This window comes from Podarcis muralis, chromosome 12 (genome assembly GCF_964188315.1).
Source record: "Podarcis muralis chromosome 12, rPodMur119.hap1.1, whole genome shotgun sequence".
In the NCBI taxonomy this organism is placed as follows: domain Eukaryota; kingdom Metazoa; phylum Chordata; class Lepidosauria; order Squamata; family Lacertidae; genus Podarcis; species Podarcis muralis.
The window spans coordinates 37,515,061-37,659,239 of record NC_135666.1 but is presented as its reverse complement, the minus strand read 5'-3'; the positions used below and the strand labels follow the sequence as shown (position 1 = coordinate 37,659,239).

The window sequence follows — 144,179 nt, the reverse complement described above, 5'->3', positions numbered from 1 at the left end:
TGTAAATTTGCCCACTGACAGGGCGATCAAAGTCTTTTTTGCCTACTCACAGAGCAAAAGAGTTGGCGTGTAAGTTCAGAAGAGTCGGTGGCCATCTCCTCGTTGGAAGAAGGTCTGACGTTAAGCAACAGATTCATGTTCTCAAGCATCACAAACGCTTGTATAAGGAAAGGTCATGTGCACTGCAGGGGGGGAAAACAATAAAATTTCCATTAACTGGAGCCTAGTTAACCGGCTTATTGGCATCTATTAGAAACAAATTGCAAACAAAGCTGATCCTATTATAAACTTCTCCTCTGTTCCCTCTGTGAAATAAAAGTCACTGGCCGACCCCACAAAAGCTGAGGAGAATACAATTTGTCAGACAACTTGCTTTATTTGTAAGGGAAGTATTGGGTTTCAGCAAGGAAAGGGCTCAAAAGCGTGAGTGGCAGAAAACGTTCTGAGTAGTACCTGGACCCACACACAGAGAAGGCTTGGAAGCTGTCGACTGTTCCCTGGCCTGCATTCTTCAATGTGCTGCCTTTCTTCCCCCCTTAGGCAAACAGCAATAAAGATTCTGAATGGAAGGATGTGTACACAAAGAACTGAGCTAAGTGGTGGAAGACAACTACTCCTAAAGTGGGGCTTTTTCTCATCATAAACTCGGCTCCAATATCTTTATAGCTCATCTCCTCCTTAATGTTATTAACAGTAGAGCCTTTAAAAAAAGAAAAGAAAAGAAATCAAATAAAGGGCTAGGTCTTTCATTATCCTGCATTCCCTGAATTTACCTGAAATGACTAATGCATTGTATTTACTGCCATTTCTTCTTTGAATCTCTAGAACAGTAATGGCAAACCCTCCCAGATGGCTGTTGGGTGTCCAACCCCCATGAGCTCCAGACAGAATTGTCAGGGATGATGAAAGTTGTAGCCGAATGGGAGCCATGGGTTCCTCATCCTCCCTCTAGATCAGGCTTCCTCAACCTTGGCCCTCTAGATGTTTTTGGCCTACAACTCCCATGATCCCTAGCTAGCAGGACCAGTGGTCAGGGATGGTGGGAATTGTACAGTGGTACCTCGGGTTAAGTACTTAATTCGTTCTGGAGGTCCGTTCTTAACCTGAAACTGTTTTTAACCTGAAGCACCACTTTAGCTAATTGGGCCTCCTGCTGCCACTGCGCCGCCGGAGCATGATTACTCATCCTGAAGCAAAGTTCTTAACCCGAGGTACTATTTCTGGGTTAGCGGAGTCTGTAACCTGAACCGTATGTAACCTGAAGCATATGTCACCCGAGGTACCACTGTAGTCTCAAAACATCTGGAGGGCCGAGGTTGAGGAAGCCTGCTCTAGATAGTCAACTGGCATAAAATGCAGAGTTTGCTGTCACCTGAAGACAGAGTCCCTAATACTCCCAGGTTGTCTTTATTTCCGTGGGCCCTTTATAAGAAACAGTACAACACTCAGCATCTAGTTTCTTCTTGGAGATCTCCTGAAGTAGTTGAATTGGTATCCCAGATCCACCTTTCCAGCCTTGGGCCCCTAGATGTTGTTGGACTACAATTCTCATCATCCCTGACTATTGACCAAGATGGCTGGCGCTGATGGGTGTGTAGTCCAACAGAATCTGGGGACCTCAGGTTGGAAAAGGCTGCCTCAGATGATTAGTATGTTAAAGACACTCATAGTTCTACCAGGAGATGCTTGTAATCGTCTTTAAAAATCCAAAGTAGAACTGCAAACTAAATCCAAACAGAGCTGCAGATGCAAATTTTTATGTGGTTGGCAAAAGAGTAGGGTTTCCCAAACTTGGGTTTCCAGCTATTTTTGGACTACAACTCCCATCATCCCTAGCTAGCAGAATCAGTGATCAGGGATGGTGGGAATTGTAGTCTCAAAAACAGCCAAAGACCCAAGTTTGGGAAATACAGCTTTAGAGCAAGGATAGGATAAGTTTTTCATCCAGAAGGCCACATTCCCTTCTGAGCAGCTTTCTGGGAGTCACATGACAAGGGGACGGGGCTAGAGGTAAAAGTGGGCAGAGCGACTATTGTACATTTTACCATTCTACAGATGTCTGGTTTCTTCACACTCACACTTTCCTCTCTACCCTTCATCAGGCAAGCAAGAAGCATTATCAGAGTTCAAGGACATAGCCCAGTTCCAACCAGGCATGAATACTCAAGGAAGATGTAAAGTGGGACTGGTGAGAGGGTGTGGCTGGAGAGGCAGTGTGGCTGGAGAGCGGGAGTCCTGACGGCTGGATAGAGAAAAGTGGTGGGCTTCATGTGGCCCTCAGGCCTGAGGTTCTCTACCCCTGCTTTAGAGGTTCGTTCGCTGAGATGGAAGTCATACATGCCTCCACGGTACTTATCACAGCTCTACTGGGAGAAGTTCAGCTTACAAAGGCAGAAATTGATTCTTGGAATTTGCAGAAACAGCCATACTTCCAAGGGTTGAAATCACTCTTTGCTTTTCTCATACACGTGATACAAATAAGATCTTCATTGGCTAGATTGAGTGTACTTGATTTTCCAATGCCTCTCCTCTTCATTCTGCCCAAGGCTATGATGGTATTCACAGAATGATGAAGTACAGACTAAGAGGCATCATTCTTCAGCATCCCTTGTGAAACACCCCGGTTTAAAATGTCTCAATTTCCAAGTAAGTGTGATCAGGATTTCTTAAAAGCCCCCCAAAGCTAGATTTAGTGTGCAGAGAGCAGGAGAATCGCTGCAGAATAGCTCTGTTCAGACTCACCTCTCACATATAAATGACTTGGAGACAGTCTCGTTCTTGTTATCACAAGATATGAAAATATATGATATGTGCTGAACAATTATAAGCAGCTAAGCTGAGCAGAAATCTTGTGAGTAAAGACTCGTGGGTTTTCTTTCTGAAGCCATTTCATTTGATGCATTGCCTTCTCGTATTACATTTGCAAATATGTTTAGATACAAAATCTCTAAGGAAGCACCAGCACTATTAAATGCATTGCCTAGAAAATAGCAGATCTTGGTAGACCAGAAAGCAGAAACTATAAGATAAAGGGCACAAGATTCAGCAAGGAAAGCAGGTCATAACACAAATCAAAGCCTATGGTGTTTCAGTGATGTAACGCTGACATTTCACAATACACCTGTAGGATGCTTCTTCTTCAGTATTATGAATAGTCCAAGGACCCAAGCAAGCATAGTAAATTCAAAGTTTATTTCTCATAGAGAAGGACAGCTCAGTTTTGAAAATGTACTCAGATGGTGTATTTTGTAAGGCCAGTATGCCTGTGGATTTCTGGGACTGCAAGTATCCACATGAAACAACATTAAAGCCTAGACACATAAACTACTCTGTAGATTTAATTTGTTTTACGGAAACAGTCACAGCAGGGGGAAACAGGAGCTAACCTTAAAAAAAAAAACTGACTCTGAGATCTTTTGAAAACCTGAAGCAGTTCCTTCTAGCTGTTTTTAACCACTTTCTCATAGCTTAGCTGAACAACCTGCTGTCCTTTAATTTTGTGCTGCAGTCATAAGAACATAAGACGAGGAGGCTTGTAAAGGCCAATGGTCCATCTACTCCAGCATTTGGTTTTCACAGTGGTCAGATGCCTATTGGAAGCCCTCAAGAAGAGCCTCAGCCAAGACCAGCCCAAGACATTTTAGCACCTGATGCAAATGACTATATGATGCCCCACCAGGAATAAGGGATGGGTGAAAATCTCTATCAGGAACAAGGAGAGAATAAAGATCCACATTAGGATCTGCTGCTCCTGTGGCTCCTGCCATCTGAGATGGTCACCTTACCTTGCGCCATGGTTCGGCTGGCCCTGAACTCAGCACAACAGCATTCTCCTCACTTGTAATTCACCTGGGGCTCCTAGAAGCTGCCAGTATGCGACAATGGTCGCACCCTAGGGGACAGATTCAACTGGCTGGCTAAACCAGGTGAGGGTAGCTGATGGATCTCAAACCCTCAGTGAGTTAGGAACTTCCTCTGCATGCAAAGACAGCCTCCAGCAGATTGAGTGGACGAGACCAATAGCTGGTCCAACAGTCAAGAAGGCAGTTTCTGCATATAACGTAGAGGGAAGTGAGGGGCAGATGGGGCTTGTCAACCTGGGAAGGTAGGAGAAGGAAAACTCTGGTCCAAAACTTCTGCTGCCTTGTGAGATACCTTCAGGAGTAAACCCTACACAAATCCAGAGTGCAGTCCCTAAGGCAGTTAGGTGGCACCTTGTATACCTCCTTCCAGCAACTCCAGAGCCAGCGTGGTGTAGTGGCTAAGAGCGGTAGATTTGTAATCTAGTGAACCAGGTTCGCTTCCCCGCTCCTTCACATGCAGCTGCTGGGTGACCTTGGGCCAGTCACACTTCTTTGAAGTCTCTCAGCCCCACTCACCTCACAGAGTGTTTGTTGTGGAGGAGGAAGAGAAAGGAGATTGTTAGCCGCTTTGAGACTCCTTTGGGTAGTGATAAAACGGGATATCAAATCCAAACTCTTCTTACTCTTCTTCCTGCAGCCAAGCTGGTGCCAAACGTATTGCTCTGTTTTCCTTTGGACCACATTAATGAGGCTGAGAGGAAGGTCTTTGCATCTGGGTAGCCCAGGATCCCGTACACACTGCCCAAGTTTGTGCACCATGGAAATGGGGGCAGATGGAGGTTGTCAACCTGGGGAGGTAGCCCATCTAGGAGAAGGAAAACTGTGGTCCTAAATCTCCACTGTCTTGTCTGAGAAAGGCTTCAGGAGTATACCCCAAAGGAAAAAGCCTGTACTAACTGCCTTGTGGGACATCTTCAGAAGGAGAAAAAGCTAAGGAGTAAACAGTGACGTAGCGTGGGTTGTCAGCACCCGGGGCAAGGCAAGTAATTTGCGCCCCCTAACCCGTGGATTTGCCCTAACCCCAGATGTTGCGCCCGGTGCGGCCGGCCCCCCCTGCACCCCCCACACTACGCCACTGGGAGTAAACCCTACACAAATCGAGTAACAGCCAAGCTGATGCCAGACATATTGCCCTGCTTTCCTTTGGACCACATCTTGTCGTCTGGGCAGCCCAGGAGCTCCATACACACTGCCCAGCCTTGCGACCATGAGAGATCACTTTAGTGCTTCTAACACAGCAATGCCAACATGGAAGACCATGTCGCGAATTCCTCGCGGTGCTTTAGCAGAATGCTCAGAGTCCCAGGTTCTTTAGTGCAGTATTATTTATTGTGAGCTGAATATATATACAAATATCTACAGAAGCAGTTCATATAATCAGACAGAGTACCTGGCTGCACCTTGAGGCAAAAAGAAGACTCTTTCTCTCTGACCACACTCCTCTACACCACCACAACTATTGGACAGGCTTCCCTTTTAAACCAATGACAACCAATCAACTGTCAGCACATTACTGTTGAGTCATTCAGCACCTCCACAGAAAGTATTGCATCAGCCTGTTGCATCAACTAGCAAACTGAAGCCTGCAGACTTACTTACACAGCACCCTGTGAATCCCAGCAGACCGCACTTACAAACTACCAGTCTCTGCAGCCACAGCAGATGCTGTGATTCTCCAGCATTTTAACTTCACCCCCAGAGGTGCACTCCATTGTCTCTCCAGACGGATACCAACAACACTGACTGGCAGTGACTCTTCACAGTTTCTGACAAAGGTGTCTCCCAACCCTACCTGGAGATGCCAGGGGTTGTACCTGGGACCTTCTGCATGCAAAGCAGATGTTCTACCATAGAGCTATGGTCGTGTCTTGCAACCAGTCAAAGTTCAACCAAGACCTGTGAAAAGATTATCAGTTATGAGGAAATGCTAGGAAAGCGTCCAGCCTCATATTTCTCTTATTAGTTTTCTTGAATTTTGCATAATTACTGGAATACCCAGGTAAGTGGGTATACAACCACAACTTTAACCTGCTTGCTCCATCCCCTCCACTTCCCAATCTTCTTTAGTTGCTTTGAGCAGCAAGAGGGAGGTGTTAATGTCTCTCTTTGTATCTCTAGCTTGAGCATTCTATCTGACTGCAGAATTCAAGCTTCTGCGGCAAAGGGTTTGGGGTTTTTTTTTCTTAGTGTTGCGTTTGGATTTTTGGCTCAGGGCGCACATGGAGCTGTCAATATATTCTGTTCTAATTACTACCTTGCTGATGCGGCAACTCTTAGAATTGGGCCATGAGTACAGCATAAGTGTGTGATAATAAGGTGGAAAGACATAGAGAAAATCGTTTCCTCTTGTGAAGGGCTGCTTTAGATAGAGAGCAAACTGTCTTTCAGAATACCTGCCCGTTTGAAACAAAACAAAACAAAAAATAAGCTTGAAAGCTAATTCATCACGAGCAGATTAAATATATAGATCTTTATAATGAGGAAGGCAGTGAAAAGTTTGTCATTGGACTTTTTTTTTCATTAATCTGCTTTTTTAATTAACTGTAACCCTCTGGAGAGGATTCCCTTGGAGACAAATGAAAGATGGTGGGGTGCTTAGGCAGCAGTGATAGAATAGCTTGCCACTTTGCTGGTTTTAGTGAGGCAGTGCATTGGCAAGCTGCAATTATGGGCTGATGAGTCAGCAGGACTAAATTACAGGTGGAGGGTGATAAAATCTTGCTGAGTTTGGTTATTAAAATTATATGGTTTCATAAATAGTATAACATTGGTCTCGGCAGGTACGTGTTACATTTAATGTCATCCACGTTATGGCACACAGAGATTTGCAGTGGCTCAAGGTTGACAGGGGTCACCTGCATAATGAGTGGTGTAAAAGCACACAGGTTACTTGGTTTAATGATAATTTTTTCAAAAGCCACTGCAGCAGCATTGTTGAGGTTATTGTGACTAGAATAGGGTGACTGCAAAGTTTCAGCAGACTGGGAGAAACAAGGAAGGTGAGGAATCATAGAATTGTAGACTTGGAAGGGACTCAAGCTAAAGATTTTGGTGCAAAAGCTAAAACTGCAGCGACTCCTGGAACATATTAGTGACTTCAAAGAACAAAAACAAAAAGTGTAATGTACAGTGGTACCTCAGGTTAAGAACTTAATTCGTTCTGGAGGTCCGTTCTTAACCTGAAACTGTTCTTAACCTGAGGTAGCACTTTAGCTAATGGGGCCTCTCGCCGCCGCCGCACGATTTCTGTTCTCACCTTGAAGCAAAGTTCTTAACCCAAGGTACTATTTCTGGGTTAGCGGAGTCTGTAACCTGAAGCATCTGTAACCCAAGGTACCACTGTAATTCGTGCAGTTCAAAACTATGCAGGTCAAAAGCCCATTGAGGGAAGGGACCATGGCTGAAAGGCCGGCCCGGCCCTACCATGAGACAGAGTGAGGCAGCTGCCTCAAGTGGCAAATTCTGAGGAGTGGAAGGTGGCTAGAAAGGTGTGTCGTGTGATCTGCCTTGCAGTTCCTATGCTTGCCTACTGCCCTAAGCATAACTGGTGCAGCGACAAAGCAACCTGAGATGACCCACCTTGGATCCCAATCTGGCCTTGGTGACAGTGGCTTCCGATTGGGCTTCAGGTAAGCCGATGATACAGCTGGAAGCCGAAGCTGAGGAGGGTGGCAGCAACACCTCACAGACTCTTTAGCCAAGACTCTCAACAAAAAGTGGGCATTCCCACAGAGGTGTAGTGTGTTGCTACTCCATCGAGACACAGGTATGGATCTGGGAGCAGGGAGTCATAGGCATGTCTTGCCTCAGGCCCCAACACATTTTGGGCCAGCCATTCTCAAAGCTGATGACCCTGTCTTGTGTGCCAAAGGCCCCAGGTTCCATCTGCAACATCTCCAGTCAAAATGATCAGAAAATGGGTGATGGGAAAGACCTCTACCACCTATCAGAGTGGACAGAACTTGCCTAGATGGTCAGATGGTGTAAGGCAGCTTCCTAGTAGCCAGCTGGCCTAGTCAGAATCAAGTCTTCGAAAGTTCATGGAATGCCGTGAACAAAAACTGTCCCCATCTACTAGCGGTCTCCTTTAGACATGAGTCTTCCTCTCCCTGCCATGCCACTTGCGTGGCAAGGTCACGACCCCCCCACAAGGTTGAATAAGGACACTTGACACTCCTCCTGTGATGAGGCTGCATTTTAATGTTTCAATATTTTAATGTTGTATTTTAATCTTGTTTTTAAGTTGTATTCATTCAATTTGTTTTTATAATTGCTTGTCAGCCGCCCTGAGCCCGGCCTTGGCTGGGGAGGGTGGGGTATAAATAAAAATTATTATTATTATTATTGTTGACAACAACAGTATTTTAGGTTAATGGGCTAAAAAAGGCCACAACTTTATTGGTTACAGACTGTGGGCGGTATTAGCTTAGACATTGGTCCTAACTGACTATATCTGACTCCTGCCTGTCTGCAGGTAGTCCAGGAAGAGTTAACCACCAGTAGGGGGAGTCCTGCTGATGCACATCAACTAGGAGCTCCCCCAGGGCCACCGACAGGGGTCATGCCTTAGGCCTTAGCTTCCCCAGGCTTCGGATAGGGCCACACCCCAGAATCCTTTAACAGAATACCCTTCAATGTGAGGGGGAGGTGATGGCGCTACCTTCCCTCCTCTCTTCTCCAGCAATTTTCCAATGCCTGCCCCCCAAACTTTACAAAGTTGTGATGATTTGCTACGAGGTAGGTGAAAACCAAGTGGCCAGTACCAATTTGCCAAGTGGAGAAAGTCCTACCAGGCCCCTCAACAGCGACCAACTGAAGTCCATAGCAACGTCAAGAGATGAAGAAACCTAAAAGCCGGGGGTGGGGGTGGGGGTGGGCGGACGACCAGAACAGCTGGAAGCCCAAAAAGTGTGAGATTCCCGCTGCATCCTGCTTAAATCAAGCAGGCCACACACACCCACACCCGGAGCAATTGGATTGATTGCCTGGGCAGTGCCACAGCCGGAAATCCCCCCAATTGCGCAGGGCTGACCACACCCCTGCGTATGTGGAGGGGTCGTGAGTGCCCCCAACTCCACCTCCTCCTAAGGCGGAAGTGGCTCTATCAGCACATTAGCTGAGTCTCAGAACTAAACGACGACAACAACAAAGTAAGGCAGTGTTTATAAGGATTATCTAACCAACTACACAAAAAATGAAGCTCAGTTCATCTGATAGTGGGAGACCTGGAATAATAAAACCATACCGATGAAAGGTTTCCCCCCCCTATTGATTGCTATCATTGTTGGCTCAACCATTCTAACAGAAAGTAAATAAGCATTAGCCCTCTTGAGAAAACACTTTCAGAATGATGCAGTTTTTATTAGGCAAACATGATTTTAAAAAGCATTATTAAAAAGCATGGCTGGTATCTCTTTCAAGAGGCCTGTCCAAACTGGCAAAAGACTGCTCTGCAGAGCTGCAGTCCACATGATTCACGCACCCCACCCCCAGACAACGTTCCTGTATATTAGTCACAGCTTAAACTTAGCAGGACTTTCACAAGCACAAAGAGCCCTAAACTGCGATTTGATATCACATGGACATTTCCCATTTATTACCTCAGCGTGCAAAGTATCGATCTGAAAATAAAATTAGTAGTTGCTCTGGCATAACAATGAAGAACTGCAGCGAAAATGGAAAAAAAAACTTTGCGCACTCAGTTGCATAATACAAATCATTAAATTCCCTTATTACAGGAGTACTTAATTAGCTACGATTTCCATTTCTCCTCCTATGCCACAGGGAGCCCATCACTATTCTGAGCACATATCACTTAGGTGCACAAAAATTTGCATTGCACAGTTGGATTTTCTTTGGAGACAATGTCTGAGATATTAGCAGAATATAGATGGGGCATTGTGCGTACATGCTTGAAATGAGGCTCTGTCAACAATTCGTGGAGAATAAGGCTATCAATGGCAACTAGTCGTGATGGCTGCATTACCTCCAGTACAGAAGCAGCATGTTTCTGACTACCAGTTTCTGGGGATCATGACTGGGAGAGTGATATTGCACTCATGTTCTGCTTGTGGGCTTACCATAGGGATCTGATTGGCCGCTGTGACGTGCCAGATTGAGGGCAGTGTGGCTGGTTCCCCCCGCACAGTGTGCTGAGCCAAAGAGGCGCAAAATGAGAAGATCCATAATTCAGAAGATCAATTTGGGCGGTCCAAATTTTGGCCTCTCACAGAGTGCCATATTATGAAAGATTACCAGGATTGCAGCCCCTGGCTGTGAGAACAGAATGCTGGACAATAAAGCCCTTTGGTTAAGACTTGTCTCTCCAGAAAAGTCCGTACCATCCATACACAGAAATGATCGCTCCTTCCCACTGAGCCCCACTAGGCCTCAAATGACAGAGCACTTCTTGGACATGTTGTATCCCAAGGTGCAAAGTGCCCTCATGTGTGTTAAGCGAAGTGCCTAAAGGGTAGTGTATAGTGACTATCAATCTTGTGTCAGTCATTTCTGTGGCACGCAACAGCTTTAAGCCTCTATCAGAAGCTGTCTTTGCCCAGTCAGTCCATCAGTCCTACTAGTGCCATAATGGAAGTTTTGACTGACACCAGCTCTCTAAGGGCTCAGGTAGAGAGGCTTTTCATGGATACATTTCCCAGCCTGTTAACTGAGATTATTTAACAATAACTACTGCTGCTACTGTTACTGCTACTGCTGCTGCTACTGCTACTGCTACTGCTACTGCTACTGCTACTACTAATACTAATACTTATATAAACAAGCAGCCTGAAAATGATTCAGTTATTGTTGTGCAAGCAGGACTAAAAAGACAGAGAGCCAGTGATGACATATTGCTTCCTGCCTGTTGGAGGGGCTTGCGAGGTACAGTTATGCATATGTGGTGGTTCTGCCCTTCAGCTGCAGGGTTCTGCAATCAAGGTTTTGAACAAATGGCATTGGTAATGGGTCAAGCCATTTCGCCTTAGCTTCAGTCTGGATAGTGGCTTGTTCCAATTGCACTAGCATTGGAACCCTCTCAAGATAACATGATAGGGTTACACCCCATGTACTTGCTGCTTACAGCTTTAGAGTGTCTCTGAGGGCCAATGTGAGCCCCCACTCTTCTCCAGGCCTCACAGAAGGGCAAAATTCCCACCAAATTAAATGGGTGGGAAACTGACACGTGCAACTGTGGACCTAGGCTCTTGTTCATTTGCTCTAGTAGTGGGGAGCATGTGAACCTCCTCATATCCACAGCTGGGCAACAATTCCCACCATCCCTGGTCATTGACTATTCCGGCTGGGGCTGATGGGAGTTTTAGTTCAGCAACAAGTTCCCCACCCCTGTCCTACACCAACCTTTTAACCACTACACCGCACTGGTTCTCTACATTTTTGTTTATTTATTGTTTACTTGTATTTTCCAAAGTTGCAACAATAACACTGAACTCGACAAGACAGCATCATCATGGAAGAGGCATTTTGCCCTTGGAATAATAATAATAATAATAATTTATTATTTATACCTTGCCCATCTGGCTGAGTTTCCCCAGCCACTCTGGGCGGCTCCCAATCGAGTGTTAAAAACAATGCAGCATTAAATTGGAAGCATTGTAATAAGCTGCTACAGGAGAAGGCTGTGAACAACGACATGGGAGGGGGGTTTCCAGCACGAAGGTGAAACTGTGATGCTCCCTTGTAATTTTGCTATTGGATGCTGCATGTTATTAAAATGCAAGACCTTGGGGCTCCTTTTTCTCCCTGCTGCATTTTTACCTACCCTTCTGCTTCCTGGAGCACATGTCTACCAACTATTGCTTAAACCCTGCCTCATATGCATTGTTGTTGTTTAGTCATTCAGTTGTGTCCACCTCTTCGTGACCCCATGGACCAGAGCACGCCAGGCACTCCTGTCTTCCACTGCCTCCCGCAGTTTGGTCAAACTCATGCTGGTAGCTTCAAGAACACTGTCCAACTATCTCGTCCTCTGTCGTCCTCTTCTCCTTGTGCCCTCAATCTTTCCCAACATCAGGGTCTTTTCCAGGGAGTCTTCTCTTCTCATGAGGTGGCCAAAGTATTGGAGTCTCAGCTTCAGGATCTGTCCTTCCAGTGAGCACTCAGGGCTAATTTCCTTCAGAATGGAGAGGTTTGAGCTTCTTGCAGTCCATGGGACTCTCAAGAGTCTCCTCCAGCACCATAATTCAAAAGCATCAATTCTACGGCGATCAGCCTTCTTTATGGTCCAGCTCTCACTTCCATACATCACTACTGGGAAAACCATAGCTTTAACTATACGGACCTTGGTCGGCAAGGTGATGGCAATATTTAAGTTGTGCAAATAAAGACATGGCTTGACCTGACCCTGACTCATGATCTATTCTGCTCTGGATTATCTTTACTTTTGTGGATCCACTGCATAATCTTAGCTTTGCCTGTCCTGGTAAATTAGGCCTGAAGCACTCAAGTAACTCCTGTCAATGCTCATATCAGGGAACAGGCCACCTAGAAATCTGAATCAGATTAGGCTACCTGCATCCTGCAAATGTTGCGTGCTGGAGACTTATCTGGCCAAGTTGTAAAAGAAAACCTCGAGTCCAATGTTATCTTGCAAGTTGTTGGCATGAAATATGACTGAAAACTGGCCGTCTTCCATGATACCGCATAAAAATCCAGCTGTGGGGAATTCATATGTGAACTATGCCCTTGGAGGAAATTGTGTGGATATAAGGGCTTTGCTTTGGCCAGTATCCACTCTAGCTGCAGGCAATAATGGGAAGCTACATACAATAATTATCACTTGAAATGCCCAAATAAAGCTATAAAAGTACATTTCCATAGTTCCCAGACAAAAATAAACATTGTTATAGCGAATTCCTTTGCCAGGATACTGATTAGATTTCATGTCCTGCAAAAGGATAGTATGAATTTAGTCTTTTAATAAAGAGGTTCACTTGTGATTTAGTTTCAAAGAAACATGTTGCAAACTAGAAATATGTGCAACACAGCTGTTTCATTTGCATGGTACAACTTATAGCTTAATCTCTTTGAAAGGAAGACATGTCCGTGGCTGGAATTGTTTTCATTCTGTGGAGGATCCTCTTCACTTGACTAATAGTTATCAGCTACATTAATTCCTTGTTTAGATTTCTAAAGCTGGTATGTATTTTATCCCATATGCCTTTTTAAAAAAATGCATTCTCAGTGAGAGCAGAAGATCTAATGATGCCTGATAAGCTTGGACTAACTAAATATGTGACTTTTACAAGTCATTGAAATACAAGTGTTTAATTTAAAGGGGATTTGTACCAGAAATAAACTCACCACATGGCTAAGAAGAACCCAAACCATTGGCTGCTATCCAGATTTTCCTCCCTTACATTTTATCATGTACAACTGACCTTTGCAGCTCCTTACTGTCTACCCTGCTGTTTGCCCATTCACATTCAAAATAAGAAGACCCCATAGCCTCATCTCTAGCTTTGCTTTGAAATGGAGAGAACTCATTTCAAAACTAATGTTTATGGGTCATCCTTCGCCTGGTAAAGACAGTGGGTGGTGCCGCTATAGCATCATTCCTCTCAGTGGGCGATTGCTTTCAAACCTGCATGTTAATGACTTGGGGGATCTTTGTATAAGGTTCACAACACTTGCCGCAGCCTGAAGATCACTAGCTGACTTCTGGCTCTGTTCACCTGCCTTCATAGAAAACATGAACATTTTTGCCTTTGCCTTTTGGGAATCTGCTTAATTTATAGACAAGGTCAAAAGCTCCTCACCTCTTCCAATATCATTAAATCACCTGTGGGTCCAAATCAGTGAATCTGTGACAGGAAAAAGAAAACGTGAACATACTCTGGCTATCTGGTACCCACTGAACTTTGATATCCATCGAACTCTCCCCCTGCTTAGTGAAGGTTGTCAATCAAAACTGTACATACCTTAAGGCCTGCATATTGTAATGTAATTTACTTGTAAATTATTATCCTGTACCGTCATTAGCACTGCCCCATGCTGAAATCCCATGAAATCAGAGTAAAAGTTTGCCATATAAGCTTCCATTATGAAAGCAAGTGTTAGCAGACTGCTGTTTAAAGCAAACTCTAGAAAGGCTAGACAACTGCCTTCTTAATCCTAGCATTTATTCTGCCATATGCAGCATCTGTCCAGCAGTTATAGCATCAGTTATAGTCCTTCATGACAGGGACAGGGAACTTGTGGTCTCCCAGTTGTTGGCCTCTAACGCCCATCAGTCCCACCCAGACTGATCAGTCATCAGGGATGATGGGAGATGGAGTGCAACAACATCTGGAAGATCGCAGATTCCCCACCCCTGCTTCATAAAGTTCGAGAGATCCCTTACAGAGGCAATCAGATCAGTAGCAAAGAAACAATACGAGTTTTGAGAATACATTCTTTCCTTATGTTTTGATGTAATCACTCATCTTCCAGCACATTTACAGTTCAAAATCCATGTGGTCAATGCATCTGCTTTTATTGCAAGTTTCAGAATTCTAGGTGTTATTTAAAAGTGAAGATACCAATCCTGCTTCACACAATTTTTAGTCATTTCAAAGGCTAATGTTTGAAAAATAAAAATAAATGTGCATATATGAAACCACAATAGGATGTATCACCTTGGGTGGTCAGGTAATCACTTTGACATATTCAGGACTTTTTAATGTGCTGGCCTTAATGATTAGACAAAAAGTGGCTTGGCCAGGGGCATAAAATCCTCCAATACTTGTTGTTCAGTCATGTCAATAGTTGACACTTAGTGAAAATGAGATGAACAGACCCCCAGTTTCTGAAAACTGTAGTGGTTGTAGTTCAGATACTCCCACTTTAATTGATATTCCTTTACATTACAGCCAGCTGTAGACAGAATAATTGAATGACAGGGTACTTTGAGAAACAGAATCTACCCTGCCCCTAACACATCATATATGCCACTGATGAGAAGGTGTGGCATTGCAATCAATAACTGTAAGAATGACCATCTAGCTACTCAGATACTTCAGCATATAGTAATGTGGCCATATATTTCCACTTTAATGTGACGATGATGTCACTTGCCATCTGAAGCTGCTTAAAAATTTGGAGACCAAGGGATTAAATGACTTTGAGTTATTTCATTCTTCTAATGCCATGACTATTCTTCTCTAGGGTTTGATATCTAATGTGTTTTTATGACCATAATGTTCACCCTTAGGCTTAGGAGCCTATATGTTATTGTAAGGTTCTGAATAGGCTTTGCCAAGGAGATAGAATTGTTTCAGAAGTCTGGATGACCACATAAGGATGTTGGCTGTCGTAAGAGATGCTGACGAATCGAGAGCTGCTTCCATGCTCAGTTTTTCAGACATGGCATTTATGATTTCTTCAGAGAGGTGTTCCTGTTCTATAGCTCCTAAGAAGGCTTGCAGTTCCCGTGTGTCAGATTCTCCCTGTAATGTTTCTGAGAAATTGTTGGATCTTACCTCCTGACACCTGAAGGTATACGGTGGTATACAAATTCAATAAAGAATAAAAATAAAAATAATCTCTGGGATGACCCAGTTGATAGAAAGCTCATCCATTCTGTCCTTATACACATTGTATACACCCTCTCCTTGCTCAAGAGACTGGCAACGTCCTCTGCTTCATTTTCCAATATGCTTCTAGTTGCTCATTAACTCCTAGGTATAATCAGTATGGATGTGGGTGGCACTGTGGGTTAAACCATATAGCCTAGGACTTGCTGATCAGAACGTCAGCGGTTCGAATCCCCGTGACAGGGTGAGCTCCCATTGCTTGGTCCCTGCTCCTGCCAACCTAGCAGTTCGAAAGCACATCAAAGTGCAAGTAGATAAATAGGTACCACTCCGGTGAGAAGATAAACGGCGTTTCCGTGCGCTGCTCTGGTTCGCCAGAAGCGGCTTAGTCATGCTGGTCACATGACCGGCTCCCTTAGCCAATAAAGCAAGATGAGCGCCGCAACCCCAGAGTCGGTCACGACTGGACCTAATGGTCAGGGGTCCCTTTACCTTTACCTTATAATCAGTAGGATGTTATGAAAGGGGAGATGAAGGAAACCTGTGTGTTGGCACTATGAGGTTGAGGGGCTGGCACTATGAGGTTGCTGCAGATGACCTGAGCTTTTTAGGAGGACCCACCCCTACCTTGCCACCCATCCAAAAATGACAGGTACAGCCCTGTGCTCCTTTCAACGCTGGAACCTGGGCATTTGGGAGTGGTGCTTGCCATTTTTTAATTCTCTGCAGCACAGGATTGTCATTCTAAGATTATGCTATGCCAGAGTCCCAGGGACATAACTGCCTGCTGCTAGCAAGGTAAAATAAAGAGATGGTGGCACTGCGGGGGGGGGGGAGCATATGGGGATGGCACCACCACCAAAACCCAGAATTTCCTTAAGTGTCCTGCTAAACGTGATACTGGTCCTTATCCCACCAGTATAGATTGCTAACATTCCCCGCTAACAAGAAGGATCCACAAAAATTGCTGTAGAGTAGAGCTCTGTTGTTCAGGGTTTCAGCCTGCCACACAAACCTTATTACTACTACTACCACACTACTACTATTTCATTTCAACAGTAACTCAGGGGTCAGCAAACTTTTTCAGCAGGGGGCCGGTCCACTGTCCCTCAGACCTTGCGGGGCACCGGACTATATTTTGGAGGGGGGGAAATGAACGAATTCCTATGCCCCACAAATAACCCAGAGATGCATTTTAAATAAAAGCACATATTCTACTCATGTAAAAACACCGTGTTGTTGTTGTTTAGTCGTTTAGTCGTGTCCAACACTTCATGACCCCATGGACCAGAGCACACCAGGCAATCCTCTCTTCCACTACCTCCTGCATTTCGGTCAAACTCATGCTGGTAGCTTCGAGAACACTGTCCAAGCATCTCGTCCTCTCTCGTCCCCTTCTCCTTGTGCCCTCAATCTTTCCCAACATCAGGGTCTTTTCCAGGGAGTCTTCTCTTCTCATGAGGTGGCCAAAGTATTGGAGCCTCAGCTTCAGGATCTGTCCTTCCAGTGAGCACTCAGGGCTGATTTCCTTAAGAATGGATAGATTTGATCTTCTTGCAGTCCATGGGACTCTCAAGAGTCTCCTCCAGCATCATAATTCAAAAGCACCAATTCTCCGGCAATCACCCTTCTTTATGGTCCAGCTCTCACTTCCATACACCATGCAGGCCCCACAAATAACCCAGAGATGCATTTTAAATAAAAGGACACATTCTACTCATGTAAAAACACTCTGATTCCCAGACCATCTGCAGGCCGGATTTAGAAGACGATTGGTCCAGATCCGGCCCCCGAGCCTTAGTTTGCCTACCCATGGTTTTCAGGATCAGGCTGCTATTCAAGCTACAGTCATACCTCATGTTACGTTTGCTTCAGGTTGAGCATTTTCAGGTTGCGTCCCGCAGCGACCCAGAATACTGGAAAGGGTTACTTCCGGGTTTCGCCGCCTGTGCAGATGTGCAAAATGACATCATGCGCATGCGCAGAAGCAGTGAATCGGGACCCGCACATACGCAGAATGGGAACGGATCCCATTCACAACCAGAGGTACCACTGACTGCCCTATGTCACATTGAAAAATGCCCCCAAGATGCAGATAGTATTTTTGGCAAGCATGAGACAGTGAGAAGAATGGAAAATGTGGCAATGGCAAGAATTGTCGGGGACACAAACCCTGTCTTCACACTTTGCCACTAATTGCTGAATCTTCTTAAAGATTGCTTAAAGAAGCAATGATGTCATTGATCATTTGCAAAAGCCATGGGAAGTAGTACAGACAGGTACTTGGATCAATACAAAAAGATTCTTAATGAGAATGAAGGCTAGTGCTTGTTCATTCAAGATTTAACAGAAATGCTCTCTTCAGTGACACCTAAGCCAGGGGTGGGGGTGGGGGAGGCGTCTGTTTCTTATAAACTCCCAGATAGTGGCAGACTGCTGATCTTTAACACTATAGCAAGCTGGTTTTAAAAGCAGGGTTTGGATGTTCCCTTTGCAACCTCCAACACATCGACAGGATCGCCACACACCCATGTTTAAAAATAGCAACAATATCCAAGACTGATGTACTTCAAAAGAGTTCATGCAGATTTTTCTCTTTTTATTTTTTAAAAAAATCACATTTTGGCAAGCTGCTTTAACCAGCCAGCCCTTGCTATAAGAATATGCTAATATGTAATTAAACTGCACACCCATCATGCCATATGGTACATTTGAAACATAAAAAACACAGTGCTCCATTATTTGAGTAGGGTTCTTGCAGGGGGAGGGGGATTAAAAGACAGAGGCAACCCTAGGGAAAAGGGATAGGTTTTCTGTCCACCCACACTTTACATATCTGCTTTTCGCATTAGACATTGTTATCTTTTTTATAAGACCTGACAGCTTTAGGTTAATGGGCCTTAATTTTCTGGCCGTTGTCGACTACCATACATAACAAATAACAGTCCCTTTGATTCCCATTTTCTTTTAATTTAACCATAATTAAAGGACTAGATAATTAAGATATTGATGTTCTCTTCAAAATCTGCAGATATTTGCTTTGACCGGATAAGTATGTCTGTTGCATGCAGATTTAGGTTATGCATCGGTCCAGTTCCCACTGGAGCCGAGGGAGGGGGGAGAGCCTTGCCATTGATTTCAACAGCCCGGCGCCTTTCTACATTCTCACTCTCCATGAGTTTCCAACACAATATTAATATGCAAGTCAGGATATAGAAGAGAGATGCTGGACTCAAAAAGAGAACTTGGCAGTTAGGCCTTTAATTACCCAGTGGCACGTGGACGATATTGGACCAAGAATGCAGAAGCAGATGAAAATAAAAAGACAAGTTTCTCGCTGTAATTATTCTTGATGGACTGATTGTGTGGCCATAATTGGAATTAAACTGGCATTTCATTTTGGCAAGTAGAAACCAGAATAAGTTGTGCTGTGGCTTTAAAAACCATTACCCCTGTTACAGGGTAGCCATTTTTTGCATGTGATACAGCCCCCAAAGCAGGATGATTGATGGGCTCCATCCACCACCAGGCAGATAACCATTTCCATTTTAAATAAACCCCACATAATCAATTACTCATTTTTCGTGTGTGTGTGTGTGTGTGTGTGTGTGTGTGAGAGAGAGAGAGAGAGAGAGAGAGAGATGTGCTTGTTCTTTCTTCCTCTATTCAAATAACCTTCCTGCCATAGGAATTGTAATCCCATAGAATTCAAAATGTGATGCAAAAGAACAAATAAAAGAAGCAATAAAATACAACTAAAAATCAATATGAACCTTTAATGTTCATATTGTCTTCAACCACAAATCCACAGACATGCTCCAGCCCACCTGAATGATGTTCACAGACCCCTGGTGGGGTTGCTGAGGGAATGGTTCAGTCATTATAATCATATAATTTAAAGTATCCTTTAGTAACTGGGTAACCGTATCTTCTCAAAGCAGCTGTTAAAAGCACATTTTTATTTAAAGAGGGAAGAGTTGCTAAAATGGCAAACTCTTAGGAATACTGAAGAATTAACTTTTTCAGGTGGTTCTCATCTCCCCTCCTCCCTATATCTTCTAGGATCTTGAGGTTAAAGTCTTTAATTTTCCTCCTTCTTCTTAAGAGACTCTTCTCTGATAAGATGCAAATGGAAGTAATTCTGAGAGAAATACTGATATGGCTAGTCTAGAGTTTGAGCAAGGAATATTCAGCTTGAATGGAAGATATTGGGACAGTGGCACTGGGATCTTTAAAAATGAGATAAAAGATTGTCCATATGGAAATGTTGACTAGACTGCGAATTGCCCTCTTGAAGCTGCTTTGCCCTAATGCAAGTGGCTACCTGGGATTTTGTTACACATATTTGCATACAATGAGTCATTCTGCCCACAGAAGGAAACAGAGGTGTGCAACAGCAGCCTGTGTTGCCAGCAGGCAGAATTAGGAATGAAAGCCTCAGGAGTGGCCAGGCCTTCAGGGACAGTCCAACATATTTTGTTGCCTGAGGCTAAACTCCACTCAGAGCATCCCAGACACCGCTCCCTCCCTGTCAAGGTACATAAACCAAAGCCAAGGTGTGTCAAATTACATTGACACCTAAGAGGTGGGATATCCCACAGGGACCTCTTCCCTCTGTGGCAACAACAACAACAACAACAACAACAACAACAACAACAACAACAACAACAACAACAACAACAACATGATACTCCAAATCAGCTGCCTGGAGGTGATTTCCTCATTCTACCTAATGATAGGGTCGGCTTTGGAGGTCTGATAGAAGTAGTATATTATAAGATTGTATAATTTTACAATAAGAACATTGCAGTGTATAATTTTACAATAAGATCATTGCAGTGATCAGTGCAGATCTCTGTGAGTTGCCTTTCAGCTGGATCTCCTGCTTTCTGTGAATGGGCAAATGATTTGCAGTGCTCCAATATCCTCTTTCAGAGTGACCCAAGTTGTGTTTTCCTTGAAGTTCCGTTGTGTGTAACATAACTTGCACACCAGTGTCTTGGAACTGAAGCACCTTGTGTTTCAGCTGTTCCTAAATGCTTTGCTTTCATGCTAATTGGGCACAATGCCGGATTTACATATAAGCTAAACAAGCTATAGCTTAGGGCCCCACTCTCTTGGGGGCCCCCCAAAAAATTAAAGGGGGAAAAACTGGATATACATTTCCAAAATATAAGATAAAAAACAAATAAAATAAAACCTACATACAGCAACAGTGTTTTGTGTTGTGTAGGCTACTATGATGTAAGTCATGGGCCCCGCCTGCTAGCCTGCTCCCTAAAATATCCCTGGTTTGTTCATTTCTATATATAGGGTGCATATATTCTGCATGGACTGGTTGCATGGCAACATGTGCAAATGGCTTTAGATACCTATTAGGTTCATAAATTACCATATGGCATATATTCAACACAAAAAAGCAGTGACAATTTGTTGTTGACAAAGGACAGCTGGACATATAAAGGGCCCCATTACCTTCAGTAGCTTAGGGCCTCATCAGACCTAAATCCGGCCCTGATTAGGTGGCACTAGGACACTGGAAAGAGGGATTCTGCTGCAGAAATAGTAACAGGTATTGGACCCCTTGCAACTCCAGATCATTACACTACTAGTCCCAAGGGCTACATAGAGAGGTCTGTATTTGTCCCCAGACCCAGACCTGAGATTCCCCACACCTGCCAACATTTAGTCCCTGACTTCAGGCTGGAGAATGCACCCTCCAGACTTTGCTATGGCCACCAGGTTATCCTCAGCCATCATGTTATCAAGTGCAGGTACTTTGTCACGTTCCCAACAGTATATGGGCAATATAGATTATCATCATCATTATTATTATTTTGCACATTCAACAGGAAATTCTAGGTTTGAAATTATTTGCTTTTCATCTTCCTGGCGAGTGTATGGTTATATTTGTAGCAATTAAAAAAATGTAGGCCCCTTTGGGAAGTGCTACAGTAATTATTTCATTGATGATTCAAAGAACATTTTCCTCTGCACTAGCAGTTGATAAATTGCTCGTATTCATTTGACATTCGCAGCTCCCCAACCCCCGTTTAATTACATAATAATTGAAATATCTGCCTGATCTCTTTGTAGCCCTGTGCCCATTCCTTTCACAACACTGCGAAATCAATGAGCCTCCAGGAAGAAGCAAGCCAATTGAAGTACTTGCATTCTATATTCTTTCTGAATTAGCAGTCAGAAAAGGAGGGTGGAGCATGCAGGTGTTTATAGCAGTGGTCAGTTATAAATCAATGCAAATAGCATCAGCCAACTCTCTTAACAGTGTCATCCTACCTTTTCTACTTTGAATAAGACTCAGTAAGGGCTTGTCCACACTTCACCTTGTCGTGTGCCTAGAAAGCATTATTCTGAGTGGCTTTCTCTATTGTCCCACTAGTTTCCCAGGGAAAACCTGCTCTTTATCTCTAAATCAGAGCAAACGTCATTCTGGAGAAAACCCAAATTTCTGTTTGCTCCGATAGAGTGCTAAAGAGCAGTACAGTGGTACCTCGGGTTACATACGCTTCAGGTTACAGACGCTTCAGGTTACAGACTCCGCTAACCCAGAAATATTACCTCGGGTTAAGAACTTTGCTTCAGGATGAGAACAGAAATCGTGCTCCGGCGGCGCAGCAGCAGTGGGAGGCCCCATTAGCTAAAATGTTACCTCAGGTTAAGAACAGTTTCAGGTTAAGAACAGACCTCTGGAACGAATTAAGTACTTAACCTGAGGTACCACTGTATTCCTTAGAGATAAACAACAGGAAGTGTGACTAAGCCCTTAATTTAATAGAGTTTACTCCTTGGTCAGTGTATATAGCAGGTGCAACTAACTTTGCCTCCAAAAGATTTCGGGTGCCCCCAAGGCCTTACCAATTTTGAATGTAGCAATAGCTGTAGCAGGAGAAAGAAAAGTAAAGCAGACACAGATGTTGTGGCAGAGAGATGAAAAGCACAGTGCTCAGATGGGGATGTATATCATTCTCTCCCTAGACTGGGTTGGGAATAGAGCAACAATTCTTGCAATAAGCTACCTGAACCAGTGGGGAGTGACAGACAGAACGACAACCTGGTCTTCCTCCTCACTGATTCCTTCTCTTCTAATAAGTACTTGTTGGTAAAGTTTATCACTTCCTTTCAGTCTATACTTCCTGATTATGATCCAAGTTCAGCCAGTATCAGTATGTGTCAGCATATGCTAGCAGTGTTAACTTATTGGCTCCATCTTGGGAACAGCCCTGAGATCTTAGGATGCCCTGGTTTTGACATAGAAACTTATTTGGTCACCCTGTGTGATAACCTCTGTTGGGAGAGACAGGAGAAGTGTGTCCTCCTTAATACTCCACAGTCTCTCAGTGGCTTTTGATACCGTTGACCATGGTATCCTTCTGGAGTGACTGTCTGAGTTAGGGGTGAGTGGCACTGCTTTGTGGTGGTTCCGGTCCTACTTGGATGGTCATGTCCAGAAGATGATGCTCTTTGGCCTTGTGTGGCCTTCATTGTGGGGTTCCTCAGGATTCAGTTTTATCCCCCCTGCTGTTTAACATTTACATGAAACTACTGAGTGGAGCAGCCTTTCTCAACCTGTGGGTCCCCAGTTGTTGTTGAACTACAACTCCCATCACCCCTAGCTAGCAAGGCCAGAGCTCAGGGATGATGGGAGTTGTAGACCAACAACATGTGGGGACCCACAAGGTGGACAACATCTGGGGACCCACTCCGCTGGAGTGGAGTTATCCAGAGTTCTGGAGTATGTTGTTAGCAATATACAGATGACACATAGCTCTACTTCTCCTTTACATCTGCAAGCATGGCAACGGATGTGTTGGACTGTTGTCTTGCCTTGGTAATGGACCGGATGAGAGCCAAAAAACTGAAGTTCAATCCAGACAAGACTGAGGTTCTGTTTGTGGGCAGTTCCTATGGGATGGATGGGAAGCTGCCTGCACTTGATGGGGGTTACAGTCCCTCAGAAGGAGCGGGTACACAGCTTGAGAGTATTTCTGGATCTGTTCTCACAACCAATCAAGGCCATGGCAGTTATGGGAAAAGTGAGCCTCCTTATGCCATCCAGCCATATCACCCACTGGTGATGCATATATATCCTATGCCATACATTGTATGCAGCTTCTGCAAATACCACCAAGTGTGGGCTAGTGGCGGCAACCGTGAAAAGCTATCCGTCGTGTGATTCTCTCTCTCTCTCTCTCTCTCTCTCTCTCTCTCTCTCTCTGTGTGTGTGTGTGTGTGTGTGTTTGTGGAGTGATGTTGGGGGAGATGTCTGTCCATTTGAAGGCTAGTTAGTGAAGACTGGGCTTTGTCTATCGCTGTCCCCATCTGAACCAGCCATGTGAGAAGGTCCCAAATTGCAACAAAACTGAGCTAGAATCCTTGCAAGCAGATAATTGTGGGATTCAGACCCATTGGCTTTGATGAAGCAACCCGGCCACTATCCAGCTTATTCAACTTAACTGGCTGTCAGGTTAGGCTGTTCAGATCACAAATCAGGCCAAAATTATCTGTAAGGGTTGGAGAATTTGGCTTCCTCCCCCCGGCCCCTTGCAATGTAGCGTTTAGTATAGAGGAGGACTTTGGCTTAACTTGGCATTAACGACTTAATTAGGAGTTTACCCAGGTATGAAATGTCTAGAAATTGGCATTGATTAAAACATTAAAATGCTAAAGCCTGAGTGCAAACAGGGAGGGCATGAGCCTAAATATAGGCATAAAGAAATGCATGGAAATGTGTGCAGCTTGCCTCCTCTGTTTCCTTTTGGGACTGGTGGTAAACCATAATTCTAAAATAATATGACAAGGTCAAGAGTGCCTGGGTGTAGTTTCTTCCAATCCCATTACGTTGTTTCTGGCCCCCAAAGGTTTAAATTTCATTGATGTAGCTGAGGAATAGATATCCTCATTAACTGAATGGGGTGGCTAGTTTTTATACCAGCTGAAGCTTCTCTACAGCATGGAGCTGCTCTGTCCTAAATATAGGGAAATGAGAATACATTTTGGTCAGATCCATACCACACAATAAAAGTATATCCAACACAAAGTTAAAGAGCATGACTACCCACCCACCCCAAAAAAAGGAATTCTGGGAAGTGTAGTTTCCCCCTCACAGAGCTACAATTCCCAACACCTTTGATGAACTACAGTTCCCAGGATTCTTTGGGGGAAGTCATGCATTTTCAATGTGCACAGAATGTATGGTGTGGATGTGTCCTAGGTTCAATACAAGTGAAAACTGTTTCTTCCTTCTCCCACTCATCAGAAAAAAATGAACATTTTGAATAAATGTTTTTTTTTAATAAAAAAAAAGAAGTAAAAATGAACTCAAGGCTCACATCTAATAGAAACCTTTGCTAACGCTTTCCCTTCCAAGGAGACAAAACATGGGTTATGTACACAAGTACATTAGAACTCCTGCTTAGGTAATTATCATTTTTCCTCCCATATTTATGCATTAGAAAGGCACCAGCAGACTTTGAATTATGGATAAGTTGGATCCAAACCAGGAGTAAGCACCTTTAAATTCAACAGGAGTTGAATTTAGGCTTGGGCTGTAAGTCATGGCTTAGGTTTGATTAACTTGTTGCATTGGTTTCAATGGGACTAAAGCATGAATAACTCAACATAATTGCCATTGCCCTGCAAGACTAGGGTAAAGATGATTTCATTCTGACATTTAAACACACACACACACACACACACACACACACACACACACATTATTGTAATGCTTATCATCTATACAATGGACACTCGGTTTGCGAACGTGATCCATGCGGGAGGCACATTTGCAACCCGCAGTGGCACGTCTGTGCACGCGCGGGTTGCGATTCGCCGCTTCTGCGCATGCGCAACTGCACTGCCGAAACCCGGAAGTAACCCGTTCCAGTACCTCCGGGTTTCGGCACGTCCATAACCCAAAAAAACCGCAACCTGAAGCATCTGTAACCCGGGGTATGACTGTATTGCTTAGAGTAATTCACATACGTTCACAGGAACCTTTGCGACAGCCCTGTAAGATAGATTACTGTTTACACCCTCAAACTGCAGATGGAGAAGAACTGAGGTGAACAGAGGCTTGTCTAAGGTCACCTAGTAAGCTCTTAGATCTGAAAGCAGCTTTTTGCCAACTTGCCAGCTCACACTCTTAGTCACTACATCAGTTCTCTAGATACCCACCAAATGGGTATGTTTAGAAAAGTTATCTTAAAAGGAGCGTGTAGCCAAGTGCAAGCTTCCCCACCAGTTTTTCCTTGGTTTATCATTTATTTCTGTCTGTCAAGTGTTGCTTCTGTCCACTGCCCATCTGTACCCTTACCTAGCTGCCTTCCTCTGCTCTTCCCTTCAGTCATGTTCAGTTGTAGCCCATCTCTATAACAAGTCAGTGATGTTAACACAATGGCTTCTACACAAATATAAGTTAATATAAGGATTTCCATGAAAGGAAAGCTCCCTATCTTCCACCCCATCAGCCCAATAGATCCCAACACACATTGTTCATGAGGAGCCCACAATGCTTCTGAGTGGCTTCATGGAAGTCACAAGAGAAGGAAAGGAATAGGAAACTTTCCCTCTGTGTACTTTCTTACATTATCTTGGTAAACTTGCCAAGGTATGAAAAATGACCTAGAAAAGAATGGGTCTTTGCATAGTGAACAACAGTTGTTGTTTTTCCAAGCCTTGAAGAATGAATTCAAGGCCGATTTAGATTTGCTATGTTATGAGAAGAACTAGGCAAGAGATGATGTTAAGGGTGGGTGAAGGAGTATGTTAAAATATAGTAAGTGATGCTCAGGGAATGGGGGAAATTAGTTTGACATCTTATGGCAAGGAGGTGCCATAACATACCATGAATGCCTCACTTGTTCTCTTCTAATGGCAATGGTGCCCACCTGAGAGTTGCCATGCAAAATTCCCATTTTGAATTTAACAGATCAGGATGAACTGAAGAAAATGTTATGCATGATGGCCTTATGTGAACAATAAAAGAAAAGAAGGATTCTCTACACTAGAGAATAGATTAACAATATGCTCTCATTTAGAATGTCACATTTTTATATTAGCACTGAACTTTGTATCATTTCACCACAAGACTATTTTTTGCTCTGTTCTTAAAATACATATAACAGTTACAGGAGCAACAGAGTTGTCAGGGTATTAAATTTAGAGAGGCACAGAAGAGCCTCTACATAAAAATGTTTGGTGAGGGGGGCAGCTTTAAACTCTGGGTCTTTAGAGAGATGGCTTCATAAAGGTATACAGAACAGTTAATTACAGATCCATGCAAAACTGCTCCAAAGATCTCTGTTACACCGTTGCAGCTGCCAAGAGAAATGATTGATCATTGTGTTGCGCAGCTTCATAATAAAGCTAAATCATGTGAATTTAAGGAGTATACTGACTCAAGAGTGACTGGATTATTTCTGGGATGACTGATGGCCAAAATCAAGTTGACACTGCAATGATCACACAGAATATGTGTAGGGCTGATGTCTTCAGGAGTATATAATCATTGGAAGATTTAAAGGACACAGCAGTCAGAAACTGAGACAACTTTATTTGCTCTCTCCAACAATAACAGAGCAGGCCAGTAACAGGAAATGCCTGATTCCTTTTTTTTTAAGAATAATTTTTTATTAACCGACCAATCACATCAAATCAAACCAAATTACATAAATTCCAAATTACACAGCTGAATTTTAAATTTTTGTTGAGGGTACCCATATTTCAAGTTCCGAACGGGATCCAATCAACTTCTTGCTTCTTACTGCTGTTTTAATGTCCACAAATCTAACCTTATGATGTTCACAGTACTATCCAGTCCTTTCTTATTGTTTTTCCACATCTCTTGTTGTTATTTTCATATATTTTTCCTTTCTCTTTGTGACCTCTGATAGTCTGCGCAAGCTGGTTAGAACAGTTTGTAATCCTGCGTGGAAATTTTTTTTTTTATCCAGTAGCCATATCCAGACGTTTTCCATATAACATCACTTCCATACATCAAAACAGTCTTAGCATCATTAATCTTCACCAATCTGCCTCCTTTCTCAAAACCTCTGAGGAGATTCACCAGGAATGCACTCTGAAAACAAGTCTGTTCCTCCTCCGGCTATAAATCCTTTGGCAAGATGGCAACTCCGAATTAATTGCTGCGCCATTCCAAAAGCTCTTATTGCTGGGAGCCAGTGTGGTGTAGTGGTTAAGAGCGGTAGTCTGCTAATCTGGGGAACCGGGTTCGCGTCTCCGCTCCTCCACATGCAGCTGCTGGGTGACCTTGGGCTAGTCACACTTCTTGAAGTCTCTCAGCACCACTCACCTCACAGAGTGTTTGTTGTGGGGGAGGAAGGGAAAGGAGAATGTTAGCCGCTTTGAGACTCCTTAAAGGGAGTGAAAGGCGGGATATCAAATCCAAACTCTTCTTCTTCTTCTTCTTCTTCTTCTCGATCTTCATAAAGCATACTTTTGGTTAAAGTTTATCTCCACACAGACCTTAATCATCCTGCTTGGGTCAGTTCAACCGACGATTCTAATGAGGGGGAGTTCTTGTAAATCACATAGAAGGAAAGTAAAAAAAGGTCCCCCCCCCCATTCAGTCCCGTTGTCAACATACCCAGCCTTTGGTGTATCTTCATCGTAAAATATTCCTATTTCTCCAACCCGTCGTCTTCTTTCGCAGAGGTCACTTAAATTAGCAGACTTCACTCCCCTTCTTCACTTGAAATATGTGCATTTGCTTCTTTTGTAATTAATTATTCCAAATTGCTGCAGCTAGTGTGCGATCAGAGACAGCTTCCAGGAGAGCCGAGGTCCACACGGGGGCATTCTGCCTAGGGCCCTCACCCCCTTCTTTCGAATTAGGGGGTGATTTATGGGCACAGCAGGCAAGGGCAGTGTTCCCCATTTCCTTGGGGCAACAAGGGAGGCTGCCTACTCCCATAACAGCCTCTTAATTACCCCATGTGGGTCGGAGAGATGGTATTGTCGGCCATCTTCCAATGCGCCCCTAGTGGCCCCCCCAGGAAATGCCTGATTCCACCCATGTACAACTAAGTCCAGTGCTAGTTATTAAGCTATATAATGGCACTATCCTCATAATCATATGTACAGCAAAGAGGCTTTTCAGTGGGATTTGCTTCTGAATAAATAACATACTTAGACTCAGGCACTGCATTACTAATTGTAGACAAAATCTGCTGTCCTGAATCCTTAACCTAAGACATCAGGTACTTGGGACTCCACATGGAAAAAGACTTGTCATGCCTGAGGGGTGTTGCTCTCAGGAAAACTGGAATGTTGCATGAACCATAACAAACTTCTCATCTCTACTTTCTCTCTCTTGTTTATTTGTTCCTTGGTTGCATGTACAGTATTTTCAAACATTCATCAGATTAAACATATAAAAAAATGTTTTTAAATTGTCCAGTAGCACCTTAGAGACCAACTAAGTTAGTTCTTGGTAAGAACTTGGTAAGAGAGCCAGTGTGGTGTAGTGATTAAGAGCAGTAGTCTCGTATTCTGGTGAACCGGGTTCGCTTCTCTGCTCCTCCACATGCAGCTGCTGGGTGACCTTGAGCTAGTCACACCTCTCTGAAGTCTCTCAGCCCCACCCACCTCACAGAGTGTTTGTTGTAGGGAGGAAGGGAAAGGAGAATGTTAGCCGCTTTGAGACTCCTTAGGGTAGTGATAAAGCGGGATATCAAATCCAAACTCTTCTTGGTAAAAGCTTTTGTGTGCATGCATGCTTCTTCAGAGACCTTCCCCATTCACTTAAATGCACTTAAAGGTAACGGTAAAGTGACCCCTGACCATTAGGTCCAGTCGTGACCGACTCTGGGGTTGCGGCGCTCATCTCGCTTTATTGGCCAAGGGAGCCGGCGTACAGCTTCCGGGTCATGTGGCCAGCATGACTAAGCTGCTTCTGGCAAACCAGAGCAGCACACAGAAACGCCGTTTACCTTCCCGCCGGAGCAGTACCTATTTATCTACTTGCACTTTGACGTGCTTTTGAACTGCTAAGTTGGCAGGAGCAGGGACCGAGCAATGGGAGCTCACACCATTGCGGGGATTCGAACCGCCGACCTTCCGATCGGCAAGTCCTAGGCTCTGTGGTTTAACCCACAGCGCCACCCTTAAATGCACTTAAATTCACTTAAATGCATGCACACAAAAGCTTATGCCAAGAACAAACTTAGTTCGTCTCTAAGGTGCTACTGGACAATTTTTTTAATTTTTTTATATGTTTTGACTGCATCAGACCAACATGGCTACCTACCTGAATCTATTCATTAGTTTATTTCACTTTAAGCAGAAGATATAAGAACATGATGCAAGTGAGGAGAAGACTAAGGAAGGGAGAGGAACTTAGTTGGGCTTAGTTTTGGGTAAACATTCATTGATTTCCACTGTTGAGTACCTTGGAGCTGTCAGATGGATATCTGTCATGTAGAAAAGAGCAAATACTTGTTTGTTGCTACCTCAGAGAACCGGACTAAATGTAATAGACTTAGATTTCTGGAGGATTGAACTTCAAAAGAAACTTCCACTAGTTTCAGAAGAAGGGTTTTTTTTCCATTTCCCCCCAATTCTCTCATTTCCCCCCAATTTAAGGACTTACAGTTTTGTTTTTGTTTTAAGTGAACGTGTAAGGATCTCGTCTGCATTTTTCCAGGATCACCACATGTCTAAATACAACCACTTCAAACATATTTGACAATAATAACCACTGGATCTCTGGAGTTAAAACAGCTTGTCTCCCCATAATGATTTTAAATGACAGAGCTTACCTGACAGAGGGTGAATTCTGAGAAACAACACGTGAAAACATACTGTAGTCCCATTCATTCATATGTACACACACCAACTTTTCGCAAATAGACACAAGGTAGAATTTCTTTTAGCCCTATGTGAAATGGAAATTAGAGAATGAAATGTTATACTGGCAATTATCACTAGTTTTGTGCTGGATCCCCATTTAATCAAAATGATAAATCAATTGATTGTAAGCTCACTCCTGCACTAGCAGAAATTGTAAGGGGAAATATTATGTGCACTTTGTAAGCCAATGTTGATATGTACGTCACTTATTCTAAAGTGGATATTTTATTTTCTAAGATTGCAAAGCACACACACACACACACACAGTTTGAAGCTTGTTTTCCGCTATTGCACATTTACTTTTCTGTCCTGAAATCTATGATACTTTCCTGTAAACGGATTTATGTTTGGAGCACCAGTCAATTAATTGTCTGGCTTTTTAACCTAGCAATCAATGAAATGGGCAATTAAAGCAAACAGTACAGTATCTTGACACAAATGATATTTTCAGGATATGTGATGAAGACAGCAGTTGCTCTTGACTAATTAACACAGACAAATCATTAATTGTTTGGCAAATCATCTTAATGGCATTACCCATTCAAGAGATTCACATCAGTAGTTTAAAACCAATGGCGCTTTCTTGGCAGATTGTGGGGGGACGGACAAACAGACAGGAGTCAATTCATGTTTGAGCATAACTTTCCATTCCTTAATTCTCCATTCAAGAATTAATCAATTAGTCTTCACAGTAATATTATTCAAACTCTCTGCCACAGCAAGCATCCATCCATCCATCCATCCAGTCAGTCAGTCAGTCAGTCAGTCAGTCAACTCTACTAGATTTTTTGACTATCAAGGTTTGCATAAGATGACATTTAAGAATTATTGGGGGGGCATTCTTAGCCCAGTATATCAATAATATATTAATGATAAACATTATAGTGGATATGATGAAGCTAATACCCACTGAAATGAACTCACATGGCCAGTGAAATAATACCTTGGATTATACAATATCTGTAATGCATATTTCTAAAAAAAAGTCTTCTGGTACCTTAAGGACTAGCAATTTTATTAAGGTATAAGCTTTTGTGGTCCAGAATCCATCAATGCAAATGTTAGCTTTCAGTTTATACAGAACAGTTTTCTTCATCAGAATACTAAAGAAAAATGAAGACAAAAAGGAGCAGAAATAGATGTTGCTAATAAGGATTAATGAAGCTTCTTTCCAAATAACTTTTCCAGGATCCTAGTAAAGATGACATTCCAATGAGCATCTTACAGACTGAAGATTGATAATTAAGGCCTCCTACTCAGAGACCACAGGGACGCGGGTGGCGCTGTGGGTAAAAGCCTCAGCGCCTAGGGCTTGCCGATCGAAAGGTCGGCGGTTCGAATCCCCGCGGCGGGGTGCGCTCCCGTTGCTCGGTCCCAGCGCCTGCCAACCTAGCAGTTCGAAAGCACTCCCGGGTGCAAGTAGATAAATAGGGACCGCTTACTAGCGGGAAGGTAAACGGCGTTTCCGTGTGCTGCGCTGGCTTGCCAGATGCAGCTTTGTCACGCTGGCCACGTGACCTGGTGTCTCCGGACAGCGCTGGCCCCCGGCCTCTTAAGTGAGATGGGCGCACAACCCTAGAGTCTGTCAAGACTGGCCCGTACAGGCAGGGGTACCTTTACCTTTTTACTCAGAGACCTCAGAATATCGTGCTAATGGAATGAACAGCTGAGGTATTTATCCTGCTATTTCAACTTAATGCCAATACAGCACAGTCCTATCCATGTCTACTCAGAAGTAAGCCCCACTGAGCTCAGTAGGACAAGAGTAAAGGATTCTCCCAAGAAAGAGTAAAGAACTGCAGGTTCAGAGCATTTTTAAAGACCCACTGAAAGGTGGGTGTTCCCACTTCCTTATGAGCATCGATTTCAATAGGTAACTTCCTTATGAACATTGTTAAGGCTGGTGGGGGCGGGGAGGAAGACCCTTTTCAACGCCAGTGTACATTTAAGCACTACAAACATCACGGAAGTGGGTTCATTGTACAGGTGTAACTTAGACAGCATCTTAAAAAGCAGAGACATCACCTTGCCAACAAAGGTCCGTATAGTTAAAGCTATGGTTTTCCCAGTAGTGATGTATGGAAGTGAGAGCTGGACCATAAAGAAGGCTGATCGCCGAAGAATTGATGCTTTTGAATTATGGTTCTGGAGGAGACTCTTGAGAGTCATGGACTGCAAGAAGATCAAACCTCTCCATTCTTAAGGAAATCAGCCCTGAGTGCTCACTGGAAGGACAGATCGTGAAGCTGAGGCTCCAATACTTTGGCCACCTTATGAGAAGAGAAGACTCCCTGGAAAAGACCCTGATGTTGGGAAAGATGGAGGGCACAAGGAGAAGGGGAGGACGAGATGGTTGGACAGTGTTCTCGAAGCTACCAGCATGAGTTTGACCAAACTGCGGGAGGCAGTGGAAGACAGGGGTGCCTGGTGTGCTCTGGTCCATGGGGTCACGAAGAGTCGGACACGACTAAACGACTAAACAACAACTGTGCAAAGAAACTTAAATTGGTGATTTATCAAGCACATTCTTAAAATAATACTATCGAACTTATTCTGGATAAACTCCAGTGCATAAGATCGAGCTTGAAGCCTGAGTATTTAATGCGGGGTGCGAGGAGCGAATTTATTTAAGAGAAAACCTTGTAAACGCTCGGGCTATGTAGAATGCAAGAGAACAGAAGACTACAGTAGATGCAAAGGTGAACGGAGCTCCTGTAACTTTAATTGTGGCGTGTCAGGGGGGAATTCCAGCAGGAGCGGTTTTCCTTGCCTGTGGATGCAGAGATCCACTTGCCCAAAGTCTCTACGGCTGCACAGCTATTAAAGGTACAGGAGTCCCGTCCTCCTTTGCTCCGGTCATCTACTGTGCTATCCATAATGCGTATATTATATTTCAAATGGGGGCAGTGGTGATAAAAAGGCTTCTCTTAATATGCTGCCGTAACCTGGATGAGAAACCTCGCATGGCATCCAACACAAGACCTACTCAGAATAGGCCCATTTAAGTTAACGGACATGATTCAGGTTCATTAATTTCAATGTGTCTACTCTGAGTAGGACTTAGTTGAATACAACCGTTTTTCTTTGGACTAGGCTCCCCTGAAATAATTTGGTTCTAATTCAAAGAGCATGCTTAGATGCTACTTGGAAATCAGTCAATTAGAACTTATTCCTCAAAAGCTTATTGGATCGGGGAAGATTTTGGTTGGTTTGTTGTTGTTTTACATAAAAAGCTTATGTCAGAGACTCTTTCCTTCGCCTTTGTTGTTGGATCTTATATTCTTACACGACACGCATTTTTCCTGGAAGTAATTAAAAACAGCAGCAGCAGCAGCAGCAGCAGCTATGTCTCTTACCCTGGTGTTCTGGTGGACCGGGTGCCACTGTTATTGTGTACAAGTCTGCTTAACCATATTCTGAAGTCTCTGGTAGCGAAATCATTTACATATTGTTAAAAGCTATCCTCAATAGGTTCTCCAAAGTTCAAACCTCTTTCTGTAACATCCAGTCATATAAACAGCTGTCCATAGCCAAATCGGAAAGCTCCTTGAGATCGTTTGAAACACACAGTGCAGCAGCTTTGCAGTTCCTGGTGTGGTTGGTTTCTGCAGGGTCCTCCACGCCAGTACCTGAAAAGGAAGCCCTACAGAACCGGTTCCCAGTCTCGCCGAAGTGACATTGATGGAGACTCCTCTCCTAAGATCCCTGGAAGTGTTATGGCTTCCAAAACATCTCCTAAGGAATAACTTTATTTTTGTTCACCCTTCTTTGAAGGCTGTTTTAAATGTGATTATTATTATTATTATTATTATTATTATTATTATTATTATTATTCAGCATCAGCCTTGCCACTGCGCAGAATCTGTCAGCCAATGCCCACTGCTGACTGTCCCTGTTCCAGGTTTCTCTGCCTGTCTGTCCCAAGGGACACCAATTAAAGACACTAATTGGACAGCGATACATCAAAGTCGCTTCTGAGACGGAGCCCTTGGAGCTTCAGGAGTCCCTCTCATTAGGCTTTTTGGTTGATGCAAACAACACCGACACAGCACTGCCATGTAAAGCAGCTTCGTGAGAGTGGGGTGGAAAGGGCGCTAGGCGGAATTAGATCCTGGAGGAGGCCGCTCCTTGTCTCCACCCGAGCCCTGCTTCAAATACCTTCGACACCTCTTACCTAAGCAATTAGATCGTCTCCGCATTCCGGAGTTTCCCAGCCCAGTGAAACATCTCAATCAGAATGGAGCAGCAGCTGAAGGCCTCCCTGTTCTTCTAACCAGGGATGGGTCCTCCAGATTTTGCTGGACTAATGCTCATCATGCAGTCCGTTGGCCACACTGGCTGGGGCTAATAGGTGGTGGAGTCCAAAAACATCTGGAGGGCCGCAGGTTCTACGTCCTTTTGCTAACGTCTAACCACATTCACTTGAAGAAAGTTCAGCGAAAGGGGAACCCGTCATCCAGGAGTAGTGCAATCAGATTTTTCCAGACTCTGGACTTGAGGGTGGTGGGGGTGCATTTGACAAGACAGCTTTCCACCATATGGCGGATCCTCCTGCTGCTCATTCTGTTGAGTGGGTCCTTGGACTTCTGACCGAAAGTCCTGCCCTGAGTGCATCGCTACAGCCCATGCTTGAGCACTCTGAGTTTTTAACCATGAACACTTTCCTGAGACATGCATATACAAACTCAAGCATGCACACGAAAGCTTATACCAGAACAAACTTAGTTGGGCTCTAAGGTGCTACTGGACAATATATATATATATAATATCATTCATATATATATATATATATATATATCAGAGACATCACCTTGCCAACAAAGGTCCGTATAGTAAAAGCTATGGTTTTCCCAGTAGCATCTTAAAAAGCAGAGACATCACCTTGCCAACAAAGGTCCGTATAGTTAAAGCTATGGTTTTCCCAGTAGTGATGTATGGAAGTGAGAGCTGGACCATAAAGAAGGCTGATCGCCGAAGAATTGATGCTTTTGAATTATGGTGCTGGAGAAGACTCTTGAGAGTCCCATGGACTGCAAGAAGATCAAACCTCTCCATTCTGAAGGAAATCAGCCCTGAGTGCTCACTGGAAGGACAGATCGTGAAGCTGAGGCTCCAATACTTTGGCCACCTCATGAGAAGAGAAGACTCCCTGGAAAAGACCCTGATGTTGGGAAAGATGGAGGGCACAAGGAGAAGGGGGCGACAGAGAATGAGATGGTTGGATAGTGTTTTCGAAGCTACCAGCATGAGTTTGACTAAACTGCGGGAGGCAGTGGAAGACAGGAGTGCCTGGCGTGCTCTGGTCCATGGGGTCACGAAGAGTCGGACACGACTAAACGACTAAGCAACAACACACACACACACACACATATATATATACTGGGAACTGTAGTTTGGCCCTCACAGAGCTACGGTTCCCAGCACCTTTAAACTACAATTCCCAGGATTCTTTTTATGAAGTCATTTGCATTAAACGTGTGTTGTAGATGGGACCACAGTGGTTAAGCAATGGTTTTACGTCTCCACGTTCAGTCCCAGGCATTTCCAAGTAGCGCTGAGAGAGACCCTGGAGAGCCGCTGCCGATCCGTGTAGACATCACTGAACTAGATAAACCAATAGCCTGATTTAGTATGAAGTAGGTCGCTGTGTTCCTGTGGACTATTACTTCCAAGCAAACGGGTGCCAATCACTTTAAATGCAGCCGCGTCTGTTCAAATGGACTGTGCGTTGAGCTGTCTCCTTGGGCGTCTCAAAGCGTCCAATCGTTTACTGCTCATGAAGGCATTTGTGCTTCGTTTTGAAAACGCTTCCCATTTGGTAATTGTTCCTGTTAACCGTGTCTACCATTTTAATTTTAATTTTTTTTTTTTTTTTTAGACCAGCCTTCCGTTCCTCTATAAATAATCTGGATGAAGATGCAAAGGGATATGACTTTCACAAGATTGGACAATTGATTAAATCTGTGACCTGCAATTGCGAATAATCTTGAAAGGCTATTTAAACAGATGAAGGCCTAAATTGTCTCGCTTGTATCTGAATTAATTTCTCATTCATCATCATTATGGAGTGATTGCTCTATTCGGGCGCCTCATCCTGCTGGAACGAAGCTGGATTTAAATGAGATTGTAACGCAATTTAAATGCTCTCCGGCTTTAACGAGGCCAATCGAGCAGCTGCAATAAATACAAATATTTTTCTAAACAGCCTTGTTTTAAATAATTGCTTACTGCTTTCATGTTATATTTTAAGTGGCAATCTCGTTCTCTCGGAGCACAACAGCCTCATCCCCGCCCCCTCTCCTTGCTCTAAGGGGGCCCGAGGGTTTGCTTTATGGTCAGAGAGATCCGTCTGGTGACTACAGAGTTTTTGGTTTGGTTTTGTTTTAAAGTTTGATGCAGGCGGATATATCAGTTCTTTCTGGAGCTAGCAGGCGAGGGGGATGCGGAAGGGTAGATCGCCAGGCAACCATACCCTGCCATCCGAAAGGGTTAAACCGATCCAAACTCGGATGGAGGTGATTCATGTACTGAATATAGGAGCAGATGGCAACGGGGGGGGGGGGGGTTCATTTTAGAGAGTGCTGGGTGGGTTGGCACCTCTTTTGACCAGAAATTGGCTGGGATACAGGGCCATTGATTTCAATAGAACACACATCCGAGTAACACTTCGATGCGTTTAGTTGCCCCACCGCTCTGTTTAGCAACTCCTTTTACAATACGATCCAGGTGGTATCCTAGAATTATGGACCTGGAAGGGACCCAAAGGGTCATCTAGTCCCATCCCGTGCAATGCAGGTAGGACTGGGAAATGCCCTTATTTGAAACCCTCAAAAGCCACTGCCCGTCAATGTAGACCAAAGTTTCCAAAAACCTGGTCTCCAGCTGTTTTTGGACTACAGTTCCCATCATTCCCTGGCCACTGGCCCTGCTAGCTAGGGATGATGGGAGTTGTAGTCCAAAAAACAACTAGAGACACAAGTTTGAGAAATCCTGATGTAGACCATACCGGTTTAGATGGCTCAATTGTCTGATTCAATATCAGGCCCCTTCCTATGTTTTTAAGCCCATTCAAGCAAAGGCATAAACGCTCTTCGGGCATTTGGGGTGGAATGGGGAAAGATAGGTACACTGGGGATGTGGCCAACGCGTCCTGCCTTTGCACCAACTACTACTTGAGACTGTGCTCCTTGAATTTCTTTAGCCCTTCGGGCAGCCCCAGATCTTACAGCAGAAAACTCCGTCTGTTACTCATGTGTTGTAGGAACGAGTAGCTAGGCCCATGGTCTGACTCACTCTAAGGCAGGTTCCAATGCTTTAAAGTCAATAGAGCTTACTCATCATTAAATAATCGGCCTAGGATCATCTCTAGTCATGCAGAGATGACGCTGACATCGTCACTAACCATTGGCCATGGTGTCTGGGGGCTGGTGGAGAGAGTTCGGCAACATCTGCAGGGCCACAGCTTAGCCAAGCCTAGTGCAGAATCTGAGTCTTCTCAATGTAGGTTTGTACCGAGCCAGCCACTGGTCCACTTGGCTCACTAACGCCTATTTCTGACTGCCAGTGCCTCTTCGAGGTCCTTCAGAGCCTACTAGAGATTCTCCAAGATTGAATTTGGGAAGCAAGGTCTACCACTATGTTATTGTCCTTCACACAACATCGTGTGGGTATAGGTCAAATTACTACCTTTTAAGGAGGAAATCACAGGAGTGGCTGTGGACTCCCTCCAGCATCGGAGGCCTGATGCATCTCGAGGCCCAAGCAGGGAGAGTGTTAGCTCTTCCGTCCTCCTAGTGAGCATCGCATGGACATCTGGTTGAGAACATGATGCTAGACTCTTTTAATGTTCATATGAAGGTTATGGCACAATTCTACACATGTTCACTATGTTCAAGGAGGCTTGTTGCCCGTTAAGTGTGCATAGGAAGGCAGGCTTAGTAACTTTCATTGAAAGCAGCGGGGTTGACTTCCGAGAAAGTAGCGGGTTTTGGAACCCTTATCCGAGGGTTAGGGGCCGACGTAATAAGCAGACCTCTCAGCTGGTCTTCCACTATACTGCCCACAGGGCGACTTTGCACTCTCACCAACCACTCATGCAAACCAACTTATGTATTTTCTCTTCAACCTTCTGAAGCTCAGCAACACTCAAAGAGGGTTGGCTGGAAAAACCTTCCACTTTCTTTATCTTTCTTTTTGCTCAGTTCCCATACGTGTCAATGAGAATCCCACTGAAAGAATTCCAGGTGGGTTTTGCGGTCCCCCTTCCCCTCATTTATTTGTGCCTTACTTGGGAAAGTCAGGAAAACTCACTGGTTTCAATAGATCCCACTTACGGGGCCACCGCTCCGAAAGATTATTCGAAAACGGGCTCCTCTACTTGAAATCAGTGGGGTCTTCTTCCTTGGGTTTTAGAACCAGTCTTGAAATCAATCCTTTTAAGATCCTTAAATGGGTTTCGCGTTGCGCTGTAAAGAGAGACACTGTGAATGTGTATATTTGCTTGAGCAATTTACATTACATATACAGTACCTATAGAAGTTTCCTTATACCAGCTCAGGACATTTGTTCAACCAGTAGTTAACAAATGGGCATTTAGCCCATGATGACCTATGATCACATTCACACCATACCTTTAAAGCTTCTCAGCAAGGGTCCTGGAAGCTGTTGTTTATTCCCACGAAACTAATATTCCCAGCACCCTTAACAAACTACAGTTCCCAAGATTCTTTGGGGAAAGGCATGTGATTGACATGTTGCTATGTGACTAGGACCTAGGTCTATTCCTCTAACAGGCAGCGGCTCTCTGCAATCTTCTGCCACCTTCTCTTTTAACAGGAGGCACCAGAGACTAAGCTTGGAAACTTCTGAGTAAAAAGCATATGCTCTAACCACTGAGCCTTTAAGTCGTTTTCTCCCAGTGATCTGGTTAGCGAATTTGTCCACCGGACCCAAGATTTGCCGTTTTATGCTAAGGACCTTCGCCTAGCTGTTAAGGGTGCGCACACAGAGAGAAAAGCTCCTATCTGCAGTCCTCGCGGTTACGCAAATATAAATGTAAATCGACGTTTTGGATCAGAAATTCAAGACCGAAAGGATGTTTGAGCTCCCTAGAAAGTGAACTAGCGGGACGGTGGTTGGGGTACAAATTAAGGTGTGTATGTGAGAGGCTGGTGGGGTGTGTGGAGATCAGAAGCAAAAGTGGGGAGAGGGGAGGCTATAGGCAGAGAGATTATTTGCCTGCTTCCTATTTTGTAATCTGCAGTCGTGGATAATGAAAAGAGAAGATTAAGCCATTCTGCTGTGAAGAGGCCAACTAAGCTTGACGTCGTGTTCACCCCCGCGACGACACTGTCGTTACTGGCAGGATCTGGGGCGTTTGGCTTGACATATGGTGGCTAATGTTTGCGGTGGCTCGACTCAGTAGTTAAAATAATATAACCAGCGGGAGCAAGAGAATAATGGGAAACAATAGACACCAAACCCCGTCCCGCTTTCTGATGGAGCCAAACACCAGCACTGCAGAGCTAATGGAGCCACGTGCGTCCTTCTTGCAAGTCTGGGGAAACCAGCTAACCGCCAGGCTCGGAAAACCTGAGTGAAAGACCGGGGAAGGGGAGGGGATCCGTTTTTAGGAACAGGAAAAGAAATCAGCTCAGAGTAGATCCGCGGATTAAGAACTCCACTTCAGCAATGTAGGTTAAGCGCTCCATTTCCCTGACCCCGGAGCATTCATTAAATGGGTGGGAAACCTATTCTGATTCGATAAAGGTTCTAAACCGGGGTAACTAATCCGCAGTAAGAAGCCTCGCTGAGAAACTACCTCTAGGGACAGCAGATTCTACCCAATTTAATCAGCAGACTTTCCTCGCTGAATGGTGCGGGGTGACTGTAGGAGCAGCGCTTTACAATTTGGGGAGGGGGAGAGAATCCCAAAGACAGGACTGCATGCAAAAGAGGGGTTGAATTATTTGCTAGAAATCCGAGCAATTTAATGCGCGAGCTCCAAGCCCTGAGTGGGATCACGGAGTGCTCACCCTCTCTCCCGAGCTCATCTCCCTTCCTCCAGTTGCTTAAAATGAGCATTATTCCAAACATATGCAATGCAATCCGTTCGGTCACACTTACAAGAACACGCTTTAATAAGGCAATCAATCACACGCTAACAACCCGCCGCCGGCCTGTTGGAGCCGAATTGGGCTGGATGGAAAGTGGCACCTCGGAGGGGCCCGCAGACAACTGGCGTTTGCTGTTGACGAGGAAGGAAGGGAGGCAGGCAGGCAGGCAGGCAGCCTGGTGCTGGGTGCTCTTTCTTCCCATCCTCCCTCCCTTCCGCATGAGTGTGTCTGTGTGTGTGCAAAATGCCTGGCTTCAGAAACACACCCTCTGGAAGCCAGGCCCCACTGAAACCAAGCAGACCTAACTCCCAGTTTCCTGGGGCGCTTGCATGGGTTTTTAGACCTAGGAGGAGAGTTGGCTATAAACCCCTGATCTTCTTTGTTACTCTCTCTTGACTTCCTTTCCCATCCCTTTCTGCGTCATAGAGAATGACTTGCGCCAATGTTTATTGAAGTCATTGATTCCACTAGGGTTTGGGGACCCTCGTTTACCCGACCCGCGTCCCTATCTATTTTCCGTTTCCTATACTTTGCACATTTAAGTCCACGTAGCTTTGACCAAACTGCAGCCCCGGTATTTGTGTGTGTGTGTGTGTGTGTGTGTGTGTGTGTGTGTGTGTGAGAGAGAGAGAGAGAGAGAGAGAGAGAGAGAGAGAGAGAGAGAATGCAAGAAAAAGGAGAAGAGGGCGAGAGCGCTCAGCCCACCCACTCCATAGCAAAAAGGAAAATTTCATTATGAAGTAATGAGTAATTCCTCCCAGCAAGATGTATTGTTATATCTTCCACTTCAATTTAGAGGCAGAGTGGCTCAATTACCTAGAAAATACAGTCAATTAAAGGCTGCTGATTGGACACGAGGACGGATCATCGATCTTGTACTTTCCAATATTGCTCCAGACACCTCATTTTCCCTCCCTATTAACTGAAAATACGCCTGGCATTACCGCAACCTCGCAGCCTATTTACCTGTCGCAGGCAATCTCTGCCCTATGACCGAATCACGGGGAAAAAATTCACTATCATCTTTGTGCTACGCCGGGATCCGCCAGAGAAAGCCCCATTTGAAAGACAATGGCTCCCAACGGGATAGTGGAGAGAGAGTGGACGGGGTGGTGGGTGGGAGAGCTTGAATGAAGGAGGGGGAGGACAGGGGGAGGGGGAAGGGGAGGGCAGCCTCCCTCTCCGTTTTTAACCAAGGGTGTCAAACCCTCCAGCAGACGCTTGCGGATGGCACCCAGGATTTGGCGTTGTAGTGCTAATCCAGCATCGCAACATTGACGCCGGGTTCATCTAAGCAAGATCACGAACTCTAAAGAATTCTCCTTCCCTGTTTGAGGCTTTGGGCAAGATCCTAACTCTTCCTGTCCCCGTTTCATGCTCCCATCAAAAGACTAGCAAGTGCGGAAGCAAATGTGATCTTTGTCCTTAAGTGTCTTAATCAAAAACTCTGCAGCGTTTAGGCTGCTGCATGATAAGGGCTCATGTATGACATTGCGGCGCTTTTTATCTGCCGATGGCCATTTGAACACCTAAACAGTCCCGTGTATGCCTTCCTCAGTGCACTCACTCGACAGTAAGTCCACTGAACACAGTAGGACTTCTTTCTGAGAAAGGGGTGCGCTGAGCAGACATGCAAAAGGATTCATACGGGCAGGCTGCAATCCTGTGAACCTCAGTTTCTCCTGAGATTTCCATACGCCTGTAGAAAGAAATGGAGAAACATTGTGCCGAAGAGTTCAGTGATCCTCGAAAGCCTACATCCATCAACCTAAGTTGGGAAAGTAAAATATATCTTGTCATATTTCCTGTAAACCCCCTTTCACCACAATCACAAGTGGTGTATACGTTTTTGTTAAATAAAATAAAAATACCTTTTGATCTATTTTTAATTCGTCATTTCCTTTGGGACCATCATTGCAACCACGATGTGCTGAAGGCGAAATCATAGTAGATCAGTACTCATGATCCGCTGTTGCGTGATTTTCTTCTACTCATTACTCCCAGAGGAGGTTGCCTTCATAAGAAGAGGGGTGGACATTGACGCTGTCCTCCTCTGGACTGCCAAATTGCATATGCTCAAGATTGGGCTTGCAATGGCGAGTCATTGACCTCTTAGTGGGGCATCTGCATTGATTTATACAGAATTTAGCTCTAATAAATGCACTTAAGCCCCTGCCCACCGTCGGATTAGGAACACACCGCTCTAGAGACACGCGACCAAAGCCTATGAGTATTCTCCGCGGACTGACTAGCATTTTTGCCATGGATTTCAACGAGAAAAGGAAAATTGGAAGCCAATAGGCGATCTAGCCAGGCGAAGACTGCAGGCTTCAATCTAGGTGTGAATCCTGACAGTCGCCGGTTTCCATCTCCCCCAAAAGGTGGGAAACAGCTTCCTTCACTTTTCGAGGCGACCCGTGTCACCGGGGGGCATCCACTCAAAGCCGAGTTCTTATGATCTCTGCACAATGGGCTGCTTCCACATTTCCAAAATTAGACATTATTTGCTCGCTTGCATTGTTTTTGTCACGTGAGAGAAGGTGATCAATTTTCAGTAGACACACACACACTTAGACGTCTTTTCTCAGACTGAGCCCCATTGAATTCAGTGGGACTTCTTTCCAAGTAAATCTGCCTAAGCTTTCTATAGAAACTTCAGTGTCCCTATTGCAATCTTCTTGTTTGCATGTTTATTCGTATATGGTGTATCAGTCCATAATAATAATAATAGGGACAATATCAAGGAGATTATATGTATCACTCTCATAGCTGACATTTCTGTGGAAATCTGCCAGGTCCTTATTTTACTTTGCTTTGAGGGAATCGCATTTCAACTCCTAAATTTATTTATTTATTAACTCTCCAGGGTCAACCACTTTTTAAATGAAAAGCAACGTTTTGAAATGAAGGCTCATACGGTACTTTTCCTTCTTGAGAGACCAATTAGCTAAAAACCTAGGTTGTTTGAACCCTTTGTCCTACCCATAGAAAGAACAGAGCCTTCTAGAGAAGTTCTCCTGACCTTCGGCGAATCCTGTTGAAATGAATGGGAATTCCGCGCTTCTGTTTCCCCTTGACCCGAGCTATTCATACTCATTCATTTCAGAGCTGCTCTTTCTAAGGCGAACTTTTCCGAATTAAGTCTCATCGCCATCAACAATCTCATACTTTGATCTCAGGCCGGCATGAACACTGTTTGGAATGAACCCACCACAACTACCACCGATTTTCTTTGAAGTTGCTTGCCATTTAAGCAAACTTTGGGTCCCCGCTTCAAATAGCCAATAATTCCTACGCTGCGTCTTAACTGATCTGTGGATTTGGACTGCAGATCGCGACAACTCAGAACCCTCTTCACACACACACACACACACACACACACACACACACACACACACACTCATACTCACCCGAGATTTAACACACAAAACTAGGCAAGCCATGTATGTCAAAAACATCTTTCCTCCTAGCCATTCCCTGCAGTCACCGTTTGTTTCCATTGCAATCGGAATGAAAATATAAACTGGGCATGTGGAAACTTCAAGAAAGGATTTTAAATATATGATAAATAATAATAATACCCTGCCGAAAGATGTTCGAAACTATGACTTTGTAAAAGACACCAGTGAGTTAAATTTGGTGCCTTCATTGTTTGAAATGGCAAATTAAACAATTGAAGGTAGGGAGACATGAGTAGCCCAGTTTAATGGAGGGAGGGAAGTTTTTCTTAATTAAATCGTGGTTGCTATACTTCCGGTTAATAATAATAAGACCAGGAGCTTCTGCTACAGGAACTTCTTCTACTTGAGGTTGCGGAAGAAGCGGGCTGGGGGAGCGAGGCGAGGCGATTATGCCTAAGGAGCGTCGAGAGACAAGTACAAGGAGAACGAAATGCGAGAGACAAGTACAAGGAAGATGAACAAAAGCTCAGTTCCAAACTCAAAGGCAGCGAATAAAAATGAGAAGGGGGAGAGAGGGGGGGGGGTTGTGGTGGCGTGGAAGGCAACGGGAGAACTGAAGGTGAACCAGGAAGGAGAGGCAGAAAGCGGCTCGGCTTTAATTTGCAGACCAGTGATTGCGTGAAGAGTTGAGTTCTGCTCCCTGTCACTTAATCTCTTCCCTTGGCGGCTTGTTAGCGTTTGGCAGGCGCGCGGTCTCTGTGCTGAGAATACTCTTGCAGCCAACACATTAAAGAGGGAAAGAAAGAAAGAAAGAAAGAAAGAAAGAAAGAAAGAAGGAAGGAAGGAAGGAAGGAAGGAAGGAAGGAAGGAAGGAAGGAAGGAAGGAAGGAAGGAAGGAAGGAAAGAGGTAGTTAAACCAGCACCTTCCGCTACATTATACATCACTTTCTAATTTCGCCGGTGTGGTCACAATTCAGAAACTGACAACGCGACGCTGTTCTTTTAAAGGACAAATAGCTTTGACCCTTCTGGGCTTCCCTCTGGCAATTTCGCTCGCCAGCCCCCTCCATTTACGCACACACACGCGCGCGCGCCCCACCCCATCTCAGTTGGCAAGACACAAAAGATCGTACTTTCCCCCTTTCCTTTCACGGTAAAAGGTGTGTGGGTGGGGTGGGGGGATCTCTCCGGAAAGCCAGCATGGAGCTGGAGCTGGAGAAAGAAAAAGGCACACCAAAAATGTATAGCGGGTTCTGCTGAGTTTTGTTGGTGTTTTTCTGAAGCCAATTAGCCTAATAATGATGATGACAATAGTCAGAAATAAGGGGGATGACACTCTGACATTGCAAATCCAACAAAGGCCCTTCACTTTCTTTTTTTAATCTGGCAAATAATAAACCTTTACTTTCATCAGGCATACATTATTCGTTAGGATCCACAATTCCTTCCTTTCAAGTATTTCCCTTTTTAGTCACATACAGGGTTATGCATAAGCTATCGATGCCGCAGTTGGTGGGCATCCTGCCCTCTTAGGCTGGAGAAAAAAGTCCTTCGGAGACCAAAGTTCTCGATTATTTCCCCCTGTGGTGCAAAAATCACATCTTCTTCCTTCCCTCCGCCTTCGTAGACGCGTCACTTGGCAAAGTCGTCCCCCGCCCGCCCACCAAAGAGTTGCAACTCTGGTACTTTTTTCCACAGAGAAGAACGAAACAGAAATCCTTCCATTTTTGTTTCGTTTCTGTTAGAATTTTATTTCACAGTTCCGTTCCCTTCCTCTGTCAGTGTTCCATTGGCGTCCACTGCCCGCAATTAAATAAACACGCTATGGAAGTTCTTTGACCGGCTGGGGTGAGGGAGGGTGTCTCTGGACAAGAGTTGAGGGGTGGGGTGGGGTGGGGTGGGGTGAGGTCGAGTGGGGTAGGGGAGAGCAGAGAAACCTGAGATGAAGCTTTTTATCTGGTCAAAGGGACTTCTTCCCGCTGATCCAAGGAGACCGAGGAGGCCTTGCTCAGCACCGAGGGCGTGAAGGTGAGGAACGAGTCAGTCCTGGTGGTGGCGGAGCAGCTAAAGTCCGAACCCGAAGGCCTTTGAGGCAGCCCGTTGGCCTGGCTCCCGTGGCAAGCCAGGCACGAGCAAGGGCTCCCTCCGGCGCCGCTCAGTCCGTGCGTTGGGCCGGCGTAGAGGGAAGGGTGTCTAAAGGCGCACAGAAGTTCTGGTCTGGGGTAGGGGTGAGAGAGGACCCGGAAGGTGTCCAGAGGTCTCAGTGGGGAGCTGAAGGGGGCGGCGGCCGCAGCAGAAGCCGAGGTGGCCCCCAGGCCCATATGGGAGTAGTAAGGGAGCGGCAGGTGTGACGGGAACGGGTAGGGCAGGTTGCCGGTGGCCGCCGCGTGGCTCATCATGTAGGTGTAGAAAGCCGGGTCTGCCGGGTGGGGCCAAGTCATGGCCAAGCGCTGCCTCTTGTCCTTCATCCGCCGGTTCTGGAACCACACCTGGCAGAGAGACAGAGAGAAGAACCACAGGAAGCTCTTTAAAATCCCGCAAAAAGAGGGAGCAAGACTGCAATCTTCACGCGCGCCCGGTTTTTGCTCTGGAAGGAGGCTGCATGCTTAAGCAAGCTCACTTGGCCTCAGAGAACTCTGTCCGGTCAGAGTTCCGGCCCAACGGGTCTGGGGTTGCAGCAGGAACCTATAAGCTTGTCTAACTGGGCCTGGGATTGTGTGTTGACCACTGGACAAAAGGACAACAATAAAACCTAGAGCCTCGATGGTATTTAGCAATCCACCAAAGGCCTCGTGAGTTTTGTTGCAACACAGCACTATCGTTTCATCTCACAATATTAACTGGTTTTCAGCATCCACTTGCTGAATCGCCCTTCCAACGGCGGGGCGGGGGGGGGGGGCAGGTAGCCCTCTTGGCATTCCCCGGAGTATATATTTAAATATAAAATGAAAAGTGTGCGTGTGGGGTGTCTGTGAGCTTGATCAACTACATCCAATGATGGAGTTTCACGGTGACTATTTTTTTTTTTTTTTACTACAGTGCTATTATCGTTGCTACAGAACTGCCTCCCTGCTGCATTCCCGTCTGCCTCTCCTATCCTGCCCGCTTTTCAGCCTTTGCAACATGCACCCAGTATGTTTGGAGCTATATGAGGAGACGGGTGCAAGCCACATCCGCTGAAATTGAAAGGAGCCTCACTGCTTCCAGATGAAACCAACTTGTATCCTTGACAGCCTTCGGGTGTGAAATTTCTTTTGTGCCAGTAGCTGCGTCCGCAAATAGTCTGCCATCCTTAGACTGTGCAGTGCTTATAAATTGAAACAGACGCACAGACTCCCCAGGAGCTATGAGATGAAGGAAGGGGAAGAGCGCAGCCAAATCCTGCGGCTGTTTGCACTGACGGAAGTCCCATCGACTTCAAAGGAGCTTAGTCCCAAATAAGTGTGCATAGAATGCAGCCAGATATCCAAGGCAGTGCATTCTATAGAATACAGCCAGATAGAATGCAGTGCTTCTATCCTATTTAATCCCACTCATGTCAGATCCCATTCTGTACTCATTTACTTGGGAGTAAGCGCCATTTGTTTCAGTTGCCAAAGTTGGAAGCAACCATTTTACTCGGAGAGGAGGGGAACCCTAAAGGATCAGTAGCCTGGCAGGTACCATGGGGACCAACTTTGAAACATCTCGAAGTCGTGAGCAAGGCTACTCGCGAGTTGGGGACGTTTCAGTCGACCGACCGTGGTTAAAAGCTGCTTTTGGATTAATTTCAGTGGACTCCGAAATAAGTGGTGCGTAAACTGCAATGCTTGCACACTTATAAAAGCTTTCGTCCTACACACCGTTGAACTCAATGGAACTTACTTCTGAGCAGGCGTGTATAGATCGGACCGCGCTGTCGGAGTTACGCCTCTCCCAAAAGTACACAGAAATAAGCCCATTGAGTAAAGAACGCGAGCAGGTTTCAGTGAAATTGACAAGCTACTAATGCGGATTGGGATCTCCACTCTGTACGCATGGAAAGGGGGTAATCGCCCTGCCTTAAAAGCTCTTGAATGGCAGCTCCAGTAAACTGCCATCGGACTTAAATCAGCGCAGGGGAGCCTTGGCCGGAAGTCCCCGCAGGGGAACTTTGCTGCTTGGCTGTAAGCAAGCGTGGGGCAGGGAGGACGTCTCGGCCGTTGGGCAGACTGTACATGCGTGACATTGTGCTGGAACCTTGAGATCCCCGCTTGCGATCCTACCTTGATGGTGGTTTCTGGGAGGTTTAAGGCGGCCGCCAGTTCGCACCTCCTGGGCCTGGAGACGTAGTTCTCCCGGTAGAACTCCTTCTCCAGCCGAGCTATCTGCTCCCGGGTGAAGGCCGTGCGGTACCGGCGCATTTGATCGCTGGCGCTGCAGGCCAGCGATCCTTGAGAGCCCCCTCCGCCGCTGCCCCCGCTGCCTTTAGGGGGGTCCCCTCCGCTGCTGGGGCTGCCCGCTGAGGTCTCCGAGCAGTGTCCTGCAAGGGCAAGTCGAGAGGAAGACATCGAGAGAGAAAGAAAGGCAGCGGGGCTCTGCCAACCTGTGTTTCCTCCCCCCGCTTAATTTCTGATTGTCCACTTTCTCCCTCCCAGTTTGGAGCCCCTGAGAACTGGGGCTGGATGCCTACGAACACAAACTAGCCCATATTTAGTAACCGAATAACTGGAGAGACCCGAAAGACTAGTTAGATCAACAGCCTAGTTACCTTATTAGGATTTAAATAGATGGGCAGCCCAGTCCCAGACACCTTTACTCAGGAGTAACTCCTCAGTCAGTTGGACTCTATGGGGAGTATTATCTCCCGGGGCTGCGCACTTACTTTGAGGGTAAGTGGGACTGAACTCGTGGGGTTTTCTTTTGAGCGAATATACCTGGGCTCGGGTTGACTGACTGTCTTTAGGTGTACATTAGACTTACTTGGAAACAATGTCATGGAAACATGGAAGGCCCCTTGAAATTAGTAAAAACTATTATTATTATTATTATTATTATTATTATTATTATTATTATTATTATTTCAAAGCAGGTGTTTAGGTATGACTACCCAAAGTATTTAACTCCTGGATGGCAGTCTGGTTCCTTTCTCTTTTTTGTGTTAAGGGTGCAATCCACTTACCCGAGAGTAAGCCCTACTGGCCATAAAAGGGTCTTATTTGGAGGAAACATGCCTAGGATCGCTCTGCGCATCGAGGTTTACTCCTCCGGTAAAATTCGCTGAAAGCCAATCACATTTCCTTTTGTGTTTAGCATCTGGATTACAAGGCCGCATTCCCGCGCGCGCACACTGACATAATTTACACCGAAAAGCGCTGGCCAAACCGTGCCACTATACCCGGACACGTTTGTTGGTGGTTATTATTATTTTTATTAATTATTATTATTATTATTATTTAATCGGGATTGACATCGCATTGAACAGAAGCCAGAATAGGTTTCTGATGGTAATCCCAGATGTTATTTAGATCTAAGGAATGCACACCGGTTTCCATGTAAACGCTTCACCATCCCTAGTCACTGGGAATGGGGTAGAAGCAGAAAGTAAGGGGAGCTTTTTTTCTTTGGCTCATTTTCCCCAGCACCTGCAGTGGGAAATAACTGGGAGGAGGGAAAGAAGTATCAAAGAGGCCTCATTCGAAGCCTACTGCTTTTTTAAAAAAAAATCCTACTTCTGGAGTAGCATGTGAAATCCCCCAAATCATCTGCTGAAGTAGGCTGTAGTTACACTAAAGTTTGTGCTATAATACTGTAAATCTGTTCGACGTCTAGGTGCCTCTTTGTTGTTGTTGTTGTTTGGCCTGCGACAAACCAACGAGGATAGCCTTTCTAGAGACCCTCTAGAAAGGATCCACACCACACAGAGAGACACACAGAGACCTGAAAGGAACAAATCCCTCAGGACAGTGATCACAGGGGAATGGACTTTCAGTACAACGTAGATAGGATAAAGACGTTAAGAGACCTCTCTGACACCACCAGGTGATGTTTCCCTTCTCTGCAATACAAAGGAGACCCTCCAAATGCTATGGGGGTCCTTAGCGTCCATCTCTGAGGCCTGTTGTCTCTGTGCGCAGAGGGAAGTGCTTGCCAAGGCGATAGCCACCCTCCCCTCCATTTGTTGGCCTCTGATAACCGTCCTTTGCCATACATGACCATAACTGGCAAGTGAGATGGCGGAGTCACCTTTCTTGTGTAATGGCCCCCACCTTCTCCCCGCAACAACAACAAAAACACCCTTCTTCCTTCTGGCAATGGAGATGAAAGGAACCTCCAGGGCCAAACCAGAGCTCTCCCTCATTCCAACACTTTCCCAGAAGATATTTAGGGCTCTGGGGCTGAGGGGGTGGGGTGGGGGGTGCGAGTGATGGTGGGAGGGGGTGGCGAGAAAGAGTCCGTGGTCTCGGCCTGTGTGTGTGTGTGTGTGTGTGTGCTTGCTTTCAAATGCAGCCAGTTCTCATTGTGCCCTGAATAAGACCGAAGGCAATTAAAGCCCTGGGACCATTTCCGAGCTGGCGCCACCGAGACACGGAAGTGACAAGGCAATTGGGACATCGAACCAATGTGCAAAGAAAAGGACCTGAGTACTGGGCGCTGGGCAGCAGGGGCGTCAGCCCCCCCCTTTTTTTCTTGCGGCTGCTTCGGGGCTCCCGCAGGCACGCTGCATCCCTGCTAGGGGAAAGGCGCGCGCCCGCAGCCCCAAAGAGCAACTTGCAAGCCTGGCCAGCAGGCGCGGGGTTTTTCTTTTGATCTTGACCAAATCCCGGAAAGTTCTCCTTCTTTCCTCCTTCCTTGGGGGTGGGAAGCTGGGGAGCCCAGAGTACTATAATCCTGGGTAGGTGTGGGCGCAAGGATGGGGGCGGGGAGGGGAGGGGGGTCTTGCTATGCCCTGGAACAGGAAAAGCTTCTGGGAGAATTCATTACAATAAAAGTCTGGGCTGCAGGAGGGAAATCTGCAAAGGTCATAATTCTCTGTTGCAGCGAGGATGCGATTTCATGTCCCCCATTAACACGTCGTTAGACTTCAAAGCGGGAGATGTGTGTGGGTTATTGCAGATGTCTCTCTGCGGGCAATTAGAGATACCAGGGGACCCCCAAGCCATGGCTCTACGGATCCTGGAAAAGGGAGAAGGTGGGGGGGGGGAATCCAAACCGAGGCAGCAAACATCATCAAAGCCCCTGAGCCAGATCAGATGGTATATGGCAGGCTGCCTCCCCGACAGCCCCCCACTAGCCCTTAAGCGCTTTGGGGATCGGGTTGGAAAGCGGAGACGCAGCCTGCTTTCCAGTACCAGGCGCTGACTTTCTGCTCCTAAGCTCCAGGGCAGATGGGATGGCCGGTCCTGGGAGGCAACCCGGCCGGCCTGAGCCCAAGGACCAGAGACTGGGAGGCGGCAGGAGAAAGGGAGGGGTTGGGGTACCTTTGCCGTGCTGGTGGTATTCCGTGTTGCCCGTGGCGCAGTCCGGGGTGCAGCTGACCTCGATCTCCTCGTAGAAATCCGACTCTGTGTCCGAGCTGCTCTGCTGGCCTTTGGCGGCCAGGCGGTTGAGCGGGGGCTGCTGCCCGGCGGAGAGCAGCGCGGCGGCCGCGGACCGGCTCTCCGGGACCGTCCCTGTCGCCGGGAGCACTTCCACCTCCTCCTCCTCTTCTTCCTCCTCTTCATCCTCCTCTTCCACCCTTCCTCCTCCTCTTTCCCGGGAGGGCAAGGGTCCAGACCTAGGGCTGTGGCAACCTCTATGAATCATCTTGTCCTGCGGCTCTGGACCGGGGCTTCCCACGGCCTCTGCCAAGCTGGGTGCCCTCTTGGCTACTGCCAGGGAGCCAAGTTGACCTCCTTCCAGAAACATCACCATCTCCTTCCTAGTTTCCATTGTGCTGCTCTTTTAAATAAAGTCCGGATTCTCCTCTCCCCCACCCCACCCCACCCCAAGCCCCATCCACCCTCTTGCGCCTTCTCTCCCTCTCCCCCCCCCCGGGCCACCCCACCCCTTCTTCCCAGCAGACCCTCTCCTGCCAATGCAGAAAGAGAGAGAGAGAGAGAGAGAGAGAGAGAGAGGGAGCCGCGAGCGGTGGTGAGCCGGGGGGTGACCTTGTGATGCGAACGCTCCACTGTGCAGCGGCGGCTCTGGGAGGGATCTCACCATTGCCCTCTTCTTTCTAAAGCTGTCATCCCTTAATGGTGCAATCGTCATTACAGTACCTCTGGTGACGCCACTCACTTGATTGCCGGGGGATAAATAGAAACGTCTGCCGGCGAGGAAGATGAAAGGAAGAGCCGGAGAGAAGAGTTAAAGGGGAGGCGGGGTGGGGGTGGGGGTGGAGGGGGTCGGAGAAGGGAGGGGAGAGATGAGAGATGTACCAGGTGTAAGAAGCGCTTGGGATGGATGCGAGAGGCAAGTGTGAAAAGGGAGATGGCGGATGAGATCCAACTGCAAAGCTGCGTTTCTTTTGAGTTCCTCAGTGGGAGAGTTAAGTAACCTTTCGATCTGATTTGAATATCTTTTTTTTGGGGGGGGGAGAGGGTAGAACTGCCCCTTTGATCCACGACGGCTGAAAAGTGCGAAGAAGACACACAATTCCCTCCTCTCTCATTCCCGGGAAATTCTTTATTTTATTCTTTACAGATCGGACGGCTCGAAAGTTGTGCTTGCAAGATAAGGACCCATTCGTGAATATTAGGCCACTTGTTCTGGTTAACATATGCCACCTACCCCGTTTATAAAGCACTATTTGATTTCGAGTCATTCGGGCCATCTGGTTTGAACTCGAGAATTGGTGGCAATACTGATAGACAGGCAAGCAGTTTGATTGATGTCCTAAGTACTTTCCATTCTTATTGTCCTTAATGATAATTTATTTCAATCACTATCCTATATATAATTCTTTTTTTCCCTCGCCCTCCACAGGATCAGAAGATGCTTTGATAAGCTTCAACCCGACAGAAATAATCAAGCGGCAGGTTATTCAAATTTCAAGCGACAGAGCAGATATTTGTAGCGCAGAGGCAGGCGGGCTTCCGGCTTTTTGGATCTACTTCGTTTGTTTGTTTGTTTTGCCCAAGATCTACCAACCAGAGCCATCTGCAAACAAACAAACAAACAAACAAACAAACAAACAAACAACCCCCCCTCACAGAATTGTTGAACAAGGTGACTCTGAGCCCTTTTATACAAAAGTCCCTGCCTAGCTAATTGTCTTCATTTCCGTCCCTTAATTTGGATTAGACAAGTCATATAGGTTGTTGCCATTAATACACAGCTGGGTGTCGGAAATTTTTGCTGATCTGCTGTAAATCAGAGATCTGCCAGTAGGTTCAGATCCACATTCTGTCTCCTTTTATAAAATATAATCAGGAATGTGTTGTGGACGTCAGTTTTTCTTGCATTTTTGTGCAGTCATTTAACATAAGTAATCTTTTCAATGTATCCCTCCTTTTCCTGCAGTCAGAAAATCTGTTTGTTAAGTAATATCAAATGACCGCTAAACCATCCCTGGCAACTCTATTACCCTTATTTTCAAAGAATGTTGGTTGCGCTGTAATGAACCTTCAATCAATGTTTCCAGTCTGGTAAAGAATTTATGGGCATTTTTGAGGGTTTTTGTAGAGACGCAAAACAACAAAACGCACAAAGGCAAATACACACTCCCTCCCCCTTAATAATTTCAAGAGAAAGGGTTGGGTTGAAGGATCGTAAATGGGGATGGAAGGAGGGGTGAGTGTAAACAAGTAAGCAAAAAAAAATCTAGGATCTGTTTCCAGTACAAAGACCAGGGTATTATTTCTGAGGAGGACTAGAAAACCATGTTATGCTGAGGAACTCCCTGGACAGAACTGCCGTAAGTAGCACATTTTACTTACTGTGGAAATGTTACGTTTTAATTACTCCAGATGCGTTCTTTGTTTCTATGCCTCCGTTCAGTAAATCTTCGTGAAATTATTAGACATAAAGCTCAACAATTTCGGTTTGGCTCTGAGTCAGTAAGGTTTGGACAGCGCCCTTGTTGCAATCCTAAACGCACTCACCTGAGAAGGTAGGGGGTGTCTCACTGGCTCTCAAGTCTTTAGGATCGGGGTGCCAGTTGCGCTGAAAGCTGACAGACACTCATTCCAATCCTAAACACAAAGCAAAATATTTAGCAGGATAGTAATATATGTATATAGGGGTCCGTTTCAATACGATTCGTTTGTTGTAAGTGGTTTGTGGATGGAGCTGCGACTATAATCAGCAAGATATCGACATACTCAAGGCGAGAGGCTTAACACCCCAGTCTTAAATGTATTAAGGCCAAACAAAAGCCACATTCAAATAAATGCGAGGCTAAATACGTTTACTCGGTAGTAAGTCTCTCTTTGTTGAATGGGATTAAACTCCTTGTTAATTAATGACTTTTATAAGATCAAATGGGTCGTCAGAGGCATGTTCCATAGCTGATTATCCTCTGCGAACATTGTTGTAGTTGTTGTCGATTGAGAAAGTTTGGGCAGCCTTAAGTCCTCCTTGGAGAAGTCAAGGGGGATGGAGAGGAAGAACGTGCAGGCTTTTCCTGAAATCAAGAGAACTGAAACCGCTGTTGATCTGGGGTACCATCTGGGGAGGAGGGGTCTTCTACTACAGGGGGCCTCCGCCCCTCCAGTCACACGCGGGAGGAAGTTAGTGATGAGCAATTGACTTTTTAACGCCCACCATGGGAAAGAAGGAAAGACTGGGAAAAGACACACAGAGGGAGGGAGGGAAAGAGAGAGCTCCAGATCTCCTCCCTTAAACTGGGTCTTCCGTGTCACATCCAAAGCAAGGAAGCGCGAAAGGAGCATGGAAAGTCCCTTCCCGTAAACAGCTTAAGAGAGTCTTTAAACTGCTGGGAGAAAGGAGTTAATTCAGAGCCTAATGATTTCCCGGGGCAGGGGGTTGTTGGCAAACTGACAGGTTATTTTGTCTGTGGCGAGTTGGCACCGGCTTTGCTTGAGAGGGGAGGAGTTTTCATACTGGCCAGACAGGAGGTTCCCCTCCTTTTCCTCCTAGGGCGTATACTCAATTAGACCCGGATTTGTTAACACCCTTTAGTCAGTGAATGGGTGGTAGTGAAAGCGGAACATCAAGTGATCTATTTTTTTCACCCCTACTTTAAATCCGCCATAGTCACGGTTTAAATCCGCCTCCAGTCATAGCCAAAAATTAAGGGTAAGAGTTATTCCGTGTTCATTAACACGGAACAGAAGAGTGAGGGTTCTGCGTGGCTTCTAAGTCGGGGCTTTTGAGAGAGTAGAAGGTTTCCCACACTCTTTCTAAAGAGGCTGATTGCTTAGGGCAGCTCGCCTCTTTCTTCCTCTGTGATAGCATCCCGCCTTATCCGGGATAGAGACGCTCCATATTACAATAAGGGTACATTAAGAAGAACAGTAACACCACATGGGATAAATTCTGACGAACCTCCCTGCCCCCCAGCGCTGATTATCTCCTGACTGGTGGGCGACTGAGATGAAGAGAGAGAGAGCCCTATACCAATCTCGGTCCAGCCCCGCCAATGTAAATTGCGCGGCTGGCTGCTTTGAAATGTGGGAAGGGAAATGCTTCCTTGGTTTTTCAAAGCCTTTGCATCAGTGGGCGATGCCTGCGACAGAATACCTTTGGCGGATCGTCTTCAAACCGGTAGTGTAATTGCAGGCAACAGGAAGCAATGAGAGGGAGGAGAGTCTCGGGAGAGGCCCTTAAACTGGCAGTCCTATCCTTCTCCAGCAGCAACCCCCCCCCCTCTCCCGGGCCATTAGTGGGATGATTCTAACCAGATCTGCTCCCTGACCCGGTGGAATTACGTTATATAGTGAGATTAAGTGATCTGATAAGCCTCCTGAACCACAGAGCCTACCTTGAAACCTGAAGGCCGACTAGAAATGTTTGTCGAAACGAAAGTGCCTGGTCACTGCGCGTTAAAGACTGGGGCAGATCAAATCCCCGGCAGACCTTGACCTGAGTCCAGGCTAAACGCTGATGCCAAAGAGCCCCACTGAGAACTTATGAATGATCTGTTAAGCGTGGGATCAGGATCTCAAGAGGTTCTTCTTCCCTTTGAAATTGGGTTGTGACCTCTCTCTCTTTCGCTCTCTCCTGCTGTACAATCCCACAGGATGTCTACACTCGGAACTCGTCCTCGTTGAGCTCGTGGGGATCTTCACTCAAGGAAGCGCGTACAGGGCTGCAGCCTAGATCCATGTCTTTACTTTCTGTCTACCACCTCTCTCTAGTAAGTCCCTAAGCGTCGCCATTTGAAGCCGCTCTTCACATCACAATGATGATCCAGCCAAAGTGAAAGTAAACGAGATTAAGAACTTCCTTTTGTGCTTGGTGCGTACAGTGGTACCTCGGGTTAAGTACTTAATTCGTTCCAGAGGTCTGTTCTTAACCTGAAACTGTTCTTAACCTGAAGCACCACTTTAGCTAATGGGGTCTCCTGCTGCCGCCGCACCGCCAGAGCCCAATTTCTGTTCTTATCCTGAAGCAAAGTTCTTAACCTGTTTCTGGGTTAGCTGAGTGTGTAACCTGAAGCGTATGTAACCTGAAGTGTATGTAACCCGAGGTACCACTGTATCTAAATAGGAAATATATATCTATTTATTCAGTTCATTCATTGTAGTTGTACCCAACCCGTCCTCCAATAAGTTCGGGAGAGTGTGCATTGAGATGTTTGGTTGTGGTGTCTTCCTTCCTTTTTGCCAGGATCTCTGAGGTTCCTTAGTGAAATTTAGTGAGTGCCTCCGGGTACTATTAATCTCCTCTCGATTTTGAAAACACCCACACATATTCAGATGAAACACCCAGGTGTAAAGTGCCCCACTTCAAAGGTCCAGAACCGTCTGCTGCGTCCACCCCGGAGCAAATCCTTCAAAGACGACCAGCGCCCTCGCTCAAAGTGAATGACAACCCAACTGCCGCGCGTCATCCTCAACATCACCTATTGAATACAGAAAATTGCCTGGAAAGTCAAATGTAATGTGCAGAATATAGAATCTGTTTTAAACGTTTCTCTTTCTATCCTTTTCTGATCTCCCTTGACTCTTGGAAAGGCGCCATAAAAAGATTTAAATAAATAATTTGTTTCTTCAGCGTTCTAGGAATCTGCATAAGGAAGAAGGCTGGACGCTGGAGTGATATTTTTGTTACCGAAGCTGTAGATCAATGTTAAAAACACTTAATAAAAGAGCCTTCGCAAAAATGCAAGTTTGAATATATTTCATTTGTGTGTATTGTGTTATTGAGAATTCCCAAGAGACCCAAACTTGTCAAATAATAATGTTCATTATGCTGAATCATCAGTAACTAATTTTGGATTTTCCTATATCAGTCCCCTCCCCCCACATTTCAAACACAACAAATACAAATGTAAAAAAGGCTCTACTGTCTCCTGTCTCTGATCCAACCCACAAAACGTCAAAGAGCTTGATTTGAAAGAGAATCAGATTTAGCAAAGCAGAAAGCCTAATTTGTTAATGGATGCTATTAACTATAATGACGTAATTATCGCTGTTTTATTAAGTCTATTTTTACGACAGTGTTAGAGTTGAAACGCTGCAATGAAGGAAATAATCGGAGCATTTATTCTTCAGCTCTCTAGAAAGTCAACTCTGCAAATGTTTTTGAGACAACGTGAACCTGGAAAAGGCAATATGTGCATATATGTGCGCATATATTTTCGGTATTTGGCTATAAAATGGACAGAACAATTTGTGTGTTATTAACAACATCACATTTGGTTCTTTAACTCACAGTCGAAAACAAATGGTTTTAAAAAATAATAATGACCCAAGCAGGAAGCAATTCAAACCATATTAAATGGCAGAAGGGGAGAAGAGACTGAGCGGTAGCTGCAATGATGAAAAAAAATGCAAACAACACTTTATTATTAACATTTATTTATATAGCGCCATCTATGTACGTGTCTCTGCACACAATTAAAGTAAGAAATTCCACACCAGGGGCATGGAATCTAAACACATAAGGAGACTTCTATGATTAATCTTGGTAGGCAAAGACGAGGTGCTTCATGTTATCACTCTTACATACAGAGTATCTTGCCATTTTTCAAGTTAATCCAATCCAAGTCTGCCAACAGGATGGTTGCAACGAAGTCAGATTCAGAAGAGTCCTGTTACCCTTCCAATATTCAGTGTGAAAGTGCACTGTCTCCGAAGGCTGTCACGCCTCAGGGCTATAGGAGACAACACAGTAGAAATCTGGGTATCCGCTTCTGTTTATATGCAGTATATGCAGTAAATAAATGTACACACAAACTCATTTCAAACGGCTCAAGTGCATTGTTGTAGTTAGTTTAATCTCACTGAATAATTTTACCCCGACTGGCTAAAATCTAGGTACTGTATTTTGGATTAGCAACCATCTGAACAGTTGGGAAGTCTATCAATCACTATAAAAGCAATCTATCCAAACTCTGGCACTTTTAAATGCAATGGGTAGTGCAATTCTGTGGGTGCCTAGAACCACTGCATTCACCCCTAGGAATCTATCTGTAAGACTGCAATTTAAAAGCAGCGCGACAAACAATTTTTTTGGCTTTGGCTGGTTCCGACTTCCTCATTTAAAAAAAAGGGGGGGAGCAGCAACCTGTCCTGTCTTTTAAATAAAAGAAATTACTCGAGTTCCTCCTTAAAATTGAGCATCAACATTGTAATTCTCCAGTGTTTCGAATGGATGCCTAAATAAGGCAGAGGGGGAAAGCTGGACCTCGTGTGCCTTTCACGTAATTGTTTGCACCGTCTGCCAGCTTTTACTGCAAAGTCGTAAGTATCTTCCCAGATGCATTTGGTAGTAACAGGTATTAATATACACTGAAATCGCGATGAAGCAAATCTGAACAATGGAAGGGTTAATTCGACCTGGGCGGAGTATGTAAAACCAGATTCTTTTGGCTGTGGTTATAAATCACTGCTAAGACGTTTTCCTTACTTCATTTTGAAAGTGTCTCCAAATTATGGGGTCATGTAGAACAGAACAGGTTATTTCCTCTTTCCGTCCTTCCGTCCTTCCTTCTTTACATCTCTTGCAAACCTTTATATTCTGCCTTATGTATCTTCCGACCTGCCTACATATATGTCTGAAATAGATGCAAAGACTGAAGGACCGATAGACCCACCTACACCAAACCAAGAGGTTGCGCGCACGTACCGTAATCTATAAACAAAACAAACGTCCCGAAAGTATGTTAAGTCCCTGTCATATTTATTAACAAAGTATGTTAAGTCACTGTCATATTTATTATATTAGAATGTTAGCCCCCAAAAATCTAATCCCAATAACCATTTCCCATGCGGTAAAATACGCGGTGGACGTAATTTACCAAGCTGGAGTCTTTAGTAAAAGACATCTCGTTCATTCCATGTTTGGTGGAAGCCATGCGAATAACCTCCATAAATTTCCCAGCGCTCTTTCTGCGATTTTGTACACGCACATTTTCATTGCAATTCACATGACGTCTGTACTGAATCATATAGGAAAGGAGAAGGGTGTCTGCATTAGTGAAAATGGTGCATAATTTTCAGAGTTGCTGCTGCTGATCGGGGGACAAGCACAAGGCAAATATTAACTGTATATCATTCCAAGTCTTCATTGTCTAGAATAGATCTCTAACCAACTAACAGGTCTAAAAAGGAGTTCAGCCGGAGTGCTTGGATTTAATTCAGCTCCAGTGAAGCCAGTGGAATTAATTGGTCTGGTTTATATTTGGTTTAAGGTTCGTTGGCGGGCATAATTAATTTACCGGTGTGTATCTATCTGTTCGAGTTCTCAATTGGTCCATATTTGGACAACTTCTTGATTCTGAAGGCGATTTGATCCGATGTCAGTAATTAGTTTATTTCAACTGATAAATTAAAGCAAACCAGATTCAAGCCAATGGTTCCTGGGTCAGTCGGTTAATAGGTGCAGGCTGCACGTCGAGCACAGAGCCCTTCAAATGGAGTTGTGCAGATCTCAGCTTTTAATCAAAAGAAATCAAGGGGATTTCCTCCCGCAGTCCTTCTTCTGCTAGATAAAACAGCCCCCATTTCCTAACACTATGGACGTGCTTTAGCAGAGACAGCCTTCCCCGTCGAGGTTTCTGATGGAAGGAAATAACAACATCGTTAATGCAGACGGTGGTTGCTGGCGAGGGCGTGGCGCAGGGCATCTGAGGTCAAATCTCTACCAGCTCGATTTGACCCAAGAGATAAGCATCGCTTGTTGAAGGCAGCAGGGAGAGCTTCGCCTTTGATTGGGATGGATGGTCCTGGGCTCGGCCCAGTTCCGCCAGACTAGTGTAGAGGGCTTTGAAAGCCCCAAGGGCCGTATCATAAGGTGGCTCTGGGGTGGAAACGGGCAATGTGTCATTAAAGGAAAGAAAGAGCTTTAAAAAAAGAGAGATAATGGTCAGGGTGTCCAGACTGCAGCTTAGTCGGTCTCTTTCATGTCCCATCCTCTGTTCCTGCACCAGTTCCATTGGGGCACCAGGAATCCCATCCTAAATACATACTGCTTGGAAAAGCAAATCCCATAGAGGACTTGCTCTTAAGTAAACAGTGATCCCAGTTCTATCCTAAGAAACAAAAGAAGGAGCTTAAACTGGACCTTGATGCTAAGCAGCACGTTCCTCTTTCCACATACAGTACTATTTTTAGGAGCCATAATCTTCATGGAAGGTTTAGGGGGATACCAATGGCTTTCTTGTCCCAATTATTTATGATATGCTGCCATCAATGGATCATACTATTGTCCTGGGCATTGTTAGGGATTGCTGGAACTGGTCTATATTCCAAGTTGCATGGATTTTGCACAAAGGGATGATACAGATTATAATACACATATACTTCACTGCGTAAGTCTAATCAGTGGATGGCTTTGAAGTGTAAATGATACGAAATAGTATCTCTTGTACTTGATTTGCGGTGGCCAAGCCCTCATGCTGATGTTTTAGTCCTGGGGCTATGTGCCTCTGGGAACTTGCCTTTCTAAATTTGTATCCTCCTCTTCCACCCAAAAAAGCCCAGGGTGACAAAACCCAGAGGATTGTTTCCAGAGCTAGCCATACTCAGAGGAGACCCATTGAAATGAATGAACGTGACTAACTTGAATCCATTAATTTCAGTGGGTCTAATCTGAGTAGACCTTAGCTGGATACAGTTCAGAAGTATTAAGTATGTACTTAAATATGTATATAATGTATGATTTTCTTGGCTGGCAAGCTTCAGTTGCATTGTCTAATAAAGGAATAGAGAACTTGGACCCAAATCCCTTCAACCGCAGCTACCATGGCTATTGGCCAAGGATGATGAGAGTTACAGTTCAATAGCATCAGGTGGTGTTGTGGGTGGCGCTGTGGGTTAAACCACAGAGCCTAGGGCTTGCTGGTCAGAAGGTCGGCGGTTTGAATCCCCGCGACGGGGTGAGCTCCTGTTGCTCGGTCCCTGCTCCTGCCAACCTAGCAGTTCGAAAGCATGTCAAAGTGCAAGTAGATAAATAGGTACCACTCCAGTGGGAAGGTAAACGGCATTTCCATGCGCTGCTCTGGTTCGCCAGAAGCGGCTTAGTCATGCTAGCCGCATGACCCGAAAGCTGTATGCCGGCTCCCTCGGCCAATAAAGCGAGATGAGCGCCACAATCCCAGAGTCGCCCGTGACTGGACCTAATGGCCAGGGGTCCCTTTACCTTTACCTTTTAGCATCAGAAAGGCCACATGTTCCCCATCCATGCACTAGCCAATGCAATTAAAGTAAAGCCAAGGATACAAAACGAATCATCTGTAGTGCTAATAAATATATGAAGGCTGTGCAGTCAGTGTCCCAAGAGTCTTCAGCCTTCCCCCAAACTGATACTCTCCAAATGGGAGGCTAATGGGAGTTGAAGTCCTAAACATCTGGAGGGAACCAAATTGGAGAAGGCTGGTGAAATTCACTAAATTGGTGAAAGCTAACTTCGAGGCACAGCCCAGAAAAGGAATCACCCCTTGATTGAAAAACTGGGCCATAAGAAGAAGTCCAACAATTGTTCTAACAGAAACGCCTCACTAATCTTTTCCTGGAAAGATCAAGAAAGGGAGATTTCAGTGAAGGGTGATATGCCATAATGAAGCTCAATTTTTCAAAGAGCAGCAGAAAGGAACATAAGGATGTCTGTTTGTATGTATGTCTGCTCTTTTACATCTGCCTAGCCAAGACACTTACCCATTCACAAAAAAAAACACCATGTCAGGTGAGAATGGTAGATTACTTTGTGTAAATAGACTCCTTCAGTACATTAAACCAAGAGTCCATCTTGTTTTCTTCAGTGACCAACAAGAAACACAATACAGAAAGGGCAAAAGTATGGCAATAAGGGATTGTTCCATCTCAACTCTATTCAATCACAGAGGAAACACTTTAGTGGAAGATCTTCTGCCCTATCAAAAGTTTTCATGATCTATTTTGGCTCATAATGTAGGGAAATGTGGGAGGTCATATGGATCAATGAGACAGAGTATACAGTTCTAGTACCTTCACCTCAAAAAGGATATTAAAAAGGCAACCAGAATGATCAAGAGGATGGAGGAAGTCCCCAAAAAGGAAAGGATTCCACATTTGAGACTTTGTAGCTTAGGGACGCGGGTGGCGCTGTGGGTTAAACCACAGAGCCTAGGACTTGCTGATCAGAAGGTCGGCGGTTCGAATCCCCACGACGGGGTGAGCTCCCGTTGCTCGGTCCCTGCTCCTGCCAACAGTTTGAAAGCACGTCAAAGTGCAAGTAGATAAATAGGTACCACTCCAGCGGGAAGGTAAACGGCGTTTCCGTGCGCTGCTCTGATACTCTGAAGCAGCTTAGTCATGCTGGCCACATGACCCAGAAGCTGTATGCGGCTCCCTCGGCCAATAAAGCGAGATGAGCACCGCAACTCCAGAGTCGGTCATGACTGGACCTAATGGTCAGGGGTCCCTTTACCTTTTAACTTAGGAAAAGTAAGAGGTGACATGACAAAAAAATTTAAAATTATGCATGGAATGAAGAAAGTGGATAGAGAAAAGTTTCCTTCCTCTTTCATAACACTATAACTCATGAACAACCAATGAAGCTGAATGTGGAGAGATCCGGGACAGATAAAATAAAGTACTTCTTCATGCAGCACATAGTTCAGTTACAGAACTAACTCCGACAGGTGGCAGTAATGGCCACCAAGTTGGATGGCTTTAAAAGAGGGTTGGACAGATTCACAGAGGAGAAGGCTATCAGTGGTTACTAGCCATGATGGCTATGGTCTGCCTCCATAGAGGCAGTAAAGGTATAAACCACAAAAAGGGAGAGTGCAGTTGTCCTTGGTCCTGCTTGCAGCTTTCCCATAGTCATCTGGTTGGCTGCTGAGAGAACAGGATAATGGACTAACTAGAAGGGACACTGAGTCAAGCCAGCAGACTCTTCTATATTATTACAATTCACCTGGTCAAGCACCTTTTTTCACAGTGACCAACCAGATGCCTCTGAAAAGCCAACAAAGAGGGAATGAACACAATAGGGTCTCCTGTTCTTCCGCCCTAGAAACATTTCAGAAACACATTGCCTGTGAACCTGAAATTTGCACAAAATCACCACCACTTCTTGTGACCATGAATTACATAATTCAGGAGTTGGATGGCTTCAGGCCTGCAGCGTGTTCAAAATGTTACCACACTACAGATTTGTATCAAAGAATATGATACTGACAGTTTTATTTTTGATGTTTTAAAAAGTAATTCCTCGCATAGAATTAGCCTTCTTCACAGCTGCAACACAGAGTCAATGTTTTCCATTGAGCTACCCAGCATGACCCCAATATATTCCTGGTTACAGTCACCACCAGCTGATAAAATTGTAGAGTTAGAAGGGAGCTTGAGGGTAATGTGGTCCAGCCCCCTGCAATGCAGGGATCTCAGCTAAGGAGCATCTATAACAGATGACCAAAAATATACAGTTGTCCCTCCCTGAAGCAAAGAGTGTGACACACTGTTCTCAGCCACCTCAGTCGGTAGTAATAAATCTCTTGTCCTCGTCAGCAAGATCCCCTACTCCATTGTTGCTCTCAATTCTCCTTTGGAGAGCCAGTGTGGTGTAGTGGTTAAGAGCGATAGACTTGTAATCTAGGGAACTGGGTTTGCGTCTCCGCTCCTCCACATGCAGCTGCTGGGTGACCTTGGGCCAGTCACACTTCTTTGAAGTCTCTCAGCCCCACTCACCTCACAGAGTGTTCGTTGTGGGGGAGGAAGGGAAAGGAGAATGTTACCGCTTTGAGACTCCTTTGGGTAGTGATAAAGCGGGATATCAAATCCAAACTCTTCTTCTTTCCCACCCCAACTCCATTCTAGAGCCCCATTTGCACTATATTGTTCAAAGCTGTATCATAACACCTTAAGCACTCATGGCCTCCCACAAAAGAGTCCCAGAAGCTGTAGCCTGCCCAGGGTGCTGAGAGTTGTTAGGAACCCCCCTATTCTCACAGAACTACTCTTCTCATCAATGTATACATAAGATTAGGATCCTGCTCCCCACACAGGGTGCATAACTTTACACTTATATTGCACAAGATTTCCCATGTTGTTTCCATTCATGTTGTTTGGAGAGCATATCAGAACTCTTCACTATTTGCTTGGGTATTCAGCACTGTGAATAATCTTGATGTCATTTGGTTACATCATGCCCATTCCTAACTAGGGGTCATTTCTGAATACGCTGAATGTACATATCCTGATACAGATCCTTGGGTGAACCCACATCCTATCTCCCGTTCTGTAAGAACTGCTAATTTTTTCTCTGTTTCTGGTCCCCCCCCCCAGGTGCTAATCCATAAACAAGTACAGTGGTACCTCGGGTTAAGTACTTAATTTGTTTCGGAGGTCCGTTCTTAACCTGAAACTGTTCTTAACCTGAAGCACCACTTTAGCTAATGGGGCCTCCTGCTGCTGCCGTGCCGCCGGAGCCCAATTTCTGTTCTTATCCTGAAGCAATGTTCTTAACCTGAAGCACTAGTGGAGTGTGTAACCTGAAGCGTATGTAACCTGAAGTGTATGTAACCTGAGGTACCACTGTACTAATCCATAAGGGGACTGATCATCTTGTCCCATGATTGCTAAGTTTATTCAGGAGCCTTTGGAAATGAATTGTCAGGCTTCAGGGAATCTCACCCCTCCCACAGTGACAGCCAAGAAGCAGATAAACAAGAAGAGTTCTTACCAAGTAGTTTATTCAATATTCACAGAGAGAGAGAAATGAATGCTGTCTTTCTTAGATAATGGCGTTGCTCCAAGTAAAGTCCCACCCCCTCAATCTCTCCTTCTATGTCATCCCTGTGCCAGCTGATCTGTGCTTTCTGCCTCTGAGCTTTCTGTTCTACTACTCTCAATGCACGCCTGGTCCTGGGAGGGGGCGGTCAGGAATGCTTTCTAGAGGCACTGAGTCTGTTAGCTGTCTCTCGCCTGGTGCTTCTTCTTCCTGCTGCCTTCCCAATATTTCTCAGCATCTCCCCTCTGCAGCCTTTGAACTATGACCTTCTGCAAACCACTAATCTAAATCTATACTGTTCTCCTCTTCTCGGGAAGGTTCAGGAAGGGAGGGGTGGTGGTCCCCACCATTCCTCCTCAGTCCAGTCCCTGATAGGAATTTTGTTAAAACCTTTTCAGAAGTCCAAATACATGCCTAGTTGCAAGACTTCATGTCTCTAGCCATCTCAAAGCTGAACCTTCTAAAGTTGAAGCAAAATCTTCCACATATTTCTTTTATGAAGGTCAATCATCAGTAATGTAGCTCTGAAAACTATATCTGTAATGACAGATGGTTTTAATGTTGCACTGTACCCAAATATTAGGCTCAAGTTAGGTTGAAGTATACACTTACCTGAGAGTAAGAAAATTGTGCTGCCATACCCTTCAACATTTCTGAAATGAAAATAGGGACATCCTATTATTATTATTATTATTATTATTATTATTATTATTATTATACCCCACCCATCTGACTGGGTTGCCACAGCCACTCTGGGCAGCTTCCCACATATACAAAAACATAATAAAACTTTTTTTAAAAAAAAATTCTCTATACAGTATAGTTACTTATCTCCTTGGCTCAGGGGGTCGCATAACTCCATACCCTCCCACATTTCTTCAATGAAAATAGGGATGTCCTAAGAAAAAGTGGGACATTTCAGGATCAAATCAGAAACCAGGATGGCTTCTGTAAATCTGGTACTGTCCCTGGAAAATAGGGATACTTGGAGGCTTGTTTAGTCTAGAAAAAGGTCTCCTGTGCATAAATGATGATAGGCCTCAGGTCAGTTGGGCATTTAATAGCATTAAAATTGTAATATATTTCATGAAGATCTACCAATTTATCCCATTTTAACCAGGTTATAGCATCCCCTTCTCTCCCTCCCAACAGCTGTATCAAATTACTACAACCACCACCACTCCAAGGTAGGGACCCCTTGATCAGTGACTAAAACAATATAATTTGAATCACTGGAAATTCATCTCTGTTGACGATGAGACTGAGAGGATAATAGTTCATTCGGCTTTTCATGATCAGAGCAAAATGAGGCACAGATTGGTAAGAGGCCAGAGGAGTAATTATTGCACTACACTCAGTTGAAGGTAAAGGTAAAGGGACCACTGACCATTAGGTCCAGTCATGGACAACTCTGTGGTTGCGGCACTCATCTCGCTTTATTGGCCAAGGGAGCCAGTGTACAGCTTCCGGGTCATGTGGTCAGCATGGCTAAGCTGCTTCTGGCGAACCAGAGCAGCACACGGAAACACCGTTTACCTTCCCACCACAGCAGTACCTATTTATCTATTTGCACTTTGATGTGCTTTCGAACTGCTAGGTTGGCTGGAGCTGGGACAGAGCAATGGGAGCTCACCCTGTCGCAGGGATCTGAACTGCCAACCTCCTGATCGGCAAGTCCTAGGCTCAGTTGTTTAACCCACAGAGCGTCCCAACACTAAGTTGAACTGCCCCTATAAAGGTGTTTTGAAATCCTATCCCTATTAGCATACTGTATTATGATTACCAGGTTTGAATATCCATCTCTAGCTGCTACTTTCCCCCCGCAAGCTATTTAAAGAAAAGGGAAAATCCACAGGTTGAATTATGAAGTGTCATTCTTTTGGTTTGTTCTTTAAGCATGCATTTCCACTGTGAATGTTGTGAAATACTGAGAGTGTCATATATGGTTGCCTTTACTGAAAATCAAAATCCTCTTGCAAAATAAAGAGAAAGTGTATCTAACTCTCTATGGAAACCTTAAAAATATTTCAGATGAAGTTTTAAAACTTTATCAAAAAGAATTTTATATTTTGTTAAGAGTTCAAGGAGGTGCTCAGAATCAAGCTGTGTATTGTACACATTTTAACTCAAGGGCCTTTGAAGAAAGACTGGAGGAAACTGGAAAAGATTTGCATCTCAGTTAAAAGGAATACAGGGGCAGCTAGAAAAGAGCCCCAGATTTAATTCAGTCCAAGATCAGAAATATCCCCACATACTGGCAGGATTCATGAGCTGGGCTCACAAGACAGAGTTTTGTTTTGAATCCCACAAACATGAAGCAATGGTTTAAAAAAGTGAGCATGTGCAGAGCGATTCACCAATGAAAACCCACAGTCTACTTTCCCAAACCTGGGATTATGGACAGGGCTTTGGGGAGAGTGAGCATGACCCACAGGGAGCAGAAATTGCATCCCTCCTATTTCAAATAAATGAAACACCAGATAAATGATATAGAGCAATTTGCAGTGCATAGTCACACCTTAGCACTTCAGTTAAGTCTGGATGGTCTTTGGAAACTGACCATTAGTTTGCTAAGGTGAGAAAACAATCCTTTTACTTTAATTACTTGGAGAGAGGGGAGAGAGAGAGCTGTTGTCACTATTCCATTTTGTATACAAATTAGGGCATTTATTCCATTCCTTTATTTTGGATGGAGACCTGCTGCATGCAAGGAATTTTTGGAATCAGTTTGTTGCAGTATTTCCCTAGATTCGGCAGACAGATTGAGAGCAAAGTATTTGCAGAGATAAACTAGAGCTCCACTTGCATTCATAAAATGGATTCAGCCAAGGCTCATTCTTTTCCTTGTTATTTGACACACCAAAGAGTAGCTCTTCTCCAGAACAACAGGAATAAACATTCTAATAAACTGTGGAGCTCAGTCAAGCATTGCTACAAATATAGTGTGGTTTTTCAGAAAATGTAAATAACATTTTAAAAGACAAACAAGCAAAGAAGAAAATCTTTCTCTGTGGGAAGTCCAGCAACTCTAATGGCATTTACTCAGGGGAAACTTAAATAAGAAAAGATGCACCCTGGCATTTTAAATGGCACACTCCTGCATTCCGTGGTGCCTTACAATGACAACATGTATCACAGAAGTAGCATGTGAGGGCCTGAAAATCACTTTCTAATATCACATGGATATTGTCTATGTTGGCCAAAAACAGTCATTTCCAAGCTTCCTACCATCTGTCAAGGAACATTTTCAGTCTTAATCCATCAATCAAGGATGCTCTGCACTCCTCTGTAACTTCAGTACATTGCAGACAATTCTGGGGCACATCCCAAGTATGGTGACCAGAACAGTAAGGTGTTCGGAAAACAAGTTCCATATGCAATGGTTGAAGGAGCTGAGTATATTCGCCTTGGAGAAGAGAAGATCATGGAAGACATAATAGCAGTTTTCCCATATCTAAAATTAAAGCCACAATAAAAGGGAAAGGACATCAGAGTTGGTGCTATAAAACTCTTCATCAACCATCAGAAGATATTTGAGTGGTCCACCATCAGTCAGTATTGTGTGTGTGAGATTAATAATAATAATAATAATAATAATAATAATAATAATAATAATAATTTATTACTTAAACCCTGCCCATCTGGCTGGGTTTCCCCAGCCACTCTGGGCGGCTCCAGCCACTCTGAGCCACTCTTGACTGAAGCTGGTTTTCTGCTGACATTTATACTCCTTTCTTATTATCGACTCCCTGCCTTCCCACAGCCAAGATGAAAGTGAGGAATGAGATTTCTGAATGGTGGGGCCCTGGGTGCAAAAACATGGCACAAGCCAAGGAATGGCTGGCTGGTAGTGTCACTGGGCAAAGAGATCTTAGCACTTTGAATTGTGCCTGGAATTTGTGCTTGGGAACCAGTGGGATTATTTTAAGACTGGTGAAGTATGTTCTGTTTGTCAGATTCCAATCAGAAATCTAGGCACCATCATTTTAATCAAGTGATACTTCTCAGCTGTCTTCAAAGGCAGCTCCATGTACTATACACTGCATTAATCCAAATAGTATATTACGAACACGTGGATAACTGTGGCCATGACACATCTGTCCAGCACTCAGCCAATCCTACTCCAAAAATATAGCTACAGCAAAGAAGTCCCTGCCCCCCATGTATCTCTGGGCAGAAAAAAGTTATGACTGGTGTTTGAATTGTACAGGGACAACCTCTTCTCCAGCCCCTGCAGGAAAGGCTCCTACTCCAGCTGTTGTTATGAGGAGTGACCAACAGTCTCAGCACTGGCGTGACTTGAAGGGCAGTCTGAGCATGCTCAGAGCTATTTTCTTGAAAGCTACACCTCAAAGTACATTTTTTGTAGCTAGCCAGGAGAAGGGATTTGGTTACAAGTTTGAGCAGCTTGGGGTTTTTTTTTAGTTGATTGTTAAGAGAGAGCAATGGTGACCCAGGTGAGTATCTTACTATAATATTTATGTTTTACTTAATAATTCACATTCAGTTTTGAGAAGAATTTGGAGGGGAAATGGTGGCTTTTGTGTGCATTGCAACTTTCAACACTTAGGTTTTATTGGAACTGTAAGGTTAGTGTAAGGTTAGGGACATGGGTGGCGCTGTGGGTTAAACCACAGAGCCTAGGACTTGCCGATCAGAAGGTCAGCGATTCGAATCCCTGCGATGGGGTGAGCTCCCATTGCTCGGTCCCTGCTCCTGCCAACCTAGCAGTTTGAAAGCATGTCAAAGTGCAAGTAGATAAATAGGTACCACTCCAGTGGGAAGGTAAACGGTGTTTCCGTGCGCTGCTCTGGTTCGCCAGAAGCGGCTTAGTCATACTGGCCACATGTCTGCAGACAAACGCCGGCTCTCTCAGCCCATAGAGCGAGATGAGCGCCGCAACCCCAGAGTCGGTCACAACTGGACCTAATGGCCAGGAGTCCCTTTACCTTTACCTTTTAAGGTTAGTGTATGCTTCTAGATTTGAGAGAAGTATGGCTGTCAAGCATTCCTCAAGACTCCAGCTACAAAAGCAGAGGTTGATGAAGAGGCCAGAGACCACCTAGAGTTGTGAATCCTGGAAGACCCATTCTCTGCACTGCAGGTCTTTTTCCTCCTGGCCTTGGAGGGCAGGGCCCTGACTGACTCCAGCTACAAAAGCTGAGGCTGCTGAACAGAATATTGGGCTAGGGTATTGTCTGGAGGGGTTGTTGTTGTGTGTGTACTGTTATTGATATTATTTTTTGTGTATTTATTTTAGATCTTAAGAATAATGTGGAAATTATTTGATTTGGTTATGTATTTTTATATGGTATTGTTTGTAACTACTTTTGTTATGTTGTAATTATGTGTGTTTTCATGTTGTAAGCCGCCTTGAGCATAGCTTGAACTATGGAAAGGCGGCATACAAATAAAATTACTTATCATGTATGTATGTAGGTTTAAAAATTGTTGTGTGTGCTTGTTTGGCTACTGTGAAAAGAAGATGTTGTATTAGATGGGCCTTTGACCTGCTTCTACAGTGGTGGTTATACTATTTATACAAAGGTTGAGTGATGTGGGATCACCTTACTCAATACAAGTAGAGGTTCCTCATTTGATGACACAGGTGCACTCAGAGCATGCTTAAGTGATTTTTTTCCAAGTCTCATAGTTCCTAATCATCAGTGGCGTAGCGTGGGTTGTCAGCACCCGGGGCAAGGCAAGTAATTTGCGCCCCCTAACCCGTGTATTTGCGCCCCCTAACCCGTGGATTTGCCCTAACCCCAGATGTTGTGCCCGGTGCGGCTGGCCCCCCCTGCACCCCCCACGCTACGCTACTGCTAATCATGACTCCTCTTATAGGAGCCAACTCCTAGGAGCTGTGAGGGCTTTGGCCCCCACAATAAAATATTTATGGGGTTTGGGCCCCCACAAAATTGATAGGCATTGCCATTCAAATGGTGTGTGTACGCCATTCCATGTAATTGTTTGTGTGGGGTGGGGCTTACCTGCCCCCCCCCAATTTTATTCAAGTTGGTACCCCTGACTCCTCTGCTCAAGTCTGTCTGTGAGCAGAGGCTGTGATTTGCGGTGAGGAGTCAGTGGTGCTAATACATAATCTCTGAATCACACTTTGGGGAGAATAATCCTTGAAGACACCAGGGATTGAACCTTGTGTGGGATGTAATCCATTGGGAGCAGTCAAGTACAACATTCCTTGTAATGCTAGAGAAGACATGCGAGGGAATGTTTGGTTCAGCCAGTCGAAACTTCCTATTCCTCCTGGCTGGAGCATCCTTCCTTTTGCATGTGATAGAAGGTGGGTGTGACCTAACCTGTGCAGGTAACAGAAGGACGAGTCACGCAGCACACCTCTCTCTTTTTCACTTCCTTCGTTGTTTGAGCAGCTTTTAGCTAGGACGGCTCTGCTAGCTCTCAGCTAGCAGAAGCACCGGGATTATCCCCCCCATATGGGGTAGATCCACATGTACGTATATATTTGTAACTAAGTCTGCCTTCAGGGATCCAACTGTGAACTGATGTAAGTAAACTTCTTTTATTGACTTTGAATAAGGCTGCGGCATCTTTATTCTTTTAAGAGGGATACAAGGGAACTTACCAGAATGTACAATTCAATCTGAAGACAGACTGAATCATATAATAGTGAGAGGCTTACACAAGCCTGCAACCAGCTATCTGCTGTGCATGTAAAAGGGGAATGTAAACTCTGCTAAGTAAAGGAACTTGCTAGCACAAGTTAGGAAGGATATTAATAAACAATATACCTCTCCTGCCACCCTGAACATTCCCACACCTTGGACCCGGTGCAAATAATGCAGATGCCCTAATCCTGAGCTGTGGTGAGCTCGCTCATTGGTTTCATGTAGAGGTCAAACAGAGGTCAAACAAGACGAAACAGAGTCCCATGACATACCAAAGCCATACTAGTAAGGGCAGAGCAATAGTTGCCCTGCGCCATCTTCCAGAAATGGTCATGCAAATAGGCTGGAATTACTCAAGTACATTGTCCCCAGTCCCCACCACAGACAACTAGAGCAAATTATACCAGTGGCTTGGGTTTGGGTAACCTGGAGAATGGAGTCCAAGCATCACTTTCATCACAGACTTCTTGTTGATCTAGATCATCGGTAAAACTGAAATAAATGAGATGCCTCTTGGAAAGGGAAATATATATTTTAAATTCTCTTAACCCCCCCCCCCCAGTGAACTTGATTTGCAATAAACTTGAAACAAATGGAAGGCAAGACTTGTTCACGCCATGCGTAATTAACTTGTGGGGTTCAATGTGTGCAGTGTTGGGTTTGAATTTTTGGGGATGCAGGTTCAAATCTTGCTTCAGCCACAGAGCTCACACTGGGTGACCGGGGGCCAATAGCTATCTCAGCAACCTAGGCTACTTCAGCCCTGGAAGAAGTTTGGGCTAAAAATGAATTTTGTAATAATGAAGTATACCAATGGCTCTGCCTACTGGTTTTTATAAAGGGATTAAACAAATATAGTATGACCCCACCTCTTGTATTCTCTTTGCAAAGCCCTTTGCAAATTTGGTATTGCAATGATGGGCGGGAAATCAGGGGTGCTGTCAGGCAGTGGTTCAGGGGAGCCAAGCCCTGGATCTTGTGTGATGGGCTCTCCTATCCCTCCTTTTCAAAAACAACTTTGTTTAGTGGGTGGCTGGGTGCTGATGAGACCCACACCCACCCCCATAATTTCCCAGATGCAGATTTTACATGTAAAGTAACATATGCAAGCGGTATGCAAGTTTGTGTCATAGGTCTGTGCCACAATCCTTTGAGTACTTAGCAACACCTCTGCTGCAGATAGCCCATCCAAAGGTACTTTAGTATCAAATGTGAGGATGCTCATCATTGCCACTACATGCATGGGGAATCCAGGTGAGCTGGCTTGTCTACAGCGCTTAATTTGAGCGAAGTTCAACTCTGGAGCCACTTCAGTGCCTCATTCCAGAACACGTGGACTGGATTTACAGTGGTACCTCAGGTTACAGACTCCGCTAACCCAAAAATAGTACCTCGGGTTAAGAACTTTGCTTCAGGATGAGAACAGAAATCTGGCTCCAGCGGCGCGGCAGCAGCAGGAGGCCCTATTAGCTAAAGTGATGCTTCAGGTTTAGAACAGTTTCAGGTTAAGTACGGACCTCCGGAACGAATTAAGTACTTAACCCGAGGTACCACTGTAGTTGGGGGCAAGTTTCTTATCAGCGCGCTGATCATTTGCAGAAGAAAGTGCCTCTGCACATGTGCAAAGTCATCTAGCTCCATCACTCCTGAGTCACCACAACCACCACCCCCTCTATAACTGTGGGTTTGGGCCCCCAAACTTTGGGGAGCCCCTGACACCTCTCCTTTCAGAAATTAAGTGCAGTTCATCCAGAGCGTGTTACGGACACCAGCAGCCCTTTCCACTAAACTGAATTTTTTGGCTACTCGGGCCGCCCGTGGAAAATCAGAACACTTCTGCACGACCTCATTCTCTTTAGGCGGGCACTTCTCGTCCTTCGGTTTGGTGGGTTGTGTGCAAGAGTCTGTCATCGCCGGAAAGGTAGGGTAGAGTTGCTCTTCATGGTCATCGACCACCGACAAAAATAAAGTACTGTAAAATAAAATGCCTGTTTCACGTGGATGGCCGGATATCAGAAGGAAAGTAGACTCAAGCTTTCTTGTCTTAAGGAGGGCGCCTGGAGGGAATGGAAACGGGGTGGATGAGTTTTTTTTTAATTATTATTATTAATAATAATAATAATAATAATAGTGGTGATGATGCTAAATATAGCGCATGGGCAGTATGGGTGCGGCCCCTCCCATCAGTCCCCCTCCCCACCATTTCCATCTGTGTAAATTCCAGATCTCCTCCTCCGCCTCCTCTCATTTATCACAAAGGCTCGTCCAAACTGCTGTCTTCTTGCGCCCCCCACTGCTGACGAGCCGCAGAGATCAAAAGGAGCCACACAGCCCATTTCTCTCTTCCCTTTCCTTCCCTCTCTCCCTCCCGGCACTGAGGGCTCCGTTTGGCGGCCAGGCTTTGCTTTTGTGCGCGCGTTTGCTGCCTCTCCCCGGAGCGACTTCTCTTTCCCCTGCAAAAGAAACCTCCTGCAACTTTGCCAAGGAGGAGAGGAGAGGAAAGGACGACGGCGCAAAGATATTCCGAGTCCTTCCTGGACTGCAGAGCTTGGCAACGGAGCCTTTCCAGGTGGGGACCGATTCCTGGACGACCCCCGCGAGCGAAATTTGGGCTAGTCTAACGGGTCCGATTGCCAAGCAAAGTCTGAAACGGCTTGAAATTTCCACGCTTAGCCCATTTCTTTGGAGGAAAGGTGAGAAACTGGTTTTTTTGTTTCTGTTTCTTGGGGGGGGGTGGGGGGGTGTTTAAAAAGTAACAGGAAAATAATAATGGTGAAGATCTAGGGCAGGAACCCGTTTGCCCCCACCCAAGATATTTGTTGAACTCCAACACCCAAGTATGGGCAAGGGTCAAGGGTCATGGGAGCTGCCGTCCACCTGTCTGGAGGGCCACAAGTTCGCCATCCCTGACTTAGAGAGGTGACTTCAGCAATGGGCGATATGTGCTTCTTTAATATTTCAGGCACTCGGCTTTGTTCTCACTAACCTGCAGGAAGGTCAGATTTTCAGGAACCGAATTAATGCAGACTCTGCTGGTCCTTTGTTTTTAAGAGTATCTGAGCCCTTGCACTCAATCATTACCTATCATCATCATCATCATCATCATCATATCTGTACTATGGCATGGGAGAAGTATTCTGTGTAAATCCAAAACTTGTCGCAACACGGTCAAGGGACCAAAGTCTGATGTCAGCAAAATTATACACAGCCAGTCAGAGAGCATAGAAGGGATCCCTTAAGACTGATTCATCACTATTTGACTCCCCTCGATCAGCTTGCATTGCTCACCATTGCAGTGGTAAAAAGAGGGGTTTTTCTCCAGCTATTGTGGTTATATTCTATTTCCACTGTCCGAACCAGTATGCCTCTTAATATCAGTTGCTGGGCTTCACAAACCGGGAGAGTATTGCTCCGCTCAGGACCTGATTTGGGGCATCTTGCTGGCCACTGTAAGAACAGGATGCTGACTAGATGACTCTGTGGCCTGATCCAGCCGGACTCTTCTTACATCGCTGCCCTTTTAATGAAGGATTATTGGCAAAGGGGAATTCTGACTCGCTTTAGCGACTGTGAAGCCCCAGTCCCCAGTCCCACAAAGCATTAAGGTATGTGGTGTAAGATGCTGATCTATCTATCCCAATGTTATTTTCCTGTCTAATCCTGTTCTTCAGTCCTACCCACAAACCAGTAAGGCCGAAGCACTGGACTTCATCCTTTAGACTTCAACCTGAGTCTTCTGGGCGGCGTACGGTGGACACGGAACCTTCAGCGATTCACAGGTCGCGCAGCCTGGAGACCCCATGAGCGCTTTTGGGCCAGTCTGTCTGCCTTTCTCTGTCTCTGCCTCAGTTTGTCTTCTCTGAAATGGGAATGTTAATCGTCTAGGATTGCCGGATTGCCTCGAGAGTAAGATGCAAACTGCGAGGCGCGTTGTACGGCCTGCGCAAAACAAAACCTAGCGAAACGCTCGGCCAAAGCTCAACGCTTGAGGAACTATGAAGTCAATCCCACTGCTTTCAGTGAGGTTTCCTGGCTAGCAGGCGTGTTTAGGGTTGTAGCAGAATCCCAGTGGCAGAATTAAAAGAACTGTTGCATTGAAGCCAATGGGACTTAAAGGACGTAACTTGGCCTGGGCTTTCGCGCCCAGTTTAATTTCGGGCTCATCTGACTGAGAGATGGACGGTTGACGTCAGATATCAGTAACAAAGAGCCCGGCGGCCCCTGAAAGACCAGCACATTTTGGATGGCATTTGCTAGTCTCTCAGGTGCCGCGGGACCCTTCTTTTGTTTTGCTGCAACCGACTAACATGGCTACCCGCCCTGAAGCAGAAATATATCCAACACACTTCCGCATATTTGAATGGACGTGCTGTAACGGCATGGTAATAAAATCTGCTTTTCCATTCATTTTAAACTGTTTATTTGAAAGGTGTTTTTTTATTACGCGCGTGCGTGCGTGTTTGCTCGTTCAAAGCCCCGAGTCCAATTTTAATCATTCCTTTATTGTTTTACTGTTGGTAATTAGGGTAATTTATTAAAGCAAACAAACTTCGAAACTAATTGCATCTGGCTTTTCCCTCTTGCATAAGTGTATATCCGAACCTCGCTCCTTTCTACTTTTCTAGGTGGCTTCTGTGGGGTGTGTGAAGAACTCTGAAGGAAATGAATAGCCCCAGCCTGGAATAAAATCCCTCCCCTTAAAAAAAAACCAAAAAAACCCAGGACACCACGATTATACTACAGTAGGACGATAGAAAGGCATTTTCCTGGTTGCAGTTGGTGGAACAAGAAATATCTACCAATACCAAAGGTGGGTGGGGAGTCACACTGATATTTAATGTCCACCTTTTTCTTGAATGGGAAAGCTTTTAATGTTTGATGGACTACTGTATTTGAATATTTTGTTGGAAGCCGCCCAGAGTGGCTGGGGAAACCCAGCCAGATGGGCGGGGTATAAATAATAATTTATTATTATTATTATTGTTACTATCTCCCCACGCCAAAAAAATGTTAGGGGAAATCCTACTTGTTTGAATGAGGTTTTTTATAATCGCAAGTTTCCTGAAGTTGCTTTTGCTTCCCAAATAAAAGAATCGGGGAGAATTCTGAGACAGAATTAACCAAGTTTAAATCGTTTCACCGATCACCTTGCATAAATGAACCAATGGATGCCTCCGGTCGCCCACCTGGATTCGAATAATAATAATACTGAGCTTTGTTCAACCAGTTGTTGTTTTGAAAATGTCTTCCCCCCAAAAATTAGACAAGGCTCGATCAGGGTCCACGATCCCATCAGAAAACCGATTCAAAACCAGGAAGGTGATCGGAGAAGTCAATATAGTTATACTCGATAAATGAAACGGAGTCACGAGGAATCCTCATTCTTGCAACAGAGTTTCCTTCAAACCCCTGAGGAATCCCTTGTAATTTCATACACAGAGAAGGACGCAGGTCGCCATCCTAGAATAATTCTGTACTATAGTTTACCATCCTATAAAACAAGTCACCGTCTTTTTATATAGAGAAGGCCTTCCTATCTTAACAAAATAGTGTTTAGTTTGTTTAAAATCGTGCATTTGTAGCCAGGACAAATACCTTCTTGAAAAACTCTGTTTATTGAAATGCCATCAATGGAAGGAAGAAACAGAATATTGCGTTGAAATCTGGAAAAGACAAGAACTACCGTCCACCAAGCATTTACTCAGGTATTATCTCAGTTACGTCAATAGAACGAGGGCCGAAGTATTGCAGGTTTCAGTCCAAAATATTCAATCCCCATTTGATTGCTTCGCGTTATCATGCTGTCGACGATTGCGGGGAGGGGAGGCTGAAAAACAATGTACAGGGGCGGAGCCTTGTCCCGTTTTCCCATTTGTGGTTTGGAGGGGTGGTTTAAAACCGCTTTAGTAACTGTATATACCGAACCCATGGATTGGTCTCATCTTCTGGCGAGGAATAAACACGCGCGAACTTGGATCTGCTTCGCCCTGAGCTGTAGGGAAAGGAGCTGGGAGCATCAGATGACAGAGGGTTAAAGGAGAGGAAAAGATGAACCCCTGTATAAAGGAAGAGGGAAAACAGCTGGTTCGTCCACAGCTGCCTGGAGTTGGGGAAGTGAAGAGACAAGCGGAGATAACTTTCGCAGGAGCAAGAGGAGGAGCCAGAGAGCAGAGACGCAGTGTGTGTGTGTGTGTGTGTGTGTCTTTCTGCCTGCCTGCCTCAGCTGGCTGGCACTGGGGAAGGGGGATCAACTGCCCTCCCCCGTTCCTTGCATTCTGGAGGCCAGATGTTCATTTTTTAAACAAAAACAAAAACCTGACTTCCACGGAAAGGCTTTTCACCGAGTCTCAAAACGCCTTTCCAAGATCTTCTTAATTGTTTCAAAAATGCCTGTTAGCCTCCCACAACAGTTAAATGTGTGGATGGGGACATTTCTCACTGCCCTTTCCTTAATTATTTTTTTTAAAGAAGAGGGGAAGAGAAGGGCGGGGGGCAGACAGACAGACAGAGACAAAGACACCAAGGGCACTATTTGTCTTCTCCGCAAGGAAATAGGAAATATAGTTAAGCAAGAATAAAATCCTCCCAGGTTACCATAACGCCTTCCACTAAGTACTACTAGTATTACTATACTGTTAGTATTTTTGGTTGCTTGGGGGAGGGGGGAGAGAAGGCCAGGAGAGCCCTGCCGTGCAAGCTCCTTACTCAGATGTAAGTCGCACTGGCTTTTTTTTTTTTTAAATAAATCTGTTTCAAGAAACCAGGGTCTTCGGTGTTGCGACCAAGCTGGCTTGAAGGCCACCAGAATGGCTGCTCACCTCACATCTCCGAAAGAAACAGTGCACCTCGGAAGCTCTGAGGTTGCAGGAGGCGTCTCTTTCGTCTATGTGCCCAGTCACAGATAAGGCGACGCTCTCTTCCTCAGAACTTCTTTGGTTTCTTGCGTCAGGTTTTTCTCTCCTCAGAAGCTGTACTTGAAGTCAGTCTGTGCCAGCCATTGCAACCTAGAGTCTCCTGGCACATGAAGACGAACAAAGTTGTTGTTGGCATATACTTTCCTGGTATGGAGCCCACTTCATGGAAGGTTATCCCAGAGTATGGTCGTGGTCTGAAAATACATGAAGCCACCACCTTACTGAAGCCAGGTCAATCTTTTAGTTATGGCGGCACCTGTCCTTTGAACCTTCCGACTGACTGACACCAAGTTCAAGTCTTGCTGATTAAACCCACCACCACCACCAATTTACAAGGGACCCCCAGCAAGCCCACCGATACGAATTAGTTACCCATATTCGCTTTTTAAAGTTCTTATGATTCCTTATAGGTAACAAATGAGTCGCCTATATTGGTTTTCAAAATTTCATTCATTTTTATCCGTGTCTCAATTATTATTTTATGTCTATTTTTTATTTTTAAAATGTCGATCTTAGCTGCGTTTTATCTACAGTCTTATCGTTTTAGGGAGCGTTCTGATTAAGCTGTTTCTAAACAATTTCCGAAGTAAATAAATATATAAGCAAACAAGTCTGGCTCTGGTGGTCAGTGCCTAGACTACCTGAGAACCATGTGTACTTTGTCCTCAATTCCATGATGGAAGAAAGGAGGGGCATGAATGTAAAAAAAAAAAGAAGGTTGGGTTTTTTTAAAAAAAATAAAAATAATCTGCTAGTATAATTACATGTAGGCCCCAAAGGCCATGAAATGCATAGGGTACAGGATGTGGTCTGAGAAAGTAGGTACAATATGCATCTCCAGTTTGGAGACAGCTTATAAAAGCTGCTACTACGTTACAGATTTGCTCAGGAATATCAACACTTCAGGGGCGGGGGTGCTTGCAACAGGGTCATTATCTTTTTCTGGAGGAGGAGGAAGAAGAAGAAGAAGAAGAAGAAGAAGAAGAAGAAGAAGAAGAAGAAGAAGAAGAAGAAGAAGAAGAAGAAGTTATAATTTCTACCCCGCCCATCTGGCTGGGTTTCCCCAGCCACTCTATAATTTTTCATTCGTGGTTTGTCAATCCTTCTGAGTTTCATCTTTTCCCCTCCGCCCCACATACATTCAGTGTCGCTTCTGTCCCCATCAACCAGCTACGAGAGCCACCCAATTTTCTTCTGCCCCCCCCCCTTGGAACTGAATGCCCTGCCCGCCACGTGACCCACGGTGGGGCTGCCTGTCTCGCCTCTTCTTTGGAAGAAGAGGACGTGATGCCCAACCTCTCTTCCAGCTGTCCCGCATCAACCTTTTCCACCGGTTGAAAAACTAGGGCAGAGGGATAGTCAACGTGGTGCTCTCTAGGAGTTGCAGCTCCCCTCATCCCTGGCCATACTGGCTGGAGCTGATGGGCGTTGGAGTCGAGAAGATGTGGAGGGCACCGCTTGGCTAGCTCAGAACCAGAGTGTAATTGTTATTTCGTTACAAACTCCCATGAAAACGCAATCCATCTGGAAGTCCTCTTGACCAAGGATAGAAGCCAACTCCTAGGGGCCGATGTCCCTCCCCCCAAAAAAATATTTGAGGGGGAGCCCCCCCCAAAGTTAATGGACATTGTATTTTCAAATGGTGTGCGTGCCACGTGTCTTGTGATGGATTATGCAGGGCGGGGCTTACCTGGACTCCCCAATATTTTATTCAAGTTGGTACCCTTGTGTCCAAGTAAGCCCAGTAGGAAGGCAATTCGGAACTGCTGCTTAACGTGTGTTGCAGGGTGGGGATCGTGCCATTTAAGAGCCCCAGAGGGCAGTAAAACTTCACTTGGTCTAAGTGTTGGGCACGGATGGATCATGAAAGGACAGGATGGGGATCCCTTCTCTGATCTAAAGATTAACACAAAACAACACATATCCTCGCTGATCCTGATACATGTTTCTGCTGTACACTTGGCATTTTACAACAGTCAGGAACTTTCAGCTTCTCTCTGTTTTATGTCAAAGGAAGCGCTGTTGTGTTTTGATCCGGGTGGGATCTGAAGAGCCCCAGCGCAAACACAATACTCTCCAGAAAAGTCCCAGAGCGCAGCATGCGCTTGCCTACAGCCAGCCCCCCGCTCGGCGTTCACTTCCTGGTTAGAGTAACCCCGCCCCTGCTGCAAGCGTCCAGCAGAGCCCCAGAGGCCAATGCGGAACTGAGCTTCGGTGGGTTAAGCTCAGCCTTTGCTGTCGCTAAGATTGTCTTTCATCAGCTTTAAACTCGTGGTGTGGCTGCTGTTGGTGGTAAGGGAATTAGTTTAATTTTCTGCACCGCGACTGTTCTCCTTTAGACTTTCTGCAGTTTCACTTCTGAATCGACCCTGCTAAAGCGAGAATCCAGCTGTCTGGCTTAACCACCCATGGCGCTCAAAAGACCTCCCAGGGAAACAATACCCCCTGGTTTTGCAGCCTGACGAGTCACGGGAACCAACTGGTTGTCACTTGGTACATGATCAACAGGCAATTTTCAAATTCTCAGCACCAGCTTCTGTCTCTAAATCACCAAGTAGCTGCAATCAATACAGTTGTGGGTTATCCACACAGCAGTATGGATTACAGGACTGTAGACAAGAAGGAGCCCAGGCCTTTAAAACAACAACAACAACAACAACAACAACAACAACAACAGATGCTTCCAGATGGGAGTTAATTGTGGAACCAGTACTGCTCATGCGCACAGTGTCCAAATGACATTGTCACCATTGAAATGCCAGGCTACTACTACTTCTTCTTCTTCTTCTTCTTCTTCTTCTTCTTCTTCTTCTTCTTCTTCTTCATTTAATCAAATGAATCTAAACAACCCTTTATACATCCACCATCACCACTGGCATGGAAGCTTGTGAACACATGCTGAAGGGATGAGTGGTTTGGCACCTGTGTGGGTGGCTTCTCAGTGGGTGGTCTTGATCGTCACACCATTACTTCCGTTTGCTAGTCACCTGGGCACAATCTAGCCATTTTTTTTTATTGTGGTGGCACCCAATTCTAAACAAACTACTATTGCTGCATGGTGACAGCACATCCCAGTTTCAACAGTACAGTTTGGCAGAGCTATTCCTCCCCAGTCTCCACCCAGTAAACATGGAGGTTTTCTTTGGAAATTGTCATCACAGTACATACATCAGACCTTTTATTAAAGCAGGTTTCATGAAAGATATAATAATTGCTGCATTTCATTGCTGCAGCAGTTTTTTGGTTACATAGAGAGAATGCATGGTTGTGTTAATGCTCACATGGAATGGACATGCATAGGAGGGCAGGGGACAGTCCCCCCCCCCTCCGTACGATTCATTTTCCCTGCATTCCCAGCTTTGCTTTGCTTTTGTGGAGCAAGTCTTTAGCCCTTGTAGAACCCAAGATACAGGGCAAAATCTACAGCCATGATTCTGCTCATTGGTCTTGTGGGAAATTAACCTGCTCCCACCCATCGCTGAGCCCGGACACTGAGATCCAGCGCCGAGGGCCTTCTGGCGGTTCCCTCGTTGCGAGAAGTGAGGTTACAGGGAACCAGACAGAGGGCCTTCTCTGTAGTGGCGCCCGCCCTGTGGAACACCCTCCCTTCAGATGTGAAGGAAATAAGCAGCTATCCTATCTTTAAAAGACATCTGAAGGCAGCCCTGTTTAGGGAAGTTTTTAATATTTAATGCACTACTGTATTTGAATATTTTGTTGGAAGCCGTCCAGAGTGGCTGGGGAAACTCAGCCAGATGGGTGGGGTATAAATAATAAATTATTATTATTATTATTATTATTATTATTATTATTATTATTATTATTACAACTGAACAGAGTCATGCTCAAAATGATGGATATCTTATACTACATCGAAACCCTGCAAAGCCATCAAACCAGATTGGGGAGGCGGAACTTTCATTTTTCAAATGCTGGACTGACTAGCTACAAGTTCCTTATTATAGTGGAGCTTCTTTGCCTCTTTTGTCCTTGAATATCATTCCCCAGTGTGTACTGCCTCCAAAAAGTGCAGGCAAGACATCCAAGCCTTTCCAAGGAAAGGATTTCTGAGTGGACTGCAGGAAGCATGCAGAGAGGTGGCATAAACTGCAGCTTAGAAAGAAGACAACTTATACCATTCCAAATGGACTTATTTCTGAAAATTAAAGAGGAGGGTTCGTGTCCCATGGAAAATTTTGGCCTTCAGAAAGCACACATTGGGCAACCTATTGCCGCTTGTCTCAAGAGACCCTGAAGTGTTATTTCACAGGGGAAACTATAAAGATAGCAAAAGGAAGTGTTTTAAAAATCAAATACAGTGGCACCTTGGTTCTCAAATTTAATCCGTTCCAGAAGTCCGTTCCAAAACCAAAGCGTTCCAAAACCAAGGAACTCTTTCCCATAGAAAGTGATGCAAAACAGATTAATCCATTCCAGATTTTTAAAAACAACCCTAAAACAGCAATTTAACATGAATTTTACTATCTAACATGACCATTGATCCATAAAATGAAAGCAATAATCAATGTACTGTACTATACAATAAATAAGACAGTATTGTAGATGATAATTTTTTATAAAAAAATTCTTACCTGCACTGATGATAGTCATCATTTGAATGGGGGGCTTTTATCCATTTCCTCAGTCACACAATCAATCAGTAGCTGAACTGGGTTCCACACAGTCACAAAAACAAATTAACGAAAAATCCTCAAAAACAAAAACACAACATAAATAGCAAAAACAAAAGCACTAAACTTAATCTGTTCCGGAAGTCTGTTTGACTTCCAAAATGTTTGAAAACCAAGGCGCAGCTTCTGATTGGTGCAGGCGCCCCAGAAACAATAGCTGACAGCTGCATCGGATGTTCGGCTTCTGAAAAGCGTTCAAAAACCAGAACACTTAACTTCTGGGTTTTCGGCGTTTGGGAACCAAGGTGTTTGAGAACCAAGGTATGTATTCTGTATGTATGTATTCTGCATGTTCTGTATGTATGTATTCTGCATGTTTTGTTTTGTTAACATCACCAAATCTGCTTTGCACAAATCCTCCCTGATTTCACAATTCACTCTGGCAATATCACCAAATCTGCAGTTAGGACCACTTTGATGTTTGGGGAAGTCTGAGATTTATAGGTCTCTTGCACCCATTTAAAACATAGCATAACATAAATTACAAAATAATAATAAAGGCAGACACAGGGATTTCTGTTGTTCTGCAACTGAGAAGGGAGCAAGAGGTGGACACTAGCCAATCGCATTCGTTCTTTTCCCCCTTGAGTTTTCCAAGGGGAAAGTCCAGAAATATTATTTGGTTCAATTTGTTTTTCCTACCCCCCTGCAGCTTTAAATAAAGGAAAATAATGAGACTTGGCAAGTGTGTAAAATCCTTGACCAATAATTGCCATGCCTAAACCCTTTCAGCTCTCAGAAATCCAAACTTGCGTATGAAATATCAGGGTGAAATCAAATGGCTGAATTTGGGGCAGCTGTTATGGCTTCATGTGCTAGATTTCCCAAAGGATGGGCAGAAGGAAAGAGCTATAGGTAGCTGGATAGTAAGCAGAGCAGAAATAAGTGGAATCCCACACAAAACAAGCTGCAATGTATCCTTGACTGCTTGACTTCACCCCTGGAGGTGCACTCCATTGCATCTTGAGATGCCAACAACAGTGCAGTTTCTGCCTGGTACTGGCAGAACAGCTCTCACACACTGCAATAAATTTGTATGTCCTTCTTCACAAGCTACACACATTTTTTTCCCCAAACTTCAGTGTATAAATTGTCACATTAAGGTGTGTATGTGAACCCTAAATGAGTCCAATGCAACCTTTGCCCACCCACTTCCAACAACGTTTTCAAGCAGGCTCAAAAACTGAAGAGATAACTAGATAAATACAAGGCCTTTCCAAAGTCATTTTATGTCACATATACTTCCAACCTCAGCATTCCAGTTTTGGCATACACAATCCTATGCTAACCCCAGCAGTTTCATAAAAGTGTGCAGGCAAGTTGAAAACAATACTGGGTTTTGTGTGATGCACTTACCAGTTCAGGTGAACAAATTTATCACAATGATATCTCTACCCATAGCAGACTGACTGGCTGGAGCAGCTTATTCAGAAGAGAAACAACACAATAGATATATATATATTTGTTTGTTTGTTTGTTTGTTTGTTTTACTTTGGTGCAATTTCCATGGCTAAAGGTAATATTCAAGATGGCCATGCCATTGCTAATACAATACTACAAATACATTTGCAATGCAAGCATGGTTCTATACCTCAGCACAGTGTTGTGTAAGCTGCAATCCACAACTATTTTATGTCAATGCATGGGCTTAGCTGGAGGTGCAGGGGGGCAGCTCCCCCCCCCCCAAGTAAGAAAATAAATAAAAATACTTAACCAATAGTTGAAATAATCAGAATATTTGAAATGTCTCGGCAGATTTTCCTGAGCACTTGGGGTCAAAAGAAAGAAGTTTTTATCGGTGGTTGCAAGAACCAATGATCCCTATATTCTGAACAAAATGCTTGTTTAACCTGGAGGTAGGCTGTATGAATTGTGTATTGCTTTGTAAGGATTTGTTGGGTCTCTGGACCATAATAAAGACTGTTGTTGTTGTTGAAAGAAATTTTAAACAACTGTTGTCGAGACATTTCATTCCGAATCTGCTAGACAGAGCTGGACAAGAGCATGATGATAAGTGGGTGCCCTGAGCACGCGCACCCCAACATAAATCCTGGGTATGCCCATGTGTCAATGGGACTTATTTCTATGCAAGGTGTATAGGTTTATGGTGTAGGCCAAGTACTCTACTTCCTTATCTATAAGGTAAAGGTACCCCTGCCCGAAGGCCAGTCGTGACCGACTCTAGGGTTGTGCGCTCATCTCGCTCAAGAAGCCGGGAGCCGGCGCTGTCCGAAAACACTTCCGGGTCACGTGGCCAGTGTAACAAAGCTGCATCTGGCGAGCCAGCGCCGCACACGGAAACGCCATTTACCTTCCCGCTATAAAGCGGTCCCTATTTATCTACTTCCACTTAGGAGTGCTTTCGAACTGCTAGGTTGACAAGAGCTGGGACCGAACGACGGGAGCTCACCCCGCCGCGGGGATTCGAACCGCCGATCTTACGATCGGCAAGTCCTAGGCACTGAGGTTTTACCCACAGCGCCACCCGCGTCCACTCCTTATCTATAGATGGAACCAATAACAATAAACTTCCTCTTGGAAACGTTGCATGTAAAGCAATTATTAAACAGTACTAAGTCTTTCTGATGTTATATGTAGACAGGCCACAGGCAAGACCTATCTTCACCACACCTGGGAGAAGCCCTGTGGAGGAGAAGTGTTTTTCCAGACCTCTGGTGAAGGTTGAGAACTCCCAGGAGTCTTGCCTAAAATCCATAGTAGCCTTCTCATTGTTTGTTTGTTCGTTTTGCTATAACAGACAAAAGTTGGCTGAACAAGTCCACAGTTCCGTAGCAACTCTTCCATTGGAGAAGCTACTGCTAGGAGCACTTCTGCTCAGGGAAGTTCTGGGATGGAAGATACATGCCCCAAGCCCACACATTTATCCCATCTCACCTCTCTCTCTCTCTCTCTCTCTCTCTCTCTCTCTCTCTCTCTCGCACACATTTCCTGAGGAAGTCTTTGGGCGACTACAGCTGTTGCTCAAACCTCTAACCACCCTCCCCACCATAGCATAGTGTTTGTATGTGTGTCAAGGAGAGAGAGGAAAGGGAGAGGGGGATGTGTCTATGGAAAAGGAAGTGAAGCCAGTACATACCAACACTCCAGCAATTCCTGGCTGCAGTAGTAGCCTCAGGGAAATTCTACCAGCTGGTCTAGATTACAGTATAGAAGATATATGCTTTAAATTGTTTGGTGCTGGGCTGGTAGGCAATTGGCCACAGCAGCAAAACACCCCCTTCTCCTTAAAGAGCATTTGCTTCTCTCCCCATAATCAAGCACCATATGTGACAATGTGGACGGTGGGCAAGTTGGCCAAAAAGATTCGCTTTTGGATGTGGCAAAGCATTTTCTTGTCCGAAGTACCAGTATGCCTCGACAAGCATGCTAAGGAAATATAAAACACAACTCCATCCCCACCCCTTAAAATAACTTCGAATTCCTAAAACCATTAAAGACCCTTTGCAATAGGCCCCATAACTCCAGTTGTTATAAGTTTTATTGCAGGAGTTCATAGAAAACCTTTCCCAAACACCTTACAAAGGCTGACCACATCCTGGCTAAGACCAAGTGTTGTGTGATAAAATGTCTGTCTGGAACAAACCACAGCAAATTCATCACAAACAGGCTTCTGCTGAAAACAGTCCCTCTGGTTTGCTCAGAGTAAGCAATCTGCATCTGAGAGTGGAATTCGTTTGGTCAAAGATAGGGTTAGAAAACCCCCTCTTCTGTCCATTATATACATCTGATGTTCCCACAGAATTGTTTCAGCTCATGCACACAACCTCCACTCCACCCCAGACAGCCTGATGGTCTCGTGTCTTAGAACTCATTGCCTCATTTCCTCCTTGCTCCTGTCCATATGTCACATGGCTTCTAACCACACCCACGTCGCAACAATGTGCTGCATTTTCTCAGCATTATGCCCTGTGCGCTATTTAAAAGAGGAAAAGCTTGGAAATCAAAATGTGTGCCATGCACCTGTTGTAACTCACATAAGCCAGATTTTCCATTCCAAACCCCTGCTTTGAAGCTCCTGTTTTTCACAAGAAGCAAATGCTAATACAGATGTGATTAGACTACAACTCCCGCCATCCCTGGCCGTTGGTCATGCTGCTTGGGGCTGATGGGAGTTGGAATCCAACAACATCTGGCAGACCACAGATTTCCCATCCCTGCTATAAAGGCATTGGCATATTATAGACAGTGAAAGGACTGGGCAATGAATATTGAGGAAATCTGTTCATGTCTTGGAGTTATGTTTCACATTCTGGTTCTTCAGACTTTCTCTCTTGAACTAGTTGATAAATATGGTAACCCAAAACCTCACCTACAGAGGGGTGTGGCTGCTATTAATACAAAAATATAGAATCATAGAATTGTAGCATTGGAATAGACCCCAAGGATCATCTGGTCCAGCCTTTCTCAACCTGTGGGTCCCCAGATGTTGTTGAACTACAACTTCCATCACCCCTAGTTAGCAAGGCCAGAGCTCAGGGATGATGGGAGTTGTAGTCCAGCAACATCTGGGGACCCACAGGTTGAGAACCACTGATCTAGTCCAACCCCCTGCAATGCAGGAATATGCAGTTGTCCCATATGGGGATCAAACCTGCAACCTTGGTGTTATCAGCACCACGCCCTAACCAGCTAAGCTATCATGGACCATGTTCAGCAGAAGGATCCAAACCACAGTAGTAGCAGTACATTTCAAGAGTTCAGAATGTTTCACGTACATTGTCTTAATTATGCTTACAACAACCATGCAAGGTAGGGTATTTCACCTGGGCAAAGGGCTGAGTACTTGACTCAAGGGAGAGTAGAAATGGAGACTTCTTGGCTTACCACTTGCATGCTTACAAGCTGTACCATCCTCTACTGCACTTCTCTACACCCTTGAAGTACGTGGAGACCAAGCTCTGTCGTATGACAATGGTGCAAAAGCGGAGCTGCATCGTTGGTATCCATGATACATCTAGAGTTGGAACAATCCACTTAAGGGCGCAAGTGAAAGCTCAAGTGCTGGAACACTTCTCACATTTCTTTTTAGTCAATCGCAAAGCGTTCACAATAGAACCAGCCAGCATGGTGTGGTGGTTAGAGTGTTGGACTAGGACCTAGGAGACCAGGGTTCAAGTCCCCACTCAGACATGAAGCTCACTGGGTGACCTTGCGCCAGTCACTGCCTCTCAGTCGAACCTACTTCACAGGGTTGTTGTGAGGCTTAAATGTGGAGGGAGAGAAGCAAGCAGGCCACTTTGAACTCCTAGGAGGAAAGTGGAGTATAAATGTAATAAAGGAAGAAATAACTTTGTTCTATCTGAAATAAAAACTCAATGGACATAGAAAACTAACATATCGGGGCAGTGGGGAATGCTAGATTTTAGACAATATCCGAGAGCAGGGGGCTGTTTACATGATTATATGCATTCCATTACAGTGGTACCTCGGGTTACAGACGCTTCAGGTTACAGACACTTCAGGTTACAGACTCCCCTAACCCAGAAATAGTACCTCGGGTTAAGAACTTTGCTTCAGGATGAGAACAGAAATCGTGCGGCAGTGGCATGGCAGCAGCGGGAGGCCCCATTAGCTAAAGTGGTGCTTCAGGTTAAGAACAGTTTCAGGTTAAGAACGGACCTCCGGAATGAATTAAGTTCTTAACCCGAGGTACCACTGTATTTCAAAGTGTGGTAAAGAAGTATTTCAGGGTTCTGCTGTTCATTCTGCTGAACTTCTGCCCCCAAAGTCCTACTCCATCAGTACCACTGGTTAGGGTGAGGGCTTAGGCACTCACAATCCTCCTGGCATGCTGGTTTTCTATGTACACATGGCGGGTGCTTACTTGTTTTTCATATAAGGAAGCATTCAATCATTGGATTCCCACACCTACAGCCTCAAATGGGCCATTCAGCAACATGTGAGCGTGTTGATGGTGGAGCTGGCCATTTGGGGGAGGGGGGGCTGAGGAAAGCCTGGCCTTGTGACTGGAGCCAGGAAATTAAACTCCTTCCCCTCCTAGTCCCTCCTTGTGTGTCATGCCTTTATGACTGTGGTGACAGCTTGATGGCTCCACTGAAAGGTCCCTTCCTCTAGCAAGTCCTGTCCAATGTTCTACTTCATTCAATTCATAAAGGCTGGCTGAACACTGCAGGATGGCTGTGGGACCCTTCAGCTACCCTTCTGAGATGCAAGGACTGAGAAGGCATCATTCCCGCCCCCTCACCCCCACCATCATTCCTTTTCTATTCTTTTACCTACCTGTCAAAATCCCACAACAGCTTTCTTTTCTCTTCCTTGTAAGAGGAAGAAATCAGCTTCCTGGAGCAAAATCAGGGCTCCCTCTGCATTGAGGCCCCACCCCAGATCTGTACTCAGGGTCAAGGCAACTCTAGATTGTTAAGTAGGTAGGTTGGCCAACACACACACACACACACACACACACACACACACACACGGCAAGGTTCCTCTGTATTTAAAGCTACATGAAATTCAGCATGTGAAGCTTTTTCTGCCACTAGAAGTCCTGATAAAGTTTCACCCACTAAATACATATCCATGTCACACCATAATTAAATGCCCAAGACTCCAGCGGGGTGTGGGGGATATGTTGTTCAGTTTGATTGCGTATTTTTTTTAATGTTTTATTTCTTGCTTAGGACTACTTTTGTTACGTTGTAGTTAAGTATTTCTTCATGTTGTAAGCCAGCTTAAGCATGCTTTGAACTGTGGAAAGGTGACATACAAATACAATTATGTATGTATTTTTGTACTTTCCCATAGGTAGATTATGATAGATAAAAGATAGACCGAGAGAGCAATATATATTCCAATATACAGTGGTACCTCGGGTTAAGAACTTAATTCATTCTGGAGGTCTGTTCTTAACCTGAAACTGTACTTAACCTGAAGCAACACTTTAGCTAATGGGGCCTCCTGCTGCCGCCACGCTGCTGCTGCACGATTTCTGTTCTCATCCTGAAACAAAGTTCTTAACCCAGGGTACTATTTCTGGGTTAGCGGAGTCTGTAACCTGAAGCGTATGTAACCTGAAGCGTATGTAACCTGAAGCGTATGTAACCTGAAGCGTATGTAACCTGAAGCGTATGTAACCCGAGGTACCACTGTACTGACACACCGTAGCTGTCTGAGTTTAACTAAGGCAAGGGTGTCTTTCTACACAAGCACAAAATGTCATTACAACAGATCCAGTTAAACATTTCCCTAGCACCAGTGACGCTAGGAATCACTGAGATGACCTACACAATTATTGTCCAGAGGGATCATAAACCGCAATAGAACAACAAGATTTTGGGAGCAGACAGTAATGAGTTGTAGAGATGATATACCAAAAAAAAAACCCCACCCCTCTCTCCCCTAATGGGAGGGTGGGAAATGCTGTCCAAATGACCTTTTATTGCTTTCTGTAATTGATTTTAGAAAGGCCTTTGGGCTGCTCCAGACATACTTGGCTATCTGAACGGCTAGGGAGTTCCCTTCAAAGGAGACCTACCAAAGGGGAGCTAAATGTTTCTCCCGAGATGAAGTTAAACATTAAGGAAAAAAAGAAAGCACCGATCTGTGGGGTCAGATCTGTTTTGGTTGCCTGTCCCTGGTTTAAATTACCACTGCTGTGAAAGGCAAGTTTACCAGCTCGGCCGTTCTGAGCGCCTACAGCGAACAGCGAGAACGAGTTTCAACTGGAGCGCCTAAAAGCTTTTTCTTTGCATTACCCAAATTTATTACTTGGAAACTAAATATTTGTTCAAAGAACCTCTGGAGGTGTTCGAGTACATAGGCGATTCCACCCCCCACCCCTCCCGTCTTCTTCTTCCTCCTCCTCTTAAGGGAGTGGGAGAGAGCTTAGATATTTCTTTCTTCTGCGATAGCCACATGCGCCACCCATATTCTCAAATCCTTTGATTAAACAGGGAATGTTTCACCTCTGTCTTGTTCTGTGGTGGGCTTTTATGACTTCTCCATGATCAGTTTTCAAAGTGCTTTGCAATCTCTTTTTAACTGTAGTCATCCTTGTAACCACCTGTCCTGGGAGGGAGGTGGCTATTGTCTCCATTTTGCAGTTGGGGGAACTGAGCCAGCAACATAGCATGGGTTACTGGCGCCCGGGGCAGTGCAAGTATTCCCACCACCACCAGAGAACTGGGCAGCTGGGGTGGGGGCTCATGCAGCGCCCACATGAAGGGTGAACAGAGCCTGCCTCCAACAGGCTCCTTGCCCACTGCCTCCATCCACCTGCCCACTAGATCATCCCACCTGCCATTGCACCTCAGCTGCCAAGGCTCCATGTCTGTCGTGGGGGCACCTCCTCAAAAATGTGTGCATGGGCTGGGGGGGCCCCCGGCCTCCCCATGCTATGCCTCTGAACTGAGCGTAACATAGCCGAATTAATTAGATACTACCCCATTCTTCCTCTAAGGAGGTGAAAGCAAATGTGTAAGACTCTCCCACCATGGCCCATCATCCATGGCCTGCAGACAGTGATAACTTCATGATTTCTGACTGTCAGAGAGGAGGCAGATAAGCTCTGATAGATGGTACTAGCCCTATTTGCAAACTATATAATACTGTTACACACCACCCCAGTCTCCGAGCGGTTCCAGATTCCAGGGCTCCATGCACTTACCCAGGGTTCATATTTCCTTTGGGAATGGGGCACAGTGCAGACTGTGGTGTCTTTATGATGCATGGCTTGCACACATTTACACATATATACAACCTGAGCCTATGATGGAGGGGTTCAAAGTATTACACTCCCAAAAGGTCCCCTCTCTCCCATTACTGTTGCCTCTGATTCAAACAGGAAGTCCACATTGTGTTCTACACACACACACACACACACACACACACACACACTCCTGCTTGCAGGGCCGGATTTAGGTCTGATGAGGCCCTAAACTACTGAAGCTAATGGGGTCCTTTATATGTCCAGCTGTCTTTTGTCAACAACAAATTGTCACTGTTGAATGTATGCTATATGATAATTTATGGACCTAATAGGTATCTAAAGCCATTTGCCACTGTTGCTGTATGTAGGTTTTATTTAATTTTTAAAAATCTTATATTTTGGAAATGTACATCCAGGGTTTTTTTCTTTATTTTTGGGGGGGCCCCCAAGGGAGTGGGGCCCTAAGCTATAGCTTGTTTAGCTTATGTGTAAATCTGGCATTGCCTGCTTGCTTCCTTTAACCAATTGACCCCCTTTCCCCTCAATCACACTAAAAGGTAAAGGTAAGGTACCCCTGCCCGTACGGGCCAGTCTTGACAGACTCTAGGGTTGTGCGCTCATCTCACTCTATAGGCCGGGAGCCAGCGCTGTCCGCAGACACTTCCGGGTCACGTGGCCAGCGTGACAATGCTGCATCTGGCGAGCCAGCGCACCACACGGAACGCCGTTTACCTTCCCGCTGGTAAGCGGTCCCTATTTATGTACTTGCACCCGGGGGTGCTTTCGAACTGCTAGGTTGGCAGGTGCTGGGACCGAACGACGGGAGCGCACCCCGCCGCGGGGATTCGAACCGCCGACCTTTCAATCGGCAAGTCCTAGGCGCTACACTACAGTCAGCTAAAACTTCATCCTAATAAAAACCCTGATTAAGGAACTCAGAGCTCAGGGAGGGGCTCCCTGCATTTGCCAGGTGGCACAGAGTCTTTGCCTTGCCCAGCAGCTTCCTTTTTTCTCCTTTATTTCCTCCCAGGTGCTTTCCTGAGCAGAAAAAACTGGTTTGCCCTGTATTTTGACACTGCTAAATTCAGCACCTAGCAGCCCATCTTAATACTCCAAGCATTGATTGAATTCTAACACTTACTAAATCCAGGAATTAGGGATGTCTTGCCCCCACCAACTCTGGCACCCACAAACTCCTAACAATACAATAGGGAAAGACTGTGTATTGAAGAAGTACAGAGTGAATTTTCTTCCTTATTGAGTGACCACAGTCAGCCCTCTCCCCACATTCTTTCAAAAAAATAAGAAAAGGATCAGAGGATATGATTTCCATTCAGATTTGAGCCAGCCTCTCTTTTTAGAATTCAGTGTATGATATATTCAGTGTACGAATATATATTCACTTACAAATATTCATGTACGAAAATATTCACTTACGAATTCAGTGTATGATATATTATTATATTATCATGGTACAGTATCACGTATTATAGTGGGCTAAGTGAACATGCCTCTCATTTTGGAGGGCTTTGGTCACTTCAGGGCTGTTCCCACATGCACGACTCACCACTTAATAACTAGCAGTTGCGTGTGTGAACAGTCTCTACTGAAATACATACTATGAAAGTTCTGCTCGTGTTACACAGGCAATGCCTCTTTAGCATTTCACATTGTGCTCTTCATCTCCTGATGAGCTTGCACATCTCAGCACACTCCAGAAAGTATAGGATATGCACTTGTTGGTAGGGCTGCTATTCCCTCCCCTTCTGTCAGCAGTCCTGTCCCCGTAACAACTGGCTGGGAGTCAGGCATCCAACAGGTCAAGCTTTTTTCCAATGTGCTAATAGGGCAAAACTTTCACCCATTGAATGGCTGCCTGTTACTGCAGTTGTTGAAGGTCCAAAAGCTCTGTCCCCAAAGCACAGCAACCTTACTTATGGGGTTGATTGAAAAGTTGTCTGCTGCTGTGTAGTCCACATTTAAAGATCAGAGGGTGGTGGACAACGGAAGTACCACTGCCTACCGCGTGGTCGGAACTGGAGGCGACCAAATATAGCCAACCAGTACACACACAGCGCTGTAGGAAGAAGACAGGTCCCTGCCCTGAGGGGGTCTGACAATCTAAAACAGACACAGAGGGACTCCGAAAAGGGGGGCGCGCGAATGGAGGCTTGGGTGCGGGGAATAATATGTGATCATTTCCATTTACTTCGGCTTAGTTTCAATAAGATATGGCGGGGTTCGGTTGGGGGCGACAGTTCCAGAGGAAACAGGAGAAAGGCTGAACAAGAATTAGATTAGACAAGAGAGGGCGGTTGGGTGCCGTTTATTCAGAAGATGTTTTTATAGCATCCTTCGTCAAAACGATCTCAGCACTAGATGTTGCGGAAAAGACGAGAAGGGGAGGGAGTCGTGGTCTTGCTTGTTTGCTTCCCGTGAGAGGGGGGCGGGTGTCCGCTGCCACTTTTCACTTCTCTGCTGTTCTTATATTTATTTATAATACTTATAGCCCGCTTTATAGCCCCGAAAGCTCTTGGAGCACTTTGCAATACATTGATCGAAACAAAAGTCCCACCCAAATCTAGCACACAGGAATAGGAACTACAGTGGTACCTCGGGTTACATACGCTTCAGGTTACAGACTCCGCTAACCCAGAAATAGTACCTCGGGTTAAGAACTTTGCTTCAGGATGGGAACAGAAATCGTGCTCCGGCGGTGCGGCGGCAGCGGGAGGCCCCATTAGCTAAAGTGGTGCTTCGGGTTAAGAACAGTTTCAGGTTAAGAACGGACCTCCAGAACGAATTGAGTACTTAACTCGAGGTACCACTGCATACGGTGTCCGTAGAGGCCAGCTCCTAGGGGCCGACGTTCCTTCGGCACCCCAATAAATAACAGTTTATGGGCAGTGCCATTCAAGTGGTGCGCGTTCAAGTTTGTTCAATTGTGCAGGGCAAGGCTTACCTACTCCCCCCCCCTAATATTTTATTCAAGTTGGCCCCCCTGACGGTGTCACTATGGATAATTTCAGGCCCTGACGGTGTCACTATGCATAATTTCAGATGCCTGCCACCTCTACTGCATATTCCAAAGAAAGGTGTTTTCATATTTCCCTCCACTAAAGGAGCGGAGGAATGTTTCGCCCTTAAAGGGAATTTTGAACAAGCGACGTTAAAAAAAAAAAAGACCTTCACAAATGATGAAATGTTTATGGCTAGCCCCTGTAATTCAACACAGCATCAAATGTCTCCAAAGCAGATAGAGAAGGATACAGTTAATTTTTTTATTTTTATTTTTTTGCAAAGCTTTCTTCCCAGCAAGAGAGAGACACACACAAGCTGTGATCTCAAGCTAGGGGTTTTGGGTGGCGATTTGATTTGATTTTTTTACTAGGGGTCCATATTTACGTCTTCTGTATCAGACTTATTTGAATTCGCTTTGGTGAAGTTCCAAACGTTGTTGGGGTTTCCAGGCAGCGCGGCCCCCCGAGGCAATTAGCCGCTCAGCCTTTGCAAAGCAGAGAGGATTTGTTAGGAACGAGATCAAAGCGGGATCATTTCTGTGCATTAACAGTAGAGCTCTTAGCCTGGCTGCCCCTCCCCCACCGCAAATATGCGTTTGATTCTCTTCTTTTGCATTCACACAGACTGAAGGTAAACATCCAGGGCAAGAGAAATGTATATTTAAAGGAGACGGTGGGGAAAGTAAGCGAACTTCTTTCTTCTTTTTTTTAAGGGAGGAAAATGCAGAAAAATCTTCGTCAGACCGTCGCGCTCTGCTGCTTTGCCTTCCAGAAAGCAAACCTGATTAGGCAATAAAAGGCAAGGGGTCTTTTTTGGTTTGTGTGTGTTTTTAAAAGAAATCGTGGTTCCAATTAACACAGAGACAACTCACGTAGCTTCAGGAGAGAGAGTGGGGAGGGGGAGTTAAACGGACGAAAGAAAAATACTTTTAAGACTCTCCTGCAACCGGCAAGTACTGAAGTGACTCCACCGTGTAAAAGAAAAAAGCGGTGGAAAACGAATTGTTCCCAACACGAGGAAATATTTCCCTTTTGGAAGTGCGCTGGATTTATCAGCTAGCAGTTCGTCAAATAAATCCTGCAGTTTATATATATCTCCCTGGTATGTATTTCATACCTGGAAAACTTGCTTCAACGTTTTATTTCTTCAGGGGGACCTATTAACCCTACTTTGCACCGCTGTAACCTTTTGGGGAAGTAGGGGGTGTGTGAGTTTTCTTTCTTTTTTGCAGAAACCTGCAGAACTGGTGCTCCCTTAGCGTCACCAGTTTTGCTCAGCGCTGGTCTGTCTTTGCAGTTCTGCAAGATAAACGCGTTTCTCTGTCTGCTCTTGTGCCTACGCAGATGGTACTCTGTATGTCTGTGTGTGGTGTGTGTGTGAGAGAGAGAGAGAGAAGGAAAGAGGGAAGTCCAGCGCCCTCAATTCCTCAAATGGCCGCAATGCTGAGAGCTGCTTTAGCTATGATGCTTTTGCTAAGATTTCTGCATGGGGGCTGGACTAGATGACCCTTGGTGTCCCTCCAACCCTACAATCTAGGACTCTCTGTTACATGAAGCCACAATGCACTTCTATTGTAATCCTATTGAAGTGGGGCTTCTCATGAGCAAGTAGGGAACTGATGCACTCCAAGTCAAGCACTTTTAGGCTGCAATCCTAGACTCTTTCCCCAGGATTCAGGCCGATTTAACTTCGTGGGGATTGCTTATGAGTAGAACTAGGGTTGCGCTGTTAGGCTGCTTTCCTAAGCACATTCTGACAGTTAAACCCCTTTGAACACATTGAGGTTTCCCTCCAAATACAGTATACTTAATCTGGACCGGGTTGCGCGTGTCTGACTGATCTCAACTGGAGAAATTCACAGCTCCATCCCACGTGTGATTATTGGTAAGTCATTGGGTTCAATAGGACTCGTTTCCAAGAAAGTGCGGCATGAGACCGCAGCCTTCCAACTGAAATCAATAGTACTTAAGAGCTTGACTTCGACTAACTGCTTGGTCATATCCTAAACGATCTAAATGACGCACGTGACACCTAAGATGTGCATTTTCAGGACCCACCCTATTCCTGTGACTGTATTCTGTTTTAGCTGCTTTAAATACTGAAGTTTAAATTGTTGTAACCCGCCCAGGGACCCGCTGGTGAAAGGCGAGTGACAACGACAACAACAGTAATAATAGCGGGACATTAATCCTAATGCACTAGCAAAGGATTTGGATTTAACTTCGTAAGTGGATTTAAACATATTTTTTGCTTCTTCTTAAAGCCATTACATGGAATTAAACGATCCACTGGCATTTAGAAGTGGGGTGTCAGCTGCCTTTAAATCCGTGGGGCTGTACTCATACGCTGGCTATATATAGGCACAAACCAGAGAAAGCTGAGTGGACTAAAAATAACGTCTCATCCAAATAGATGGTACAGGTTTCTTAGTTTCCAAGTAAATAAATGTGCTGGTGGCCATCATAGTCGTGACAGTAGCGGCAGTAAGAGAGGAGCCCCACTGGTCCTGTATCAGACCGGGCTTCCATCGGGCTTAGCATCCTGTTCCCAGCTGTGGCCTGCCAGATACTTCCTGGAAACCCACAAGCAGGGCAGGAAGTCAGCAGCCCTTGCCAGCAATTAGCATTCAGAGCTTTGCCCCCAGCAGTTCAGAGGTGAACAGCTTCTGGGAAAAGCAGAAGCCTAACTTCCAACAAACAAGTATCCTGGTGTACAATGCTGAAGGCTGATTATTAGTTCCCAGTTCCTCATTTGTTCCAGAGTTCCTAACAGAGTTCAGTTTAAAAACTTGCCTAGAAACCAACTCCTAGGACCCCCCCCCTAAAATATTTGAGGGGACCACACCCACCCACAAGCTGAGGGGCATTGCCGTTCAAATGGTGTGCATTCAATGGATCATGAGATAGAGTATGATGGGCAGGGCTTACCTGCCCCCTCCCCCAAGATTTAATTCAAGTTGGCACTCCTGATAACTTTATATGCTTCCTTTTTAATATTATGTTGGGAGCCACCCAGAGTGGCTGGGGAAACCCAGCCAGATGGGTGGGATATAAATAAGAAACAATTTCTTCTTCTTCTTCTTCTTCTTCTTCTTCTTCTTCTTCTTCTTCTTCTTCTTCTTCTATAAATTTTGGACTACCCTATAACCTTTAGCTCCATGACTTGCAGGAGTTGTCCCCTTCCACATTCTTTCCAGTTAAAATGTCCTTTTTGGACAATGCTCATTAACTGGATCTACGGACCAACTTTAGCATCCTTTCTGAAATGGAGCAGAGGTACTCCCATTGGAACTGAGATCAGGGAGAACTGTCAGGGGTGGACTTTGGTAATCTTTCATAATATGGAACCCTGTGTGAGGCCATACTTGGTATAGGACAGCTTCCTATATTCCTCTTTTAAAGTGGTATAAATGTGTTTTGAATGAGTGGTACGGATGTGACTTAAGTTGCTGGTGTGGAGTTCCTATTGTAGCTATACAGTTAGGAGTCAGAAATCCTTCTGATTTAAATAATCCACAGACCTACCAATAGTTCCCATCTCCTTTTGGATCACCATAATTCTACAGTGTTCCATGATAGTTCTGACCCTACTGCAAAGAAACTCTGGGATCTACTGAAGTCTATGAGGCATCACCAAGTTGGTTTCAGTGCCACTAGGGATTAATCGGTCTAAAACATGGCAGGGAAGAAAATCCAATACCTGGGCCAGAAGGTTTGCTTCTCTGCCTCTTCCATCTCAGTGCCAAATGAGACCATCAACATCAGACTTCAGCAGAAGTCAAGACCACAGGATAGTTTGTGGTATGGCATATATATATTTAAACAGGTCCTTGGTTGAAGAAATGATGGTTAAATTCAATCTGGGGGCCAGGGAGCTGAAGTCCCTCTGATTGATTGATTGATTGATTGATTGTTGTTGTTGTTTAGTTGTTTAGTCGTGTCCGACTCTTCGTGACCCCATGGACCAGAGCACGCCAGGCACTCCTGTCTTCCACTGCCTCCCGCAGTTTGGTCAAAACTCATGTTGGTAGCTTCGAGAACACTGTCCAACCATCTCGTCCTCTGTCGTCCCCTTCTCCTTGTGCCCTCCATCTTTCCCAACATCAGGGTCTTCTCTTCTCATGAGGTGGCCATAGTACTGGAGCCTCAGCTTCACGATCTGTCCTTCCAGTGAGCACTCAGGGCTGATTTCCTTAAGAATGGATAGGTTTGATCTTCTTGCAGCCCATGGGACTCTCAAGGGTCTCCTCCAGCACCATAATTCAAAAGCATCAATTCTTCGGTGATAGACTTAGTTAAAAAAAAATCCTTTTAGTGAAGCCAGGCAAAGAAACACATAGTTACAAATGCAATTAGCATCTGAGTTTGCCAGGCATTTTATTTGTCAGTAATTGTCCCCTACTGCATGTTATCCTTTCTATCACAGACATCCTGGGAGTCTGGCCAGGACCTTAAGTTGGCCAGGAGGAGGAGGAGGGAGGGAGGGAGGTTGCCTTTGGAGATAATCACAGCCCTGGAATGTGACACATATATTTTCATTTCCTTCTGGGGCCTTTTGCTAACTTATCTCCCTTGCTGTGGGTGGTTTCCGGTTCCAAATGCAGGACTGCTGCAGGAAGGAAGTCCCAGCGCCCTTAGTGGGACTTATTTCCGAGTAGACCAGCTTGTACAATTTCACTGAGCATGCAGAACGATCCTAAGCATTTATTTCTACTCAGAAATAAATCCCACTGAGTTCACATACTCAAAGTAGGCATGTACAGTATAGGCCTTATAGTCTAAACACATTCTACTCAGAAGTAAGCCTAGGTACTTTTTTAATGCCTACGTAAGCCAGTAAGGTCATTAGTCATCAAATTTACGGATTCCACCTGCATATTTGCTGCTATGGGCTTTTTCTCTCCCCCACCCCTATTACTGCATTATTGTTTATTAAATCAGTTTGTATATGGTTCCGTTAAGGCTACACCACTTTATCTGGGAAGAGTGGGTCAGAAACGTTAGCAGCAGCAACAACAATGTCCTTATAACAAAACTGTTAATAAAATTTGATACTGGGCAATCTTTTTTTTTTTTTTTAAAAAGATATTTATTAAGATTTTCAAAATATTACAAAATGAAAAAAGAAAAAAGAAAAAAGAAAAATACAAAATAAAAACAGTTAAAAACAATTCCATCTTTCCATTATTTATTTTTCATTTGCTTGTTTCCCGGACCTCCTCACACCTCCCTTTTTTGTATTCCAATTCAATTTGTTAGTTCAGCAAATCCTTTCCCTCTTTGTTTATCCTAATCTTTTAACCTTAAATTTTAACCTATTAATAATCCATTTTTTCATATTCCTTATAGCATTATAGCTAAAAACCACTTGACTTCTTATCCAACATCATTCTAACATTCACCGGGCAATCTTAACTTTCCCTCCGTCACTGGATATATTTTTTTAAGAATGGAGGGTCAAGGATTTTAATATGCCCAAAGTTTTGTGGTATGTTTGGAACAAAACTTCTTGTGAGTTCACAGATGAGCCAACAGAACAGTGCTGCAGATGAATGTGGATTGAAAATTAATATCTGGAGCATAGCCTGTTACAGTACTTGTTTTTGTTTCTAGGTACAGGAATGCAATGCTGCCAGGAAGTCCCGCCCTCTGACCTAAAATCCCTTACCCTGAATCGCAGACAGGAGGGGGTGCTCTGCTGGTGCAGAGAACAATAGTATAACGTCTACTGAAACATCCGGAAGGAGTGAGCAAACTTCCAAATGAAATGAGTCTCTTAAACCTTTCTTTTTAAGTGGGAGAGGTGCTTTATACCTCTTCTGTACCATTGTAATATTGCTTCTGACTGCAGTGCAACCTGGAGGCTTTTCTACCAGGCCCACTGACACTTTCACCAACACCCACACTTTTATCCTATTGAACCTTTAGGGTTGGAGTATGTTTATAAAGGTAAAGGTAAAGGTACCCCTGCCCGTACGGGCCAGTCTTGACAGACTCTAGGGTTGTGCACCCATCTCACTCAAGAGGCCGGGAGCCAGCGCTGTCCGGAGACACTTCCGGGTCACGTGGCCAGCGTGACATCGCTGCTCTGGCGAGCCAGAGCTGCACACGGAAACGCCGTTTACCTTCCCGCTAGTAAGCGGTCCCTATTTATCTACTTGCACCCGGGGGTGCTTTCAAACTGCTAGGTTGGCAGGCGCTGGGACCGAACAACGGGAGCGCACCCCGCCGCGGGGATTCGAACCGCCAGCCTTTCGATCGGCAAGCCCTAGGCGCTGAGGCTTTTACCCACAGCGCCACCCGCGTCCCCCTGGGGTATGTTTATACATTTTATTAAATTAACTACTTCCAGCCTGATGAAAGGATTGAAAGTTTGCTCGCTAGTACACTGATACTTCAATTAGCTACAGCCTGCCCATCCTCAACAAGGCCACTGTCAATATTTGTCAGGTGTGGGTCTGTCCTTCCATTCACAACAGGTTCCAGGGTTAGAATAAAAACTGCTTGCTACGAAGACTGAGTCTCAAAGAATTTTTCATATCATGGGACAGAAGGGTTCTGTAATTCTTTTGCCTTTCCAGGATATGCAGCCCTTCAGACACTGATGGACTCCAACTCCCATCAGCCTCAACTAGCATGGCCAATGGTCAAAGAGGTTTGGAGCTGTAGTCCAACAACATGTGAAGGATCACAATTCCCCATCTCTGTTACTTTCCCTGACTTTCCTTGTGAGGAACAGTCTCACTCAGTGTCTCAGTGTTATCATCAACCCTGGCCTGCGAAAGGCTACTTTATTAGGTATATTGTTGAACTAGGAAGTGTATATTGGAAGTGCAGCCCTACAGCAATCATTGAAACATACCATTATAAAACAACCTAAGTTGATAATGTCTCATAGGGACTCCTGTTCTTTACTTCCGATCAAATGAGTGCCATCTGCTATTTGCAACATGCCTGAAAGCAGACATGTAAATACAGTTTTAAGTAAATACAGTTGTTCAAAAGAAATGAGGTCATATCAAATAGTTTGAATGTGATTTGCAAATATGCTTTTGGCACAACCTTAGGGGTGCTTCATTCATTTATCCTTGGGTGGTATCTAATAAATATCACCATCTGAATCAGCATCTAGCATGTTTGGACTATAGGACGCACTTTTCCCCCTCCAAAAATGAAGGGGAAATGTGTGTGCGTCCTATGGGGCGAATGCAGGCTTTCGATGAAGCCTGGAGAGCGAGAGGGGTCAGTGTGCACTGACCCCTCTCGCTATCCAGGCTTCAGGAAGCTATCCGCAAGCCTTGGGAGCCCGCAGGAGTTCCTGCCGGGCTCCCTAGGCTTGCGGATAGAAGCCTGCACCCCGAAGCCTGGGGCGCGCTGAGCAGCGCGCCCCGGGCTTCAGGCAGATATCCGCAAGCCTAGAGAGCCCTGTGGGAGTTCCTGCCGGGCTCCCAAGGCTTGCGGATAGCAGCCTGTTCTGGGGGCTGAGGTCGGGGGAAGCTCGGGCTTCCCCCGCCCCAGCCCCGCGCCTGGGGGAGGGGGGGAAAAAAAAATTTTTTTCTTTATTCCCCCCCCCAAAAAAAAAACCTAGGTGCACCCTATGGGCCGGTGCACCCTATAGGGTGAAAAATACGGTAGGCTCTTTAGACAATGGCAATAGCACATACAGTATTGGCAATTTTACCCCGTAACTTCATGCAGGTTTTAAATACGGGGATATTTATTTGTTTGCACTCAATAAATATACTCAAAATATACACATTTAACACTTCATTGGGAAACAGCTCAACACAATACATATCCAAGGACATCAGCATGGATAGCTCAGTAACAAATGCTTTTCTTTGTTGTGAGGGAGTTAGCTAAATAATCCTAAGTATAACTAAACAAACACACATGTGCAGTGGAAACTCTGTCTATAGTATTTGATCTGCAAAAGGGCTATTCCTCACATGCAATAAGTGGCTTTTGATGTTGCAGTCATCTAGGGTTCCATGCATCCCTTTCTTCAGAGCAGGTGTGGGGAAAAATTTGGCCCTCCGAGTGTTGCTGAACTACAACTCCCACCAGCTCCAGCAAGGATGACCAATGTCCAGGGTTTATGGGAGAGAGAGTTCAGCAACATTTGAGAGCCAAAGGTTCACCCACACCTACCTCAGAGTGACCCTTACAGCCCAATCCTATGCATGTTTATTGAGCCCTACTGGACTTCACTGGAATATTGGGTTGCATTTTGTGTAAGCCCTACTCGGAGTAGACCCACTGAAATTAATAGCCAAACTAACTTAGGATCATTAAACTTTAGTTGAATACAACCCAGTGTTTCCCCTTGGTGTTAGCATGACTTTTTAAACAACTAACAGTGGTATAAAAAATGTCTGCATGTTAACTAGTAGTCAGTAAGCATCATTGGGGACGTGGGTGGCGCTGTGGGTTAAACCACAGAGCCTAGGACTTGCTGATCAGAAGGTTGGTGGTTCAAATCCCCATGACGGGGTGAGCTCCCATTGCTCGGTCCCTGCTCCTGCCAACCTAGCAGTTCGAAAGCACGTCAAAGTGCAAGTAGATAAATAGGAACCGCTCCAGCGGGAAGGTAAACGGAGTTTCCGTGCACTGCTCTGGTTCGCCAGAAGCAGCTTGGTCATGCTGGCCACATGATCCGGAAGCTGTATGCCGGCTGACTCGGCCAATAAAGGGAGATGAGCGCCGCAACCCCAGAGTTGGCCACGACTGGACCTAATGGTCAGGGGTCCCTTTACCTTTTAAGCCTCATGGAGCACAATGTGACTTTCTTTTACGTCACCATGCTTATTGGGCTTGCTTTTTATGATTTGGTCCAGTAGATACCTAGGACAACTTCTTCATACACCTCTCTGAGCAAGATATGAACTGTCTCATATGAGATATTGAACTTGATCCAGGCAGTTGAACATTTAATGTAATTCTTTCCAGCTGAAAGCAATTGGACCTAAGCAACAAATTTGGTCCTCACACTTACTTGGGAATAAGTTCCACTGAACTCAATGGATCTGAGTAGACATGCATTGGACTGCACAGCTATAAGGAAGGGTCAACTTTGGTTGGATCATGCCAACTAGAATTAATAATTCAAGGCATTTAGACCAATATGTAGTATACTAATAATAATGTCAATAATACTACTACTGCTGCTACTAATAATACTACTAATAACAGTAACCCAGCCTATATGTAGCGATTCAATTTTATTCTCACAGCTCCCCTCTAGGATCTATTAATGTTGCATCAAGACAGGGTTCATTTCTTCCCTTGGAGTGAGGATGTGAACCAGTGTTTCCTTGTTCAGTCCAAGTGGTTCTCCAGTATCATTTATGTATTCATTACCCGCCCTTTGCCCTACGGTTCTCAGACAGGATACAACAGTAAAGCACAACATTAAAAATAGCTAAACACAATCATAAAAATAAGGTGGATCCAGAAAACATACACCTCAAGTGTCGGAAGCCAGGATAAAGAAGGACTAATTCAGCATCCTCCGGCAGCTGTCTAGTGAAGGTGCTAGATGCACCTCTGTTGGGGTGGACTTCCATAGCTTAGGGTCCTCCACCACCACTGCAGCCTCTGAGGACAGAGGAGCCACCAAGAAGGTCTGATCTGTCAATTTCAGCACCCAAGGCTGTCAGTGGGGAAGGAGGCAATCTTTCAGATACTTGGAACCAGAGTCATTTAGGGCTTTAAATGTGTGGAATATCCAGGAGTGTAGCCTGGGTTGCTGGCACCTGGGGCAGGGCAAGTGTTGCATCTCCCTGGTGGTCTGGGAAGCAGTCAGTCCCTTCCTGCCAGCCTCTAAGCAAGGGAGTCTCTCCTTGCAAACTAGCTCCAACCTGGGAAATAAGGCAGAGAAACACAAGCCAGGAGCGCCACTGTCACCTCACCCTCCTGTCCTTGCAGCAAGGCTTTCCGGCCTCCCTCCCTCCCTCCTCGGTGGGTGGTGCTGGCAATGCCCCCCCCCACCTCCTCGCCAACCTTCAAGATGAAGAAGAAGAGGAGGAGGAGGACGAGTTTGGATTTGATATCCCGCTTTATCACTACCCTAAGGAGTCAAGGTTGGTGGTTTGAATCCCTGCGACGGGGTGAGCTCCTGTTGCTCGGTCCCTGCTCCTGCCCACCTAGCAGTTTGAAAGCACGTCAAAATGCAAGTAGATAAATAGGTACTGCTCTGGTCGGAAGGTAAATGACATTTCTGAGTGCTGCTCTGGTTCGCCAGAAGCGGCTTAGTCATGCTGGCCACATGACCCGGAAGGTGTATGCCTGCTCCCTCGGCCAATAAAGCGAGATGCGTGCCGCAACCCCAGTGTCGGTCACAACTGGACCTAATGGTCAGGGGTCCCTTTACCTTTAAGGAGTCTTAAAGTGTCTAAAAATCTCCTTTCCCCTTCCTCCCCCACAACAAATACTCTGTGAGGTGAGTTAGGCTGAGAGACTTCAGAGAAGTGTGACTAGCCCAAGGTCACCCAGCAGCTGCATGTGGAGGAGTGGGGAAGCGGACCCGGTTCACCAGATTACGAGTCCACCGCTCTTAGCCACTACACCACACTGACCCAGCCCAGGTGTGGCTTGCCTCCCTGCAGATCTGACCTCAGTAAGGGAGCCTGTCATGAGGGCACCTGATTGCACTCCTTCAGAAATTTGTACCCAGGGCCATGACCCCCCTCTGTTCCCCACCCCATGCTACTCCACTGGGAATATCCTACAACATCCTCATTGCAATGCAACCATTTTTTCCTACCATATCCATCCTGGCCTCGTTGACTCCAGAATGCAGCCAAAGTTTCATGGCATGGTAGCATGGGGCATTCTCTCTCTTTAGCTTTCTTCAAAACTTCAGCTCTTATATTCCCTTCCAAACTGGGGCACAATTCACTGGGGATTCCCCACTCTACTTCTCTGCGCCAGCCCTGCTGCAAGGGATAAGGAGCAGCAATGACCCCAAAACTTTATATGACCACCGCAAAACTTTATGATCCTCAGGGTCCCTTCCAACTCTACAATTCTATGACCAAGGGACGGATTCTGCCCCCTGTCCCTTCTTCTGGCCTTCCAAAGACCTGCCTCTGAATCACTGTTGGCATTTGTGTGTCTTCTTGCCCTCGCTGAGCTAACGCTGGGCAGGAAAGCTGAGGGAGGAGGGGTCGGTTATCACACAACCCCACTAAAGGAATTTTGAAGAAATGGCGGTAGCTCCCGTAAAGTTGACATGGGAACGAGTGTGTCGAATTCATAACCTTGCTGTACAACAGTCCCGAGTTTGTTGAGCTCCCTCTCTGCAGCGCCTTGTAAAGGTGTAAGGACACCTTCGCAACACAAGCAGCGTAATGTTCTCGGCTCAGCGCCTTAATTATTTCCAGATTTCCAGAGCCCCCGCCGCCGCCCCCGCCCGAAGAAGCGGGTTTCTCGAGGCGAAGCTGTGTCTGCGTTTCAAACAACTCGTGCCTTTTGCAAACCCTAAACTTCCTAATTGCAAACGGCAGACTGATGCGACGCTCCCATGTCAGGGCTTTCGTTTTTCAGAAGAACTTGTAAATGGCAGGATAAAGAAAACTCCTTCCCCCCGCCTTTACTCCCGGCCACCTCCAGACTGGTAGCTTAATTAAAGCGGAATTGAAACAATCGACACTTTAAAAAAAAAAAGTGTGTTTTTTCGCCTTTCCCGGAGAAACGAAAAACAGCAGCCAACAAGCCGCTCTGGCAACAGAACTTCTTCAGAGAGCAGCAAATAAGAACTTCTTGGCATATTAACATTTTTAAAAAATGAATTCTGGAAGCAACGTGGCTACTTCTCCTATCCCCATTCCAAAAATTTAAATAGTTTTGTTTTGTGTCTTCAGAGCCTGTTATTTTTTTAAAAAATTACAGTCTTATTTACAACCCCATTTAAGCTGCCAAACATATTCGCTCTAGTTCGTCTGAATTCAGTGAAATGAAACAAAGCTACATCTCGCATATACACAGTATATGTGGCTTCTCGATGGAGCTCTGAAATTGTATTATTAGTAGGAGTATTATTAGTATTATTAGCAATATCATCGTTAACATTCCTGGCAGCATTTTATTTATTTCGCAACCCGACCAGAATGAAGCACATTTAAGCCCTACTGATTTCAATAGGACACTTGAACCGCTTCCTTCATTCTCTCATCACTTAAGGTCGGTGGGACTTATCCTGCAAATCCCACACATGTTCACTCGGAAATAAATCCTGTTGAGCCCAATGGAGCTTATTCCCAGGTAAGTGAATACAGGATTGCAGCCTCAATTCTGTATATCGAAGGCTGCAATCCTGTACTCACTTATCTGGGAATAAGCTCCACTGGGCTCAACAGGATTTATTTCTAAGTCGACATGCATAAAATAGTTTCTTGCGCATTGACTTGAGAGTATACCCAACTGGATTTAATGGAACTTGCTATAAAAATGTTTAGGATCAGGCTACGGTGGAGGGGCGGGAGGAATCGAAGGTATTTCTTCTTCTCTCGGTTGGAAAGCAGTATGCAGTTGTATTAGACAATAAAAAGCAGTATGTCTTAAAACAATCTGATCCAATAATCGTCTACAGATGAACAGAAATTACGGGCTTGGCTCAAAAACTAAATGAGGACAACATTTGGTTTTCACTTTTGCATTCCCGATATAGATTTATATTAACAATTCCTCCTTTCTTTCTGACATACACACTTTTCTCTAGATTGCGAGAAGCAAAAATAATCCAGGAAGAAAATCGATCAGACTGCCTTCAAATTAGGATATGTAACCTAATGGTGAAGCTGGGAACCGGCTGCACACATTCCCTGAACTTTATTGTACTGCCTCTTACCCAGAGTTCGCTGTTATCCGGTACTCTTAGGCAAAAATTCGGTTTTCTCCTTTGTTTTGCTCAGCTCCAGTTTTTATGCGACTCTCTGTGAGTGGCCAGATTGGGACTCATTAATAAATAAGAAATATTCTGTGTCATAAGAGATGCTAGTCCTACTCACAGTAGACACATTGAAGTTAGTGGACATAAATTAGGTACATGACTTTCAATAGGTCTACTTTGAGTAGAACCTACTTGGCTGCAACCCTCTCGTCTATTGTTCGAAGGTCTTTGAAATTCAGTGAGGCCTTTCGCATATTTGAGTCTAATACCTTAATCTATGCGAAAATGTGGATTGTATTAACTCCTTAGTTTCAAAAATTAAAACAGAGAAAGTAAACCTCTCTTCCTTTTCCTCCCCTTTCGTTTAAATACGAAATAATATCAAGGTCTACCCTAAAACAGCGAATGAATCTTCTTCCCTTGCTAGTCAAACCTCAAATTAAAATCCATCCAAATGGCAAATAAACATTTGATTTTTTTTTATTATTTTTTGCTGTTGTGCTCGCACAGCTTTTAAATAGCTTTGTAACACGGTATCAATATTCGGTCTTGTAGCGAGGTGCACAAATTTATGCCTGTGAGAGCGAAGTGGAAAAATATTTTTTATTTCTCGGCTGGAGAAATATTTAACGCTACACACATATATTAAAAGACAACCCGAATAATATAATATAATATAATATAATATAATATAATATAATATAATATAATATAATATAATATAATATAATATAATATAATATAATATAGCAAACATGCACAAAACATCGAAGGATCATCCAGTAGAACCAGCCGCATTGGGATAACACGTCGCAACTCAGCACAGACTTAGGCTGCCAGGTAGGGAAGATTTAACTGCTCCTAAATATGTACTGGATTGTGATATACGCATAATATATACACATGCAAAATCTATGGATCTCTGTTATTGTAGAGATGCATTTCCCCGAAGTCTATTAAAATAATTTTAAGACTATATTAATTTATATTATATAACTGAAGCTAACCTTCCCGAGTGTTCATTTACTGAGGTGAAGGACGATCGTTATTTATTTTTCCAGTCTCACCTACATAGCTATATCAAATTTTATCTGTGCCACGATAACTTAATTGCCCGCTACTGTGCGTCTGCCGAGAGCGCAGGGGAAGGCGAAAGGTGTCTTAACTGCCAGTAAACCCTTTGGATATATGGGCAAGGTGTCTGTTTGTACATTGGCGATATTTCTTAATTAGAAATCTGTTTCCTCCTGAGAACTCACTTTTAAGGAGGCGAAGGTAGCAACCGGCCGGCTTCAAGAAGCCGTGTAGGTGAGTTCATCTTTTGCGGCTTTAAGTTAACGCTGTGTCTCTAAAGAGCAAGATGAACCTTTGGACCATATATTGTACCAAAGCAGAAATTGCAAAGTAAACTCATTTACCACCTGGGCGTCCTTGACTTCAGCTGATTAAAGTGTGGTCCGGAGTGTGTGCTCAGCTTCCCCGTGTTATTTAAACACAATCACAAAGTAATAAAAAGCAGTCCAGTTGCGTGAGCAGAACGATCCCCACCCTGGAGGAAAAGTGCGGGGGTGGGGAGAGATAGCAGGAAAAAATAAAATAAAAATCCAGCCTCAATTTCTAGCTTGAAATTGCAGAAATCCTCCTTAGAATGAAGACAGGGGTGTGTATATATCTCTCATTTTTCCCCTTCCTAGAGGCAAAAAAGACGTGTTTCGTTACCCAAAGGGATAGTGGACTCCGAGCAGAGGGGGACCCGACATTGGAAAAGGAAAGAGTCCTCTCACTATCATTAACTGGGAAGACATCTAGTGGGAACGTCTTGCAACTGCAGCTCCACCAGAGAGCAGTGATCATCCCGGACCCGGGAATGTGGGTTGCGCAACCTCTCTCTTCCTTTCTTCTGGCTTTGTATTCTGACTGTGCGTTTAATGGCACGAAGGCGTCCCGCCTCGGCCACGAAGCCTCTCCGCAAGAGCTGCGGCCTTGCCATCCCATGAGTGATGAGCAGCCCGTCCCAGAGACTTCTTCGGCTCCTCCTCCTCTCAGATCAGCAACTTCAAATGCCAGTCCGGCGCGGTACCCCTCCCCCAGGACGTGCCAAGCCCAACAAACACCCAGTCAACGCCCCAGATCGAGTTCAACTTGGCGGCACTGTTGTGCCACTCACTTTCCCAGAGGGAGCTCTGAATTCAGGAATAGATATTTTAGCGTGAGTTTGCGCTGACCTTTCACGAAATGCTTGCAGCAGAGAGCGCGACAAATCAGAAGATTTTGGAGGGGTGAGGGAGTAATTCAAGCACAGGTTGAATCCAGCATTACTTGCATCACTGTGCTCCTTTTATGTAAGTTCCCTTTCGTAGAACAATGAGGGGTCTATATATACCATATTACTGCTATACTTTCTGTCTTTATGGAAGTGATGGGCTCCTCCTTCTCCCCTGGGGACAGGATTCCAAATTGTTTATCCCAGTGCTAGTAAGTGCAGAGAAATTATAAGACAGCTGGGGCTATAGCCACTGAAATGGTCTGTGCCCCCAATCGCAGATGAGAGATCCCATTTTAGGCAATGTTAAAGGTGGTCTATTCATAGATGAGAAGGGTTATTGGTTGGTTGTTGTTGTTTTATTATGCATTTTGTGTTCTCATTTTGTGTTTTTATTTGTGAATCACCCTGTGATCTTCAGATAAAGGGCTGTATACAAATTTAATTGATAATAATAATTAACAAGTAATCTTAGTAATAGATTAGTTTAGATGGAGCTAGGAATATGTATGCAACTAAGGGTCAGATGAGGGACATGGATGGCACTGTGGGTTAAACCACAGGGCCTAGGGCTTGCCGATCAGAATGTCGGCGGTTCAAATCCCCGCAACGGGATGCTCGGTCCTTGCTCTTGCCAACCTAGCAGTTTGAAAGCACATCAAAGTGCAAGTAGATAAATAGGTACCACTCCAGTGGGAAGGTAAACGGTGTTTCTGTGTGCTGCTCTGGTTTGCCAGAAGTGGCTTAGTCATGCTGGCTACATGACCCGGAAGCTGTACACCAGCTCCCTCGGCCAGTAAAGCGAGATGAGCGCCGCAACCCCAGAGTAAGGGGTCCCTTTACCTTTAAGGTCACATGAAGTATGTATCTTCTTTATTATTCTTAAATATCTGCCTTTCCTGGAAGGAGATAGAGTAACTGTCCTCAGTGGTGCAGTTAAGTAATTTTATACTCTGGACTTAATGGTGTTACAGACAACCCTACCTGCTCTTTCAATGGTAATTCAGATTACAGGCAATTCTCATTGTTGGGGGTGGGCCTGCTCCACCCCATTCTGTCCTGCCCTGCCCCCATTCCATCCCATTCTTCCCCCCTTCCATGATGTCTTTATGAAGTTTTGGGGCTACTTCCAGGTTCTGCACCATGTGCGCATGTGCAATCATGCATCATTCGGACACGCCTAAATTGGCTGTTTCTGTACTTTGCTTCCTTGAAAATATCGTCTATGCTGTATTTGGAGGGGTCCTCCTACTCATTCTGTTGACATCTGCCCCAAAGACCTACCCAGACTTCCCCTGGCCTTACACATGGAAGTGACCTCATTAGAGAAGTAACTGCAATGATATCAAATAACTAAGGCAGTAACATTTAATGTAAGATTAATTGATCTTAAAACGTTTAGTTTTAAAGATTCTCCTGTGACTCACCCAACAGATTAAAAACATCTATTATTTTTATATGAGGACTTGCAGATGGTAAGCACTATTTATTTATTTTTTAAAAAACATTCCCTCTTTTTTCTGTTCCATTAGAAGGAATTGCACTTCTAAGATTATGCCTCCTATGGCACAAACCTGTATCATCTAAAAACAAAAGAAGCATGCTTCTTTCTTCAGAACAATTGCTTTTCCCCACATTTATTTAGTCACTCATTCATTACATTGATATCCCACTCTTCCCCCAAGGAACTCAGGGTGACACAAATGGTTCTTCCAAGCAAGGGCTGTGGCTCAGTAACAAGACATCTGCTTTGCAGGCTGAAGGTGTTAGGTTCAGTCCCCGGCATCTGCAAACAGAGCTGGGAATATTCCTTGCATGAAATCCCAGACCCTCCAAGTATCTCTATTTTCTGGATTTACAGAAGCTGTCCCAGTTTCTGATTTGATCCCAGAATGTCCCACTTTTCCTTAGGGTGTCCCTATTTTCATTGGAGAAATGTTGGAGGGTATGGAGTTATCTGACCTCTGAGCTGTCTGAAGGCAGTATAGGAAGTTTAATATTTTCTTATGTTTTTCTATAAGTCGGAAACCGCCAAGAGTGGCTGGGGCAACCCAGTAAGATGTGTGGGGTATAAATACTGTAGTAAAATTATCATGGAATGTCCCTATTTTCATCAAAGAAATGTTGGAGAGTATGAAATCCTGTAGACCTCCTGGGAGTCAGTATAAGGTAAAGGTACCCCTGCCCGTACGGGCCAGTCTTGACAGACTCTAGGGTTGTGTGCCCATCACACTCAAGAGGCCGGGGGCCAGCACTGTCCGGAGATGCTTCCGGGTCACGTGGCCAGCGTGACATCGCTGCTCTGGCGAGCCAGAGCCGCACACGGAAACGCCGTTTACCTTCCCGCTAGTAAGCAGTCCCTATTTATCTACTTGCACCCAGGCGCTGGGACCGAACAACTAGGTTGGCAGGCGCTGGGACCGAACAACGGGAGCGCACCCCGCCGCGGGGATTCGAACCGCTGGCCTTTCAATCGGCAAGCCCTAGGCGCTGAGGCTTTTACCCACAGCGCCACCCGTGTCTCAGTCAGTATAGTCAGTATAGGCAATACCTAAATCCACTCCTGGTTTTCCCTTGCACTTTCTTAGTTTCATCAGCTTAAGGTCACATACACACCATACATTTAAAGCACATCACACCACTTTGACATGTTGGGATGTGATTAGTTGCTAGGAGAGGATGTCTCTGTTAGATACATCCTCTCCTAAACGGTGTTTCTGTGCGCTCTGGGTTCCATCAAGGTGTCCCATTGTGCCATAACTGGTTTAGTCCTGCTGGCCACATGACCCAGAAAGCTGTCTGTGGACGAACGCAGGCCCCCTTGGCCTGAAGTGAGGGTCCTTTACCTTACCTTTACCTATTAGATATGATCCTTACTTTCTCACTTTTGTGAGTGCAGCAGAGTGCCATCCCTTTGCAGTTTAAATGGCTAGTTTTAGCCTTTTAGCTTTAGTAATCCTGGATGCCTTAAGGCAGACTAGATTTTCCTAGCATTACCGCCTTTTCTTGCCCTTAAAATAATAATCATACCCAAACAGTCTTGTAAAAGGTGAAAATAACATTTACTCACTCAGTTTACGTCTTGAGGAATAGCATGTGGGGATATTTACAATGTGTTCAAACCAGCAATGCATGTTTACTAGATAGGCACATGATAGGAGCTGAAGCTCACAGAGTTTTCCTGTAAGTTTGCTAGAGAGGACTCTGAGAGAGACACTCCCACTGTACCCTGGGAGAGGGAGGACATAACCATATATATTCTGCTTGCCGGCCTGGGCACATCTTCTTTTCCCTCTGTTACTCTTCATTTCATCACCACACCAAAAATATGAGAACTGCTACTGTCTGTGGGTTAAACCACAGAGCCTAGGGCTTGCCGATCAGAAGGTCGGTGGTTCGAATCCCCACAACGGGGTGAGCTCCCGTTTCTCGGTCCCTGCTCCTGCCAACCTAGCAGTTCGAAAGCACATCAAAGTGCAAGTAGATAAATAGGTACCGCTCCGGCGGGATAGTAAACGGCATTTCCGTGCTCTGTTCTGGTTTGCCAGAAGTGGCTTAGTCATGCTGGCCACATGACCCGGAAGCTGTACGCCGGCTCCCTCGGCCAATAAAGCGAGATGAGCGCCGCAACCCCAGAGTCGTCAGCGCCTGGACCTCATGGTCAGGTTACCTTTTTACTGCCTGAGCTACCACTCAGACTCCATCTTAAGCTACCCTGGCATCTATACATATCCCTGTGTAAGTGATACAACAGCTAGGTGCAGGCAGGCTTAAAATGCTAATTGAGTTCCTGAGACATTCAAAAGTCTAGCTTAAAAATGGAGTGTGAGGTAAAGCTCAGAGTTACAGATGCTCTCACATTACAGACATGGTGGAATAAAGAGTGTGCCCAGGCAGGGAGGAGCATGTATAGTTACACTCTCTTCCTGTCAGGACACAATAGGGAAGTGATCTCACAGAGTTCCCTCTAGCAAGTTTACAGGAAAGCTCTGTAAGTCTCAACCCCTTCATGCGCCTATCTGGCAAAACATGAACTGTTAGTTTGACTGCAATAAATTTCCCACAATATTGAGCTAGATGGACCAAGGTCTGGATCTGTTCAAGGCAGTTTCTTACATTCCTGCTCCCGATTTCATCCTCATGACAACTCTCTTGGGTTGGTTAGGCTCAGAGATTGTGACTGGCACAAAGACACCATTATATTTCACGGCTGAGTAAGAATCTGAACTTTGGTCTCCCAAGCCTTAATCCAACACTCCAGGTGCTACACCATAGTGGCTCTCTCTATGCAATTTTATGCAAGTTTCACAGATTGATTCATCAAATAGTCAACTCACATTTCTTCAAATGAATGACAGATCTACAAACAAGGCAAATGCACAAGAAGGTAAACAGAAATAAAACCATCCAGTGATTCACACATAACCTCTTCATGGAAATGGAAGCAAACAGGGTCTCTTAGCTTCCATGTTGGTGCCTGCTGTGATCTTTAAAGAAGGTTGCTTATGTTTAAAATATATACCACACTTTTCTTTATACAATAAGCTCAAAGCAGCTTATCCTCCCCCCAAAAACCCAACAAAATAGTTAAAGTTACAATAGAAGAAACCCTATTCAATTTACCCAAACCATTTTTGTACATTAGAACCAAGTGCAGGATAAAACAATTCAGGATAAAACCAGGGAAACTGAATTTTAACCCACCCAAATGCTCAGCAACCATCTTTGATACTCACCTGATACTCGGGTGCCTCCTCTTTCCTGAGGGGGCTTATATAACCTGGGTAAAGGTAAGGACCCCTGACAGTTAAGGAGCCGACTTTTGTCCGCAGACAGTTTTTCCAGGTCATGTGGCCAGCATGACTAAGCCGCTTCTGGTGAAACCAGAGCAGCGCATGGAAACACTGTTTACACCTTCCCGCTGGAGTGGTACCTATTTATCTACTGCTAGGTTGGCAGGAGCTGGGACTGAGCAATGGGAGCTCACCCCGTTGCGGGGATTCGAACCGCCAACCTTCCAGTCAGCAAGCCCTAGGCTCAGTGGTTTAGACCACAGTGCCACCCACATCCTATAACCTGGATGCCACTATAGAAAAGGCCCGGTGAGCTAAGAAAGGACCTTCTTTCAATTTAGGACCTTCTTTCATTATGACCTACATTATAGGGTTGTTGTAAGGTTTGGTGAAATAATGCATGTGAAGCAATTTGAAAAGTCTAAAGTACAAGATAGTGGTGGTTGTGGACATGACAGATCTGAAGAAGGGTACGTTTTCAAGTATGTTAATAAAAAAAAAATTAGTTGTATACAAAATCACAAGATAATGCAACATCTGTTTCTTTGTCACTCATGTCCTAAACATTTAATGATTTTATAAATGACACCTTCATCCAAAAAATGGATTTTAGGGCCAGTATACATTATGGTTACCAGACGTCCCCGTTTCCCAGGGACAGTCCCTGGATTAAAAAAATGGTCTCCAGACAAAATCCATCGCAGGAATGTCCCCGTATTTCATTTAATGTCCCCGGATTTATATTTTAAGTGTTGTAGATTTATTAGTAGGGAATGAATGTTGCATGATTAGTTCAACGGCACAAGACACATCATATGGGGAATTCCAGTGAGGCAAAATGACGGGCATCACAGCAGCATGCAGCTCCTGAAGCCAGCCAGAGCCAACTGCGCTACCAGGCTGGTTCCGGGCTGCTGAGACTGCCGCTGCTGCTGCCACTGCTGAGGGGGAACTGGGGACGCCCGGCGCGTCAACTGGGGGAACCGCTGACACACACACACACACCATGTGACCCAAATCAAGCAGGGAGCGAGAGCACCTGGCCACCTGGCCGACTGCCCAGCGGCACTCTGGGGCCAGGAAAACCCCGGAGCTGATGCAGGGATAAGGAGGAGAGGAGAATAAGAAGGAAGAGAGAGAAAGAGGAAGGAGGAAAAAAAGGGGAGCCCTGACTGCCGCTGCTGCTGAGAAGGAGAAGCAGGAGAGCACCAGGAATGCAAGGACACGTGGCTGAGCCCAGTTCGAGCCTACTCCACGGTGGCTAGCACTCCAAGAGAGCAGGCCGGGGCCCAGAGGAAGGCCATGCAACAGAGGAGACCACAGAAGGGAAGATATTACTTCTTCTTTTTTAAATTAAAAAATAACTTTTTTTCTCTTTTCAAAAAAGAAAAGTGTCCCCAAATTCTTTGGAAAAAATCTGGTATCCTTTGTATACATATGAATGTAAACTGTGCATATCAATAGGAAACATAACCAACAATACCAAAATTTGAGAGGTGTAAAACAGATCAGTTGGCTAAAAATACTATAATTGTGTATACCTAGGTAAGTATATATGCTTTGACCCAGCCCCGGAAAGAGTACAATGTCAGCGCCTGGGCAAGGGTGTTGCAAGGTACTGACAAAATTCATTCAACAGGTCCATGACACAAAGGTTCATAAATTCTACAGATGCTAACTCATGTTTTACAGATGCAAATTGTGGCTCCCTGTCAAGGCTTACCCTGAGATATGGAGTGCCAAGAGGATTTTGTGGGCCCAGTGCGCTGCATGTGAATTGAACCCTCTGCCACACTCACAATTTATTAGTAAGAACAGCCGTTTATGTACTTGCTGAAAGTAAAACAAGTGCATCTAGCCAAACTGAGACGGTGGGTAGATGGTGTTTCACTGGCACTATGCTTTGTAGTACACCCAGTCACCCTGTAAGCAAAGCCAAAGAATAGTAATAGTGATTATGATGGGATGGGGGGAGGAGGGGGAGGAGGAGGAGAAGAAGAATCTAGAATCTGCAGTCCTTCCCCTCCCTCCCTTCCTTCCTTCCTTCCTTCCTTCCTTCCTTCCTTCCTTCCTTCCTTCCTTCTTTGTTTAAAGGGACAAAGGGCCAGGGAATCCAAGGACTGGAAGAAAAAGCCTGGGCTGGGCTCCCTGAGCCACCTGCTTACAATGTCCCCGGAGGTGTCGTGTACCTTGCTCTGGAGGGCCTTCTGCGGTTAAGGTGCCACCACAGAGAAGGCCATCTCTTTTGCTTATGTGGAATGATCTTCTCCTAAGGACCACTTCTGACCACTTTAATGCATGGGCAAGTTGATGGAAGAGTGTGGGATGTATTATTACTAGAGCAGTCAAGTACAACATTTTCCTGTTGCCTAGAATGGACACACAGGGGAATGTGGCTCCAGACACCGAGGACTTCCTGTCATACCTGCTCGGGAGCTTCCTTCCCCTGTGTGCAACCAGGTAAAAGGGCTGGCCATGCAACCCTCTCTCTCTCTCTCTCTCTCTCTCTCTCTCTCTCTCTCTCTCACTCTTGAACTCTAGCTCTCCGCTGCCTCTTAACCAGTACATGGCTCAACCTTCACATAGGATGGCGCCCACATGCAGAACCCCAAGATAAAGCCTGCCTTCAGATTACTGCTGTGAACTGAATGTGAGTAAAACTTTATTCTTCCTTTTAAAGAAGACTGTGTTGTGTTATTATTATTTTAAGAGGGAAATAAAAGGGAAACTTACCAAGAACAATCCAGAGTGGGTTGCTTAATTAAAGGATTCTAACAAATCATCAACTTGCTTCCAATAAGTTGCAAAGGGAATGTGCTCTGCTGTTTACACACTAGCGTGAGTGAGGAGAAATAATATCAAAATAATATCCTCTTCTACCTTCCTTAAGGCCCACAAGGAGGAATTGCTCCTTCACATCTGTGCACCAAGCCTATTAGGGCTTTAAAGTTAAGCACCAGCACCTTGATTTGCACTCAACAGTGAAGCAGTATAGCTCCTTCAGAATGACTATACAGTGGTACCTCGGGTTACATACGCTTCAGGTTACATACGCTTCAGGTTACAGACTCTGCCAACCCAGAAATAATACCTCGGGTTAAGAACTTTGCTTCAGGTTGAGAACAGAAATCATGCTCCGGCGGCGCGGCAGCAGCGGGAGGCCCCATTAGCTAAAGTGGTGCTTCAGGTTAAGAACAGTTTCAGGTTAAGAATGGACCTCCGAAACGAATTAAGTACTTAACCCGGGGTGCCAGAGTAATATGCCTTCATCTTTGTAAACCAGCCAGAATCCTAGCAATCAAATTCTGTCCTGTTTGAAGATTATGGGTATGTATTATTTTAATAACCCTAGGGAAGACCCCACTCTAGCATGTTGCACCAGTCCAGCTGTAGATATGCCCATATCAGAGGTCACCAATGTGGCACCAGCAGGTTCCAAGGGGCCTGACACTACTTCCTATGGCACTCATGAAAGGTCTATGTAAAAATCCACAAAGTTCAGAAAATTGTTTGCTCTTCTTGTTCAGTTCCTGTTTCCACTAGCTTAACCTCTCCTGCATTGCACATTCCCCCTTAAATGTGCATGGATTTCATTGGATTCCAGGGGACAGAACACCAACACTCACTTCCATTCTGAACAGAGAAGAGGCGCAAAGAGTGTCTCTCTCTGAGCAAGTGTAGTCGAGGCCTTTTTCTCATTGTTGGGACAGCACCATTTTGTGCTCCTCTTTTCCTTTGATGTCCTTTTAGATATGGCAGCCATTTTGTGTTACGTTGTGCCCCGGTGGCAGCCATGACACGTTTTCAATATTCCCACTGACCCAAAAGGGTTGGTGGCCCCTGTTGTAATGTACTTACATGAAGATGCCACAAGCCTTAACATCACACTGCAAATAAATTAATCTGGTAGGTTGATATCCTAGAAAATCTTTAGATATGTGCAACTTAGACAACAGTGCAAGGCAATTAAGGCTGCAATTCTATACACCCCAAGGTAAGTCCACTTGAACCCAGTGTAGCACTTACTTCTGAGGAGACATGAATAAGATTTCACAGTAAGACACATTACTATAATGTGTATGTTACGTACTCTCTCTCTTTTTAGGTTATTTGATTTATTTGCATAGCCAAATCATGGATCCCCCACTTCCTCAACTTTATCTCTGTTAACATTGTTTCTGGGATACAAATCTCAGCTGGAGATGTCTGAAGTTTCCTTCCATTTCAAGATATCTCCAGTAGTGTTTTCCCCCCTATAACTATTGAATATCTTCAAATGGTTTTTATGCCCTCATCTTTTTCTATTTTCTTGCCTTAATCCATATTCAAAGGCTCTCTAGAGTTACCTTTTTTTCTGTAGGAAAGTAACTGTTGAATATCTTCCAAAGTTTTTCAATCACTGTTTTCAATCCTTATTTTTTAATCCAAAGCGATATTATTATTATTATTATTTCTCTCAAAACGCTATATAGATATACATATATATATTATTATTTTGTTTTATTCTTTATTCACCTTTGGCTTCTAGAAGACTACATGGGATAGGAATTTCAGGTTGTAGTTCTAAGTACACTTACTAATCAGTGGGTCACATTTAGTTCAATAGAATTTATTTCTGACTCAACGTACAAAGGATTCCACTCCAATTAATGAACCGTACCAGTCCTCTCACTGTACATGTCTCCTCAGAAGTCCAACTGGGTTCAATGGGGAAGTGTGTATGGGATTGCATTTGCCACCTCAATGAGTTAAAATGTGTGCTGTTCCAATAGATTTCAGTTCTCTGTTTGCCTGTTGAAATGTGGTACTTTTCTTGGTTTTTCTATAAATGCAGAAAGCCAGAAGCAAAGATCATGGCAACAAATTCTGAAGGCTTTTTCTTCTTCTTTTAATCTGCAGGATCTTCAGGCACTGCTATTTCATCATTCACACAACACTATTTTTCTTCTTAAACTTCCTCATGGCAAATAAATCATCCTTCTTTTCCCTGGGGATCTCAAAGGAAGTGGTTCATTTACGAAGCAGATTAGATCAATTGCCATATTTCCAAATACAAATCCATAATAAATCCAGTAGAAAAACACATCTACACATGGGAAACCAAATGTCAAAAAGTGTAACTAACAGGGGTTTTGTACACGCACATATATGAATATGTCACATATCCTTTTAACTTTCTCACACGACCGTATACATGTTGTTTTCACATTTAAGTGAATGCCCATAATTTGAAGAAGTTTTCAAAAGACCTAAAAACACTCTCTCTCTCTCTCTCTCTCTCTCTCTCTCTCTCTCTCTCATTCCCTCTCTGTGCATAGAATCATTTGCACAACAATTGCAATATTAAATCTGACTTAGTTGCGTATGACAATTCTCCTGCCGGCTCATTTTGATTTAACTGGTCCATTGGATTGTTAGTCTGCTGAAACGCTAGATTCCTCATCAGCTACAAAGAGGGCAGGTGAGCTCAACAGTTCTGAAGCCAACATGGAATTATAATGAAAACATGGCAGAGGAAGAAACGCTTTGTGGATTTTGAGGACATAGAAGATGGCTGGATTCCACCTATCTCTATCCACTCAGCGAGGGCTGCATCCCTGTGCCCTCTTACACAGGAGTACGTCCTATTAAATTCACTGGGTGTTTACTTTAGAGTAGGCATGCATAGGCGTTCCCTGCAAGAGAGGACTTTGGTTCAAACGTCCATCGTAAAAATGGATGTGAGTTCTAACATACCGATGTCAAACACAGCAAATGGAAGTGCATGTCGCTGAAATCCATTTTACCTCAGTAATCATTCCCGTTCTATTAAAGCGTGGTGTGTATGTTTCGGAAACATTTGAAATTCTGGAGCAAACCAAGGGTGCCTGAGTGTTTTCATAATACTGTATGGATTTATCCAACACTCCACCCTTGGTCCTTTGCACGGTGTTTTGGGGTCTGATCCTTCTCGTTCTTCCCCCTCCCCATTTCATCCCCATCAGCAAACTGTTTACCTTATCCTCCCACTTGACTCTGAACATACCAAAATTATCCCACCCGTAGAAAACTCGCGATAGAAGAAGGGTTAACTTAAGCAAGAATAGCAAGAATAATAATTGGCTAGCAGGACATCCGCACACATACCCTTCCCTCTTACTCCTTCACGAAACCGCCTCCCGCCCCTCCCATCCTGCAGCAGATTGCATTTCATTCAACGCCCAAAGACAGACTTACAATCCACGTCACTCATTGCGATATTGACATACGAGGTCCCGGTTTCGCCAGCTTATGCGTGTTTCTTCTGCTGTTGTTTTGGCAAGAACTTCACAGTGGGCAAGTCGAAGGATGTCAAGATGGGTTGGTCATCAAGTCAGGTCCTCTCCCCCACCACCACCCTTGGTCTGAGATGACTGCTCAGGAAACCTGTTCGTTTTGTTTGCTTGCTTATGTCACCCCTGCACCTCCTTCGAGTCATCGCTTTCCCCTACGCCATCGCATGCCCCGGAGACCCTTGCTGACTGCTTCCACTACGCTTCCCAAAAAAAGCACACCCAGGCTCCGTCAGCGGTCGGCAGACCCAATCCCCGTGAGATTTGATCTACGAAGTCCGCGTTAAAGTTGGGGGAAATCACTTGCTGAGCTATAAGCAGTCCATACCAAATCAGCTGGTGCCTCGAGTCTTCGCCCTTCCAATATCTTTTTGCTGCGTGACAAATGAACCCTTGTCTTCGAGCGCCCCAACTTACACAGCCACTAGGCGATAGCAGATAACCTGACATAACCCCTGCAGCCCCCAACAAGAAAATTATCTACCCCCCCACCCAAAGTGGATTACTAGCAGTCTCCATAGGGCTACCTCACAGTAAGAAATAAAAGGCGGATATTCAACCACCGGTGCAACAACACTGGAATCTGCACGACAGAAGGCTGTTGAGCTGGATACATGGAGACGTGTGTGTGTGTGTGTGTGTGTGTGTGTGTGTGTGTGTGGTTTTTGTTTTTTAAGCGGTACCTGGCTATGAAATAAATGGCTGTATTTAACTCTAGGCTAAACCATTTGAGATTTTTTAAAAAGAAAAATAATAATTATGCATGGTTATAAAAACCGTGAGGGGAGAGAGAGAGAAACTCCTTGAGATGCTGGCACGAAGTCAACTCCTTTGGACTATTATGTTGAACCGAGCCATGGGCACAGAAGGTCGCGAACAAGAGGCCTGTTGTTGAAATGGCTCTTCCCCCCGCTATCTCAATAATAAAGTCTCCCCCACTTTCACCTACGGGGTTTTTGCTTTCATCTGGCTGCTGCGTCGTTGCTGCTGAACCGGCTCAGTCCAGAGACCCTTCATTAAAGGCTGTGCAAGCCTCCCAGCTCCGAAAGGAATGGGGGCCTGTTCCCAAGAAAACTAATCAGCGCGGGGAGGGGGCTGGATTGACACGGCACTCTCCTAGACGTTGGAGTTAATAGAGGGAAAATGCATATAATAAACCCAAACCATAAACCTGAAAATGCCCAATAAGGAACTAACCCCTTGGTTCCAGCAGCACTCCAGATCGATTTTGTTATCATTAACCTGACCTCCTCGATGGCACTTAAACTGACCCGGCTCCAGAGAACTGAACTTAGCTGAGCTGCGGAATGGGCTGTTGTTAGCGAGGGCACCCAAAAGTAATCTATTTTGGTGGTGGTGGTGGTGGTGGTGGTGGTGGTGGTGGTGGTAGTAGTAGTAGTATAGTAGTAGTAGTAGTATGGGTCTGTTTTCTCCTTCCAACTGCTGGAAGAAGAAATCAGACCCATACTGTCCTACAGTTTTCTACACTTGTCTTTCCAGTTGGGTCGCAACGATTAAGAGAGGGAAACTTCCTTCTTTGCAAAGCGTTCATTTTGGCTCCTTACTCGGGAACAATCGTTCTACTCATCCCAAAAAACCGTGCAGTTTTTCTCTGGAGCCAAGTAGACAGGCTTCTCCAGGCAAAACGGTGGTGCAGGCCAAATATGACAGCAGCATATATTTATTGTGGACCTTTATATTCCGCCTTTCTATGACAAGATCCAACTCAGGGCGGTTCTACAAATATATATATATATATATATATATATATATATATATATATATATATATATATCTCGAGGAAATAATTAGTGCTTTTTCTTATATGAAAGGCTCCATGACTGCTGGGAAGGTAGGGGCGCCATATGGTTTTATGGATTTCAGTTGCTTTGATTTTAATGAATTGTTTCTGCACTAGCCTGGGAACTTTCAGGTTAAAGGATGGATTAATCATCCTCGTCCTCATCCAGAGATGGGGTTGCTCCCAACCATCTAACCATCCATCCTGCCCCAGTCACTTTAAAAAATGCACCCTTAGGATTTATAAGCATTGCAACACCAGCCATAATGATTTACATAAGTACATTAATGGAGATTGTTGTTCCTCGGGCACAACTGTAACAACGCCATAGCAACCCACCCATTTATCAAAAGTTAAGGTGTCACCTTCTAGATAGATACAAATGTCAGGCATATAAAAATATGATGTGATCGTGTGCTGCTTAACTCAGAATATGTGTTGGTTAAAAAGTAATTATGTAATAGTGTGGCTGCTGGAATAGCAGCGAAGGTAACGGGATCGAAACCTAACTGGAGCCAGGACTGCAAACAAAACTTCATCCCGACTTTCAACCAATAGGGATTTCAGATATAAACTCTCCTTGTACTTAGACAGGTATGTGTTGTGCCTTTTCAGAGCTCCAGAATGTTCCATACTTGTTAAACTGATCCTTCCCGATCCCGATTACAGTTTATTTCAAAATAAAAATTATTTCAGCATAAGAGACCGGTAAAGCAACAGTCGAGATTGAGTCATATGAGAATTAGCAACTTTGCCAGTGATGATCTTGTGTTGCATCGCGTTTTCAGTGTGTTTATAGTCGCTTAAAGCATTCCGAAGGAAGATTTGGTTACTTCGTGTTTTTTTGTCATGTTTGATGGAGATTCCACAATATTTCCTGTGAACTGTTAGTCGCCCTCGGTCATTGCAAGAACTGAACGTGCGGATTAAGTAACAGTACTTCTGAACACACCCCGTCTCATTATTTTTTTATAGAAATATGGTCGCCTGCAGCAAGCTGTTACACCAGAAGGTCACAGATTTTTAAATTCCTGTTTATTAAAGCAGTAACTCTTTGTAGGGATTATCTGGAGTTTGAAAAACACATTTATTTTCGTCGAGGTGAGAAATATCGGCAGTAAAGGGACAGCGACAGTCCTACAGTCAAAACCATAATACTCCAGATCCATTTGACAGTGTCTTCCTTCCCAAACCCAAAAACATTTAATTGAAAATAAATCCCACTGATATTTATTTGTGGCCAGTCGGGTTTACTTGGGGTGTCTAGGAGAGCATTTAGGAGCAGAGTGCCCAACCTGCAAAACACAATGCACTTACTCGAGAGCAGTTATTTTTCTTTTTATAGGATAACTCTTAACACATTCAGTTCGTTACATAGCTTTAAGTACAGCTTTGACAATATCTCGACTTCTTCCTTAATAATATAGAGCTCTTTCCACCTGGGAGCTTCGATTTATGCAGAGCGCAATCTGTTAAGAAGTTCTCGTGCGTAAATTCCACCCAGATTAATGCGATGGGTTCTGTTTGGATGAGGCTTGGCAGGAAACGTTTCAGTCGACGTGCTTTTTAAATTCACCTTAAACCTTTAAGAACAAGGGGGACTGATAAACTCGGCAATGCTCCTATCGACAGCACATGTACTATGCAGTACTTAGAAGCGAGTTCCACTGAAGTCTTTGAGTTTTGCTTCCAGCTAAACGTGCTTAGCGTACAGAGTATAAATAATTGGATGGGTAATGGCATCAGTAGTAATTCTGGGTTCAGCTGACTATACTACGGAATGGGCAAAGAAAGGGGGAATTTTAAGGTATAGCAAAACAGCCATCAAATGGTTTGGATCTTGTCCTCCACTAATTTCCATCCAACTTTGGGGGATGTGGAAGGTTACAAAAGTCTGCAAAGTGCTTTATAGCAGTGATCTCAGGCACCATCACAACAACCGGATGGAAGAAGTCTCATTCATTGATACTCCCAGTAAAGCTTAGGCAGGGTGGGGAGAAAGAAAAGACTTCAAGGCCTCCTGAAATTTTTACTTAGACAAGATTTCCAATACAGGGATCTTCCAGGTCCAAGTCTTCCAGCGACAGCTTTTTATTTTTACTCTCCAGTAGCCCCATTAAATTCTGTGGCTTTGTTCTAGAGCAGGGATGTGGAACCTGTGGCCTTCCAGATGTTGCTAGACTGCATCTTCCATCCTAATGAACAATGGCCATACCAGCTGCAGCTGATGGTAGCTGGCGTCCCAACTACAGCTGAAGAACCACAGGTTACCCCATCTAGAGTAAAGGTTGTTCATTTTGCCTACACACCAACACATCTCACTGTCTGGGAGCAAAGTACAACAGAAGTTGACTCTAACAACCTGTTGCATTGGGCAACACTAGAGGGTATGGACTATCCCAGAGAAGATGATGTTGTTTAGGGCATGCTTCATGAACCTGGTGCCCTCCAGATGATTTGGACTACACAGCTCCCATAATCCCTGGCCGGTGGAGAGTTGTTGTAGTCCAGCTACATCCGGAGATCAGGAAACTGAGGCAATACAAAAATCCCAGGGGCCGAGCCCTGCCCTCCGATATGAATGAAATCAAGGCTCATTCCCCGACTGTTACCTGCATCAACACTATGAGCCTTTGGTCGTCTCACTCTTAAGGAAAGCATTGAACTTCTTGTGCTGGCCGATCCTGCCAAGAAACAAACTCCCAGTTGGTTGCCAAGAGAGAAAACCTGGTGTGTATGAGAAGTTTCGCCTTAATAGCGGGTTTATGTGCCGCCGCATGGACTGCAATGACATTCCCGGTCGATTCAACTCTGTTATAGCAACGGCCACAATGCCTGGTGTTCCAGAACCATAAATTAAACAGCATCGTGGTTTTGGTCTGGGAAATGAATTCTACACAACCCACCTATGTTCAGCATATTATTTATTTTTTTTAAAAAAAAGTCTAAGTACAGATTTTTTTTGAGGTCAGGGTTACGGGATGGTATTATTACCCAATAATGCATTCTCCCCACCCTCAGCTACTAGGCAGAGGACTTGTGATTGTTGCTCCACTTTCCAGAAGCCTGCAGTAAAACTGGTAAGTTTAGCTGGATTCTCGCATTTCTCCGAAGAGGAGTTATCCTCCTTCCTCAAGTGGCTCTTATCCATCATTTTATAGGAGGAGACAACTTTCACCTACTTCAACGTGGGGAGCATTAGACGTCTGGACCTAGCGCTCCCCCAACTCCTTTTAAAAAAATCATCTTCATTGGAAATATTGTCAAAATAGTAGAGGTGTATTCATCTGTAAAGGAGGAAATGAAGGTCAGAACACACACACACGCTAAGTTAGTAAAATCGCAGGGGAAAATATGCTACAACCCCTTGATTTATTCTTACTTTTTAAAAAAGGACAAAGCCCACTTACTCCAGACAAGCGCTAAGAATCAGAAGAAATTTACTCCGGAGTTTGAGTTGCAGCGTCAAGAGCACTTCCTATCCCCACCCCAAAGATGAATACTTAGGTTTCGAAATCAGCTTCCAAATACAAATAAGTTTTCGATGGTTAAATCTCCTGAGAGTAAGCAATCCGGATGGTACTTTCTGTAAAGGCAAAGCAATGGAATGAAACTGATGGTGGGGGCCTTTAAATTTTTTTTAGGAAAATAGTTCTCATACACAGTAAATCGACCTCCCCCCCCGCCCCGCCCCCATGCTTCACCTAATCATTTTCTTATACCTACAAAACTAATACACTGGGTCCGGGGTTCAGGGAGAACGATGAGCACTCACAAAGAGATTCGGGGATATGTTTAATTATTCTTTTATAACAATGGAGCTTGTAATCATGTGGTAGCAATTTATCTAAACTCCCGCCAGAAATTAAAAAGATTGCCAGGGAGAGAGTTGATTTCTCTTTCTCTCTCTTAAAAACAGTGGCTAACCCCTAGCAAAAATTTAAAATAAATTAGAAATATTGTTCTATCCGTATACATTCCTGGTCAACGTAAATTGTAACCGATCCGAGGGAAAACATAAAACACAACTACTCCAGGCCCTTTCTTAAAAAAATCGGGCTATTCTTTTCATCGCACTTTTCTTTTCTCCCCATACCCCTTAAGATATAGGACAAACTATCTCACTTTTCCTGATAAGATAAATTTGGATTGATAAATTTATCACTTTCTAGCGACACTCCTAATCCCATAAATAGTTAAAATATCACATTTCTGCTTAACATGAGGCTACCCATACTACGATGTTATAAAATCTTTTCACCTAATAACTTTTAACATAACGCTTTAGCAGGTCAGATAGAAACAGAAACTAACCTACACAGGCGAGAATGAGAGAACTCTCGCCTACTTCAATGCGGGGAGTCCTATATTTGTGTTCACACACACACTCACATACACACACCGTCGCAGCCGCCAGTTCTTAAATTCTCAAATTCCTCAGAGGATCCATTAGAAATTGTGGGAAAACGATAAAAGGTTTGACAGAAGTGTATACTGTAAATATATACTGTACTCAAACAATAGGCACTGAGTCATCCCAAGTCTGACTTTGATTCGTTTTATGTTTCCTGGACGTTTTAAATCTCTCTTGTGTTCTAAATAGAGGTTTCAGAAAATGGCCGGTTTTTAAATCACTGAGAGGGAGAGAAAAAACACACTAGATGAAATAAAAGTTTGCACTCCTCTCTCTGTGTGTGTTGTAATCTACCTACCCTGATTTTAAACAGGAATGCACTTTCTCTGTGTGTAATCTCTGCACAAGTCTTCCTGAACGTTTCTCCCCCTTTAGCATTTGCTTTTGAAAATCTTTCTTATTTCCCAATTATCTCCAAGGGGGGAAAAGAGCACTCAGTGGGAGGGAGGGAGTTAGGATGTCCAGCAAATGCTGCTCGTAAAGCTGTTTAATTACATTAGAAACACATGAATATCCTTGAATGCAAAGTGTCCTTAAAAGTGGCTCAGGAATGTTTTTAGAGAAAATGATGGGAGGAGGAGGAGGAAGAGGCCTTGACAGTTTTCCTCCAAAATAATGTGATGGCAGGTAAATTGCATTTGCTCATGAAAATCAAATCCGATTAAAAGACTTCCACCATCATCTTTTAAAGGTTTTCTTCACTCCTGGAAACTGAGTTATTAGAAATCAACATCCTTCCATGGATTAGACCAAAAGCAATATTTGTGTTTAGTAAAAAATACTGCACACCATTCAGTATACTTCTATGACTACTACTATGTCTGCTGCTGCTTTTACTACTACTCCTCATACTCATACTACTAATAGTAGTAGTAATGTGGACATTAGGTAGCAAGTCCATTAATTAAAATGGACCTGAGTTATGCCACTACAGTATTACAATCAGAGAAATTTCATAATCCAGAGAAATGTTGGGTGTGTTCTCTTTCTCCTGAAGTAAATGGCAAAGCTCCATTTTCAAAACAATAATGGAGCTGGGTAGCATTCTTACTCCGGCCTGTCCCATTGAAATCAATAATTCAAGTTAGTTGCTGGCTAACTCAAGTATTGTTGATTTCAGTGGGTCTGAGGTGAATCAGGGCCCAACACTGAGCTCCACTGCAGACTCATTTGGAAGGGAGCCCCTTCTGATTCCATGGAACACAGTTGATTCCATGGGTTCTTTGGGTGTTAAGGAAGGCAGTGTTTTTATATAACGTTAAAGTATTTTCTAAGTGGTAGCATCTATTGAGGAGGGGAAAGACGGGGCGGGGCAAGAATGCCAGCTTTTTCGTTTTTCTATGAACTTTGTCTTCACCCTGACCTAAGTCTGCGAAAAATGTTTTTGCCATTGAGGAATGCTCTAGAGCCACAGGGAAAAGAGAGACGCCTCTTACGCTCATCCACTCACGGTTGCAAACCTCCTTCCATTAATACATAAACAGAGGTTGCAAAGGGGGATGACATTTTTCTCTCAACACTTTTAACCCTCTCGGGTTCTCCTGATTAAATACAACCATATCATTCCTTGTTTTCTTTCCTAATGCGTTCCAAGGGTTTGGTTTTACATTAGAAGTGCCCCTCTCTTCTTCCACTAGATATCGTTCTGTGAGGTCAATGCCTCTCAAGCGTCATTCAGCGGCCAATTTCCATTGTGTTCAGCTGAATTTCTGGTCCGGTTAAAGAATGGAGTCCAAATTCATGATTTAAAAGGCCGCAGTTCTCAGTACAACTGGAAGGGTCGCTCCTACTTCATGCGCGATCTTAGAAGACCGTCGTCATTAGCAGTTATATGGCGCATAAGGAATAATCCGTTAGGCCGCAGATTGAGGGCGATGTCGCGACCATCTCGTAATTTTGATTAAGCATTCCACAGGAGTGGAAGAATCCCGCCTGCTAGGAAGGGAGTACGGTTTGGGTTTCTGTCTCCTGCGGAAGGAAAACCCATCATCAGAGAACAGAGCACCCAAACTTTCTCTTACCCTTGGTGTCCGCAATCCTATACACACCTATATACACACCGCAAAAGCGGAGAGGACCCACACGCCATAGGTGTGGGTCCGTCTGCTATGGCGGATCTTTCTTGGGGTTCTCACAGACAAATCAACAAAAGTGGGATGGCGGGATTCTGCAAGAGTTTTTACATGAACTCTTGTCCCTTTTGCTACTCACAAGCGAATGCACGACCTCTGAAGTGAACAGGTCAGTTTAAAACGTACAAACACACGTCAAACCACCAATAGCTTCATTCTGGCTACCTAGACCAGTCGCTCTATTTGCATTTAGGAAAGCAAAGAGGTTTCACATTTTTTATATTATTTTATTTTAACCTCGTCCAGTAGAGAACAGATTTCGCCCGTATTATACGCACTCATCTAATATTCATGGTCAAGCCCTACGGTTTTCCTGCTTGCTCGGCTCGTCGCCAGGTAGTTTTTAGACCATGCAAAAAGCAACGTCCGCATCCAACCTCGCTTTTTTGTGCATGCTTCTTTCTCTAGCACCTATCTGTTGGCTTTCAGTGTGGACCTCCAGCTGAACTCTTTGGACGCTTCTCTTGATCCCAATGACCGGAGAAGCAAAAACTGTGCATTGGACCGACGGCGGTAACCGCCCCATGTTTTTATTCCTCGGAAATCCATTTCTGAACCAGACAAATGGAGACGCCCCTGGAAATGCTCATTCTTTCATCCGCGCAGCAGGTCAGGCTGAGTTTGAAGGAGCTTCTGTTCTGATCAGTGTCCAGCAAAGCTCGGCCTTTCTTGGGAGCCGGACCAATGATTTGAATATAGCCTCATCTTTCTCTCTCTCACACACACCCTGTGTTTTTGTTTTTTTTATCATCAGAACTGGTCGAAGCCAAGCAAGGAAACAAACGAACAGCATATAGCACCCCCACCTCTATTGGTACATCTTTTGATTTATTTGCTTGTTTGCTTGTTTGTTTTGCATCGTGCTTCACCCTCAAAGAGGCACAGTTTCACACAAGTTCTCCGTAACCAGAAGAGGGAAGGGTTTGTCTGGAAAGTGACAGACAGAAAGGCCGAAAAGGACACACACGGGGGGGGGGGGGGGTTGGAAAGGAGTAATTGGCTGCCCCCCTCTTCTTCTTCTTTGTAGCAAATCAGACAAGACTCCTCCGGCTCTGAATGACCATCCTGGCATTGGCTAGGTTGCCGCTTTCAACTTGACCTTGGCCTCTAGTCGTGTCTCCCCTCCCTCCCTAAAAGAGCGCTGCCCTGTTAGCCTTTTGCTGCGGTAGGTTAATGAATTGAATGAGTTGGGGAAGGCTGAGTGTGCTGTGTTTTGGCTCCGCTGCAAGGCGTTTTGAAAGAATGAGATTCCCCAAAAGGAAAGGGAAGGCGAAGGGAAGCTCCCCCCTCCCCTCCCCTCCCTGCCAAATAATGGAAAGATTTCGAAGGCCACGTTTTTTCTAACGGCTGAAGCCCGGAAAGCGGGGTGGTGGGGTGGGGGTGGGGATATGAAAATATGCCAGGAATAAATATTTGCCTTTGGCCATGAGGAGGAATGCGGAAAAGACCATCCAGGAGGAGAAGGAGGCTGAGGCTGGAGAGGAAAGGAGCCCTTTATTGGTTACAATTAAGAGAATTCGCTGAAATATTGTCCGGTGACAAGAGTCCCCTCTGTCGCATGCCATTCTCAGCGAAAAGGGCCAGGGCAGGGCAGACTGGGGGACGGGCAGGCGAACTGACAGATCTGTTCCTTCCTACATACAAGGGACTGGGAGTCTCTCCAAACAATGCACGATTTAGAATTCCATCCTTGTAGCACTGCAGCGAAAACAATGTTGCAAGCCCCAGCCGCTCGCACAATAGTTCATAAATACCTGTCAAGCGTGCATCAAACAAGCAGACAGAGGTTTGGGTGTGGTGGGTTTTTTGTTGTTTTGTTTTGTTTTTCCTTGCTTTTGCTTTTGTTTACAAAGACAAGTTTACTCCCTTCACTGCGGTCGGAGGTCAGTAAGTCTCAAATCCCCACTCTCTCGCGTGATTATATTACCATGAATTAACTTCTACTTGCGTTTTGCAGAATGCATATAAATCCTTAAGCAATCGTGTCTGCATAACATATACTCGTTATAGAGTATGTGCCAATGATAATAAAAATGAATTATTAATTAATTTATTAATTTATTAATAATTAATTAATAGAAAATACTCCAAGGAAGTGCCCTTTTATTGACATAGTGGCTTTCCGTGTTGGTGCATGTGCTTACGCAGAGCGTTTCGGTGCAAAGGGTTTGTTATTAACGATGATAAGGGGGGAGTCCCTATGGTCACTCTTAGACAATAAATAATCCCACGCAATATTTTTATGGTCGGGGATGATTCAAGCAAAAAATTGTAGGCTGCGCGTTTTATTGTTGCAATAACAAATAATACAGGGAGGCTGATTCATTTCTGAGGTCTGCTTAACTCTTTCTCTTCCACGCCCTGCCATGGCAAATCTGCTGCCTACGTTCTGGATTCTGCCCCTCTTTTTCAGATGTATTTGTCCAGAGGAAGAGTGATAACATTCAAAATGCACATATATGTTTGTGTGTGTGTGTGTATCTGGACTGGTCAGGAGAAGATGTGAAATACCCGGCGTTGACAGGCGTTGTGGTTTTAGAAAGAGGTGTTTTGACCTCGTAATGGTACAAGCAGTTTGCAGTCCTATAACACGAGAAAATACGAGTTTAAGTCGAGGGAGGGAGGGAGGGGGAGGGGAGGGCGGAACGTTCCCCAGGAAAAACCAAAACCAAAAAAACCCACACACACACACACCACCAACCACCAGTTGATGAGCAAGAAAAATACAGAAAGTCAGAAGGCTTTGACATTAAGACCGTGGAATGAGAGCCTGTTGAAATAATTTCCTAGAGGCAATGTGCTAGAGGGAGTGGAGGGGGAGGGGGAGAGGGAAGAAATCCACACTTTGCAGAGCGGGGGGTGGGGAGGGAGGCGAAATACCTGCTCTTCCTTTGCACCCGCGTTGGCGCCTCCCTCGCCACGCAAAGTCGTGAGTGGAAGGGGCGGCCGCGCGCGCGGGCGAGTGCCGTCCGCCGCTGGCATTCCAAGCCGTGGCGCGATTAGGCCATTATTTAATTATCTGCCCTTTATTCCTCAGATGTTTATCAGCTGCTTTGCATATCACGTGGGGGAGGGCGGTCCAATGAGCGCCGTCGTGGCGCGACACTGGCGCGTCAGCCCTGGTCAAGTCTGGGAGATTTAGTATCTCTTTTTTCAGTCTTTGGGGCTTTTAAAAAAGAGCCACTAGTCTCAATGCGGATCGGGCTATGACAGCCTCCGTGCTCCTCCATCCCCGCTGGATCGAGCCCGTCATGTTCCTCTACGACAACAGCCTGGAGGAGATCAACAAGAACATGGAAGCCGGTTTCCACGCGGCGGCGGCGGCGGCCGCAGGCACCAACTTCGCCGCGGCCAACCAGTGCCGGAACCTGATGGCTCACCCAGCCTCGCTCGCCGCCCCGGGCAGCGCCGCCGCCTACACGTCGAGCGAGGCGCCCGCCGCCGCGGGCATGGCTGAGCCCGGGGCATCTGTCAAGCAGTGCAGCCCCTGCTCGGCCGCCGTGCAGAGCTCGTCGGGGCCGGCCGCGCTGCCCTACGGCTACTTCGGCAGCGGCTACTTCCCGTGCCGCATGAGCCACCACAACGCCGCGCTCAAGTCTTGCGCGCAGCCCGCCGCCTCCTTCGCCGACAAGTACATGGACACGTCGGTAGGCGCCGCCGGAGAGGACTTCACCTCCCGGGCCAAGGAATTCGCCTTCTACCAGGGCTACGCCGCCGGACCCTACCAGCCGGTGCCGGGCTACCTGGATATGCCCGTGGTGCCCACCATCGGAGGCCCCGGGGAGCCCAGGCACGACTCGATGCTGCCCATGGAAGGCTACCAGCCCTGGGCTATCACCAATGGCTGGAATGGGCAGGTCTACTGCCCCAAGGAACAGAACCAGCCGCCCCACCTCTGGAAATCCACTCTCCCGGGTAATGCACCTGCATGACCCTTCTTTTCTACTCCGGAGTATGCTTACTTAGTGCCTCACTGTCTGCCTTGCCCCAGTAGAATTAACAACGCCCGTTCTCCTCCTAAGCCTCCACCATCATCCCTCACTTATTAGCAACAATATGGTCGCTTCCCTTAAGAGACAGAGACAGAATTCGCCCCAGTTAGGCTGCAAATCCACACTGATCTGGGAGTGAGACCCCTTCAGCTCAGGAGGGTTTCTGTCCGAGCAGACGCGCCCAGGATGGCTCTGCACCTATCCGTACTTCTCATAGTGCCCTCTTGGTTATTTCGCTCACAGCAGGGTCAGCCCCTTGCTCTGAGAAGACTAGCGATTTACTTGGCTGTCCCACCAATCATCGTGGTAGAAGTGAGAGTTGTGTTTAATGCCAGTCTCTTACCTTCTACAACGTGGTTACCTATATATGAGCCATTTGTTATTAACTTTCACAGGGAGAGAGTGCGTGTGTTTGAATCTATAGAAAACAGTAGGGTTTACTTGCGAGTAATGCATGAAAGATCCGATTGTTGCTTCGCGATCATCTCTCTCACCAAGCGCGTTCCTGCTTCTTTCTCGGTCTATCCAGCCAAAATAGGGAAGATGTCTGGTTTACTGGTATATTAATATTTACCTCTTTTGCAACATCACTAACCCAACTAGCAGAAATTATAATAATACTTATAATATTGTAGCGTTTGTCCTCTTATTCATACTCTCCCAATACTCGTTAGATCAAGCCTCTCATAAGTAATTTGATTATGATGATTAAGTCCCCTCTTCCTTAGTACCACTGTTGCCATTTCTTACGCCGCTACCACCCAGTTTAGTTCCTCGGTTTGGGCTATATAATAAAACTTTTGTTGTTGTTTTTTACTTGCTCAATTACTAGCCTTCTGATTAACATAAAGCCTTCCTGGTGAAGCATGAACTCCCTTAGTCAGATTATTCCTCTACGATCAGCGGCTTTAGCAATATATATGTGTGTGTGTGTATATTGCTACTGCACCAGAAAAGTACTAGAAGCTGCAATACTGTACTAGTAGCTGTCTAGCTTCAAGTCAGAAGATTGTTACTCGTTCTGACTGCTCTGCTTCCAAATTATTTCGACCATCAGTCTCCGCTTCTCCGCTCCCCCTCCCCTTCTTCAGCGGTACCAGAACTAAGTTTCGGGTACCTCAGCTCTGCTGGATCTAGATTCTAGAACATATGCACGATTTGTTTGTTTATATCTTTATTTCCGAGGAGCGAATGGGCTTGAACCAGTCTGCCAAGGGGCATTAAGTCTTCCCGGTTAACAAGAATTTTCCACCGAGGCTTCAGCTCGCACGCTTCATCGCTTATTATAACTGCGTATAATTTTCCTACAGTCTTTTGGTGTCACAGGGAAAAGAGCTTGCAGCGAAGCGCTTGCTAGCAGCAGAAAAGCAAAGACCGCATTTCTGGGAGATGACTTAGGAGCCCAGGCAGGCCTGTTGATTACAGTCCATTTTAGCTTGTCACTGCGTGAAGGGGGAAGGCATGGTGAAGAGTAATAAACTGATATCAGTTGATGGTCGCAATAATGCTAATGCCCGCCTTCCTGTTTTGATTTTTTTCTTTTATTATTATTATTATTCTAGACGTGGTTTCGCACCCTTCGGATGCCAACTCCTACCGGCGTGGGCGAAAGAAGAGAGTGCCTTACACCAAAGTTCAGTTAAAGGAACTGGAAAGGGAATATGCTACAAATAAATTCATTACCAAGGACAAGCGCAGAAGGATATCGGCCACCACGAACCTCTCAGAGAGGCAGGTCACAATCTGGTTCCAAAACAGAAGGGTGAAAGAAAAAAAAGTCATCAACAAATTGAAGACGACGAGTTAACGGATTAAATGAAAGCGCAGCTGCCCAGAGGCCTAAAAAACCAACTCTCTTTCTCTATATTTTTTTGGTCCAGATTATAATAATAATAATAAGTAAATAATAAGTAATAAGAAAAGACAATGAACCTCTTCTTTCACCAGAACTCTCTGTCTCTTTGGAATTATGGCTTTTGGAGAGAGCGAGAAAGAGAGAGAGAAAGTATGGGTTCTTGAGAAATGCTTTAAGACTTGTCAGTGCTCCCGAAATCCAGAAGAGGCCATTTCAGTGACTGAGTCTGAGAGCCCAAATGCCTACTCCAGAAATATTTCAGTTAAGAAAGATAAACATTTTGTCGAGAAAAGCGTGTAAGTATTACTGTGACTGTTGTAGGACACTATTTAGGACTGTAATCTGAAAGATGGCTTTTTTAAAAAACACACGCGCGCGCGCACACACACACGCACACACTTTGCGATCCAATTTCTTGCGTTGCTTCCCAAAAGCATGTTTGAATGGTTGCTCAGGTAAACACGGGGGTGGGTGGGGTTGTACAATTACTGTATGTTAAAGCATTGCCTTTTGTGTTTTCTGTTTTATTTTCTTTCTGGAGGAAGGTACTAAGTACCAAAGACAGCAGTAATGAAGGAAACTCTGCGAAGGATGAACCTTGAAAAGAAATTAAAACCAGTCTAAACTACCGGGTGTAAAAAGGGGAACCTTACCAAAAAGAAAATTGATTTACTTTCCAATCGCTCATTTCTTGATCCCTAAACTCAGTGATAATAGAGTACTCCGGAGATTTGTAAAGGGACTCTATAGCTTTTCAGTATCAGCGACATTAATCAAGTAACAAATGGTGTAAATCCCATAAATGACTGTTTTCCAAACTTGGGGAGAAACAGAGACATGAGAGTTAGAATTGTGATGTAACAGAAATCCCTTTCTAAGAGAAACAATCTCAAAGGACCTGATAATGAAAATATATTTTGCTTCCCAGAGATATCTTGATTTCTATATTCTATAGTTTGAACTATGAGTAAGTAGACATTTTTCCTTCTTCGTTTTCAGTTATCAGGCTGCATTAGTAAGTATAGGAATTCATTTTACAGCACTTTCACCCCTTGAAACAAATCAGTCTGCAACTTCAACCAGCACATTATTATTCCCCCCCCCCTCGTTCACAAGGAGAGGCTATCTTGTAAATATTTTTTTTTTAATCAGCACACTGTGAAAATGTATTGGTGCACCCTTGGTTTGTTTTTTTGTTTTTTTTATATTTTTACTGAAAATGAAAATCTAAGAGCTGTAGATAGATACTAGTGTTAATACTGTTAATAAAAAATAGTCACTGTAATAAAGCCTGCTTAAACCCTCCTTTATTTCTTTCCCTCTGATATATACATATATGTGAATTTCAGGACGAATGTACTTATCCTGCAGGCCTAATGTTTTCTCCTAAATTGCTGATATGGTCCATATTTTCCCCGTAAATTACCTAGCCCAGAAAGCGAATGCGTGATAACTAAACTATAAATGTTTCAGTAAGGTTAAAGAGTCAGGTATTCTGAAGGGGGGGGGGAGGAGATATAAACGTTGAGCCGGAGCACCCCTTCCAGAATGAAAAACAGTTGTTAGAGACCACAAATGCAAGAGTGTCGTATTTAAGGTTTATTGGCAGGACCGGTTAAGAGTTTTTTTGGGGGGTGGGGGGGGGAGCAAGGAGAGAGAGAGAGAGAGGTTTTGGTATTTGTTGAAATGACAGGACTAGGAAGGCCTTAAACCTTGACCTTGATGGGGGTGGGGGGTGGAGAAAAGACAATTTGTGACCTTGACTTTTGACAGCTCATGAATAGCCTTCTTCTGGATTAGTAGATGAAGGGCGCCACCTCGTGTTTCCACTTCGGCTTTGTCGGCACTGCTGCTAAGGATGGAAACCCAGCGAGGCCTGTCACCTGGCGCCTGCTTCACCAGGCGGGCGTCAGCCGAACTAGCCAGGATGCAGGAAAACACACCGGGCGGCATTAGTCTACGGCTCATTTCACATCCCCGTCTCTTGGGCTTGTCTCGGAGACCAGTACATATTAAGACGCTTCTTCCTTGACTGGGCGTTGGCTCCTGAGAGCGCCTTGCATTTTATTTATATATATATCTCCAAGAGCTCTTTGCTGCCTGTTCGCCACCCTAATTAGAGCGGTCAGGCAACTTTTAAGGCGAATAATAATAATAATTTATTATTTGTACCCCGCCCATCTGACTGGGTTGCTCCAGCCACTCTGGGCGGCTCCCTCCCTATATAAAGACATAATAAATAAACGCTAATACTTTGTCTACTGATCGTAACTTATCACAGGCGACCCTGAGGTATTGGCTACGTCTTCGATCTTTTCAGAAACGTCAGGACTCGTAGGTCTACCTCTCCGCCACCAGTCGAGATATATGGATGTGCACGAGTGTGCATATGTATGCCGCCATAAATCTGTTCGCCTGTCCTACAAAGGAAGGACTCTCTTTCTGTGATAGGCAGGGGGAAATGTGTGTGCATGCTTGGGCGTATTTTTGATAGGGAGGGCAGGCCTTTTGTTAGGGGGGAGTCCTTTGGGGGTGGGCCAGAACCTTAGTTTGCTGTGTATTTTTATTGAATTTTATTGGCTACGCTCATGTGTGCATGTACATCCATGCGCGTATGTTCGCATATGTGTGCACATATACACATACGCATACACGTCCGGTAGGAGATTACATAACTACCAATGTATATTTCACTTTTGCTCGTCTTCAGGGGGTCGTCCAAGGCTCAAGTCACAATAAATGTATTAGTCTTTAAGATGTCACATGACCTTTTCTTTCTTTCATTTTTTAAAAAGCTATTTAAAGTGACTCTCTGGGACAGTGGGTGGTACCCAATAAGTTTTACTAAGAGTAAATCCATTGAAATTAATGTGCCTAAGTTATTCATGGCCCTTAATTTTAATGGGACAACTGAGCACGGCCAACAACCCAGTAAAGTGGTCTTCTTAATACAGTATAAGTTGTTAATACCTTCAGGTAGTATTTCAGAACGCGAAATGATCTCCTAGAAAAAGGAACTGTTTGAAGGATTTTATTGTGGGCTCTTTTTTTTTTTTGCTCGGTGAAATATAGAATGAATGAATGAATGAATTGAATTGAAAGGCTATTTTAATGTATCTGGCAGAAATGCCTGGCAATCCAATAATGAGCCTCTCCAAAAATCTTTTCTTAAGGCCTCCTGCCACCTCAGTTCTCAAGCTACTGAGACTGAGATGCTCAGATTGGTTGGTCCTTCCCTTCCCAATGAGGTCCAAGTTCACTGCTTTACTTTGAAGACGGACGGAGCTAAAACTCTCAGACAACAGAGATCTTATGCAAGCGAAGACCGGCTATCTTTAAACTGAGAATAAGGGGGATGCAAGTATAAATAAACTGATGTTTTGGTTCTGTGGAAGGGCATTTTCAAAACAGCAACCGGAATTTGTTTCCTAACATACAGAGCATTTTTTTGCTTTTACAGAGAGTGTTTATATGGCGTTAGTGAGGACTTAGGGGGCTTCTGTGTGACTTTAGCGATGGATCCTAGACGCCTTGACGGGCTCTCCACACCTGGAACTATCCAGGGTAGGGAAAGGGCAAGAGTTCCGAACTTTGCGGCGCTGCTGGGAAAGTAATTCGCTACTTGTTTCCTGCATACTAATTGCATGTTAAGAGCTGTGACCTTGGAAAGTGCGCCTCAGTCTCAGCTTGCCCGCTGCACGTCAGAACTCATCTTCCTTGAACAATGCGAATAGGGATTTTGGCTTCCCTTGAAGTCTGTGGTCAAACTCCCTGACCTGCGCGGGGCTAGGTGCCCCACTGTCCATATCCTCTTGGAAAGAATCCCAGTGTAAGAGTTCAGATGATCTACCACTGCCCGAGGACACTGAGGGCACAGATTGGGTTGGATAATACAATATCGCCCAGTTACCTCTCTTAAATTCTGGACCCTAGTTTCCAAGTTGCTTTCCCTACTGACCTCACTCTTTACTATTTATTGTATAGGCTGTGGCGTTAGGTACAATTCTGAGTGTTTTCAAATAAGTTCCCGGACGTTCCAATAATTAAAAATAGTGATTAAAGCCTCACAAAAAAAATGTGACTAGACAATTAATTGGAGAGCATGATGGCACATATTATTAGTTTACACGTGTGTAATTTGGCGTGTGAGTGTATGGCATTTAGTGGCACATAAAAGGATGTTAACGTATACAGTACTTGGATTACAGGTGGATCCCGTGCGTTCTGCAATACGCAAACCAATGTGAGCATCTTTTGTTAATGCAGCTTGTATATCATGTACGTAAATGCGTAAACTATTATTCAAAACACTTATTTCAGGTATGGGAATATATGTGCATTGTGTGGAACGAAAATGCCAAAATATGCATAAATCTGTGCCTGTGGATATACTCAAGAGGTGCAGTCGTGCACGTCTGAGAACATTCTTAACAATTATATAACCAATATCGTCTTCCAAATCAAGACAAGGAACTCAGATTTAATCCGTAGGAGTTCAGCGGGACTGCTACACGAACTCGTTGGAGATAACTGAGTTGAGAATCCATCTGCTACATACTTTGGCACTTTGCTTTTAAAGTTTACCCATGCCACGTTAAACCAATAAATGCAATGCTCTTTAATGTGATATACACACAGAGCGATATATATATATAACTGAAGCAACAACAACAGTAAAAATCCTTCCAATTCTGCACCCAGGCAGGAGCCATCGTATACTCTAAACATTCCCATTATAGATTGGCACCTACACACAGAGGTAACTCCAGTTTTCTTAAAAATATCAGCAAGAGGGATGGAGTGAGACAAAAACCTCTTTTACATCTACTTCTTGTGAAATCTCCTCTGATTAACTAAGAGGAGTGCAGAGTGAAAATGAGTGGTTGTTTTGAAAGCACAGCATTCCTGTTAATTGCAGACTGAGTATTTTTTAAATTATTTTTTAAGATATCCGTGTGCATTTCTAGTCCCAAACCAGGACTCCTTCAGCCTTAATTCTAAATATAGACAAATGTTGCAGTAATATTGGGAATGGTGGTGGCAGTAGTAGTAGTAGAAGTAGTAGTAGCTGCAGCATGAGCAATTGCGTGCCAAAAGGGTATTTGTATCCAATGGAGTCTTGTTCTTCCCTCCCGCGCCCCAACTAACAATCCCAAGAAGGCTTGTCCGTTCCTGGGCCCGTTGGGAAGCCATGGCAAAATAACTCCATGGGAAGTCAAATGCGTAAGAAGCTCAGCCAGCCAGCTGGTCTCTGGTCATCACGTTTTCTCAGTTCGACTGCGAGTCTGCGACACCCTGGAAATTCAGCCATGGGCAAATAAAGAGGGTTTGTTATCCCTTTCTCCCTCACCTCGCAAAATGACTTTTTTTTAAAAGGAAACGCAGCCCATGTGATATTTTCTCCTCTTCTCGGCTGCAGTCATTGTCAACCTCATCCCTGAGAAATCCAGGGGAATAAAATCGGACGCAGGCTGTGCGGTGCATGGTGAATTCTCTACAAAAGGTCACGATAACAAATCAGAACCCTTCGGATGCGGACCCTGAATTTCGAAATTTAAGTTCCTCGGGATAACTTGCCGCATTATAGTTTAAATTCTGAGCCTCCTAAAACGCATATATGGGATATTAGTAGATTTACACCCCCGATCCTAAAATTGTTTGTTAACGAGCAAATTCTGTTATTCCAAACGTGCTTAATTTCCATATGAAGTATTTAGGATTCTGGTGTTCTTCCATGAACTTCCCCGGGTTTCTCGCTTGATTAAAATAGCTCAAGAAGCTTCCGATTTCAGGGCTAGATTTTATTAGTGCTTCAACTTAACATTTCACGCGCGTATTTGTTAAGGAAATCATATTCTGATGTGTATAATCTCCAGCGATTTCTCAGACATACCATGAAATTCAGGCCAAGGGGAAATGGTTCATTTTGCACAAATCCACCGCCCATTTAAACAGGCTGCTTAGACTTACTCAGATTTACACCGTGGCTCTAAAAACATTGACTTGGGAGTAATTCCAAATGGTTGCAAGAGATATAACTCCCCGGTCACTGATTTTTAGGATCTCAGCCTTAGGTGGGAAATGGGGCTAAATCCTGCTACTGTAGGTTCAGTGGACTGGGTCCACCTCAAGCCCAATAACAATCCCACCTTGCTCTGCCTTGGCCTCACAATCTATGATCGTATAATGGATTACGATGAGACCCGCAACACGCTTATTTATAAATGTATGTGTCTACTCGGAAGTAAACCTCACTGCGTTCAACGGAGTGAACTTAGCGTAGATACGATTTCAGCCTGAGATGCAATGTCCTATTATATTGTATCAAGATTGGAGAGACCAGGCCGCTTGATAAACTGTGCCTGAAGAATGCACTTCCATTTTCTTATTGGTTTTGCATCCATTAAATCCCCTCATTCATTCTCTTTTGCTTCAGTAATAGGAATGCCTAGATGTTCCGGTAGGGTGTGGTGCCTGTTATTTATGGCCTTCATTTACCCCTAAACTGTTGGCACATATATTTCCAGGTTACAAATTGCTTTTGGGTCACATTTTCCCCCCTCTCCCCATCTGCCGCCTTCGTTCTGAAATATATGCGTAATATCTGCTTTATAAGAACATCTATCACTAATGAAATGCGCCCGCCACTACGAATGCCTGCCTTGAGTTCGCGGCGAGTTCCCACGCAGCATTCGTGCCTTTCCAAAGAGCCTGGCGCTAACGTGGACCCTTCCATTTGTCCCGCTTCATTCTGCCATAGAAACACCAGGATGGTTTTTGTTGTTTTCAAGAAGAAAATCTCTGTTACTTCTCAAAGCAAACGTGTTTAGCACAGCAATCTAGTTTTAAGAAACTTCCCTTCCTAAATCGTTACGTTTTGCATTGGGGGGGGGTGCCTGTGAGTATATACTGCGCTCCACACCCGCCCGCCCCTTTTCTTCTTCCTCTAAAACGGAAACATTCCTAACCACCTTGGGTATTAAACTTTGTCCCTAACTAGGAAATATAGTAATGTGGGGAAACGATTAGCGTTTATGCATATTGACTTTTAATGGCGGTAGGGAACGGCGAAGTAAGATTAACTGTAAACTCAGATGGTGCCAATCCTGGGAAAGTTGGAGGTGCATCACGTTCAACGGCAAGCTCCTACATAATCACCTAAAGTAGAAGGAATATATATAGGACTCCAGAATATAATCCGCATTCTAACCTCTCAAACTGCTGGCAGCAACAAATGTGTTTTTCTCAACAGGAAATAAAATTTGACAGCAGTGTGTTTCCTAATCAGAATTAAAGTAATACTGCGAGTCTATAACTTAGGCCATTTCTCCCCTCGAACATACTTCCGTTTCAAAACACCAAGCGCTTAGTGCTTCGGATTGCAATGATTGGGATATAAATAGCTTGTGCTATCCAGGAAAAGACTTCGATTTCTAGAAATATATATATCGGGCAACTATTTTAGGGCCCAACTGTAAATGAAAGTTAAATGTCAGTGGGTGTTTTAAAATATTTGGTTTTTTAAAAGGCATCAGTGTGTGTTAACTGAAATACGTTTCAGTATCTAAATCCCTCTGCAAATGGAGACGAGTAACTATTTTTTTAACGTGAGGAAGACCTAAAGAGACCTAGTTTGTTGGATCCGGACCAATGGAAAACACGGGCTTCCTGAGCAGTGCGAGGAGGGGGAGAGCCTCTTAGGCACAGGGGGAAAGCAGAATCGTGGATAATAGTTTCCAGCCGCTCATTCTGCGGTACTGAAAGATTGTCCCGCAGATTTGAATGGAGCCCGAGCGATCTGTGAAGGTCCGAGATAAATTGTGTCGCTATCTCTTTAACACCCTCCCCTCGCCTGCGCACGCACGCACGCACACACACACACACACTTTGCTCCTGGATTCTCTCCCTCCTTCCCTCCCTCCCAAAGACCCCACTGGTTGTTTTATGATAGGTGGGGGCGGGGGGAGGAAGGGGAAAGGCGCGTCAATAATGAAAGTGGATGTTTCTAATCTATTGACGAGGATAGATTTCGTTTCGTTTTAGTTTTGTAGCGAAGCAGAAGTCTTTCCTGGATATTCCCCCCCCCCCCATTCCTGCGTTGCATACGTTTAATTCTTAAACTCCAAGCTCCGGGGAGGAAACGGTCCTGGCTGGTTTTCGCTGGCGAAATAGACCAAATATGGCGTGCAGGAAAAAGCCCGTGGCTTTTGCCGCTCTTGCTTCTGATTTCCGATTAAAGATCCCCGAAGAGCGCATCTTTTCCTCCGCCCCCTCTCCCTCCCTCCCTCCCTCCCTCATCTCCTCATGCAGCGTGAAAGAATGAGCCCCTCTTCGACGTAGTAAAGGTCAAGTCCTACAACGCACAAACCACGGTCATTACTGTACGGTGACCCATGCTGAATTGGGGAGGGAACGTCAGGGTGTCCCGCCATCAAAAACATTTGGACTTTCCCTCTGGTGGGACTAGTGGGGGGAGGACACGTATGGGATTCCACCGCCCTTGAGTCTCGTTCCCTCACTTTCGTTGGCCTGATCATCTCCATCGGAACTTTAAGCAGCGGGATTTGAGAGGAGGAGAAGTCAACGTGAGATGTTGGGCGCATGTTCTGGCTCAAGTTCGTAAGGAGGAGAAGCAGACGAACCTTAAGGGCTCTGCTTCCCGATCGTCGGATGATTCAAAACCCGGAGGG

At 44.8% G+C, this 144,179-nt stretch overlaps 2 protein-coding genes and 4 long non-coding RNA genes across 6 annotated transcripts; 4 read left to right on the top strand and 2 right to left on the bottom strand.

Annotated features, from left to right (window-relative positions):
• Nucleotides 1-45,163: 45,163 nt before the first annotated feature.
• On the bottom strand, nt 45,164-51,761 carry EVX1 (even-skipped homeobox 1). The gene is made up of 3 exons (XM_028750978.2): nt 51,239-51,761; nt 48,044-48,300; nt 45,164-46,288 (listed from the first exon to the last, which is right to left on the bottom strand). The coding sequence occupies exons 1-3, from the start codon at nt 51,687-51,689 to the stop codon at nt 45,752-45,754; spliced, it is 1,245 nt and encodes a 414-aa protein (XP_028606811.1). The 5' UTR covers nt 51,690-51,761; the 3' UTR covers nt 45,164-45,751.
• A 391-nt stretch (nt 51,762-52,152) lies between these two features.
• LOC114607627 (uncharacterized) lies at nt 52,153-57,032 on the top strand. Its single transcript, XR_013394830.1, has 2 exons — nt 52,153-53,655; nt 55,942-57,032. It is a non-coding gene; the product is annotated as an uncharacterized LOC114607627 (long non-coding RNA).
• A 16,869-nt stretch (nt 57,033-73,901) lies between these two features.
• Nucleotides 73,902-76,285, top strand: LOC114607407 (uncharacterized). The gene is made up of 2 exons (XR_013394827.1): nt 73,902-74,418; nt 75,397-76,285. It is a non-coding gene; the product is annotated as an uncharacterized LOC114607407 (long non-coding RNA).
• Nucleotides 76,286-78,358: 2,073 nt separating this feature from the next.
• On the bottom strand, nt 78,359-122,612 carry LOC144329327 (uncharacterized). The gene is made up of 2 exons (XR_013394829.1): nt 121,201-122,612; nt 78,359-78,833 (listed from the first exon to the last, which is right to left on the bottom strand). It is a non-coding gene; the product is annotated as an uncharacterized LOC144329327 (long non-coding RNA).
• Nucleotides 109,644-120,123, top strand: LOC144329326 (uncharacterized). Its single transcript, XR_013394828.1, has 4 exons — nt 109,644-110,270; nt 116,677-116,792; nt 117,526-117,634; nt 119,884-120,123. It is a non-coding gene; the product is annotated as an uncharacterized LOC144329326 (long non-coding RNA).
• A 10,236-nt stretch (nt 122,613-132,848) lies between the features above and the next one.
• On the top strand, nt 132,849-136,794 carry HOXA13 (homeobox A13). Its single transcript, XM_028750967.2, has 2 exons — nt 132,849-133,557; nt 135,197-136,794. Exons 1-2 carry the CDS (start codon nt 132,849-132,851, stop codon nt 135,439-135,441), a joined length of 954 nt encoding a protein of 317 aa, XP_028606800.1. The 3' UTR covers nt 135,442-136,794.
• The last annotated feature ends 7,385 nt before the right edge of the window (nt 136,795-144,179 follow it).

Bases quoted from the DNA above. Each gene is read 5' to 3' on its own strand.
- HOXA13 (XM_028750967.2), top strand. From the start codon at position 132,849: ATGACAGCCTCCGTGCTCCTCCATCCCCGCTGGATCGAGCCCGTCATG. The intron at 133,558-135,196 runs GTAATGCACCTG...TTATTATTCTAG, and splicing joins CTGGAAATCCACTCTCCCGG to ACGTGGTTTCGCACCCTTCG.
- EVX1 (XM_028750978.2), bottom strand. From the start codon at position 51,689: ATGGAAACTAGGAAGGAGATGGTGATGTTTCTGGAAGGAGGTCAACTT. The intron at 48,301-51,238 runs GTACCCCAACCC...TTGCCCTTGCAG, and splicing joins ATACCACCAGCACGGCAAAG to GACACTGCTCGGAGACCTCA. The intron at 46,289-48,043 runs GTAGGATCGCAA...TCTCTCTGCCAG, and splicing joins TCCCAGAAACCACCATCAAG to GTGTGGTTCCAGAACCGGCG.